We start from the raw sequence: 144,179 nt of genomic DNA, 5'->3' as shown, positions 1-144,179 counted from the left end.
GTGTGGAATGTGTGTGCTGTATACATTGTTTTTGGTGTGTGAGGTCTGTGTGTGTGGCTTATATGTGGTGTCTGTGGTCTGCAGGTGTGAGGTAGATGTGTTGTATTATGTGACTAGATACGGTGTATATGTGCAATGTGTGCGCATTGTGTGTGTGTGGTGAAATTGTGTTGTATATGTTTTGTTTGTGGTATATATTTAGCGTGTGGTTTGGTTTAAATGTGATGTGTTTGTGGAGTAACTATGGTATATGTCTGGCATATATTGGCATGTATTATATGTGTGTTGTTGGTATAGTTTTTGTATGGTAAAATATGACGTATAGGTTATATAAATTCCATGTGTGGTGTGTCATCTATGTTTGCTGTTTGTAGCATGTTTGGTTTCTTTGTCATGTGTGATATATGTATGATTTGTATTTGTGGTATATGTGTGTACATGTTATGGCTCATAAGTGGTATGTTTTTGATAGATGGTTTGTCATGTGTGGTTAACATGTGTTGTGTGTATTGTGTATGTATAGTGTGTGATGTGTGTGTCTAGTTTCTATGTGTGGTATGATTTTGGTGTTTCTGTGGAATTTGTACTACAACTGTAGATATTTTCATGTGTGGGCATTGATGTGTATGGCATGTGTGTTGCAGTTGTGTGGTGTGTGTCTGGTATTTGTGTGAGACACATATGTCTTGTGTCAGTGTGAAGTAGGTGTGATTTATGTGCAATGTTGTGGTATGCATTTGTGAGTGAGGTGAAATTGTGGTGAATATATTAGGTGTGCGTAGAGTATATTTGTTGCATGTGTGGGGGAATATGTCTGCTGTGTGTGGTTTGTCCATTGTGTATGTGTGTTGTAAAGCTGTTTGTTATTCCTGTAGTGTTTGTGTGATGTGTCTGGTATTGTGTGGTGTGTTTGTGGTGCATATTTAGTGTGTGTGGTGCATGTATGATATGTGTGAGTTTTATGTTGGGTGTTTTTGGTTGACATGTGGTGTGTCTTTGGTCTGTTTGTGGTTGTTTGCTGTATGTGTTTTGGGTGTGTTATATATAAAATGCTTGCTTGACGTGTTTGAGTGATGTGTACGCAGTGGTGTGTGTGGCATGTGTGTGGCGAATGTGTAGTTATGTGTTTTTTGTGTTGAGGGAGTGGTGTGAGTAATATAAGCATGTCATATGTGTGACGTATGTGAGATATGTGTGCAATATGTGTGCTGTTTGTGTGACATATGTGTACTTTGTGTATGGTGTATTGTGGTGTGTATGTTGTGTGGTGTATATGAAATCTTTGTGGTGTATTTGGTTTGTGTGTCACATGTATGGCGCATGTGTGGTTGTGATGTTTGTGTGCATATTGGCATGTGTGGTGTTTGTGATTTATGTAATGTGTGTGGTGTGTGTTGGGGTTCATAAACCGTGTGTGTGGTATATTGGTGGAGCATAAGTATTCCATGTGTTGTGTATGTGTCGTCTGTGTTTGACATGGGAATAAAGTGTGTTTCCGTGATGTGTATATGAGGTGAGTGTGGTATGTGTGTGGCATGTGTGTGGAATATCTTGTATATGTAAAGATTTTTTTGGTGTATATGTGATATGTGTGATATTTGTGTGTGTGGTGTATCTACGGTGTGAATGTGGTGTATTTGTAATTGGGGAAGGTGAACCTTATTGTGCAACGTGTATACTGTTCATGTGTGTAAGTTCTGTGTGACGAAAGGTTGTGTGTGTAGTGTGCATGTACCAACATATTATAGGTGAGGTAATGAATGTGTAGTGTCTGTGGCATATGTGTGCTGTATGCATTGTTATACGTGTCAGAATGATTGGTGTATGTATGGTGTGTGCCTTTGGGTATATTTATAATGTGTGTGTTGTGACATTGTGGTGAATATGTATTCTAGTATATATGTTGGGTTCTTGAGTGTGGTATTTGTGAAACATGAGTGTTGTATGTGAATTATGTGTTGTGTGTGGAGTGAAATTATGATGTATATGTGGTGTGTGTGGTTCCTATAGCATGGTTGTGTGGAATATAGTGTGCATGTATTAATGTGTAACTATTGTGTATGTGTGGGGAGCGAATGGTGTGTGATATGCGTATATGGTGCGTTTTTCTGTATGTTGTATGTATGAAAAATAACTGGAAACGTATGCATTTATGAAATATGAGTTGTGTGTGGTGTGTGTGTGCTGAGTACATATGAGGTATATGTGTTATGTATTGTGATGAAGGTGTGGTGTGGTGTGTGTGAGTGTGATGTAGGAGTCCCTGTGAGTAGTATTTTTGTAGTGTATTTGAATGGGAGGGTGTTGAATATGTGTAGTGTGTGCGTACTGTATGTGTAAGGATTGTGCTTTGTTTCTCTGTAGTGTGAGTGTGGGTATGTGGGGGTATATCTAAGGAGTGAGAGCTGTGTAGAGGGAGATCACAGTGAGTGTTGGCATTAGGTTGTTTATAGTGTGGTGTAAGTGAACTCATTGTGTGTCATATGTGAGTTTAAAGTGTGGTATATATGTGGAGAATATGTGAGGTGTGGACTTTGCAGTGTAAGTATATGAGTTATGTGTGTGGCAGTGATTGGCAAATGTATGGTATGTGTGTTTCTGGTACGATCTTGTTTCCCAAAGCTAGAAGTGTTTGAAAACCTATGCGGAGCCTAGCTGAAAACTGCCACACACTGAACTCTGTGAAACAGCACGGTGGGGAATCACTCAGCTAAACTGCGGTTTCGTTATGTTGGCAGGGTTTGAAAAGCAATGCGGGCAACTAGCAGGGAAGTGCCAGGGACTCTACTCTGTGAAACCTCAGTGTGGTACCACCATCTTTCCCTACAACTTCACGAAGGGGGAAGCGTTGGAAAACCTATGCCGAGCCCACTTGGACAGTGCCAGTTACTGAACTCTGTGAAAGAAACTACACTGTGGGAAACCATCCTTCAATGAACATGTTCTTTCACTAAGGAGGAAGTCTTATTGAAGAGCACTGTGGGGCCAAAACGGCAAGTCTTCTCGACTCAACTTTGGGAAGGAAACCCATAGGTAGAGCCTCTTTCAACTGACACCCCATTTCCCTAAGGAAGAAGTGTTTACTGAGAAGACCTGCGAGGCCTACAATGCCAACCCTTGACGCTCAACAAGGTAAAGCAAAGAGGCAGGGAATCCCGTTTTCAACTAACATCTCATCCCCTTAAGCTTTTTTGAAATCATTGCAGGGCCTCACAGTAAAGCGCCCCATGTTCATCTCCGAAAAGCAACGTTGTTCGGAAACCGTCCTTCAACAGACCAACATCAGTAAGTACCACGTAGTCAGAAATGTGTGAATAGCTATGTGGGGACTAAGGGAGAGAGTGGCATACACTCATCTTGAGAAACGACACTGTGGTGAAACCACCTTTCCACTGACAACTCGTTTCACACCGTCAGAAGGGTTTGAAAACCTAGGTTGGCAACACAGGGAAAGTGCCATATACTGAACTCGGTCAAACGAAACTATGGGGAATCCTTTTCTGAGACAGCATCTTACTTCACTCATGTAAGAAGTGTTTGCAAAGGACTGCAGAGTGGGGAGCCGTAAAGAAAGTGCTCTCTCCATTCCTCTCTGAAGAATCAAGGTGGTGACACCATCTTGCAACTAACATCTGGTTCACTAATTTACAAGTGTTGGAAAACTTGTGCTGGGCCTAAAAAGGAAAGTTCCCTAGGCTGATTTTGAGGAAAGAACACTGTATGAGTGGGGGGGGGGGGCTGGTATGGGGAGATAAGACCCCTTCTGGAGCAAAAAACTCTTGTCATGAAGTTAGAAGTGTTTGAAAACCTATGCAGGGCATGCATGGAAAGTGGCATCCATGGAACTGTGTGGGAAAATGTGGTAATGCCATCTTTCAACTCACATGGGGTTTCAACAAGTGACAAGTGTCAGGATAATTACCCGTGGCCTATGCAGAGAGTGCCACACACTTATGTTGTGAAACAACACTGGGGTGAATCCTTCCTGTGACTACCCTCTTTCCCAAAGCTAGACGTGTTTGAAAACCTGTGCAGAGGCTACATGGAAAGAGACACATACTGAATTCTGTGAAGCAGCATGGTGGGGAATCCCTCTTTCAGCTAACCCATGGTTTCACTGGGTTGGCAGAGATTAAAAACCCACCCGGACAACTAACAGGGAAGTGCCATGGAATCCACTCTGTGAAACTTCAGTATGGTACCAACATGTTTCCCTCTACCTTCATGAAGGAGGAAGCCTTGGAAAGCCTATGCCGTGCCCGCTAGGAAAGTGCTAGTTACTGAACTCTGGGAAAGAAACTACACTGTGGGGAAACCATCCTTCAACGAACATGTTGTTTCACTGAAGAGGAAGTGCTTGTTGAAGAGCACAGTGGGGCCTACAAGGCAAGTCCAGTCTACTCACCTCTGGGAAGCAGACCTTGAGGGGAAAGCCTCTTTCAACTAACATCTTTCACTAAGGAGGCTGTGTGTGTTGAAAAGTCCTGCGGGGCCGACACAGCCCGCCCCTTGTACTCAATTCCGTGAAGAAAACATGTGGGGAGGGCCTCTTTCAAATGACACGCCCTTTTCACTAAGCAGGAAGTGTTTGTTTATTTTTTATTATTTTTCTTTAGGAAGTGTTTGTTTAGAAGCCCAGCGGGGCCTACGAGGCAAGCCCATACACTCAACTCTGTGAAGCAAACAGACGGGGAATCCAGATGTCAACTAATTTCTCCTTCCCCTAAGTTACACGGGTTTGAAATCCTTGCAGGGTCTCACAGTAATGCGCCCCATGTTCATCTCCCAGAAGCAAGGCTGTCTGCAAACCAACTTCAACTGGCGTCAGTTGGTACCAGTAAGTCAGAAGTGTGGGAGTAGGTGTGCCGGCAAAATGCTTAGACTGTCATACACTCATCTTGAGAACCACACTATGGTGACTCCACCTATCCACTGAAACTTTGTTTCACAGTCAACAGGGTTTGAAAACCTAGGTGGAGCAATACAGAGTGCCGTATGCTGAACTCGGTCAAAAGACACTATAGGGAAGCCTTCTCTGAGATCCCATCATGCTTCACTCATGTCAGTAGTGTTTGCAAAGGCCCGCAGGGTGCAGAGCTGTGAGGCAAGTGCCGTGTACGCTCCTCTCTGAAGCATGAAGATTGTGACACCATCTTGCAACTAACATCTGGTTTCACTAATTTACAAGTGTTCGAAAACTTATGCTGGCTGACAAGGAACGTTCCCTATGCTGATTTTCAGGAAAGAACACTGTGTGAGTGTGTTGTGGGGAGGTGGCAGAGGGGGGCGATAAGACCCCTCTTGTAACAAACATCTCATTTCACAAAGCTACAAGTGTTTGAAACATAATTGGGGGCTGAACGTGAGGGGTCAACCATGGAGCTGTGTGAAACCACAGTGCAGCAATATGATCTTTCAACTCATGGGTTTCACCAAGTGACAAGTGTCTGGAATACTAAACGCGGCCTATGCGGAGAGTGCCATACACTCATGTGGTGACAAAATATTGGGGTGAATCCTTGCTGTGACTACCCGCTTGTATCCCAAAGCTAGACTTGTTTGAAAACCTGTGCGGAGCCATGCTGGAAAGAGCCACATAGTGAACCCAGTGAAACAGCACGGTGGGGAAGCCTTCTTTCAGCTAACCCCTGGTTTCACTAGGTTGGCAAGCTTTGAAAACCCCAGCGGGCAACTACCAGGGCAATTCCATGGATTCCACTCTATGAAACCTCAGTGTGGTACCACCATCTTTCCCTCTACCTTCACGAAGGAGGAAGCCTTGGAAAACGTCTGCCGTGGCTGTCTGGAAAGTGCCAGTAACTAAACTCTGCGAGAGAAATTCCAGTTGGGGAAACACAGCTTTCAATCAACAACGTTGTTCCACTAAGGAGGAAGTGCTTGCTGGAGAGCACTGCGGGGCCCACACGGCCTCTCCACTCTACTCAAATGCGGGATGCAGACTTGTCCGGAGGGCCTCTTTCAACTGACACCCTGTTTCCCTAAGGAGGAATTGTTTGCTGAGAAGTCCCGCGGGGCCAAGGAGGCAAGCCCCGTATGTTCAACTCTGTGCAGCCAAAAGGTGGGGTAATCCAGATGTCGAACGACTTCTCCTTCCCCTAAATTACAAAGGTTGGAAATGTTTGCGGGAACTCACAGTGAAGCGCCCCATGTTCATCTCCCAGAAGCAAGGCTGTGCGGTAACTGACCTCAACGGGCCTCAGTTGACTCCAGTAAGTCAGAAGTGTGGGAATAGGTGCAGTGGCCCTAGGCGTTAGGCTGTCATACGCTTGTCTGGAGAAACCACGTTATGGTGACTCCACCTCCCCACGGACGGACACTTCGTTTCACACAAAGGGGTTGAACACCTAGTGGAGCAATACAAAGACAGAGCTGGATGCAGAACTCTCGGTCGACAGACACTATGGGGAATCCTTCTCTGAGAACCCATCCGGCTTCGCTCATGACCGCAACAGACACTATGGGGAATCCTTCTCTGAGAACCCATCCGGCTTCGCTCATGACCGCAGTGTCGGCAATGGTGCGCGGGGCACGGAGCTGTTAAGCAAGTGCCGTCTACGCGCCTCTCGGAAGCATCAAATGGGGACACCGTCTAGCAACTAACATCTGGTTTCGCTAACTTAGAAGTGTTCGAAAACTTACGCTGGGCGACAAGGAAAGCTTCCTATGCTGATTTGCAGGAAAGAACACTGTGGGCGTGTGTTTGTGGGACGGTGTCGGAGTGGGGCGATAAGACCCCTCTTGGAACAAATATCTCATTTCACACAGTTAGAAGACTTAGAACAACCGAGACGGGGGCTGAACGCGAGGTGTCCACCATGGAGCTGTGTGGAAGCAAGGTGCGGCGATAGCCTTTCCACACATAGGGGGTTTCACCAAGTGACAAGGGTCTGGAAAACTACCCGCGGCCTAGGCGGAGAGTGCCACACACTCCTGTGGTGAAACAAAACAGGGGTGGAGCCCTGCTGTGACTACCTTCTCATTTCCCAAAGCGAAACGTGTGAGCAAACCTGTGCGGAGCCAGGCTGGAAATCGCCACAGAGGGAACCCTGTGACACAACACGGTGGGGCAGCCTTCTTTCAGCTCACCAAACCCTGTTTTCGCCAGGTTGGCAAGGCTCTGAAAACCCCCGCAGGCAACTCTTCAGGGCAATGCCTTGGGCTCCACTCTGTGAAGCCTCAGGGTGGGACCACCCTCTTTCCCTTCTACCTTCACGAAGGAAGAAGCCTTGGAAATAGTCTGCCGTGCCCGCCTCGAAAGGACCCTTGACTAAACTCTGCGAGAGAAACTCCAGTTGCGGAAGCCCAGCTTTCAACCAACAACGTGGCTCCTTCCACCAAGGAGGAAGGGTTTGCTGGAGAGCACTGCGGGGCCTACACGGCCTGTCCCCTCTACTCAATTCCAGGAAGCAAACGGGCTCAGGGCCTCTTTCAGCTGACACCCTGTTTCCCCAAGCAGCAAGTGTTCGCTGAGAAGCCCTGCGGGGCCCACGAGGCAAGCTCTGTACGCTCCGCTCTGTCCAGCCAACGGGCAGTGGGGGGATCCAGATGTCGACCAGCTTCTCCTTCCGCTAGGTTACAAGGGTTGGAAATGCTTGCGGGGCCTCCCAGGGATGCGCCCCATGTTCACCTCCCAGAAGCAAGGCCGTGCGGTAGCCCACCTCAACGGGCCTCAGCCGACGCCAGTAAGTCAGAAGCGTGGCAGTAGGTGCACTGGCCCTAGGCGTTAGGCTGTCACACGCTCGTCTGGAGAAACCATGTCTTAGGTGTGGTGTATGTGAGATGCGTGTGCAATATTTGTGGTGTTTGCATGACATGTATATTTTGTGTTTTTTTTGTTATTATGTTGTGGTGTATTTGAACTGTTTGATATAATTGGTTTTTGTGTCACATGTGTGGTGTATGTGTGGTTGTTCTTTGTGATGTATGTGTGCATGTTTGCATGTGTGGTGTGTCTGTGGTAGAAGTAACCACGTGTGTGGTGTGTGTTGGTAGGCGTACGCTGTGTGAGTGCTATATTTGTGGTGTGTGTGTAATGTATGTGTTTGTGTATGTGTAGTGTGTGTTTGGTCTGGGCGTAAAAGGATTTTCTTTGTGGTGTATGTGCGTAGTGTGTGTGGCATGTGTGCAGCATTAATGTAGATTATGTCTATTTGTATCAGTAAGGATTTTTTGGTATGTGTTAACCATGTGTGTGGTGAATCTGTGGTGTGAACGTGGTGTCTGTGTAGTTTGCGATTGTGTGCTGTGTGGATGTTTTTCGTACGACATGTATGTTGTTTGTGTGTGGTATATATGTCGTGTGTGGCAAATATGTTTGAATATGCGTCATGTGTGTTTTATTTTGTACAGGCATGTTATATGTGCAGTAATACTTTATGTGTAGTGTGTGTGGTATATGCATGCTGTGTATATACATTGCTCTATGTGTGATAATGTTTGGTGTATGTGTGGTATGTGTGCTTTTGTGGTATATGTGGAATATGTGTATTGTAACATTGGGAATATGTGTGTTGCTATTTATGTTGAGTGTCTTGTGTGCAGCGTCTGTGAAATATGAGTGTTGTAGGTGTGGATCATGTATGTGTAGGGTGTGTGGTGAAACTGATGTACCTGTTTGTGTTGTTTATGTGTTGGTTCTGTGGAGTATATGTGGTGTGTGTATTTCTTTGAAAGAATAGTGTATCTTTTGTGTGAGAGTTGTGTATGTTTTGAGTGTTGGTGCATGTGTTTTCTGTATGTGTGGTATATATGGAAAATAAGTGGAGTTTGGTATGTGTGTATGGAATATGTTGTGTGTGGTTTGTGTGTGCTTAGCATGCATGAGGTATATTTGCTGTGTATTTGTGGTGAAGGTGTGGTGTGGTGTGTGTGTGAAGTATGTGTTCCTCTGAGTGATATTTCAGTGGTGTATTTGAGTGTGTTTGTGTTGAATAAGGTGTTGTGTGGTGGGTAGGTGTGAGTGTGAAGTATGTGTCCCTGTGAGTGGTATTTGTGTGGTGCATTTGAGTATGTGTGTTGAATATGTGCAGTGTGTCTGCAGTATAGGTGTATGGTTCGTGCTTTGTGTGTATTTGTGTGTGTAACATCTGTGGTGTGTGCAGTGTGTATAGATCTTAATATTGGTTACAGTGTGGTTTACATGTGAATTGTCTGTGCATGTGGTATATATGAGTTGTGAATGTGGTTTACATGTGCAGTATACACAAAGTGTGGTCTGTGTAGTGTGTATAGGTGTTATTTGTATTTATTTGTGGTACAGTGATTGACATATGTAGGGTATGTGTGTTTAAACACACATGTTTGGGGCGCCTGGGTGGCTCGGTCGGTTAAGCGTCCGACTTCGGCTCAAGTCATGATCTCACGGTCCGTGGGTTCGAGCCCCGCGTCAGGTTCTGTGCTGACAGCTCAGAGCCTGGAGCCTGTTTCAGATTCTGTGTCTCCCTCTCTCTGTGAACCTCCCCCGTTCATGCTCTCTCTCTGCCTCAAAAATAAATAAACGTTAAAAATTTTTAAACACACATGTTTAAGGTGTGGTGATATTATACTGTCTTTGTGATGTATATGCTGTGGAATTGTGTATATAAGGTATATTAGTGAAATATATGTCTTCTATATATGGTACATATGAGTGTATGGTGTGGTGTAAAATTGGGGTGGCTATGCCTATTTAGCATGGGTGTGGTATACATGGAGTGTGTGGGAGGTATACCTATGGTGTACATGTGGTGTATGTCTGTGTTTTATGTGTGTTTTTTGGTGTGTGTGTCATATGTATTCATCAGTGTCATATGTATTCTCTGTATGTGTGTGTGCATAATGAATGGTATGTGTGTTGTGCGTTTGATGTTGGCTTAGGTGCTTTGTTTCTGTGTGTGGTATCTGTGTTCTGTGAGAGGTGTTTCTGTGTTTATGTACATGTGGAAACATAAGTTGTGTGATGTGTCCTTTTGCTGTAGAGGTTGTATGTGTGGTCTGTGTGTGGGGGGACTTTTGTGGTTATTTTGTGGTATACGTGTCATGTATGTGGTATATATGTTTACCATATGTATGGTGTGTGTCACGTGAAGTATGCGTGTTCTAGATGGGCAGCATCTGGGTGCATGTGTAGTGTATACAATGAAAATGATTGGTTTATGTGTCTGTGTGTGGAATTGGCAGTGTGTGTGGTGTCTGTGGTGTAGGTGTTGTGAGTCTATTCTGTGTATGTCATGTATATTTGTGTGGTGTCCTTGTGGTATATTTGTGGCATATGGGTAGTGCGTGTGTCATATATTTGTGTGGCATGAGAGCATATGTGTCTTGTATGAGAGATATGGCATATGTGTGGGGTGTGAGTGTTGTACATGTGGTTTTTGTGGTATCTGTGCAATGTATGCAGGCTATGTGTGTGTTGTACATGTAGCATTTCTGTGTATGCTTGGTTGGTGTGTCATATGTGTGGTGTGTGCATGGTGTATGGGTAGCATGGGTGTTTTGTGTGTGGTGTGTGCATAAGGTTTATGTGTTGTGTTTCTGTGGTGTGCACAGTGTATGAGTTGTGAATGTCTGGTATATGTGTGTGAGTGCAGTATATGTGTGTATGGGAATGGTATTTGTGTGGTGTAAGTTAGGCTGTGTGTGATATATAGGTTTTGTGTCTGTTGTGTGTGCTGTGTGTATTTGAATTCTGTGTGCTGTACATGTGGTGAATGTGACAGGTGGTGTGTGTGCAGTAAAAACGTGATGTACATATTGCTGTTTGTGGCATTTATTTGGCATGTATTGGAGGGTATATGTGTGGGTGTGGGTGTGTATCTATGGTATATGGTGGTGTAAGTCAGTCTAATTTATATGTGTTCTTTGTGTAGCGTGTGTGAGGTCAATGTGTGGTGTGGTGGTATAGGTATGGTGTGGGTGATGTAGAGGTGTGTGCGTGTTCTGTGCCTGTGTTTGGAAAAAGTGCGGTTGGTGATTATTCTAGGTGTGATGTGCGTGTGATATTTGTGTAGTGTGTGAGTGGTGTTTGTGGGATGTCTGGGAGTGTATGTAGTATGTGCGGTCTGTGTGTGGTTTATATCATGTATGTGTTTTAAGATATGTGGTTAGTGTTGTTTGGTGTGTATGCATTACGTATGTGGTGTGTGTATTCACCCAGTGTATGTGCAGTATATGAGTTCTGTGTGTGTGTGTGTGTGTGTGCATGTTTCTGGTGAGCGTTGGCATTTTGAGGATTGGGGCACTGTGTATGTTTTATGTGTATATGTATTGTATACTTGATAAACGTGTGTTGGATGTGTGGTGTGTCTGTGATAAATGTGTGGTGTGCGGGGAGCATATGCATTTAATCTGTGTTGTATTCATTGGTGTGGTACATTTGAATTGGGTGTGTGGTGTGTGTGATGTAGGTGATATATGTGTGGCGCATGTGTGGTGTGTGTGTGTGTCAATGTGTCATGTTGTTTGGTGACACTATTCTCTGTGTGGTGTTTGTGGTGTATATTTTATGTATTTGTTCTGTGCACATGGTGTGTTTGTGAATATGTTTTCTAATTGTGATGCATATAGAGTGTATTGTGTGTGCAATGAAATTGTGATTTCCATATTGTGCATCTGAGGTGTATATTTGGTGTATGTGTTCCCTATATCTATAGTGTATCTGTAGTGTCAGTCTGTTTTAGATGTGTGTTGTGTGCATGAGGTGTGTTTTAGGCGTGGTGTGTGCGATATGTGTGTGTAATGTTTGTGTTGTATTTTTGTTGATATATGTGTGGTTGGTGTATGCGTGTGTGTGATATGTGTGATGTGTGAGTAGTGTTTGAATTGTGTTTGTGAGTGTGTATAGTAAATGTGTGATGTTTGTACTGTGTGTGTGTGTCATATTTATGCTTTTTTATGTAAGTTTGGTGTGTGTGGGTCTGTGTGTGATGTGAGTGTGATGCATGTGATATATGTGTTGTATGTGGTGTGTATGTAGTTTGTATCTGGTGAGTATGTGAAAGATCAGTTTGGTGGTGTGTGTGTTGTATGTGTATATGGAATATATGTGTGCTGTATTTGTGGTCTATTTGTGGGATGTCTATAATATATGTGTGGTATTTGTATGATTTCTGTGTAGCTCTTGTGTGGTGAAGGTTGGGTGTGTTTGATGGCTATATAATTGTGTATGTGTTGTGGGTGTGACATGTGTCACACATGTCACCTGTGTTGTGTATATGTGGATTTTGTATTTGTAATGTGTGTGTGTGTGTGTGTGTGGTTCAGAATTTTGATATACGTGGAATGTGTTGGAGTTGTGTTTGGTGTGTGGTGTATTTATCTAAGGGGTGTATGTATATGGTTTATAAGCAGTATTTCTCTAGTGTATGTGTATGTCTGTGCATGGTATATGGAAAACGTGTGCATGGAATATGTGTGCTGTGTATGTGGTGTGATGTACATGTGGCATTTGGTCTGTGTGATTTATGTTTTGTGTATATGATGCATGTGTGTTGTGTACTCTCCATGTAAACTGTTGGTGTGGTATATATGTGGTGTGTGTCTTTATGTGATTTATAAGCAGTATAAGAAAGAGCACATGAGAGTTCTATGTACGAAGTGTGACTGTGTGGTACTTTATGTGTGTTGTGGTTTGTTTTGTAAATGTGGTATATGTTGGGGGCTTATGTGTTATATAGGCAGTGTGTAAGGATTATGTGTGCTCTTTGTGGGGTATAAATGCTATATGTTGGTGTGTTCTTGGTGCATGGATCTTAGTGAGTCTTGGCTACATGTTGGTTATTTTGTGGTATATGTGAAAGACGTTAGTTTGGTGTGTTTGTTGAAAGATGGTTTGCCAAAGTGTTGTTTGACAGAGTTGAGTACATGGCACTTTCTGAATAGGCCCTGCATAGGTTTTCAAACACTTCTTAGTGAAAGAAGATGTTAGTGAAAGATGGGATTTCTCTGAAGTATTTTTTCATGGAGTTGAGTATATGTCACTTTCCTCATAGTTCTCTGCATAGGTTTTCAAACACTTCAACTTTAGTGAATCAAGAAGTTAGTTGGAAGATGATTTCTCCAGTGTTCTTTTTTACAGAGTTGAGTGTATGGCGCTTTCCTTACAGACCCCCACATAGGTCTTAAACAATTCAAAATCAGTAAATCAAAAATCTAGTGGAAAGATGGTTTTTCAACATTATTTTACAGAGTTGAGCACATGATACTTTCCTCGTTTTTCCTCGAATTTCCACACACTTTTATTTTAGTGAAAAATTGTGTTAGTTGAACCGCGGTTTTTACTGTGTTATAGCACAGAGTTGAATGTATGGCACTTTCCCTATGCTTTACTGCATAGGATTTCAAAAACTTCTTACCTACAAAAATATAAAATTAGCGGGAAGATTATTTCTCCACAGTGTTGTTCCACAGACTTGGGTATAGGGGCACTTTCCTTATACTTCCCTGCGAAGGGTTTCAAACACTTAACTACTTTTAAAAGAATTAGTTGAAAGATCGTTGGTTTCTCCAGTATTGTTTCACAGAGTTAAGTGTAGGGAACTTTTCTTGTTTCCCACATAGATTTTCAAACACTTCTAACTTAAGGAAACATGATGTCAGTTTTAAAATAGTTTCTCCCCAGTGTTCTTTCACATAGTTGAGTATATGCCACTTGCTTTGAGTTTATAATAAAAGTGCTTAAACTCAACTCAGTGACACAATACTGTGCAAAAACAATCTTTCAACTAAAATCTTGTTTGAATGAGTTAGAAGTGTTTGAAATCTTATGCAGGAAGCTATAAGGAAAGTGGCATACAGAGCGGGCGGGTCAACATTGTGGAGAAGTAGGGGGATCCATACTTTCTGCGTCTCTCAAAGAAGTGCTGAAGCCAAAGGACTTTGAACCCCAAGAGTCTGGGAGGAAAAGAGACTGTATCTACTGGGAAGAAAACGAGACTACTTGAGAAACCCTAGGTGAGTGATAGCAAACTGGGGGAAAATAAAAACAGCCATGAAGGCATGGAGGGGAGGAATCGCCTTCTGTGGAGACACAAAGGGAACAGAAAGAGTGGCTGAGAAGTGGAGGACAGTATCTGGACAAGAGAAAAAACCTCAGTCTGGGACTCAGATGCTATCTCTACCTGCAGGGCTTTCTTTGAACTGGGGCCATCTTCCTGTTCATGCACCTGGGGAGGAGGGGTGCCATCCCTGGGTTTGCTGGTGGAAGAGTGGCACAGTCCACAGTAGGAGGAAGTGGTCCCCTCCCTGGAGGGCTGCACGATAGGACAAAGCCTGTCTGTGTCTGCCATCCACGGGCTCAGTGGCTAAATCGAGGAAACAGTCCGCAGTAGGAGAAAGCAGCCCCTCCCTGAAATGCTGTGAGAAAAGACAAAGCCTGCTTGCATCCGCCACCCCCGGGCTCCATGGTGAGTTCAGTGGCACAGTCCACAGAAGGAAAAGGCAGTCCTCCCTGAAGTGTGGCAGCACATACAAAACCAACCAAGATCACATATCAAGCCGCACAGAAAGGGGCTTCCATGCCAGAGCACACAGAGGGGGACTTTGAATCCTAGACAAGCGTTAGGCCAGGGGAGTTGGTGGAGTGAGAAGGACCAACATGTCTGCACTCATGGCACAGTGAGGATGAATCAAAAGGAGTCCATCGGGTCATGGAGAAGAAACGGTGGGATCGCCAGTTTCCCCACTACCACCACCAAGGCGGGGCCTCGGGGATCAATCCTGGGGCCCATAGTGGAGGTGGAACCAACCTACACCAAACCACGCCCCTCTGTGTCAGGTAAATGCGTATCTGCTGGAGCCAGATAAATGCTGTGCAACCAGACAGCTCCATCATCCAGAACAGTGATGCTGCAAACTTGTATTAATTGCAGGACAATTGTTTTTATTTAGATATATTCTCCTTTTCTATCTCTTCCCTCCTCTAGGCTGGTTAATCTGTTGGTTTGTTTAAGCAGACATATTTAATCCATTCCATTGATATATGTTCTACATCTCCTTCTGTACTTTCCTTCTCTCTCTGGAATAATCAAGACAGAGCTTCTCTGGGTAACTTAATCTTCGTTTCTTTTCCCCTGCCTCCTTTTTTATTTTCCTTTCTCTCTGGGTTAAGCCATTTAGTCTCTCTACCAGTCAATGGTTATTTTTTCTTTGCCCCGCCCATCATTTCTTTCTTTGTGTGTGCTCTTTCATCAGCACTGCCTCAACCCTGCTCTTTATTTGTAGCTGGTATTTCTGTTATTTTGTTTTTGGACTCTTTTTTTTTTGTTTGGTTGTTTGTGTATGTGTGTGTGTTTTAATTCATTTTTTTGTGTTATTTGTATATATTTTTGCATGTTTCCTCTTTGCCTGTTTTTTTGCCTGTTTTCCTTTTCAGGGCTACTGCAAGGAACAAATCACAGGACACCTCATGAAGGGTCCAAAACATCACTATGAGTAGAGAAATAAAATAGCCAAAGTCACGATAGAGAAGAAGTAAAGTTCTCCAAAATCTACCTCCTGAAGGGCCACGCTCTAGACAGTGTATGACCTCCCTTTTATTAAAAACTTTTAAAACTCATAAGGGACAGAAAACTAGCCAAAATGATGAAACAGAAGAATTCTACTCAAAAGAAATTCCAGGACAAAGTGACAGCTAAAGAATTGATCAAAACAGATATAAGCAATATAACTGAACAAGAATTTAGAATAATAGTCATAAGACTAATCACTGGGCTTGAAAAAGGTTTAGAAGACAATCTATTAGCGCAGAGATCAAAGAAGTAAAAAATAGTCATGAGAAATTAAAAAATGGTATAAATGAAAAATAAAATGGAGGTGGCCACAGTGCGGATTGAAGAGGCAGAAGGGAGAAAAGGTGAATTAGAAGATAAAATTATGGAAAAAGAGGAAGCTGATAAAAAGATTTTTAAAAATCCAGGAAGAGGGAAGAATCAGAGAACTAAGTGATGCAATCAAATGGAACAATATCAGTGTCACAGGAATTCCAGAAGAAAAGAGTAGGGGTTGAAGGTGTACTTGAAAAAATCATAGCTGAGAATTTCCCCAATCTGGGGAAGGAAACAGACATTGAAATCCAAGAGGCACAGAGAACTCCCTTCAGACACAACTTGAAGCGATCTTCTGCATGATATATCATAGTGAAACTGGCACAGTAAAAGGATAGAGAATTCTGAAAGTAGCTAGGGGTAAACAAATCTTAACATACAAAGATAGAGACATAAGAATAGTAGCATACCTATCTACTGAAACTTGGCAGGCCAGAAAGGAACGGTAGGAAATCTTCAATGTGGTGAATAGGAAAATATGCAGCCAAGAATCCTTTATACAACAAGCTTGTCATTCAGAATAGGAGAGATAAAGGTTTTCCCAAACAAAAACTGAAGGAATTCATCACCACTAAATCATCCCTACAAATATCCTAAGGGGTATTGTGTGAGTGAAATGTTGCAAAGACCACAAAGTAACAGAGAAATCACTACAAACATGAGACCTACAGATAACACAATGATTCTAAACTGATACCTTTGAGTAATAAAATCTAGTGTAAGTGGGCTAAATGGTCCAATTGAAAGAGTGTATCAGATTGCATAAAAAATAAGACCTATCATTGGCTCTCTACAAGAGGTTCATTTCGGACCTGAGGACACTTTCAGATTGAAAGAGCAGAATATACTTTCTTTTCAAGTGCACATGGAACATTCTCCAAGATAGATCACATACTGGGTCACAAAATAGCCCTCCATAAATATAAAAGAATTATTAGGGAATACTATGAAAAATTATATGCCAACAAAACGGATAAACTGTAAGAAATGGACAAATTTCTAAATACCCACACACTACCAAAACTCAAACAAGAAATAGAAAATTTGAACAGACCCATAAATAGTGAAGAAATTGAATCAGTCATCAAAAATCTCCCAACAAATAAGAGTCTTAGACAAGATGGCTTCACTGGGGAATTCTACCAGATATTTAAAGCAAAATTAATACCTATCTTTCTCAAGCTGTTCCTGAACATAGAAAGAGAAGCAAAACTTCCCGACTCATTCTATGAATCCAGCATTACTTTGATTCCCAAACTAGGCAGAGACCCAGCAAAAAAAGAGAACTTCAGGCCACTATCTCTGATGAATATGGATGCAAAAATTCTCAAGATACTAGCAAATTGAATTCAACAGCACGTAAAAAAAGATTATTCACCATGATCAAGTGGGATTCATTCTTGGGCTGCAGGGCTGATTCAATATTCGCAAATCAATCAATGTCATACATCGCTTTAATAAAATAAAAGGTAAGAACCATATGGTCCTGTCAATAGATGCAGAAAAAGCATTTGACAAAATACAACATCCTTTCTTGATGAAAATCCTCAAGAAAGTTGGATGAAAAAAGATACCTAAATATCATAGACGTCCACAGCTTTTATGAAAAGCCCACAGCTAATATCCTCAATGGGGAAAAACTGAGAGCTTTCCTCCTGAAATCAGCAACACGATAGGAATGTCCACTCTCACCACTGTTAACATAATATTGGAAGTCCTAGCATCAGCAGACAACAAAAGGAAATCAAAGGCATCAAAATTGGCAAAGATGAAGTAAAACTTTCACTCTTTACAGATGACATGATACTCCACATGGAAAACCTGACAGACTCCACAAAAGTCTGCTAGAACTGATACATGGGTTCAGCAAAGTTGCAGGATAAAAAATCAATTTACAGAAATCAGTTGCATTCTTATACACCAATAACGAAGCAAACAGAAAAAGAAACTGATACCATTCACAATTGCACCAAGACTCATAAAATACCTAGGAGTAAACCTAACCAAAGATGTAAAAGATCTGTATGCTGAAAACTATAGAAAGCTTATGAAGGAAATTGACAATACAAAGAAATGGAAAAATATTCCGTGCTCATGGATTGCAAGAATAAATATTGTTAAAATGTCAATACCCAAAGCTATCTACACATTCAATGCAATCCCAATCAAAATTGCACCAGCATTCTTCTCGAAACTAGACCAGGCAATCCTAAAATTTGTATGGAACCACAAAAGACCCCGAATAGCCACAGTAATTTTGAAGAAGACCAAAGCAGGAGGCATCACAATCCCACACTTTAACCTCTACTACAAAGCTGTAATCATCAAGACAGCATGGTATGGGCACAAAAACAGACACATAGACCAAAGGAATCGAATAGAGACTCCAGAATTGGACCCACAAATGTATGGGCAAGTATTCTTTGACAAAGCAGGAAAGAATATCCAATGGAAAAAAAGAGTCTCTTTAACAAATGGTGCTGGGAGAACTGGAAAGTGACATGAGAAGAATGAAACTAGACCACTTTCTTACACCATTCACAAAAATAAACTCAAAATGGATAAAAGACCTGAATGTGAGACAGAAAACCATCAAAACCCTAGAGGAGAAAGCAGGGGAAAACCTCTCTGACCTCAGCTGCAGCCATTTCTTGACACATCTCCAAAGGCAGGGGAATTAAAAGCAAAAATGAACTATTGGGACCACATGAAGATAAGCTTCTGCACTGCCATCTGGATGTCTTCTTTAGAAAAGTGTCTGTTCATGTTTTTTGCCCAATTCTTCACTGGATTATTTGTTTTCTTGGGCGTGGACTTTGGTGAGCTCTTTATAGATTTTAGATACTAGCCCTTTGTCCAATAGGTCATTTGCAAATATCTTTTCCCATTCCGTTGGTTGCCTTTTAGTTTTGTTGATTATTTTCTTTGCAGTGCAGAAGCTTTTTATCTTCATGAAGTCCAAATAGTTCATTTTTGCTTTTAATCCCCATACCTTTGGAGATGTGTCAAGAAGAAATTGCTGCTGTTGAGGTCAGAGAGGTGTTTTCGTGCTTTCTCCTCTAGGGTTTTGATGGTTCCCTGTCTCACATTCAGGTCCTTTATCCATTTTGAGTTTATTTTTGTGAATGGTGTAAAAAAGTGACCTAGTTTCATTCTTCTGCATGTTGCTGTCCATCTCTCCCAGCACCATTTGTTAAAGAGACTCTTTTTTCCATTGGATATTCTTTCCTGCTTTGTCAAAGAATACTTGCCCATACATTTGTGGGTCCAATTCTGGAGTCTCTATTCGATTCCTTTGGTCTATGTGTCTGTTTTTGTGCCCATACCATGCTGTCTTGATGATTACAGCTTTGTAGTAGAGGTTAAAGTGTGGGATTGTGATGCCTCCTGCTTTGGTCTTCTTCAAAATTACTGTGGCTATTCGGGGTCTTTTGTGGTTCCATACAAATTTTAGGATTGCCTGGTCTAGTTTCGAGAAGAATGCTGGTGCAATTTTGATTGGGATTGCATTGAATGTGTAGATAGCTTTGGGTAGTATTGACACTTTAACAATATTTATTCTTGCAATCCATGAGCACGGAATGTTTTTCCATTTCTTTATGTCTTCTTCAATTTCCTTCATAAGCTTTCTATAGTTTTCAGCATACAGATCTTTTACATCTTTGGTTAGGCTTACTCCCAGGTATTTTATCTTTCTTGGTGCAATTGTGAATGGAATCAGTTTCTTTGTCTTTTTTCTGTTCAATATTAGTGTATAAGAATGCAACTGATATCTGTACGTTGATTTTTTATCCTGCAACTTGCTGAACCAATGTATCAGTTCTAGCAGACTTTTGGTGGAGTCTATCAGGTTTTCCATGTATAATATCATGTCAACTGCAAAAATGAAAGCTTAACAACATCATTGCCAATTTTGATGCCTTTGATTTCCTTTTGTTGTCTGCTGATGCTAGAACTTCCAACACTTTGTTAAACAACAGTGGTGAGAATGGACATCCCTGTCACGTTGCTGATTTCAGGGGGAAAGCTCTCAGTTTTTCCCCATTGAGGATGATATTAGCTGTGGGCTTTTCATAAATGGCTTTTATGATGTTTAAATATGTTCCTTCTATCCTTTCTCCAGGGTTTTTATTAAGAAAAAATACGGAATTTTGTCAAATGCTTTTTCTGCATCGATAGACAGGACCATATGGTTCTTTTCTTTTATTAATGTGATGTATAACATTGATTGATTTGTGAATGTTGAACCAATCCTGCAGCCCAAGAATGAATCCCACTTGATCATGGTGAATAATTCTTTTTATATGCTGTTGATTTTGATTTGCTAGTATCTTAATGAGAATTTTTGCATCCATATTCATCAGGGACATTGGCCTGTATTTCTCTTTTTTTGCTGGGTCTCTGTCTGGTTTGGGAATCAAAGTAATGCTGGCTTCATAGAATGAGTCTAGAAGTTTTCCTTCCCTTTATATTTTTTGGAACAGCTTGAGAAGGATAGGTATTATCTCCGCTTTCAATGTCTGGTAGTGGGGCGCCTGGGTGGCTCAGTCGGTTGAGCGCCGACTTCGGCTCAGGTCACAATCTCGCGGTCCATGGGTTCGAGCCCCGCATCGGGCCCCTGTGCTGACAGCTCAGAGCCCGGAGCCTGTTTCAGATTCTGTGTCTCCCTCTCTCTGACCCTCCCCCATTCATGCTCTGTCTCTCTCTGTCTCAAAAATAAACGTTTAAAAAAAAATAAAAATAATAAAATAAAAAATAAATGGTAGAATTCCCCTGCAAAGCCATCTGGTCCTGGACTCTTATTTGTTGGGAGATGTTTGATAACTGATTCAATTTCTTCACTGGTTATGGGTAGGTTCAAGCTATTTCTTCATGTGAGTTTTGGAAGTGTGTGGGTGTTTAGGAATTTGTCCATTGCTTCCAGGTTGTCCAGTTTGTTGGCATGTAATTTTTCATAGTATTCCCTGATGCTTGTATTTCTGAGGGATTGGTTGTAATAATTCCATTTTCATTCATGATTATATCTATTTGGGTCATCACCCTTTTGTTTTTGAGAAGCCTGGCTAGAGGTTTATCAATTTTGTTTATTTTATCAAAAAACCAATTCTTGGTTTCATTGATCTGCTCTACAGTTTTTTTAGATTCTATATCGTATATTTCTGCTTTGATCTTTATTATTCGTCTTCTTCTGCTGGGTTTGGGGTGTCTTTGCTGTTCTGCTTCTAGTTCCTTTAGGTGTGCTGTTAGATCTTGTATTTGGGAGTTTTCTTGTTTCTTGAGATAGGCCTGGATTGCAATGTATTTTCCTCTCAGGACTGCCTTTGCTACATCCCAAAGCATTTGGATTGTTGTATTTTCATTTTCATTTGTTTCCATGTATTTTTAAATTTCTTCTCTAATTGCCGGTTTGACCCATTCATTCTTTATTATGGTGTTCTTTAACCTGCATGGTTTTGGAGGTTTTCCAGACTTTTTCCTGTGGTTGATTTCAAGCTTCATAGCATTGTGGTCTGAAATTATGTATGGTATGATCTCAATTCTCGTATACTTATGAAGGGCTGTTTTGTGACCTAGTATGTGATCTATCTTGGAGAATGTTCCATGTGCACTCGAGAAGAAAGTATATTGTGTTGCTTTGGGATGCAGAGTTCTAAATATATCTGTCAAGTCCACCTGATCCAATATATCATTCAGGGCCCTTGTTTATTGATCCTGTGTCTAGATGATTGATCCAATATTGTAAGTAGAGTATTAAAGTCTCCTGCAATTACCAGATTCTTATCAATAAGGTTGCTTATGTTTGTGATTGTTTTATATATTTGGGGGCTCCCATATTCGGCACATAGACATTTGTAATTGTTAGCTCTTCCTGATGGATAATTATTATATAAAACCTTTCTTCATCTCTTGTTACAGACTTTATTGGAAGTCTAGTTTGTCTGATATAAGTATGGCTACTCCAGCTTTCTTTAGACTTCCAGTAGCATGATAGTTCTCCATCCCCTCACTTTCAATCTCATGGTGTCCTCGTGTCTAAAATAAGTCTCTTGTAGACAGCAACTTGATGGGTCTTGGGTTTTTTTTATCCATTCTGATACCCTATGTCTTTTGTTTGGTGAATTTAGTCCATTTACATTCAGTGTTATTGAAAGATATGGGTTTAGAGTCACTATGATGTCTGTAGGTTTCATGCTTGTAGTGATGTCTCTGGGCCTTTGTGGTCCTTGCAAAATTTCACTCACAGAATCCCCCTTAGGATCTCTTGTAGGGCTGGTTTAGTGGTGATGAATTCCTTCAGTTTTTGTTTGGGAAGACCTTTATCTCTCCTTCTAGTCTAAATGACAGACTTGCTGGATAAAGGATTTTCGGCTGTATATTTTTCCTGTTCATCACATTGAAGATTTCCTACCATTCCTTTCTGGCCTGCCAAGTTTCAGTAGATAGATCATGAGTTTTATCGGTCTCCCTTTATGTTAGAGCATGTTTATCCCTAGCTGCTTTCAGAAATTTCTCTTTATTCTTATATTTTGTCAGTTTCACTGTGATATGTCACACAGAAGATCGATTCAAATTACTTCTGAAAGGAGTTCTCTGTGCCTCTTGGATTTCAATGCCTGTTTCCTTCCCCAGATCGAGGAAGTTCTCAACTATAATTTGTTCTAGTACATCTTCAGCCCTTTTCTCTTTCTCTTCCTCTTCTGGAATCCCTATTATATGGATATTGTTGTGCTTGATTGCATCACTTAGTTCTCTAATTCTCCCCTCATACTCCTGGATTTTTTTTATCTCTTTTTCTCAGCTTCTTCTTTTTGCTAATTTTATCTTCGAATTCACCTATTCTCTCTTCTGCCTCTTCAATCCAAGCTGCTGTCACCTCCATTTTATTTTGCACCTCATTTATATCATTTTTTAGCTCCTCCTGACTGTTTCTTGGTCCCTTGATCTCTGTAGCAATAGATTCTCTGCTGTCCTCTATACTTTTTTCAATCCCAGCGATTAATTTGATGACTATTATTCTAAATTCATGGTCCGTTATATTGCTTAAATCATTTTTGATCAATTCGTTTGTTGTCACTACTTCCTGGAGTTTCTTTTGAGAATTCTTCCATTTCATCATTTTGGATAGTCCCTGCAGTGGCACCAAACCGCAGGGCACTTCCCCCATGCTGTCTGGAGTAACTTGTGTTGGTGGGCAGGGCCACAGTCAGACCCGATGTGTGTCCCCAGCCCACCCCTGGGGCCACAGTCAGACTGTTGTGTACCTTATCTTCCCCTCTCCCAGGGGCAGGACTCACTGTGGTGTAGTGTGGCCCCTGTCTGGGTTACTTGCACACTGCCAGCTTGTGGTGCTTCTTTGATGGGATCTGACATATTAGCTGGGGTGGATCCGCCAGGTGCACAGGGGCGGGAGGGACAGGCTTAGCTCACTTTGCCATCGGTGGTTCCCTGCGGGAGGGGCCCTGCAGCATCAGGAGGGAGGCAGACCCGTCAGAGGAATGGAACCACAGAAGTACAGCATTGGGTGTTTGCACGGTGCAAGCAAGTTCGATGTCGGGAACTGGTTCCCTTTGGGATTTCGGCTGGGGGATGGGAGAGGGAGATGGCGCTGGCCAGCACTTTTCTTCCCCACCAAGCTGAGCTCTGTCTTCCAGGGCTCAACAACTCTCTCTCCCGGTGTCCTCTTGCCCTCCCACTCTCCGAGCAGAGCCGTTGACTTTTAACATTCCAGATGTTAAGTCCCGCTGGCTGTCAGAACTCACTCCATCTAGCCCTTCCGGTTTTGCAAGTCAGACTTGGTGGCTCTGCCTTGCCAGGCAGGCTGTCCTTCCACCGCCCCAGCTCCCTCCCGCCAATCCATGTAGCACGCACTGCCTCTCTGCCCTTCCTACCCTCTTCTATGGGCCTCTTGTCTATGCTTGGCTCCGGAGAGTCCATTGTGCTAGTCTTCTGGCAGTTTCGTGGGTTATTTAGGCAGATGTCAGTGGAATCTAAGTGATCAGGAGGACGCGGTGAGCCCAGCATCCTCCTACACTGCCATCTTCCTATTCTCAGTTTTTAAGAGTCTCCTATGGTATGGCTCCCTCTTTTTTTTTTCCTTCCCCTCCCCCATGATCTTCTGTGAAGTTTCTCAGGATCCACATAGGAGTGAAAACATATGGTATCTTTCTCTGTATGACTTATTTCACTTAGCATGACATGCTCCAGTTCCATCCACATTGCTACAAAAGGCCATATTTCATTATTTCTCATTGCCAAGTAGTATTCCATGGTGTATATAAACCACAATTTCTTATCCATTCATCAGTTGATGGATATTTAGGCTCTTTCCGTAATTTGGCTATTGTTGAAAGACATGGCATCCATTCAGGTTTGCATCTCAGTTATAACGTTTCTAATTTTGGCCTGTGTAGTTTTTAGTTCTCTTGTCTCTGCAGTAAGGGATTCTTTAGTGTCTTCTATGCTTTTTTCAAATCCAGTTAGTATCCATGTAATTCTGGTTTTAAATTCAATTGTGACGTATTACTTATATCGGTATTGATTAAATACCTGACATCACTTCTGTTCTTTATGGGTGAATTCTTCTGTCTTGTCAATTAAGAGGTAAAAAATAAAATGAAATAATAAAGAGAGCTATATCCTAGGTGTGTTTTGTTTTGCTTGTTTAGAAAAGTTTGGTTCAAGAGAGGAGTTAGATGGCAGGAAGAAGGGTGATGCTGGGCTCTCCATCCTCATTTCTCACAGTTGTATTGCAGTCAGTTCACTTGGAACACCCAGGAAATTGATCTGCAGACTGGCAGAAGGATCTCCATTGTTGGAGGGAGACATTGTGGAAAGTTCAAGGTTCATGGAAGTGAATTGGAGAGAAAAAGAGCAATGCCACGGAAGGAAGGGAACCCTTTCTGTGGAAAGGCAAAAGGAGAGTGATAAGCAGGCATTGAAAGAATGTGGTATCGGGTTTGCACAAGAGGAAAACCTCTCTGGACCTCAGGCTGTGGAGCTAGAGGTACTGAGTACAGCAGGGATTTTTTGCAAGCAGCATGTGGAGTTCAAACACTGAGGTTTTGGAAGTGCATGACTTTCTCCAGAGTGGAACTGTGGCATGCACTCCTGTGTAGAAGGAAGGAGTTGGCCCTAGAGTGCAAATGTGTAGTGATCTCTGGAGCACAATGGGAAAGCACTCCCCTTCCTGAAATACTTTGGGCAGACGGTATATTTCCTCTCCAAGGACAAAAGACCCTGTAGGTGCCAGAAAAGGGCTTTTCTTTGGCAGGTGATAGAGGCACTCATAGAGGGCTTATTGTTGCTTTTAGTGGTGGTACACTTTAAATTCTTCACACTGCACAGGTGTAGAACTGTTTTTCTGATACAAAGTACATCAGACACAGCATGGAGAGGCTCTACTCAAGAGGAGGAGGGCAGTCCATTTAGTTCTGGGTCCTTAAGATCTTGAGTTTTAAATCCCAGCCACACGCTGAAGAAAAAAGCACAAGAGAGCTGTGACACAGAGTCAGCTGACTGCCCTCCCTACTTTGTGAGGGCTTCCAGAACAATGGAGGGTGTGAGACCCCTTATCTGGGAATGAGAGATAAGGGTGGCACCATTGTCCCCCAACACCAATATGGTAGGACTTCAGAGGGCAACACAGTGGCCCCCAGTAGAGGCAGGACCCACATACTCCAAACCTGCCCCCCCCCCGTGCCTGGTAACTGCTTATTTACTGGGACAAGATTGACTCTGAGCCTCTTCCCCAGAAGACCATCACAGGTAGTGCACCCTATTCACCAAGTGTACTGAAAATAGAGTGCTTCAAGGCATCACTTGATGTTTTGGTGGAAATAGAATGAGGCGTTCTTTCTTTCTTTCTTTCTTTCTTCTTTCTTTTTCCTTCCTTCCTTCCTTTCTTTCTTCCTTCCTTTTCTTTCTTTCTTCCTTTCCTTTCTTCCTTTCTTCCTTTCTTCTTCTTCCTCTTCCTCTTTGTTTTATTTTTTAATTTTTTTTTTCAACGTTTTTTATTTATTTTTGGGACAGAGAGAGACAGAGCATGAACGGGGGAGGGGCAGAGAGAGAGGGAGACACAGAATCGGAAACAGGCTCCAGGCTCCGAGCCATCGGCCCAGAGCCTGATGCGGGGCTCGAACTCACGGACCGCGAGATCGTGACCTGGCTGAAGTCGGAGGCTTAACCGACTACGCCACCCAGGCGCCCCTGTTTTATTTTTTAATCAAGTTCATAGTTTTTTTGTTTTTTTTTTATTTCCTTTTCTCCCTTGTTGTTTTTCTTTTTTTCTTTTTTCTTTTTTTTTTTTTTTGCTTCTTTCTGTTCTTTTCTTTGGAATCAGGCTTATAGTTTTTTGATTGTCTGTTTGGTTTTTTATTCATTCATTTTCCTTTTCTCTTTATTTTTGGATCAGGTTTTTTTTTCCTACTTTTTCCCCTTTTATTCAAATAAATCAAAGAACACCTAGTTAAAGTCCAAACACTCCCAACTACAAGCAAGGAGGAACTCTGCAGTGGACTGACCAGTGAGAAGGAGCAGCCAAAACACAATAGCGGATCACACACTGCATACAGCATTCAGGAAAACTTCCTAAAGTGTCAGGCCTGGACAATGTATGAAGTTTTTTAATATAGCACTGCTCTTTGGTGTAGAAAACCTAAGAAACTTTTAAAACATGTAAAAGAGGCCCCTGTGTGGCTCAGTTAAGCGTCTGACTCTTGATTTTTTCCCCAAGTTATGATCTTGCAGTCATGCAATCGAGCCTCACATTAGCCTCCCCACTGGGTATGGAGCCTCCTTCACATTGTCTCTCTCTTCCTCTGCCCCTTTCTTTTCTCACTCTTTCTCTCTCTCAATATAAATAAAATAAACATTCCAAACATACAGAAGACAGAAACCTAGCCAAAATCACAAGACAGATAATTTCTCCCCAAAAGAATGGTCAAGAATAAATCACAGCCAGATTAAGTAAGGCAACTGTTGGGATGACCACTGGGTGTTATATGTAAGTATATGTTATATGAATTAATAAATTCTACTGAAACCAATACTACACTATATGTTAATTAACCTGAATTGAAATTTTAAAAAAGGAAATTACAGCCAGGGACTTGCTCAAAACAGACATAGGCAAAATATGTGAACAAGAACTTAAAACAACAGTCATAAGACTATGAGATGAACTTGAATAAAAAGCATAGAAGACACCAGAGAAACCCTTGCTACTGAGATCAAAGACCTAAAAACTAGTCAGGCTGCGATAAAGAACGCTATAACTGAGATGTAAAATTGACTAGCAACAGTCACAAGAAGGATTTAAAAATCAGAGAAGAGAATAAATAAGATAAAATAATGGAAAACAAGGAAGCTGAAAAGAAAAGGGAAAGGAAACTATTGGATCATCAAAGGGGACTTAGGTAACTCAGTGATTCAATCCAGCAAAACACTATCCATATCACAGGAGTCTGAGAAGAAGAAACTACACTACAGTCCGGAACCTTTTGGGATGCAAGAAAGACAGTCCCAAGAGGAAAGTATATTATGATTCAGGCCTATCTCAAGAAGCAAGAAAGGTCCCCAATACACAATTTAACCTATACTTAAAGGATCTAGAAAAGGAACAGCAAATAAAGCACAAAGTCAGCAGAAGAAAAGGAATATTAAAGATTAGAACAGAAAGTAAGAAAGGGGATAGAAAGGGGATAGAAGTAAGAAAAGGAGATAGAAAGTTTATTGGAACAAATTATAGCTGAGAACTTCCCTAATCTGGGGAAGGAAACAGGCATTCAAGTCCAGGAGGACAGAAAACCCCCCCCCCTCCAAATCAACAAACAGGTGAACACCATGATATATCACAGTGAAACTTTCAAAATACAAAGATGAGAATTCTGGAAGCAGCTGGGGACAAAAGGCTCTTAACCTACAAGGGTAGACATATAAAGTTAGTAGCAGACCTGTCCACTGAAACTTGGCAGGCCAGAAGGGAGTGACAGGAAATATTCAACATGTTCAATAGGGGAAAAAATATGCAGCCAAGGCTTCTTTATCCAGCAAGGCTTTCATTCAGAATAGGAGAGATAAAGAGTTTCCCAGAAAAACAAAACCAAACAAGTTTATGACCACTAAAGCATCTTTGCAACAAATTTTAAGTGGGACTCTTTGGTTGGAGAAAAATAAAACCCAACATAACAAAGACTACAAAGAACCAGAGAACATTACCAGAAACACCAGCTCTACAATGGCACTATATTCATATCTTTCAATAATTGCTCTGAATGTAAATGGACTAAAGGCTCCATTCAGAAGATAGAGTATCAGAATGGATTACAAAACAAGACCCATCTATATGTTGCCTACAAGAGACTCACCTTAGACCCAAAGACACCTGCAAATTGAAAGTGAGGGGATGGAGAACCATCTATCAGGCTAATGAATGTCAAAAGAAAGATGGAGCAAACACATCATACAAGCTAGATTTTAAAACAAAGACTATAACAAGCAAAAAAGAAGGGCATTATATTATAATTAAGGAGTCTATCCACCAAGATCTAACAATTGTAAACAATTATGTCTCCAATTGGAACACCCAAATATATAAATCAATTAATAATAAACATGAGAAAACTCATTGATAATCAATGCAATAATAGTAGAGGACTTTAACACCCCACTTACAATTAACAGATCATCTAAGCAGAAAATCAACAAGGAAACAATGGCTTTGAGTGACACACTGGACTGGATGGACTTAACAGATATATTCAGAACTTTTCATCCTAAAGTAACAGAATACACATTCTTCTGGAGTGCACATGGAACATTTTCCAGAATAGACTGCACACTTGGTCACAAATCAGCTCTCAATAGGTAGAAAAAATTTGAGATCATACCATGCATATTTTCAAATCACAATGGTATGAAGCTTGAAATCGCCACACACAAAAAATTGGAAAGCCTCAAATACATGGAGGTTAAAAACCATCCTACTAAAAATGAATGGCTCAATCAGGAAATTAAGGAATAAATAAAAAATACATGTAAGTCAATTAAAATGGAAACACTACAGTCCGGAACCTTTTGGGATGCAAGAAAGACAGTCCCAAGAGGAAAGTATATTATGATTCAGGCCTATCTCAAGAAGCAAGAAAGGTCCCCAATACACAATTTAACCTATACTTAAAGGATCTAGAAAAGGAACAGCAAATAAAGCACAAAGTCAGCAGAAGAAAAGGAATATTAAAGATTAGAACAGAAATAAATGATCTAGAAACCATAAAATACATTAAGGCATATCAATAAAACCAAGAGCTGGTTCATTGAAAGAATAAACAAAATTGACAATACCCTAACAAGACTTCTCAAAAAGAAAAGAGAAAGGACACAAATAGATAAAATCACAAATGAAAGAGGCAACATCACAACCAACACCACAGAAATACAGAAACTATAAGAGAATACCATGAAAAAGTATATGCCAACATAGTAGGCAATCTGAAAGAAATGTACAAATTCCTAGACACTCACAAAATACCAAAATTGAAACAGGAAGAAAATGAAAATTTGAACAGACCCATAAAGAAATTGAATCACCATACAAAAATCTTCCAGCAAACAAAATTCCTGGTCCAGATGGCTTCCCAGGGGACTTATACCAGACGTTTAAGGAAGAGTTAATACCTATTTCTCAAAATGTTCTAAAAGATACAAATGGAAATAAAACTTCCAAGCTCATTCTATGAGGCCAGAATTACCTTGATTCCAAAACCAAAGACCTCACTAAAAAAAGAATTAAAAGCCAATTCCCTGATGACCCTGGATGCAAAAATTCCCAAAAGATACTAGAAAATAGAATCCAACAGTACATTAAATGAATTATTCACGATAATAAAGTGGAACTTATTCCTGGGCTGTAGGGATGGCTCAATATTCACAAATCAATCAACGTGATACACCACATCAATAAAAGAAATGATAAGAACCATGAGTCTCTCAATAGATGCAAAAACAAATGCATTTGGCAAATTACGGTATCCATTCTTGGTTAAAAAAAAAAAACCTCAACAAAGTAGGGATAGATGGAACATCTTAACATCACAAAGGCCATATACAAAAGACCCACAGCTAATATCATCCTCAATGGGGAGAAAAACTGAGAGCCTTTCCCCTACAATCAGGAACAAGGCAAGGTTATCAACTTTCACCATTACTATTTAACATAGTACTGGAAGTCTTGGCCTCAGCATTCAGAAAACAAAAAGAAATAAAAGGCATCCAAATTGGAAAGGAAGAAGTGAAACTTTCACTATTTGCAGAGGACAGGATAATCTATGTGAAAAACCTGAAAGCCTACCCTGCAAAATTGCGTGAGCTAATAGATAAATTCAGCAAAGTCGCAGTGTAAAAAAATCAACGTGCAGAAATCTGTTGCATTTCTATACACAAATAATGAAGTGACAGAAAAAGAAATCAAGGAATAGACTCCTTACACAATTGTACCATGAATAAGATAACTAGAAATAAACCTAACTAAAGAGGTAAAAGATCTGTACTGATAACTCTAGAAGAATTATGAAAGAAATATAGATGGACACAAAGAAATGGAAAAACATTTCATGTTTATGGATTGGAAGAACAAACACTGTTAAAATGTCTATATCACCCAAAGTAATCTACACATTTAATGCAATACCTATCAAAATACCACCAGCATTTTTTGCTCTAGAACAAACAATCCTAAAATCTGTATGGAAACAAAAAATACCCCAAATAGCCAAAGCAATCCTGCAAGAGAGAAACAAAACTACAGGCATCCTGATTCTTGATATCAAACTATATTACAAAGCTGTAGTCAAGACAATATGGTACTGGTACAAAAACAGACATATAAATCCATGGAACAGAATAGAAAACCCAGAAATGGACCCACAACTAAATGCTCAACTCATCTCTGACAAAGCAGGAAAAAAGATACAGTGGGGAAAAAAAACAGTCTCTTTAACAAATGCTGTTGGGAAAAATGACAGTTACATGCAAAAGAATGAAACTGGACCACTTTCTTACAACATACACACACAAAAATATTCAAACTGGATGAACTACCTAATGTGAGACAAGGAACCATCAAATTCCTAGAGCAGAAAACAGGCAGGAACCTCTTTCACCGCAGCCAGAACAACTCCTTACTAGACATGTCACTGAAGACAAGGGAAGCAAAAGCAAACATGAACAATTAGGACTTAAGATAAAAAGCTTCTGCACAGTGAAGGAAACAATCAACAAAACTAAAAGGCAGCCTACGGAATGGGAGAAGATATTTGCAAATGACATATCTGATAAAGGGTTAGTTTGCAAATCCATAAAGAACTTATCATCAAATTTAAGACCCAAAAAACTAAAATCCCAGTTAAAAAATGGGTAGACCACATGAATAGACACTTTTCCAAAAAAAAAATCCAGATGACTAACAGACACATGAAAAGATGCTCATCATCACTCATCATCAGGGAAATACAAATCAAAACCACGAGATACCACCTCACACTTGTCAGAATGGCTAACATTAACAACACAAGAAACAACATTGTTGGTGAGGATGCAGAGAAAGGGGAACCCTCTTGCACTGTTGGTGGGAATGAAACTGGTGTAGCCACTCTGGATAACAGTATGGAGGTTTCTCAAAAAACTAAAAATAGAATTATCCTATGATCCAGAAATTGCACTATTAGGTATTTACCCTAAGCATACAAAAATACAGATTCTAGGGGTGCCTTGGTGGCTCAGTCAGTTAAGCATCCAACTTCAGCTCAGGTCATGATCTCACAGTTCATGAGTCCAAGCCCCTCTTTGGGCTCTGTGCTAACAGCCCAGAGCCTGGACCCTGCTTCGGATTCTGTGTCTCCCTCTCTCTCTGCCCTTCCCCTGCTTGCACTCATGCTCTCTCTCTCTCTCAAAATAAATAAACATTAAAAATTTTAAAATACAGATTCTAAGGGGGGCATGCACCCCAATGTTTATAGCAGCATTATCAATAATAGCCAAACTAGGGAAAGAGTCCAAATATCTATTCTGATGAATGGATTAAGATGTGGCATATTATACACTGGAATACTAACAAGCCATAAAAAAATAAATGAAATCTTGCCCTTTGCAACAACATGGATGGAGCTAGAATGTGCTATACTAAGCTCAATAAGTCAGAGAAAGAAATGCCATATGACTTCACTCATATGTGGAATTTAAGAAACAAAACGGATGAACATATGGGAAGCAGGGAGATGGGAAGAGGAGACAAGGGAAACCACAAGAGAAGGAAACAAATCACTCTATCTTTTAATAATAGAAAGCAAACTGAGGGTTGATGGAAGGAGGTGGATGGAAGATGGGCTAGAGGGTGCTGTATATGTAAGTGATGAATCCCTGAATTCTACTCCCGAAACCAATATTACACTGTATATTTACTAAAATTTCAATTAAAAATAAATATATGAACAATAAAGAGAGAATCTTGATTCAAAAAATAAGTAAAAATTGGGGTGCCTGGGTGGCTCAGTCAGTTAAGTGTCTGACTTCGGTTCAGGTCATGATCTTGCAGTTCATGGGTTTGAGCCCCATGTAGGGCTCTGTCTGACACGAATCCGGGAGCTTGCTTCAGATTCTGTGTGTGTTTCTCTGCCCCTCTCCCACTCACACTCTGTCTCTCTCAAAAATAAACATTAAAAAAAATTTTAATAAGTAAAAATAATAAAATGTAAAATAAAGTAAAAAATAAATAATAAAATAAAATTTAAAATGAAAATAAATTTCTTCCTCTGTATCCAAAAAAAAAAATCCCCAAGGAAAACTATACCTTGTTTCCCCTAGAACTGAAGATTTGCAGCACTCTAGAATCAGTAGAGTTGGTGCATAGGAGGGAATTTGTCCTAGTCGTCTGGGGGAGGGGCCTGCTGCTCTGATTCTCAGGTGGACTTGCCTTAGAGGAGATACACTTGCAGGGTGCTTCCAGTGGTGTTTGGTGAAAGTAGCTCTGGCTTCCACTTGGTGGCACTGTTTTGCTCACTGAACTGGATCAGTGTTGTTGGGGGTGGGGGTAGTGAATGGCTTAGCCTAGCTCTCTTGTCTCTGGAGCAGGGAGCTCTTACCTGCCACTCCTCAGGAAGCCCTCACAGATGAGCAATCATCTTTCCTGTGTCCCCAGCTTCCATCAGATCCCCACCCTCACCCTGTCTGTGTCTGAGCTGTCTGCCTTCCAGGCAGCAAGCACTCCTGTATTTTATCTCAGGCGTGGCTGTGATTCTAAACTCCAAACATCAGAGACACGTGGTGAGGACCCATGCTGATCCTCTGGGGAGGGTCTTGCTGCACTGTGGCCAGTGCAGTCTTGTCCAAAACTATGGCCACACAACCATCCTCCAGTTCGGAGTTTATGGTACATAGCAGCACAAAACTGGTGCCACGGGTGCTGTCCTCAGCCAGCATCTTTGTTATGTTATTGAACGGGGCAGCTAAATGGCACCCACAGGATCTTTTGTGCACAGAAAGGCCAAATCACCTCTGCCAAATGCACTCCAAGCAGGGGAACTTTTTCCTCCCCATGCAACCCTCAGACCATGCTGTCCACTCCTGGGTCTCTGCCCTCCTTCCCCACTCAGCACCGCTGAGCCCACTGGGTGCGACCCTCCTGATGGTGCTGACTGCAGAAACTTCAGACTCTGCACTCTACTGTTTATAAAAAACTTGTAGTATTTAAACCCTCTCCTTTTCCCGGTCAGTGGTTTGGGGGAAGTTTTTTTGTGCAATCCCCTGCATTTGTTTTCACTCTTGTTTTCACTCTTTCTCTCTTGCTCCTCTCTCCATGATGACAGGAAATTTCTTAGCTAATCCTATGTTGGTAATTATTTTGCGATATATAAATGTATCAAATCAACACATTGTACACCTTAAATTTACACAATGTTCTATGTTAACTATATCTCAACAAAGATGAAAAAATGATAGAATTTGGTGTCTATTTCCTAATATTAAAGAGGTCAACACTTTTACTGAACATTGTAGTAAAAGTCCTAGTCAACTCAGTAAGGCAAGGAAATAGAAGTAAACTGTTTTGAATCAGAGATGATATGGTCACATACCTAGTAAATCCAAATAAATCTACAAAAAAATGTACTTCAACTTATTAATAAATTTAACAAGTTTTATAAAAGTGACAAAATACGGAATCATTGCATTAAAATTATTGCACTGTATATTACTAGTAGTGATCAAATGGAAACTGAAATTTTTAAAAAGGCAATTTGCATTAACATCAAAATAGTGTAGCAAATAAAAAAAAAACAAGGAAAGCCAAATTATGCTTATAAGTCTTTAATAACTCTGACTTATGAAAACTGTGCTACATAAATTTGGAACTTCTGTTTTACATAAAAATGGATCTGAAAAAGAAAAGTAATTTTAATCATAAAATTAAAGGATATATGTGAAACACACTATTTTACAAAACTGTTATACAAAGAGCAAATGTATGCCTTATATTACTAAATTATAACTTGTTCTATACCATTAGAAAAGAAATTGTTTAAATACACAGTTTATGTAAGGTAAGCCTTTATAATCTCTAAAAGAAACTATGGACTGTCACATTATTACCACAAAGTCCATTCTAATGTGCAATAGAGTGATAGTTTTTACAAAGTTAATGTTATTATTTTTTATACATGTCTCAACTTTGCTGACTCCAGTTTTAATAACATTATATTGTGTTGAAAGAGTAAGAAGATGAAAGTCCCTTAGCAGTATAACCCAGCATTTGAAAAGCACTAATAAGTTACATTGTCTATCTTCTGAAGATTAATGATCTAGATTAAACTATCCATACCTATAATACAGCTAAAGTATTGTTAATGTATTCATTTATCAAATAAACAGGTGCCAGCCACTGTGTAGTCAGGCAAAGCAAAAGTGAGCAAAATGCAAAAGTGAGCAAAAAAAAAAAAAAAAAGACCCTAGTCCTAGTAGAGTTTCTATCGAAAGTTCATATAGATTTCTTTCCTCCCCCAAATTATAAAATCTGTAAGATGATTTAATATCATATTTAAAAATCCTATGGATGTGGGATGCCTGGGTGGCTCAGTTGTATGAGCATCCAGCTCTTGATTTTGGCTTGGGTCATGATACCAGGGTCATCGGATCAAGCCCTACATTGGGCTCAGCGCTGAATGTGGAGCCTGCTTAAGATTTTCTCTCTCCCTCTTTCCCTCTCCCCACTTGTGCACTCTCTTTTTCTCTGTTTCTAAAAAAATAATAATAAAATAAAAGTAAAATTAAAATCCTGTGGATGTATCTCCCTTTCCCCATATTTTTATTTTTTTTTAACTTTTTTTTTTTTTTTTTTTTGGACAAAGAGAGACAGAGCATGAATGGGGGAGGGGCAGAGAGAGAGGGAGACACAGAATCAGAAACAGGCTCCAGGCTCCAAGCCATCAGCCCAGAGCCTGACGCGGGGCTCGAACTCACGGACCGCGAGATCGTGACCTGGCTGAAGTCGGACGCTCAACCGACTGCGCCACCCAGGCGCCCCTCCCCATATTTTTAAATAAACTTTTCAATAAGTAAATATAACCAGAGATTATTATATTCTGAAGCTAAATTATAATACCCTGATATCCTTTTAAAAAGAAAAAAGTTCTGTCTTTGAAATTATGCAATAATAAAATTACAACAGAAACAAATATTCTTTTAAGAACATGAAAAAAATATCATGCACTATGCCAGATGTTGTTGAAATAAATATATAAATGCCCTCAAAGGTAGCATTTTTATTTTTGAGAAAGAGAGAGAGAGAGCCCATGAGCAAAGGAAGGGCAGAGGAAGAGAGACAACTTTAAGACCACATAGAGCTCAACCTCAAGACCCTGAGAACATGACCTGAGCCAAAATCAAGAGTCAATTAACCAACTTAGCAACCCAGGCACCCCTCAAAAGTACATTTTAACAGAGTGAGTCATGGTGAAGGCTAGCTACACAAATATTAGAATATTCAGTCAGAAAGAAAATTTTGAATTAGCAAAAAAATCCAACTTATTTTCTAAAAGCTTGGTAACTTTAGTTTTAATATATACATAAAATCTATAAATCATCATCCAAATATTACTTATGGTGCTCCATTGTTCTCTGGCTCGACCCAACTTCTAAAACTTTTATTCTAATAGTTTTACAAGGTCTGACTTCAAAGCATAGAAGTTCTAACAAAACTCAGTCTTTTATTGTAATAACTATCAAGAAATTATTATCAGTAGAATTTAGTAAAGGAAGTGAGCATAAGATGAGATTTTTATACATATGGCTTGCCGGAAGCCAAGCTATCCAACCAGCCTGATGGAAGGGCCCAGGCGGTGGATGGATCGGGACCGTCCCCATCCTAATCTAAATGCCTCTTAATTCTAAAATGCCTCCTGGGGGCCAAGTGGGCCTAGGGGTTGGAGTAACTTGTGCCCATAGACACACTCCTTTGTTGCCGGAGTGGGGGTTTTAAATCCATTTGTCCCTCCTTGGCTGGGAAATGTATGAGGCTATCCTTCCTTTAGGTAGAAGAATCTTTATAGGGAGTGGCAAGGGCTAAATGTAGAGCTGCACAATTTCCTTGAGGAACCTTATTTCTTTCCCAAAGGTTCTTTTCCCAGGGGCCTGTCAAGGGCAATTCCTCAACAGAAAATTCCCCAGGTACTTTATTAAGGCCAAATTACATAAAGGCGGGAGTACAAATGGATTTGAAAGCCCCACTCTGGCAACAAAGGAGTGTATCTATGGGCACAAGTTACTCCAACCCCTAGGTCCACTTGGCCCCCAGGAGGCATTCCAGATGATGATTGAACCTAGTCGGTTAAAGTACAGAATGGTTCATTATTTCCTAGGTGCATTGTCTCTCTGAGAATGTATAAGGCCTGGATTCCTAAGGCCCTTTTGGCCCCCTCCTGGCACCTCAGACCAAGGCGAACACTTTTGCTCCTCAAACCACAAATTGTTCAGTGAAACAACTAAGAGGTCATGTTCCTGTATCTGTTACACTTGAGGTGTTGAGAGATAGATGACCTTTCATGAAAACAGCAAAGCAAATGCTTTATAGATTATAGATAAACGTAGATACATAATGAAAATAATGTAAGAAATTAATCAATAAGCAAAGGGCAGGAGGGAATATTATGAGAAAATAACCATGCTATTCCTTAAAAGGTGATTACACATAGGAACATTTTAGAATTAGGTAATGCTAGAAAACATAGATGATGCACACTACAAGGAAATTGCTAACAAATATAATGCCACATTTGCCACAATAAAGCAGCCAGTTCAACACACTGCTGTTGTCTGTGTCCATTTTTATTTTTGATTTTTTTTTTCATTTTTTTGCCAACGTTGTTCAGCCTTCAGGAACCCCTCGACCTGCTGGAGCTTGACTCCGGCAATAGCTCATGAACAAATCCCCTATATATAGTTATAGTTGTTATAGTTTTATAGTTATAGTTATATAGTTATAGTTATAGTTGTGCACTGCAGCCATAGCCAGAGCTATGGTATTAAAAAAACAAACAAACAAAAACAGCTAATCAACACTACTTACACTATGCTATGTATTTCTTTGATTTTTTTTCATTTTAGCAAATATTTATTGAGTGGAAACTGTGTTAGTTTTTGTTAAAAACACTGAAGACACAAAATCTAATATGATGGCCAGGGTACCTGCTCTTGGGAAGTTCACATTCTAATTGGGGAAGAGTTAAGTGCTATAAAGATAATCTCACAGAAAGATAGACTTGAGAGCGATAGGGCTCTATAATACACAGAATGGTAAGAGAGGGCTATTTCTTACGATCTTTCTCCTTCTTTATATTGGTGCACACCAGAGTCTGTAATGTTCCAGAAACAGCCTTCAATTTATAAAAATCCATTATTTCTTCTTCCAATTGTCTTCTCTTCTCCTCAAGTTTCATTGTCTCCTCTTGTTGGACTCGTTTAAGATGCTCAAACTTTTCCTGTAACTGTAAAACAAATACGCAGCTGTGACTCAATGCACACTATGGTAGCACATTCCCAGGGACTTGATGGTGTTTTCTACTGGTTATTAAATATAACCTAATCATCAGAGTAGAGCATGATCTTAGTAACGGTCTCTAAATTTCATGTTTAAAGTAGAAAATCAGATATGAAATTTCTTTCTTAATTTTAATTTTAAATGTGTCCCCATTGAGCCAAATGTAATAAGATGCAAAATTATGAAAAATACTCAATTTAAAAATTTTTACTAATGTATAATTTTTTACTCTATACTTTTCCACTAATCTCTCTGAGTAAAAATTGATAGATCCATGTCCTGTAAAGATACATACATTAAATTATGAAATGGATTATAAATTTTTTGTCTATACTTTGATAAAGTCATTTCAAAAGAAAGTCTGATAATTTCCTTGTTAAGTAAGATTAGTACAATTATAGGAAGAAAAAAACCTCATTCAGTTACTTGTTATTTACTACTGAGATCTTTAATCTGTGGTATTTAAGCCAAATTAATCATAAGAAAGAGATAATACCACCTTAGTTTCCATTAGAGACAGGCCTGGGTCTTTAGTAAGACATTATTCAACATAAGGTTTGCTTGTATGCATCAGAGATGGTATGATTTTTTTGAATTTTTGTTAATCCAAAAAAATTATAAAGGACCAACTAATTTTCCATTTAACTTTTTGAAAAACAGGCTAGGGGCTTAAATTGCCACAATATTAATTAGCTGCCTTATATGGCTGTGAAGAACACAAGCATGGTATTGGTATTACCCTAAATGCCCATTAGAATCATTCAGTAAGTTTGTAAATCTCCTAATGCACAAGCTACCCACAGATCAATTGCATCACACTATCTGGAAATGAAACCTGAGCATCAGTCCTTTTAGAAAATCCCCAGGTAATTTTAGTGTGCAGCAAAGTTTGAGATCCATGGTCTTTCTTTTTTTCTTTCTTCCTCTTTCTTTCTTTCTGAGAGACAGAGAGAGAGTGAGTGGGGGAGGGACAGAGAGGGAGAAAGAGAATCTCAAGCAGGCTCCATGCTGTGAGCATGGAACCCAATGTGGAGCTTGATCTCATGAACTGTGAGATCGTGACCTGAGCCGAAATCAAGAGTCTGATGCTTAACCGACTGGGCTACCCAGGTGTCCCAAATCCATGGTGGATTTTTTAAAATTTTTGTTAATGTTTATTTATTTTTGAGAGATAGAGTAGGGGAGGGGCAGGGAGAGACGGAGACACAGAATCTGAAGGAGGTTCCAGGCTCCGAACTGTCAGCACAGCTGACATGGGGCTTGAACCCATGAGCCATGACATCATGACCTGAGCTGAAGTCAGATGCTTAATCGACTGAGCCACACAGGCTCCCATAAGTAAAGATTACATTCCTTCTGCTGAAGTCAGATAGAATTACATTTTCATGCCTGAGAAGGAAATGAATACTGACACACAGTTGAAAAGACTGGGGATGTGAGAGTGTGATATCCATAAATGATGGGAAAAATCAGTGAGAAAACTCACTTAAAGAGGGGAAGGTGAGACTTGGAAGGAAGATGGCAGTGGAGTAGGAGGAACTGAGGCTCACCTTCTCCCACAAACACAACTAATTAACTATCCAATCATCCTAAATGTGCCAAAAATAAACCTGAAGACTGACAGAACAAACTCCACAATTAAAGGGAGAAAAGAGGTCACATCAAAGAAGATAGTAAGTGTGGAGATGTGATTTAGAGGAGAAATGGATATCAGGTGCTGTGAAGGGGTGGTAGCTGTTGATCATGGAAAAGGGAGAGAGCGAGGGGAGCACATGGAGGAATGCACAAGGAGAATGCTTCCTCAAAGCCATTGGCTTGGAAAATAAAATGGGTTGAACTATGTGAGTTCTTACAACTTGTGAGGCTTAGATCCTGGAGTTTTCAAGATCAGGAAGTTTGGCTCAGATAGAGCCCTGAAAGCACTGCCCTGCTCCTGGAGAGAAGACAGAGAACACAGGGGCAGATGGCATGGAAACAGTGATCTGAGGAACACCTGGGGCACATAATTGGAAAGATTATTTGTCCTTCTTAGAGCTTCTCTGAGAGACAGCATTCACTAACACATCTCTCCAGGAACAAAGGAGCTGACTGGCACAACTTCCCTTCCCCATCCTTCAGCGAAAACACAGAGCCACCTGCTGGAAGCAGTGCAGCACTGACACTGGCTGCCTAACTTCCATATACCAAGCCCCATGCATTCTAGCAGGACTGCCTTCTCAGTCAAGCTTGCCTCAGTCCCAGTGTGGCAAGCCCCTCTCTCAGAACACCAGCACAAACGTCTGCCCAGACCTCATCTCCTGACCAAGGAGTACTGCAGGGCCTCACTTCTAGTGGAACTGATGTCAGGTCTCATTTCACAAGCAGACCAGAGCATATCTAGTTAAAACTCACCACATTCAGGCCTGAGACCAAACATTACCCACTGCAGGCAAGGAGAGCCTCTGCAGGTGAGTAGCCTGAAGGATAGAGCAGCCAGAAAACAACAGAGTGCACACAGTACACACTGCAGATACTTCAGGAAGTACCAGGCCTGAGCACTACCCGACCTCTTCTTTATTAGGCCATTACTTTCAGGAGGAAGAGACATAACTGGCTTTTCTAACACAGAGAAGAAAGGAGAGATTTAGACAAAATGCCAAAACAGAGTAATTTATCCCAAATGAAAGAACAAGATAGAGCCGAATCAGAGAGCTAAGTAAAACAGATATAGGTAACATGCCTGATGGAAACTTTAAAGGAACAATCATAAGGATACTCTATTCAGAAAGGAATAGAAGACATCAATGAGACCCTTACCACAGAGATAAGAGAGTTAAAAAGAACCAATCAGAGATGAAGATTGAAATAAACACGATGGGAAACAAGCTTGATGCAATGACGAGCAGACTGAAAGAAGCAGTGGAATAATATAGTGTCCTAGAAGGGAGAATAATGGAAAATAAAGAAGCTGAAGAAAAGAAAGAATTATGCAACACAAGAATAGAATCAGGGAACTCAATGAATCCATCAAATGTAATAACATTCATTTTATGAAAGATATGAATCTCTTTCATCAGCATTGTATAGTTTCTCTTCTTATAGAAGAATAGAAACAATGGGGGTGAGGCTAGAAAATTTATGTGAGGAAATAATAGCTGAAAATTACCCTAATCTGGGGAAGGAAACAAATATCTAGATCCAAGAGGCACACAGAATTCCCATCAAAATCAACAAAAGCAACTCAATACCAAGACATATTGTAATAAAATTTGTGAAAAATAGAGACAGAAAAAACATCTTACAAGCAGAAGTCTTTACAAGGGAAGACCCATAAGGCTAGCTGGATATTTCTCAATATAAACTTGGCAAGCCAAAAAGAAGTGGCATGATATATTGAAAGTGATGAATGGGAAAAATCTGTGGCTAAGGATACTCTATCCAGAAAAGGTTTCATTTAGAATAAAGAGATAAGGAGTTTCCCAGCAAACAAAACCAAAGGAGCTCGTGACCACTAAACCAGCCCTGCAACAAATATTAAATGGAACTCTTTGAATGGAAAGGAGGGACCAAAAGTGACAAAGAAGAAAGGATCAGAAAAAATCTTCAGAAACAGTGACAAAACAAGTAATGAAATGACACTGACTACACATCTATCAATAGCTACTTTGAATGTAAGTGAACTAAGTATTCCAATCAAAAGATATAGGGTGACAGATGGATAAAAAAAAAAAAAACCAAGACCCATCTATGTGCTGTCTTCAAAAGACCCATTTTCAACTTAAAGACACATACAGATTGAAAGCAAGGGGATGGAGAAACATCTTTCATGCAAATGGATGTCAAAGAAAGCCAGAGTAGCAATACTTGTATCAGACAAAATAGACTTAAAACAAAGACTATAACAAGAGATGAAAGAAGGCACAATATCAAAATACAGAGGACATTTCAAATATAATATCTAACAGTTGTAAATATTTATACACCCAACATGATAGCCCCCAAATATATTAAAAATTGAAACAAACATAAAGGTACTCATTGATAATACAAGAATGGTAGGGGACTTTAACACCCCACTTTATACCATTCACCTACTGAAAGACATCTCAGTTGTTCCAAGTTTTGGCAATAATGAATACATCTCTTTAACCATCTGTGTATAGGTTTTTGTGTGGACATAAGTTTCATTTCCTCTAGGTAAATACCAAGGAGTACAATTGTTGAATTGTATTGAAAAGGGCATGACTAGTTTTTTAAGAAAACACCAAACTCTTTCAAAGTACATGAAAACGTATGAAAAAACAAGAGTCCAAAACATCTGGAATGCAGCAAAAGCAGTTCCAGAGGGCTGTTTATAGCAATATAGGCCTACCTCAAGAGAAAGAAAAATCTAAGCAACCTAACCTTACACTAAAGAAACTAGAAACACAACAGCAAACTCCCAAACCAGCAGAAGGAAGGAAATAATCAAGATTATAACAAAAATAAATGATATAGAAACTAAAAACAAAACAAAACAGGTTACAGCAATGAAACTGGGAACTGGTTCTCTGAAAAAAAAATAATAAAATTGATAACCCTCTAGCCAGAATTATCAAAAAGAAAAGAGAGAGGAAAGGACTCATATAAATAAAATCACAAATGAGACAGGAGAAATAACAACCAACACCACAGAAACACAAACAATTACAAAAGAATGTTATGAAAAATTATATGCCAACAAATAGGATAATTTGGAAGAAATGGATAAATTGCTTAACATATTAACCGCCAAAGCTGAAAGAGCAAGAAATAGGAAACTTGAACACATTGATAACCAGCAAAGAAATTGTATCAGTAATCAGAAAACTCCCAGCAAACAAAAGTCCAGGGCCAAATGGCTTCACAGGAGAATTCTAGCAAACATTTTAAAAAGAGTTAATACCTATTCTTCTCAAATTAGTCCAAAAGAGTAGAAATGGAACGAAAACTTCCAAACTCATTCTATGAGGCCAGTGATTACCCTGATTCCAAAACCAAAGACTCCACTAAAAAAGAGATCTACAGGCCAGTATCTCTGATGGTTGCAAAATTTCTCAAAAAAATATTGTTAAATCCAATCCAACAATACATTAAAGAATAATTCATCATGACCAAGTGGGATTTTACCTGGAGTAATGGTGGCTCAATATTTGCAAGTCAATCAATGTGACACATTACATTAATAAAAGAAAAGATAACCATATGATCCTCCCAATCGATGTAGAAAAAGAATTTGACAATGTACACATTCGTTCTTGATGAAAACCCTCAAAAAATAGGGATAGAGGGTATAGACTTCAACATAATAATGGCCATATAAGAAAAATGTACAGCTAACATTATCCTTAAAGGGGAAAAACTGAGTTTTTCCCCTAAGGTCAGGAACAAGACAAGGATGTACTCTCTCCCCTTGTATTCAACATAGTACTGGAAGTCCTAGCTACAGCAATCAGACAACAAAAAGAAATAAAAAAGAATTCATATCAGCAAGGAAGAAGTCAAATTTTCATTGAATGCAGACTGCATGAAACTCTAGAAAACCCAAAAGACTCCACGAAAAAAACCTGCTAAAATGAATAAACGAATAAATGAATTTAGTAAAGTTGCAGGATACAAAATCAACATACACAAATCTATTGCACTTATACACAAACAATAAAACAGCAGAAAGAAATTAAAGAAAACAATCCCATTTATAATTGCACCCAAAATAATAAGATACCTAGGAGTAAACCTAAACAAAGAAGTAAAACAATTGTATTCTGAAAACTAATGCTGATGAAAGAAATTGAAGATAACATCAAGAAATGGATTGGAAGAAAAAATGTTGTTAAAATGTTTACACTACCCAAAGCAATCTACACATGTAATGCAATCCCTATTAAAATACCAACAGCTTTTTCATAGATAGAACTAACAATCCTAAAATTTGTATGGAACCACAAAAGACACCAAACAGCCAAAGCAATCTTGAAAAAGAAAAGCAAAGCTGGAGATACCACAATTCCAGACTTATATTATATATCTGCAGTGATCAAAATGCTTTGTTACTGGCACAAAATAGATACATATATCAAGAGAAAAGAATAGAAAACCTAGAAATAAACCCACAACCATATGCAGGAAAGAATATCCAGTGGAAAAAGATAGTCTTTTCAACAAATGGTGTTGGGAAAACAGGACAGCAACATGCAAATGAATGAAACGGAACCACTTTCTTACACCATACACATAGAACAGTTCAAAATGGATCAAGGACCTAAATGTGAGACCAAAAACCATAAAAATCCGAGAAAAGAACATAAGCATTAACCTCTTTGACATCAGCCATAACAACTTTTTTCTAGCTATGTCTCCTGAAGTATTGGAAACAAAAGCAAGAATAAACTCTCGGGACTTCATCAAGATAAAAAGCTCCTACACAGTGAAGGAAACAAACAACAAAATTCAAAGGCAACATAAGGAATGAGAGAAGATATTTGCAAAGGACAAATCTGCTAAAGGGTTAGTATCCAAATTATATAAAGGAATTATAAAAGTCAACATCCCCCCAAAAAACAAACAATCCAGTTAAAAAATGGGCAGAAGACATGAACAGACAATTCTCCAAAGAAGGCATGCAGATGGCCAACAGACAGGTGACAAGATGTTCATCATCACTTACCATCAGGGAAGTGCAAGTAGAAACTACAATGAGACATCACCTCACACCTGTCAGAATGGCTAAAATCAACAACACAAGAAACAACAGGTGTTAGGATGTGGAGAAATAGGAATCTTCATGCACTGTGCAAAGGTTCAGCCATTCTGGAGAAAATTATGGAGGTTCCTCAAAAAGTTAAAAATAGAACTACCCTGTGATCCAGCAATTGCACTACTGATTTTTACCTGAAGAATACAAGAACACTAATTCAAAAGGATACAGACAGCAGCATTATTTACTATAGCTAATATATGGATGCAGTCCATGTGCCCATTCATTGATGAATAAAGATGGGGTATATATATTGCAATGGAATATTATTCTGCCATGAAAAAGAATGAAATCTTGCCATTTGCAATGACATGGATGTAGCTAGAGACTACAACTAAGCAAAGTAAGTCAGTCAGAGAAAGCCAAATACCATATGATTTCACTCACATGTGGAATTTGTTAAACAAAACAAGTGAGCAGAGAGAAAGTTCAAGAAACAGACTCTTAATTATAGAGAGCAAACTGATAGAGACAGGAGGGTGTGGGGGGATTGGTTAAAGAGGTGATTGGGGATTGGGAGTGCACTTGTGATGAGCCCAGGGTAGCATATGGAAGTGTTGAATCACTATATTGTACACCTGAAACTAATATAACACTGTATGCTGGGGCGCCTGGGTGGCTCAGTCAGTTGAGCATCTGATTTCAGCTCAGGTCATGATCTCATGGTTTGTGAGTTCGAGGCCCACATCAGGCTCTGTGCTGACAGCTCAGAGCCTGGAGCCTACTTCAGATTCTGTGTCTCCCTCTCTCTCCGTCCCTCTCCCCGTCATGTTCTGTCTCTTTCTCTCAAAAATAAGTAAACGTTAAAAAAAAATTAAAAAAATAACACTGTATGCTAACTGAAATTAAAATAACAGATTTAAGAAGATGAGAAGAAAGATGATGAAATCTCTAGTAATGTGGGAAATGTACAAACTTATCAATTTTAAGTATTTGAAAATTATAAAGTTGTAAGTTTGAATTCTAATTTATCTGCTACATGGGCTTAAAAAGTTTGCTTTACCTCTGTGAGTCTCCACTTTCCTTTTCAGTTAATCATAACTTCTGTCTACTTATCATGTTTTCAATAATTAAGCTGTTCCTTTTTTGAGGAAGTCTGGTGGGCCCATTTCCTTTCATTTTACTCTTCGTGGTTGCTTTTACTATCTCGGTCATTTTATTTCTACCAGAAATTTAATTTTTTTTCTACAAAAATTAATCTCTGTTTGTTAAGAATTTCATCACTCTGCACAACCAATTTTAAGTTATGTTTGGTTTTTCTTGAGGGAAATATAACTGAAGAATGGGAGAATAACTGATGTGCAGAGGACAAAAATGAAACAGATGTACACAGTTAAGTGCCATAACTAAGGTGAATAAAGTAGGGAAGAAATAGAGAATGTAAATGGCTGATTTGGTTTCTGATAACCTCCTACTTTGGGTTTAAGTTATCATGAGATCCAGTTATGCTTCCTGTTCTTGGATTCCATAAGATACCCTTGAACAATTCCAAAACTTTACCTTTATACTGAAGCTAAAAGAATTTTTATTACCTATAATTCAACTGTCCATGATTGAGACATCTGTTACAGAACACCTAATCACTACATTGTTTCTATTGAGAAAGAAGTTCATGTTCAATGTACCTATTTCTGCTCAAAACTAACATATTAAGTTAAAACCACAATCATTTGAAAGGTATTTATGATTCCAAATATATTTTTTGTTAAAAAGGTATTGGTGCAAATAACCAAAACTATATAAGTTCTTTTTTTTCAATTTCTTGGAAACATAAAGGAATGAAATGAAAAAAAATCCAAATAATTCACCAACTAGATGTTTTCTAATTAATTAAGATGTGTGTTATTCAACACTTACCTGCTTATTTATAAAAGTGAAAATTTTTTTATAATGCAGTAGTAGCATTAGAAAGTAATAACTCTTCACACATATCAATAGCTTGAATTTTTTATAAATTAAAATTTATTCATGAAAATTCATATTATAAAATAAAATAAAGGTAAATAGGTTTTACAAAATTATTTTCATTTTTTCTAAAAATACAAATTGTCTATATGTTCTAAAAAATAAAATTGTTGACTATAATTTTTAAAGGTTGTATTCAAAACCTATACTGTAAACAGTTACTTCAAAAGTAGCAAGTATCCTCCAAAATCATCAACTAAACCTTTGATATTAAAACTCCAAATTAATAATACACATTAAAATGAACACAAATTGGATTATACCAGTGTACTTGCCTCTTTTTCAGATTCTTTAAATGTTGTTTCTTTATCCTTTACTCGCTGCATAAACTTTTGTTTCAATTCTTCTTCTTCCCTCTGACATTGATCATAGAACTTTTGTCTTTTATCTTCATAGATCTCTTGAAAACTATAAAAAATATTTTATTATTGTCATATTAAAATGGTATATAAGTAAACCTGTAAAAATATATACTGTACAGTACATAAACTATATACTGTAAAATATAATGTAAAAAAATTTATATCATGAGATGTAAAAAAGTGGAGTGCAATATTGAATATATGGACAGCATACCTAAAGAGTACTAGAATTTTGAAACACTTATATCAGTGATTTCTTATCAACACTTTTCATTATATCACAACTCTTCACATCTTTTGATAATAAAATTTCAGGAGACCTCTATAAAATTCTTATTTAAAATGAAGCATCATCATCATCCTCATCATCATTATCATCATCATAGCTATAATTATCAAAACAGTATGGTACTGGCACAAAAATAGACAAATAAATGGAACATAATTAAGATCCCCAAAACAAACCCAAGTTTATATGGTCAATTAATCTATGACAAAGGAGGAAAGAATACACAATGGGTAAAAGTCTCTTCAATAATTAGCAATGAAAAACTGAACAGCTAGGTGCAAAAGAATGAAAATGGACTACGTTCATATACCATACACAGAAAGAAACTCGAAATTAATTAATTACCTAAAGCGAAATCTGAAACCATAAAACTCCTAGAAGAAAACATAAGCAATAATCTCTTGGACATTGGTCAACATTTTTCTGCCAACATTTTTCTAGCTATGTCTCCTCAGGGAAAGGGAACAAAGGCAAATATAAACTATTTTGACTACACCAAAATAAAAGACTTTTGTACAGTGGAGGAAACCATCAACCAAATTAAAAGGAAACCTACTGAATGGGATAAAATATTTGCAAATAATATATCTGATATGAGGTTAGTAACAAAAATATATAAAGAACTTCCACAACTCAACACCAAAAAGAAAAAAATAAACTGATAAAAAATGGGCAGAGGATGTGAATAGACATTTTTCCAATGAAAATATACAGATGGCCAACAGACACATGAAAAAATGCTCAACATTACTATCATCAAGGAAATGCAAATCAAAACACAATGAGACATAATCTTACACCTGTCAGATGTTGGTATGATGTGGCAAAAAGGGAATCCTCATGCACTGTTGGTTGGAATGTAAATTGGTACAAGTGCTGTGGAAAAAAATATGGAGGTTCCTTAAAAAGTTAAAAATAGAAATACCATAGGTTCCAGTAATTCCACTACTGGTTATTTACCCCCCAAAATGAAAACGTTAATTCAAATATATATTATATAAATATATATAATATATTATATATAATATAAATATATATTATTTATTGTATATAATATATAATATTATATATAATATATATGTTATATATATTATATATTATTTATATTATATATATAATATATGTATATATATGAAATCAAATATATATTTGGATATATATTTGATTATTTGGATCTAAATAATATATATTTGGATCCATATATATTCAAATATATATATTTGAATCCTTAAGTGTGCTTCAGCATTATTTACCATAGCCAAGACATGGAGGCAACATAAGTTTCCATCAATAGATGAATGGATATGTGGGGATATGTGGGGATATGTGTAGATGAATGGGATGTGGGGTATGTCTGTGTGTATGCTGTGTGTGTGTGTAAATATTACTCAGCCTTAAAAAAGAATAAGATCTTGCTATTTGTGACAACAGGGATGGACCAAGAGGGTACTAAGCTCAGTGAAATGTCATAGAAAGAAAAATGATTTCACTTATATGTGGAATGTAAAAAACAAAGCAGATGAACAAATAAGAAAACAATAAAAGGAGGAACAGACAAATAAATACGAACAAACTGGTGCTTACCAAAGGCTAGGGGAATGGGAGATGGGAAAAATGGGTGAAAGGGACTGAGGGGGTAGAGGCTCCTGGTCATGAAATAAGTAAGGCAAGTGGGTGAAAGGTACACCATAGGAAATAAAGTCCATGGTATCATAATGGTGTTGTGTGGTGACAGATGGTAACTACACTTGTAGTGAGTGTAGCAGAATGTAAAAGTTGTCAAGTCATTATGTGTACACCTTAAACTAATGTAATGTGTATCACTATAGTTAATTTTTAAAAATTATTTTATGAGTGAGAAAAATCTTGTTTTCACATTTTTTTAAAATTTTTTTAATGTTTATTTATTTTTGAGACAGAGAGAGACAGAGCATGAACAGGGGAGGGGCAGAGAGAGAGGGAGACACAGAATCTGAAACAGGCTCCAGGCTCCAAGCTGTCAGCACAGAGCCTGATGCAGGGCTCGAACTCATGGATCTGAGATCATGACCTGAGCCGGTCAGACACTTAACCGACCAAGCTACCCAGGGGCCCCATGGTTTTCACATCTTTCTTAGGAAGTCTATCTCTTCTCCTAAAATAAAAATTAAATATTAAGTCAGACATCTTTCAAAATATAATTCAGTTAAAATAACCAGTTCAATTTTGTTTGTCTTCAAAATACCTGAAAAAATCAGCATACCTGGATCATACCACACTCATCATTTGCAGCACAAAAACTATTCTACTTAAATATCACTAAATACACCTACTCTCAAACTATTTTCACTTGAATTCTACAACATTCCACTGTGGCTTTTCCTCTCTCTTTCATCCAACATTCAATGTCCTTTGTCATCCTTTTTAATATTCTTTGCCAGCTTTTATCAATAAAGGCCTTGCCAATATTTGGAAACCTTCTTCATGTACATCTATTTCATATAAAATACAAAAATAAAAACAATATAATGTTTTTCTTTTGGATACACATTTCAGCATATATACATATTGGATACATTGGATACTCTTTTTTGAGCATATAAATGAGCCCTTTAATTATGTTGTTCCTAACAACTCTCTCCAAGTCTGAAGATGATTAAAAAACAAAATTTGAGATTATCCATTTGGATACAACATGGCAGAGAAGTAGGGGGATCTGAAGTTCCCTCATCTCTCAAACACAGCAGTGTTGAGGGAAAGGACTTTGAACTCCAAGAGTCTGGGCGACCAAGTAACAGAGATGCCTCCAGGGCCCACTGGGACAAACTGGCAGGCCATTGGTGTGTGATTACAAACTGGGAGAGATAAAACGGGCAGCAGAGGAATGGAGGGGAAGGATCACCTTCTGTGGAGAGACAAAGGGAAGAGAAAGAGAGGGTGGGAAAGCATAGGACTGTATCTGGACAGGAGAAAAACCACAGACCAGGACTGAGAAAGATCCAATCTCTTAACTGTGGGGCTTTCTCCGGATTGGACGAGCTGCCCTGTTTGCACACCTGGGGAAGAGGAGAGCCAGTCCCAAGCTCAGTAACTAGTTCAGAGGTGCAGTCTACAGAGGGAGAAAGTAATTCCCTCCCTGGAGTGGTGTGGGAAGAAGGTATATAACCATTCAGAGGAAAAAGACTGCCTGCACCTGCCAGCCAGAGACCATATATCTGGCAGTGCAAAGAGGCACTTCCCAAAACTTAGGGTGTATAGAGTGGGAACCTTTAGACATCGGGGTTTAGGTCCCAGCCAAGATGCAGGGAGGCACAGAAATCAGTGGAGCAGGACAAACCACCTTGTTTGAGCCCATGGCACAGTGAAGACAGCCTGAACAGAGTGGTTTGGGACACACTGTCCATGGAGGAGAGACTAGGGTGTCATTTTTCTCCCCATCACCAATAATGTGGGGCTTCAGGGAATGAACAGTGAGCCCAGAGTGGAAGCAGGACCCGCCTACACCAAACCATGCCCTTCTGTGCCTGGTAACTGTGTATCTACGAGAGCAGGATTGACACTGATGAACCAGACAGCCCCTCCTCCAGACCAGCGCTGTTGCATTGCCTGATTTAATTTTCAGACAATTCTTATTATATAGACATAGTCTTCCTTCCTTTTCTCCTTCTTATCTCTCCCCTTCTCGAGTCTGGTTATTCTGATTGTTGGTTTGTTTAAGGAGACATATTTAATCTATTGGCTTTATACATGTTATACACCTCCTTCTTTATTTTCCTTTCTCTCTCTCTGGATTAATCCATACAGTTTCTCTGGTCAATTTTCCTTTCTTTCTCCCCAACCCTGTCATTTCTCTCTTAGTATGGGATAAGGCCTATTCCATAAGCACTATCTCCACCATATTGTTTACTTGTAGCTGGTGTTTCTGTGGGTTTTTCTGGGGTTTTTTTTTTGTTTGTGTGTGTTTTGTTTGTCTGTTTTCCTTTCCAGGGTTACTTCCATCAACAAATCAAAGTAAACCTGGTGAAGGGTTGAAGCATCATTATGAGAAGTAGAGAGATAAAGTAAACCAAAGTCACAACAACTGAGAGCAAGTAACACACTCCAAAAGACACCTATGGAAGGGACAGACTCTGGGCAGTGTATGACACCTCTTTAATATAGTACTTCTTGCAGGTGCAGGGCATGTAACAAACTTTTAAAACACAAAGGAGAGAAAACCAGTCAAAATGACAATTCTCCTCAAAAGAAATTCCAGGAAGAAATGACAGCTAAAGGATTGATAAACGTTATAACTGGACAAGAATGTAGAATAATCATCATAAGATTAATCACTGGGCTTGAAAAAAAACATACAAGACAACAGAGAAGCTATTGTTGCAGAGATCAAGGAACTAAAAAATAGCCACGATGAATCTAAAAATGCCATAAATGAGGTGCAAAATAAACTAGAGGTGATGACAGTGAAGATTGAAGAGGCAGAGGGGAGAATAAGTGAAATAGAAGATAAATAATGGGAAATTATGAGGCTGAGAAAAAGAGAGTTTTAAAAATTCTGGACCACAAGGGGAGAATTAGACAACTAAGTGATTCAAAGAAGAGGAATAATATCCATATTATAGGAGTTCCAGAAGAAGAAAGAGAGAAAGGGGTGGAAAGTGTACTTGAACAACCATAGTTGAGAACTTCCCCAATCTGGGGAAGAAGATAGACATTGAAATCCAGGAGGCACAGGGAACTCCCTTCAGAGATAACTTGAATTGATCTTGTGCACGACATATCATGGTGAAACTGGAGAAATACAAAGATAAAGAGAGAATTCTGAAAACAGCCAGGGACAAAAGAGTCTTGACATACAAACAGAGACATATAAGGGTAGTAGGAGACCTATATACTGAAACTTGGCAGGCCAGAAAGGAATGGCAGGAATTCTTCAATGTGATGAACAGCAAAAATATCCAGTCAAGAATCCTTTATCCAGCAAGCCTGCCATTCAGAACAGAAGCAGAGATAAAGGTTTTCCCAGACAAACAAAGACTGAAAGGAATTCATCACCACTAACCAGCCCTAGAAGAGATCCTAAGGGGACACTGTAAGTGGAAAGTTGCAAAGACCACAAAGGACCAGAAACATCACTACAAGCATGAAACCTACAGATAACACAATGACTCTGAATCCATATCTTTCGTTAATAACACTTAATGCAAATGGACTACATGCCACAATCAAAAGACATAGGGTATCAAAATGGATTTAAAAAAAAAAAAAGACCCATCTGTTTGCTGTCTACAAGAGACCCATTTGAGACCTGAGACCTTTCAGATTGAAAGTGAGGGGATGAAGAACCATGTATCATGCTCCTGGAAGTCAAAAGAAAGCTGGAGTAGCCATACTTATATCAGACAAACTACACTTTCAATTAAAGGCTGTAACAAGAGATAAATATAAATGTCTATGTACTGAATTCAGAAGCCCCCAAATATATAAAACAACTAATCACAAACATAAGCAACCTTGTTGATAAGAATGTGGTAATCGTAGGGGACTTTAATACCCCACTTACAACAATGGACAGATCATCTAGACAGAGTATCAGTAAAGAAACAATGGCCCTGAATGATACATTGGACCAGATGGACTTGACAGATATATTCAGAACTTTTCATGCAAATGCAGAATACACATTCTTCTCGAGTGCACATGGAACATTCTCCAAGATAGATCACATACTGGGTCACAAAACAGCCGTCAATAAATATAAAAGTGAGATCATACCATGCACACTTTCAGATCACAATGCTATGAAACATGAAATAAACCATAGGAAAAAGACTGGAAAACCTCCAAAAGCATGGAGGTTAAAGAACATCTTGCTAAAGAATGAATGGGCCAACCAGGCAATTAGAGAAGAAATTAAAAAATACGTGGAAACAAATGAAAATGAAAATACAACAATCCAAATGCTTTGGGATGCAACAAAGGCAGTCTTGAGGGGAAAACACATTGACATCCAGGCCTATCTCAAGAAACAAGAAATATCCCCAATACAAAATCTAACAGCACACCTAAAGGAACTAGAAGCAGAAGAGAAAAGACACCCCAAACCCAGAAGAATAAGAAGAGAAATAATAAAGATCAGAGCAGAAATAAACATTATAGAATCCAAAAAAAAAAAAAAATAGTAGAACAGATCAATGAAACGAAGAACTGGCATTTTGAAAAAGTAAACAACATTGATAAACCCCTAGCCAGACTTCTCAAAAGAGGAGAGAGGGGACCCAAATAGATAAAATCATAACTGAAAATGGATTTATTACAACCAATCCCTCAGAAATATAAGCAATAATTAAGGAATACTATGAAAAATTATATGCCAACAAAATGGACAACCTGGAAGAAATGGACAAATTCCTAGATACCCACACACTACCAAACTGAAACAGGAAGAAATAGAAAATTTGAACAGACTAGTGAAGACTAGTGAAGAAATTGAATCCATTATCAAAAATATCCCCCAAAAATATGAGTCCTGGACCAGATGGCTTCCCTGGGGAATTCTAGCAGACAGTTAAAGCAGAGTTAATGCCTATCCTTCTCAAGCTGTTCCAAAAAAAAAATAGAAACAGAAGGAAAAATTCCAGACTCATTCTATGAAGCCAGCATTACTTTGATTCCTAAACCAGACAGAGACTGAGCAAAAAAAGAGAAGTACAGGCCAATATCCCTGATGAACATGGATGCAAAAATTCTCAACAAGATACCATCATATCAAATTCAACAGCATATTAAAAGAATTATTCACCATGATCAAGTGGGATTCATTCCTGGGCTGCAGGGTGGTTCAATATTCACAACACAATCAATGTGATACATCACATTATTAAAAGAAAAGATAAGAGTCATATGATCCTGTCAATCGATGCAGAAAAAGCATTTGACAAAATACAGCATCGATTCTTAATAAAAACCCTCGAGAAAGTCAGGGTAGAAGGAACATACTTAAACATCATAAAAGCCATTTGTCAAAAGCCCATAGCTAATGTCATCCTCAGTGAGGAAAAACTGAGAGCTTTCCCCCTGAGATCAGGAACACGACAGGGATGTCCACTCTCACCGCTGTCATGTAATATAGTGTTGGAAGTCCTAGCACCGGCAATCAGACAACAAAAGGAATAAAACTCATCAAAATTGGCAAAGAAAACTCAAACTTTCACTTTTCGCAGACGACATGATACTATACATGGGAAACCTGACAGACTCCATCAAAAGTCTGCTAGAGCGGATAGATCAATTCACCACCATTCCAGGGTCCAAAATCAGCGTACAGAAATCGGCTGCATTTTTATACATCAATAATGTAACAACAGAAAGAGAAATAAAGAATATGATCCCTTTCACCTTTGCACCAAGAATCATAAAATACCTAGGAATAAACCTAACCAAAGACATAAAAGATCTGTATGCTAAAAACTATAGAAAGCTTATGAAGGAAATGTAAGAAGATACAAAGAAATGGGAAAACATTCCATGCTCATGGATTGGAAGAGTAAATATCGTTAAAATCTCAATACTACCCAAAGCAATCTACACATTCAATGCAATCCCAATCAAAATTGCACCAGCATTCTTCCCAAAGCTAGAACAAACAATCCTAAAATTTGTATGGAACCAAAAAAGACCCCAAATAGCCAAAGTAATATTGGAGAAGAAGACCAAAGCGGGAGGCATCACAATCCCAGACTTTAGCCTCTACCACAAAGCTGTAATCATCAAGACAGCATGGTATTGGCACAAAAACAGACTCCTAGACCAATAGAATCGAATAGAGACCCCAGAATTGGACCACAAATGTATGGCCAACTAATCTTTGACAAAGATTAGTGCAGCCACTCTGGAAAACAGTGTAGAGGTTCCTCAGAAAATTAAAATAGATCTACCCTATGACCCATCAATAGCACTGCTAGAAACTTACCCAAGGGATACAGGAGTGCTGATGCATAGGGGCACTAGTACCCCAATGTTTATAGCAGCACTTTTAACAATAGCCAAATTATGGAAAGAGCCTAAATGTCCATCAACTGACGAATGGATAAAGAAGATGTGATTTATATATACAATGGAATACTACTTGGCAATGAGAAAGAATGAAATCTGGCCATTTGCAGCAACGTGTACGGAACTATAAGTTATGCTAAGTGAAATAAGTCAAGCAGAGAGAGACAGATACCATATGTTTTCACTTGTATGTGAATCCTGAGAAACTTAACAGAAGACTGTGGGGAAAGGAAGGGGAAAAATAGTTATAAACAGAGATGAAGGGAGGCAAACCATAAGAGACTCTTAAATACAGAGAAGAAACTGAGGGTGGGCAAGAGGGGAAAATGGGTGATGGGCATTGAGGAAGGCGCTTGTTGGGATGAGCACTGGGTGTTGGATGTAAGCTATAGGCCACAGGAATTGACCCTAAAAACCAAGAGCACACTTTACATACTGTATGTAAACCAATTTGACAATAAATTATATTTTAAAATAAAAAAAAATAAGACATTAAAAAAATTCAGTATGACCCAGAATGTGAAAAGTAGTTATTCTCATTCCCAAATGACTGCATATCATCGTTGTAGGGGATTTCTAAATCACCCATTAGCTTGTTCTGATATGCTCTTCTCTACTCACCTAAGTGGCTTGTTGTCTGGGCCCACATCAGTAAAGCCCATTTTCTCCAGTTTGCAGCACCTATAACGTTCATAGTGCTGAGTGTGAGTTTGTTCTTTCAGGTCTTCCATATTTATACAAAGAAGCATATCCCGGAGCTTGACAAAGTCACAGTGATTTTCATTTTCCACTAGGTAGAAAAATAAGGAAGTAACAACACTCATTAATTCTTGCAACCCAATCAGTATTCTAGAGTGGATATGTGCATGAAAAACATTTAAAATAACAGCTAAGAGATCGTTCTGTTAAATAGCTATAATTCTCTGTAACTATGATTATATGGGACATATCTATTATAGGCAGTTTATTTTTGGACCAGGAAAGTTGCTTTAAGTTTATTAGTCAAAGAATAAATAAGAAACAGTGAAATAATATGTTATATTAGTGTACGGCACAGTTTTTCATTAATATTGTTAGTATTTTACAAACTGTCCCCCAAGGTATTTCACTGAGTGCTAACACAGAATATTTCACTAATGAAACACTTTATTTTAGTTAATGTAAATCCAGCTGACATGAAAACATTAAAAGTTATGCATGTTTCAGTTCTCTATTTCTATTTATACCCCATATTTATGAGACCAAATTAGTCAATATCCAAAATCAACCAATTAGTTTATATGGCCCTTTCCTGTGTTTGTCATATCCAGACTACTGGGCACAATATATACTTTATTGTGCATGATATTGTAGCCAAATTTAATATACATTAAAATATATTGTTTTTAGGGGCGCCTGGGTGGCTCGGTCGGTTAAGCAGCCAACTTTGGCTCAGGTCACGATCTCGCGGTCCGTGAGTTCGAGCCCCGCGTCGGGCTCTGGGCTGATGGCTCAGAGCCTGGAGCCTGCTTCCGATTCTGTGTCTCCCTCTCTCTCTCCCCCTCCCCCGTTCATGCTCTGTCTCTCTCTGTCTCAAAAATAAATAAAAAAAAAAAACGTTAAAAAAATATATATTGTTTTTAAGTGTGTTTCATAAGTTTAATTTTTAATATATCAATTAATAAAACATTTTTGAAACGTATAATTGGAGATAATCCAATCCCCAATAATCTGTATTACAATCATATAAACCAGAGAATAAATGACCGCCTATTAGAATATTTCAATTCATCATGATGTTAGATAGCTAATATAAGTATATAGGTATGAATTTTCCAAAGGTAAATTACATTTCTTTTTTTTTAAATAGCTTACCATCCTTTTTCTCTGGTGGTCACTTAATGCTTTACAAATTAAGTAGTCATTAATTCATGTAACGGGTTTTAAAGACTGGTATTTATACTTTAATATTGTTCAAAGTTCTTTCCTTCAAAGCACTTTCCAACATTCTGAATGTAGTAGTTTATGCAGAGAGAGATACTATGTATATGTCAGGTTGGGGTAAATGAGGAGGTTCTACCAAACCTCTAAGAATTTTTTTCTAAAGCACCACCTGGTAAACTTCTGTGAGAATGAATTATAAAGTGAGAATTCAGTTAAATGTAAAAGAATCTGTGCTCCTAATTAGTAACTCTCAATTTACTATTTAGCAGCAATTACCACTACTGACTCAAGTTAAAATATTTTAGGACTATGAGAATACACACACACACAGTCTTTCCAGAGCAAGCCTGCTCACTTTTATCACATTTACCTTGTAAAACTCCCCAAGGGTACTGACGGCCTCTGACCATTCTTTTTCCAACTTTCACTTCATCCATACTCCCTACTACAGCAAAAGGTAATTGTCCCTAGAAAGTAAGAACAACTTTCATTATGTTCCCTTATACCAATAAGGCCTACTCTGTTACCTATTTCCGTTGTGGAAATCAAAAGAAAGAATATTATGTTTATTCAAACAAGTTTATCTACCCTGCCTCAGATTTTATGACTTGCAATAAATTTGTGCAAATTAATTTCTGCAAACATTATTGTCAGGTCATGCACACAAATGAAAACTACTGAGTAGAGGCTAAAGCAAGGCATTCTGCTGTGGGGAATACAAATAAAAAATATTTTTACGAGACACAATTTTTTTCACATTGTCTTTACCCCAAAACAAAAAATGTTGAGGAAATAATATGTAAACCACTTTTTAAAATGTTTATTTATTTTTAAGAGAGAGAACAGGGTAGGGGCAGAGAGAGGGAGATAGAGGATCTGAAGTCAACTCTTTGCTGACAGCAGAAAGCCCAAGGTGGGGCTCCAACTCATTAATTGCAAGATCATGACCTGAGCCTAAGTTGGACACTTAACCAACTGAGTCACCTAGGTGCCCTATGTGTAAACCACTTTTAACTCCAATATACAAGTTAAATGGAAAATATTGATAAAAAACTGTAATAATAAATGGATATACAATTAGGGTATATTAATAAATACTACCATACATGCATCAATAAATTCTAAACATAATTAAAGGGTCTTTCTGGGAGGTGAGAATCAGAGAGAGTCTGAAAATTAATGTGCAACCAAACGGAGATTTGGGAAGATAATAAGCAAAGTGAGAAGAATAATCACAGGTAATAATGAGGTTTTCAACAGGCTGTAAAGACAGCAGAAATATTCAAGATAAATTCATGATCTGTCAGAAGTTATATAGATTGAATAGAAAGGTTGATATACAAGAAATGTCTAACATAAAAATTAGTAAGCATCAATATAAATACTTAATACCTAATAATATTTAATTTATTAATTGATTTTGATGAAAATGTATTCCCTATGAATTCCTAGAGGTACAATTAGATAGGAAAGGCCAAAATATTTAGGACAAAATCTGAAGAAAATTTAACAGAGAAGAATAAATATAAATTTTACAGACTCAGCTTTTCAATTCAGAAGTCTGTTTAGAGTGTGAAATCTTACAATAAATGGTGTATGAAAAATACCAAAAGAGAAATGGAAGAAACATAATTTTTATTTATCAATTATTTGTTATAGATTGACCCTGTGTATCAGGCACTTCACAAAGACTATGGCATTTATACCTCACAAAAAGCCTCAATAGTCGTATCAATGATCCCATAGTGCAGATACATTAAAAACCTCAGGGAATATAGAAATTCTATAGAATTCTACAGGATTTTATTGATTTTTTAAAATAGTTTTACCTTTTTTAAAAGTTTTTATTTAAATCCCATTAGTTAACATACAGTGTAATATTAGTTTCAGGTGTACAATATAATGATTCAACACCTCCATACAGCACTTAGTGGTCATTCCCCATACCCATTCCCCTCTGGTAACCATCGGTTTGTCATCAATAGTTAAGAGTCTGTTTCGTGGCTCCTATCTTTTCCTTTGCTCATTTGTCTTGTTTCTTAAATTCTGCATATGAGTGAAATTTTATGGCATTTGTCTCTTTGACTTATTTCCCTTAGCACTATACTCTCCAGCTTCATCCATGTCATTACAAATAGCAACATTTCATTCTTTCTATGGCTGAATAATATTTAATTTTATATATGTACCATATTTCTTTATCCATTCATCTATTGATGGATACTTGGGCTGCTTCCACAATTTGGCTATTGTAAATCATGCTAAAATAAAAATAGAGGTGTATGTATCCATTTGAATTAGTGTTTCTGCACTTGGGGCGTTCATACCAGTAGTGTGATTGCTAGATCTTACGGTACTTCTATTTTCAACTTTCTAAGTGAACTTCATACTGTTTTTCTATTTTGTTTCTTAAATTCCCATATTATTTTTGCTTCCACTTACATGGTAAATGTTTTTCATACTTCCACTTTAATTTATTTTTAAATTTTTATTTTAATTTTTAATTCTTTTTTAATTAAATATAATTTATTGTCAAGTTGATTTCCATACCACACTCAGTGCTCATCCCAACAGTGCCCTCCTCAATGCCCATCACAAAATTTCCTTCTTCCCCCATCCCCCATGAACCCTGAGTTCTCAGTATTTAGAACCTCTTATGGTTGGTGTCCCTCTCTCTCTGTAACTTCCCCCCCTTCACCACCCCCCTATTTCCCTGTCAAGTTTCTCAGGAAACATGGTGAAATCATATGGTATCTGTCTCTCTCTGCTTGACTTATTTCACTTAGCATAACTTATAGTTCCGTACACGTTGCTGCAAATGGCCAGATTTCATTCTTTCTCATTGCCAAGTAGTATTCCATTGTATATATAAATCACATCTTCTTTATCCATTCGTCAGTTGATGGACATTTAGGCTCTTTCCATAATTTGGCTATTGTTAAAAGTGCTGCTATAAACATTGGGGTACTAGTGCCCCTATGCATCAGCACTCCTGTATCCCTTGGGTAAGTTTCTAGCAGTGCTATTGATGGGTCATAGGGTAGATCTATTTTAATTTTCTGAGGAACCTCTACACTGTTTTCCAGAGTGGCTGCACTAATCTTTGTCAAAGATTAGTTGGCCATACATTTGTGGTCCAATTCTGGGGTCTCTATTCGATTCTATTGGTCTAGGAGTCTGTTTTTGTGCCAATACCATGCTGTCTTGATGATTACAGCTTTGTGGTAGAGGCTAAAGTCTGGGATTGTGATGCCTCCCGCTTTGGTCTTCTTCTCCAATATTACTTTGGCTATTTGGGGTCTTTTTTGGTTCCATACAAATTTTAGGATTGTTTGTTCTAGCTTTGGGAAGAATGCTGGTGCAATTTTGATTGGGATTGCATTGAATGTGTAGATTGCTTTGGGTAGTATTGAGATTTTAACGATATTTACTCTTCCAATCCATGAGCATGGAATGTTTTCCCATTTCTTTGTATCTTCTTACATTTCCTTCATAAGCTTTCTATAGTTTTTAGCATACAGATCTTTTATGTCTTTGGTTAGGTTTATTCCTAGGTATTTTATGATTCTTGGTGCAAAGGTGAAAGGGATCATATTCTTTATTTCTCTTTCTGTTGTTACATTATTGATGTATAAAAATGCAGCCGATTTCTGTACGCTGATTTTGGACCCTGGAATGGTGGTGAATTGATCTATCCGCTCTAGCAGACTTTTGATGGAGTCTGTCAGGTTTCCCATGTATAGTATCATGTCGTCTGCGAAAAGTGAAAGTTTGAGTTTTCTTTGCCAATTTTGATGAGTTTTATTCCTTTTGTTGTCTGATTGCCGGTGCTAGGACTTCCAACACTATATTACATGACAGCGGTGAGAGTGGACATCCCTGTCGTGTTCCTGATCTCAGGGGGAAAGCTCTCAGTTTTTCCTCACTGAGGATGACATTAGCTATGGGCTTTTGACAAATGGCTTTTATGATGTTTAAGTATGTTCCTTCTACCCTGACTTTCTCGAGGGTTTTTATTAAGAATCGATGCTGTATTTTGTCAAATGCTTTTTCTGCATCGATTGACAGGATCATATGACTCTTATCTTTTCTTTTAATAATGTGATGTATCACATTGATTGTGTTGTGAATATTGAACCACCCTGCAGCCCAGGAATGAATCCCACTTGATCATGGTGAATAATTCTTTTAATATGCTGTTGAATTTGATATGATGGTATCTTGTTGAGAATTTTTGCATCCATGTTCATCAGGGATATTGGCCTGTACTTCTCTTTTTTTGCTCAGTCTCTGTCTGGTTTAGGAATCAAAGTAATGCTGGCTTCATAGAATGGGTCTGGAATTTTTCCTTCTGTTTCTATTTTTTTTTTTTGGAACAGCTTGAGAAGGATAGGCATTAACTCTGCTTTAACTGTCTGCTAGAATTCCCCAGGGAAGCCATCTGGTCCAGGACTCATATTTTTGGGGGATATTTTTGATAATGGATTCAATTTCTTCACTAGTCTTCACTAGTCTGTTCAAATTTTCTATTTCTTCCTGTTTCAGTTTGGTAGTGTGTGGGTATCTAGGAATTTGTCCATTTCTTCCAGGTTGTCCATTTTGTTGGCATATAATTTTTCATAGTATTCCTTAATTATTGCTTATATTTCTGAGGGATTGGTTGTAATAAATCCATTTTCAGTTATGATTTTATCTATTTGGGTCCCCTCTCTCCTCTTTTGAGAAGTCTGGCTAGGGGTTTATCAATGTTGTTTACTTTTTCAAAATGCCAGTTCTTCGTTTCATTGATCTGTTCTACTATTTTTTTTTTTTTTTTGGATTCTATAATGTTTATTTCTGCTCTGATCTTTATTATTTCTCTTCTTATTCTTCTGGGTTTGGGGTGTCTTTTCTCTTCTGCTTCTAGTTCCTTTAGGTGTGCTGTTAGATTTTGTATTGGGGATATTTCTTGTTTCTTGAGATAGGCCTGGATGTCAATGTGTTTTCCCCTCAAGACTGCCTTTGTTGCATCCCAAAGCATTTGGATTGTTGTATTTTCATTTTCATTTGTTTCCACGTATTTTTTAATTTCTTCTCTAATTGCCTGGTTGGCCCATTCATTCTTTAGCAAGATGTTCTTTAACCTCCATGCTTTTGGAGGTTTTCCAGTCTTTTTCCTGTGGTTTATTTCATGTTTCATAGCATTGTGATCTGAAAGTGTGCATGGTATGATCTCACTTTTATATTTATTGACGGCTGTTTTGTGACCCAGTATGTGATCTATCTTGGAGAATGTTCCATGTGCACTCGAGAAGAATGTGTATTCTGCATTTGCATGAAAAGTTCTGAATATATCTGTCAAGTCCATCTGGTCCAATGTATCATTCAGGGCCATTGTTTCTTTACTGATACTCTGTCTAGATGATCTGTCCATTGTTGTAAGTGGGGTATTAAAGTCCCCTACGATTACCACATTCTTATCAACAAGGTTGCTTATGTTTGTGATTAGTTGTTTTATATATTTGGGGGCTTCTGAATTCAGTACATAGACATTTATATTTATCTCTTGTTACAGCCTTTAATTGAAAGTGTAGTTTGTCTGATATAAGTATGGCTACTCCAGCTTTCTTTTGACTTCCAGGAGCATGATACATGGTTCTTCATCCCCTCACTTTCAATCTGAAAGGTCTCAGGTCTCAAATGGGTCTCTTGTAGACAGCAAACAGATGGGTCTTTTTTTTTTTTTAAATCCATTTTGATACCCTATGTCTTTTGATTGTGGCATGTAGTCCATTTGCATTAAGTGTTATTAACGAAAGATATGGATTCAGAGTCATTGTGTTATCTGTAGGTTTCATGCTTGTAGTGATGTTTCTGGTCCTTTGTGGTCTTTGCAACTTTCCACTTACAGTGTCCCCTTAGGATCTCTTCTAGGGCTGGTTAGTGGTGATGAATTCCTTTCAGTCTTTGTTTGTCTGGGAAAACCTTTATCTCTGCTTCTGTTCTGAATGGCAGGCTTGCTGGATAAAGGATTCTTGACTGGATATTTTTGCTGTTCATCACATTGAAGAATTCCTGCCATTCCTTTCTGGCCTGCCAAGTTTCAGTATATAGGTCTCCTACTACCCTTATATGTCTCTGTTTGTATGTCAAGACTCTTTTGTCCCTGGCTGCTTTCAGAATTTTCTCTTTATCCTTGTATTTTGCCAGTTTCACTATGATATGTCGTGCAGAGGATCAATTCAAGTTACGTCTGAAGGGAGTTCTCTGCGTCTCTTTGATTTCAATGCCTGTTTCCTTCCCCAGATCAGAGAAGTTCTCAGCTATGATCTGTTCAAGTACACCTTCAGCACCTTTCTCTCATTTTCTTCTGAAATTCCTACCATACAGGTATTTTTCCATTTCATCACATCATTTAGTTCTCTAATTCTCACCTCGTACTCCTGGATTTTTTTATCTTTTTCTCAGCTTCCTCTTTTTCCATAATTTTATCTTCTAATTCACCCATTCTCCCCTCTGCCTCTTCAATCCACGCTGTGGCCACCTCCATTTATTTTGTACCTCATTTATAGCAATTTTTAATTCATCATGATTATTTTTTAGTCCCTTGATCTCTGTAGCAATAGATTCTCTGCTGTCCTCTATGCTTTTTTCAAGCTCAGCAATTAATTTTATAACAATTATTCTAAATTCTTATTCAGTTATATTGCTTAAGTCCGTTTTGATCAATTTGTTACCTGCTGCTACTTCCTGGAATTTCTTTCCAGGAGAATTCTTCCATTTCATCATTTTGGCTAGTTTTCTGTCCCTTATGTGTTTTAAAAGCTTGTTGTGTTCTCTGCACCTGCGAGCACTGATACATTAAAGGGGGGGGGGGGGTCATACACTCCAGGGCCTGGCACCTCAGGAAGTGTTTTTTTTTTGAGATTGTTACTTGCTCTCTGTTGTGACTTTGGTTATTTTATTACCCTACTCATAGTGATATTTTGGACCCTCCACCAGATGTGCTTTGATTTGTTCCTTGGTGTAACCCTGTAAAGGAAAACAGACAAACAGGAGACAAAACACACAAACACCCAAACCAATAAAGAAAAACAAAAAACTTAAAACAAAAATCCCAAAAACACCTACAAGTAAAGAACAGGGTGGAGGCGGTGCTGATGGAAGAGCACATACAAAGAGAGAAATTACAGGAGCGGTAACCAAGAAAAAATAAACATTGACTAGGCAGAGAGAAAGGCTTAATCCAGAGAGAGAGAAAGGAAAATAAGGAAGGAGGTGGGCAAAAAGAAATGAAGATAAGGTAAACCAGACAGAGACTATATGGCTTGATTATTCCAGAAAGAGAGAAAGGAATATAAAGAAGGAGGTGTAAAACATGTATCAAGAGAATGGATTAAATATGTCTGTTTAGACAGACTGCTAACCAGAGTAACCAGCCTAGAGGAAGGAAGAGATAAGGAGGAGAAATGGGGTTTGGGGGGGAGTATATATTCATATATCCAGAATTGATGTAGAATTAATCTAGACAGTGCTGCATCACTGGTTTGGGAGAACTGTGCACAGGGTCTGTCAGTTTACACAGTTACCCAGTGCGAAGGGGCATGGTTTGGTGTAGCCTGGACCCACCTCCCCTATGGGCCCTGGGACTGATTCCTGAGGCCCCACATTAGTGGTGGTGGTGGGGGAGGGGAATGGTGATACCCCAGTCTCAACAGACCTGGACCCTGTGGACTCCATTTGAGTCATCCTTACTGTGCCATGGGCACGTATGTAGTGGTCCTTCTCTCTCCTCCAACTCCCCTGACCCTGCGTTTGGCTAGGATTCAAAGTCCCACTCCATGCACTCCTGCACTGGGGAAACCCCTCTCAGTGCGGCCTGATATGTGGTCCCAGCTGGCTTTGTCTGTATCACTGCACTTCAGAGAAGACCGCCTTCTCCTACTGTGAACTGCACTGCTGACCTCACCACCAAGCCCCAGGGGTGGCGGATGCAGGCAGATGCAGGCAGGCTTTGTCTTTTTCCACAGCACTCCAGGGAGGGGCCACTTTCTCCTACAGTGATCTACACCCTCGGCCCAGCCACTGAGCCCGGAGGTGGTGGGTGCAAGCAGGCTTTGTACTATTGTACAGCCCTCCAGGGAGGGGACCACTTTCTCCACCTGTGGATTGTGCCCCTGACCTACCACCTAACCCACGCCTGGCTCCCTTCCTCCCCAGGTGTGTGAACAGGGATCCAGCACCAGTCTGAAGAAAGCACCCCAGTTAGAGATAGGGTCCCTCTCAGTCCCAGTCCGAGGTCTTTCTCCTGTCCAGATATGGTCCTACACTTCCCTAGCCACTCTTTCTCTTCCCTTTGTCTCTGCAGAAGGGAATCCCTCCCGTCTGTGCCCATGTGGCCTTTCTTATTTCCCCCAGTGTGCAATCACCTGCCTATCTTTTCTCCAGTTTTCCCATTTTCTTCCTGGTAGATTCAGTCTCTTTTCCTCCCAGACTCTAGGATTCAAAGTCCTTTGACTTCAGCACCTCTTTGTTTGAGAGATGAGGGAAGTATGGATCCCCCTGCTTCTCCACCATGTTGGCCTAGTCACCTTTAATTCTTTTCCATACCTCCTCTGTTAAACTGTGTGTGTCTTTAGGTCTGAAGTGAGTCTTTTGTAATCAATATATAGATGGGTCTTGCCTTTTTAACCATTCAGTCATTCTATGTCTTTGAATCCATTTATTTTAATCCATTTATCATTAAAGTAATATTGAAAAATGTGTTTATTGCCAGTTGTTACTTGTTTTACAGTCATTTTTATGGTTCTTCTCTATTCTTTCCCTCTTCTCTTGCCCTCTTCCCTTGTGGTTTTTTGGTTTCCTTTAGTATTATTCTTGACTTTCTTTCTTATTTTTTTTGTTTTGTATCTAATATAGGTTTGTGATTTTTATTTATTTTTAATATAAAATTTATTGTCAAATTGGTTTCCATGCAACACCCAGTGCTCATCCCAACAGGTGACCTCCTCAATACCCATCAACCACCCACCCCTCCCTCCCCCCATAAACCCTCAGTTTGTTCTCAGTTTTTAGGAGTCTCTTGTGTTTTGGCTCCCTCCCTCTTTCACCATTTTTTTTCCTTCCCCTCCCCCATGGTTTTCTGTTAAGTTTCTCAGGATCCACATAAGAGTGAAAACATATGGAATCTGTCATTCTCTGTATGACTTATTTCACTTAGCATAACACTCTCCAGTTCCATCCACGTTGCTACAAAAGGCCATATTTCATTCTTTCTCATTGCCACGTAGTATTCCATTGTGTATATAAACCACAATTTCTTTATCCATTCATCAGTGGATAGACATTTAGCCTCTTTCCATAATTTAGCTATTGTTGAGAGTGCTGCTATAAACATTGGGGTACAAGTGCCTCTATGCATCAGCACTCCTGTATCCCTTTGGTAAATTCCTAGCAGTGCTACTGCTAGGTCATAGGGTAAGTCTATTTTAATTTTTTGAGGAACCTCTACACTGTTTTCCAGAGTGGTTGCACGAGTTTGCATTCCCACTAACAGTGCAAGAGAGTTCCCTTTTCTCCACATCCTCGCCAGCATCTAGTCCCCTGATTTGTTCATTTTAGCCAGTCAGGGATATCTGAGTGTGGTTTTGATTTGTATTTCCCTGATGAGGAGCAACATTGAACATCTTTTCATGTGCCTGTTGACCATCTGGATGTCTTCTTTCGAGAAGTGTCTATTCATGTGTTATACCCATTTCTTCACGGGATTATTTGTTTTTCAGGTGTGGAGTTTGGTGAACTGTTTATAGATTTTGGATACTAGCCCTTTGTCCAATATGTCATTTACAAATATCTTTTCCCATTCCGTTGGTTGCCTTTCAGTTTTGTTGATTGTTTCCTTGGCAGTGCAGAAGCTTTTTATCTTCATGAGGTCCCAATAGTTCATTTTTGCTTTTAATTCCTTGCCTTTGGGGATGTGTCAAGTAAGAAATTCCTGCATCTGAGGTCAGAGAGGTTTTCCCCTGCTTTCTCCTCTAGGGTTTTGATGGTTTCCTCTCTCAAATTCAGGTCCTTTATCCATTTTGAGTTTATTTTTGTGAATGGTGTAAGAAAGTGGTCTAGTTTCATTCTTCTGCATGTCACTTTCCAGTTCTCCCAGCACCATTTGTTAGACTTTTTTTCTATTGGATATTCTTTTCTGCTTTGTCAAAGAATACTTGCCTATACATTTGTGGGTCCAATTCTGGAGTCTCTATTCGATTCCATTGGTCTATGTGTCTGTTTTTGTGCCCATACCATGCTGTCTTGATGATTACAGCTTTGTAGTAGAGACTAAAGTCTGGGATTGTGATGCTTCCCGCTTTGGTCTTCTTCTTCAAAATTACTTTGGCTATTCGGGGTCTTTTGTGGTTCCATACAAATTTTAGGATTGCTTGTTCTAGCTTTAAGAAGAATGCTTGTGGGGCGCCTGGGTGGCTCAGTCGGTTAAGCGGCCGACTTCGGCTCAGGTCATGATCTCGCGGTCCGTGAGTTCGAGCCCCGCGTCGGGCTCTGTGCTGACAGCTCAGAGCCTGGAGCCTGTTTCACATTCTGTGTCTCCCTCTCTCTGACCCTCCCTTGTTCATGCTCTGTCTCTCCCTGTCTTAAAAATAAATAAAACGTTAAAAAATTAACTTTAAAAAAAAAGAAGAATGCTTGTGCCATTTCGATTGGGATTGCATTGAATGTGTAGATTGCTTTGGGTAGTATTGACATTTTGACAATATTTATTCTTCCAATCCATGAGCATGGAATGTTTTTCCATTTCTTTATATCTTCTTCAATTTCCTTCATAAGCTTTCTATAGTTTTCAGCATACAGATATTTGACATCTTTGGTTAGGTTTATCCCTAGGTATTTTATGCTTCTTGGTGCAATTGTGAATGGGAGCAGTTTCTTTATTTGTCTTTCTGTTGCTTCATTAGTGTCTAAGAATGCAACTGATTTTTGTACATTGATTTTGTATCCTGCGACTTTGCTGAATTCATGTATCAGTTCTAGCAGACTTTTGGTGGAGTCTATCAGGCTTTCCATGTATAATATCATGTCATCTGCAAAAAGTGAAAGCTTGACTTCATCTTTGCCAATTTTGATGCCTTTGATTTCCTTTTGTTGTCTGATTGCTGATGCTAGCGCTTCCAACACTATGTTAAACAACAGCGGTGAGAGTGGACATCCCTGTCATGTTCCTGATCTCAGGGAGAAAGCTCTCAGTTTTTCCCCATTGAGGATGATATTAGCTGTGGGCTTTTCATAAATGGCTTTTATGATGTTTAAGTATGTTCCTTCTACCCTGACTTTCTCGAGGGTTTTTATTAAGAAAGGATGCTGAATTTTGTCAAATGCTTTTTCTGCATTGATTGACAGGTTCATATGGTTTTTATCTTTTCTTTTATTAATGTGATGTATCACATTGATTGATTTGTGAATGTTGAACCATCCCTGCATCCCAGGAATGAATCCCACTTGATCATGGTGAATAATTCTTTTTATATGCTGTTGAATTTGACTTGCTAGTATCTTCTTGAAAAATTTTGCATACATATTCATCAGGGATATTGGCCTGTAATTCTCTTTTTTACTGGGTCTCTGTCTGGTTTAGGAAATAAAGTAATACTGGCTTCATAGAATGAGTCTGGAAGTTTTCCTTCCCTTTCTATTTTTTGGAATAGCTTGAGAAAGGTATTATCTGTGCCTTAAATGTCTGGTAGAATTCCTCTGGGAAACCATCCGGTCCTGGACTCTTAGTTTTTGGGAGATTTTTGATAACTGATTCAATTTCTTTGCTGGTTATGAGGTCTGATCAAGCTTTCTATTTCTTCCTGTTTGAGTTTTGGAAGTGGGTGGGTGCTTAGGAATTTGTGCATTTCTTCCAGGTTGTCCAGTTTGTTGGCATGTAATTTTTCATAGTAGTCCCTGATAATTGCTTGTATTTCTGAGGGATTGGTTGTAATAATTCCATTTTCACTCATGATTTTATCTATTTGGGTCATCTCCCTTTTCTTTTTGAGAAGCCTGGCTAGAGGTTTATCAATTCTGTTTATTTTTTCAAAAAACCAATTCTTGGTTTCATTGATCTGCTCTACAGTTTTTTTAGATTCTATATTGTTTATTTCTGCTCTGATCTTTATTTCTCTTCTTCTGCTGGGTTTGGGGCGTCTTTGCTGTTCTGTTTCTAGTTCCTTTAGGTGTGCTGTTAGATTTTGTATTGGGGATTTTTCTTGTTTCTTGAGATAGGCCTGGATTGCAATGCATTTTCCTCTCAGAACTGCCTTCACTGCATCCCAAAGTGTTTGTATTGTTGTATTTTCATTTACATTTGTTTCCATATATTTTTAATTTTATTTTCTAATTTTCTAGTTAGCCCATTCATTCCTTATTAGGGTTTTCTTTAACCTCCATGCTTTTGGAAGTTTTCCAGATTTTTCTTGTGGTTGATTTCAAGCTTCATCACATTGTGGTCTGAAATTATGCATGGTATGATCTCAATTCTCTTATACTTATGAAGGGCTGTTTTGTGACCCAGTATGTCATCTATCTTGGAGATGGTTCCATGTGCACTCGAGAAGAAAGTATATTCTGTTGCTCTGGGATGCAGAGTTCTAAATATACCTGTCAAGTCGATCTGATCCAGTGTATCATTCAGGGCCTTTGTTTCTTTATTGATCCTGTGTCTAGATGATCTATCCAATGTTGTAAGTGGAGTATTAAAGTCCCCTGCAATTACCACATTCTTATCAATAAGGTTGCTTATGTTTGTGATTAATTGTTGTATATATTTGGGGCTCCCTTATTTGGCACATAGACATTTATAACTGTTAGTACTTCCTGATGGATAGACCCTGTAATTATTATATAATGCCCTTCTTCATCTCTTGTTACAGCCTTTAATTGAAAGTCTAGTTTGTGTGATATAGGTATGGCTACTCCAGCTTTCTTTTGACTTCCAGAAGCATGATAAATACTTCTCCAACCCCTCACCTTCAATCTGAAGGTGTTCTCAGGTCTAAAATGAGTCTCTTGTAGATAGAAAATAGATGTGTCTTGTTTTTTTTATCCATTTTGATACCCTATGTCTTTTGGTTGGTGCATTTAGTCCATTTAAATTCAGTGTTGTTATAGAAAGATATGGGTTTAGAGTCACTGTGATGTCTGTAGGTTTCATGCTGGTAGCAATGTCTCTGGTACTTTGTCTCACAGGATCCCCCTTAGGATCTCTTGTAGGGCTGGTGTAGTGGTAATGAATTCCTTCAGGTTTTGTTTGTTTGGGAAGACCTTTATCTCTCCTTCTATTCTAAATGACAGACTTGCTGGATAAAGGATACTTGGCTGCATTTTTTTTCTGTTCATCACATTGAAGATTTCCTGCCATTCCTTTCTGGCCTGCCAAGTTTCAGTAGAGAGATCCGTCACAAGTCTTAGTGGTCTCCCTTTATATGTTAGAGCACGTTTATCCCTAGCTGCTTTCAGAATTCTCTCTTTATCCTTGTATTTTGCCAGTTTCACTATGATATGTCTCACAGAAGATCGATTCAAGTTACATCTGAAGGGAGTTCTCTGTGCCTCTTGGATTTCAATGCCTGTTTCCTTCCCTAGGTCAGGGCAATTCTCAGCTATAATTTCTTCAAGTACACCTTCAGCACCTTTCCCTCTCTCTTCCTCCTCTGAAATCCCAATTATGTGTATATTATTCCATTTAATTATGTCACTTAGTTCTCTAAGTCTCCCCTCATCCTCCTGGATTTTTTTATCTCTCTTTTTCTCAGCTTCTTCTTTTTGCATAATTTTATCTTCTAAATCACCTATTCTCTCCTCTGCCTCTTCAATCCGAGCTGCAGTCACCTCCATTTTATCTTGCAGCTCATTTATAGCATTTTTTAGATCCTCCTGACTGTTTCTTAGTCCCTTGATCTCTGTAGTAATAGATTCTCTGCTGTCCTCTATACTGTTTTCAAGCCCAGTGATTAATTTTATGACTATTATTTTAAATTCGTTTTCTGGTATATTGCTTAAATCGTTTTTGATCAGTTCGTTAGCTGTCGCTACTTCCTGGAGTTCCTTTTGAGGAGAATTCTTCTGCTTCATCATTTTGGATAGTCCCTGGAGTGGCGGGGAACTGAAGGGTTCTTCCCTTGTGCTGTCTGGAGTAACTTGTGTTGGTGGGCGGGGCCACTGTCAGACCTGATGTCTGCCCCAGCCCACTGCTGGGGCCACAGTCAGACTGGTGTGTACTTCATATTCCCCTCTCCCAGGGGCAGGACTCACTGTGGTGGTGTGGCCTCTGTCTGGGCTACTTGCACACTGCCGGGTTTGTGGTGCTGCTTCGATGGGATCTGGCATATTAGCGGGGGTGGATCCACAAGGTGCACAGGAGCCGGAGGAGCAGGCTCAGCTCGCTTTGCCTTTGGTGGTATGCTTTGGGAGGGGCCCTGTGGCACGAGGAGGGAGGCAGACCCATTGGAGGGATGGATCCACAGAAGCACAGCATTGGGTGTTTGTGCGGTGCAAGCAAGTTCATGACGGGAACTGGTTCTCTTTGGGATTTTGGCTGGGGGATGGGCAGAGATGGCACTGGTGAGTACCTTTGTTCCCCACCAAGCTGAGCTGTCCTCTGGGGCTCAACAACTCTCCCTCCCATTGTCCTTTAGCCCTCCCACTCTCGGAGCAGAGCTGTTGACTTATAACATTGCAGATGTTAAGTCCTGCTGGCTGCCAGAACACACTCCGTCTGGCCCCTCTGCTTTTGCAAGCCAGACTCGGGGGCTCTGCCTTGCCAGGTGTGCTGACTGCCCCTCCACCGCCCTGGCTCCCTCCCGCCATTCCATGTAGCGTGCACCGCCTCTCTGCCTTTCCTACCCTCTTTGTGGGCCTCTTGTCTACTCTTGGCTCTGGAGAATCTGTTCTGCTAGTCTTCTGGTGGTTTTCTGGGTAAATTAGGCAGATGTGGGTGGAATCTAAGCAATCAGTAGGATGCAGTGAGCCCAGCATCCTCCTACGGCACCATCTTCCCTGTGATTTTCGTTTAACTAATGTTATACAAACAATGTTTATACATATGTATATATGTATATACATAAACAAATGTTTATACATATAACATCTTAAGTATATAGAAGTTTGTTTTTTGTTTGTTTGTTGTGGGGAATAAGATTAGAAATTCCCTTGGCTTACACCAATGGGTTAACAAGGCATAAAGAATTACAAAGCCATAGGGTGCTCTCACCCAAACTTGCGTGAACAAGATAAGACCCCAGAATGAAGTAGGGTGAGGCAAAGGCCCCAGAATAAAATAGGGAGTGGCCAGAGCCCCCAGAATAAAGAGGGATGGGCAAAGTCCCCAGAATAGAGGGGGGCAAAGTTCCCCAATACAAAAGTATATGAGGTAAGCAATGTTAGGCATTCAGGGCAAAAATGCCCCCCAATTTAGTACTATAGAAGAAAGCTGCTTTCACAGGAGGGAAGGACCAAGTTAAGTAAACAGGTAAATAGGGCTATAGACCACTGCACTGTGGGTAAAGCTGCCCAGAGCGGAGTTGATTAACAAAAGAATAGTTGCCTTGTTAATCCTGAGGTTATTTGTTCTATCTGTCTTATCCCCTAGGCTAGCTAAGATAAACAGACATGGCAGCACCTCCTGTCTGCCCTTAACAACTATTTGCCCATCTGCCTGGCGCCAGGATTTTGTTTTATATTGACCCAAACCCCAAACACTGTATATCTTCAAAACCCCATTTGCCCTCATGCCCATGAGTTAATGTTCACCAATTCATTGTCTCTTTGTGCACACCCATCACACTTGTAAGCCTTCTGATCTTAATAAATATGGGTCAATGACGCTTATTTGGGGCTCTTGTCTTTTCCTGGATATTAGCCATCTCTCACTTTTAATCCATCCCACTCTCTTGCTAGACAACAGATAACTTTAGACTTAGAGTGTACTACAATTTTCAAAATTTTTAAATGTTTTTTGAGAGATAGAGACAAAGAATGAGCAGGGGAGGGGCAGAGACAGAGGGAGACACAGAATCCGAAGTAGGTTCCAGGCTCTGAGCTGTCAGCCCAGAGCCTGACATGGGGTTTGAACCCACAAATGGTGAGATAATGACCTGAGCCAAAGTTGGACACTCAACCTACTGAGCCACCCAGTTGCCCCAGTATATAGTAGTTTATTTTAGGTTGATGACCAAGTTAAGTTTGAACTCATCTTAAAAGCACTAAATTTCTATTCCCCCTCCCCACATGTTATATATTTTTGATGTCATACATTACACCCTTTTATATTGTGGATTCCTTGACTCATTTTTGTACATAGGGTCCTACAGCTTTTAAGTAGAGAAGGCAGAATTGAAGTTTCAGTCTAACTACAATGTTTAATTTTCAAAATATGGCTTGATACATTAGATATTTATTATCATGAAGAATTTACACAAATAAAACTTTGTCATTCAATATTGTCATAATACCAAAATGATAGAAATACAGTATAGCATTTCTGATTCAGTCCCCACCTACCTGTCTCTGAGACTAAGCCTCTGGGAGTTGCATTTGCAAAATAAGCCTCCCTTCTACTATTCAAGCTGTATTTGTGTAATAAAATCTCTATTTTGGTTAGACGAGTTTTGGACAAAATTGAGGGCCTCATCACCCTCACCTTGGGTATAAGGAGATAGCTCAATGACTAACGAGGCAAGCAAAAGGACCTCAGGCTGCTGCCCCTCCCCACTGAGAACTCCCCACTGACAGTATGCTCACACTAAGGAAATAAATAGCCAATGTCCCCACATCCAATTTCACATCCCTTTTTCAGAAATTTTTCTTGGAGGGAGACATAAAGAAAAGGACATCTAATCTCTTCCTAAATGAGCTGATTTAATTTACAGCAACCATAGAGAAAGAAAAGCCTAAGGGCACTCAAGAAAAGTAGAGCCAAACTCTGGTTTCCTTTGTGGCATGTAAAGAGCTTGTAGGTTATCATTTCTGTCCAAACACCAAGAAAAAAGCTGAACAAAGTAAATACAAAGAGAAAGCAATAGCAGAAAAAATAGAAAACCCATGATTATGTACAAATTAAGTAACACATTCAAACAATCAATGGATGAGTGTAAAAAGAAATTACAAAAGAAATTAGAACTGCCTTCAGACAACCAAAAGAAAACACAAATTTATGGGATACAGCCAAAGTACTGTTAACAGAAGACTTTAGAGCTATAAACATATTTAAAACAAAGAAACACCTCAAATCTACAATCTCATTTTACAGTTCAATGAACTAGAAAGAAGACAAACAAAACCCAAACATAGTACAATGAAGGCAACAATAAACATTAGAGCAGGGTATATGATATAAAGAATAGAATCACAATAGAAAAAAATCACGGTTCTTTTTTGAAAATATTAACAAAAATGATCAGTCTTTAGCTAAATTAATAAAGAAAAAAGAATACTCAAATAGAATCTGAAATAAAAGGAGAGACATTACAATTGATGTTACAGAAATAGCAATATTAAACACAAACCCAAGAAAAATGGCAAAGTGATACATAAAAAGGTGCCCAAAATTACTAATCATCAGAGAAATGCATATCAAAACCTCAATGAGATATTTTATGCTCGTCAAAATCATTAGAATAAAAAAAAAGAAATGAGAAGTGTTGATGAGGATATGGAGAAAAGGAAATCTGATGAACCATTTGTGGGAAGGTAAATTGGTGCAGCCACTATGAAAAACAGTGTAGAGGTTCACCCCAAAATTAAAAATAAAAATACCATAGGATCTACTAACTCCACTATTGGTATTTATCCCAAATAAATGAAAACACTAATTTGAAAAGGTATGTGCACCTTTATGGCTTTTTGCAGGATTATTTACCATAGCCAAGGCATGGAAACAATCTAAGTTTTTATCCATAAATGCATGGATAAAAAAGATGTGATGTGTGCTATATATATATATATATATATATATATATATACCAAAATCCCTGATGAACGTTGATGCAAAAAAAATTTGAACAAAATACTAGGAAATGGAATTCAACAACATATTAAAGGATCTGTCCACAGAAACCTGGCAGGCCAAAAGGGAGTGGTAGAATATATTCAACGTGATGAATGGAAAAAATATGCAGCCAAGAATTATTTATCCAGCAAAACTGTCATTCAAAATAAGAAAGATAAAGAGTTTCCCAGATAAACAAAAACTAAAGGACTTCATGACCACTAAGTAAGCCCTATAAGAAATTTTAAGGGTGACTCTTCGAGTGGAGAAAAACACAAAACAAAGCAAAAGAGACCAAAAGCAACAGACTAGAAAGGACCAGAGAATATTACCCCAAAACACCAATTCTACATGCAACACAATGGCACTAGATTCATGTCTTTTGATAATCACTCTAAATGAAAATGATTAAATGCTCCAATTAAAAGAAATAGGTATCAGAATGAATAAAAAAATAAGACCCACCTATATGCTGCCTACAAGAGACTCATTTTAGACCTAAAGACTCCTGCAACTTGGAAGTAAGGGAATGGAGAACGATCTATCATGCTAATGGATGTAACCACTAAACCAGACCTGCAAGAAATTTTAAGGGGGAATCTTAGAGAAGAGAAAAAATAAGACCAATGTAACAAAGACTGTAAAGGACCAGAGAACCTCATCAGAAATACCAACTCTATGGGTAACACAATGGCACTAAATTTATATCTTCCAATAATCGCTCTGAATGTAAATGGACTAAAGGCTCCAATCAAAAGACAGAGGGTATCAAAATGGATTAAAAAACAAGATCCATCTATATGCTGCCTACAAGAGCACACTTGTAGACCTACAAGAGCATACTCATTTTAGACCTAAAGACACCAGCAGATTGAAAGTGAGGAGATAAAGAAACATCTATCATGCAAATGAATGTTGAAAGAAAGCCACAGTAGCATATTTGTATCAGACAAAATAGACTTTAAAACAAAGACAGTAACAAGAGACAAACAAGAAGATATCAGAATTGGAAATATTTATGCACCCAACAAGAAAACACATAAATGTATAAAACAGTTAATAAAAAATAAAAAGAAACTAATTGATAATTATACAATTATTCCAGTTGCCTTTAACACTTAACATTAATGAATAAACTATCTAAACAGAAAACCGACAAGGAAACAATCACACACTGAAACAGACATATTTAACAGTATATTCAGAATATTCCATCTTAAAACAGAATACACAGTCTTTTCAAGTGTACACATATTCTCCAGAAGAGATCACATATTAAGCCAAAGCAAAAACCTCAACATATCAAAAAGAGCCAAGTCCTATTGTACATCTTTTTTGACCACAACTCTGTGAAACTAGAAGTCAACCACAAGAAAAATCTAGAAAAACCACAAATACATGGAGGTTAAATAATATGCCACTATAAAATAAATGAGTCAAACAGGAAATCAAAGACAAAATTAAAGAATATATGAAGAAAAATGAAAATAAGAACACAATGACCCCAAATCTTTGGGATGTGAGTAAAGCAGTTTTAAGAGAGAAGTGAATACTAATATAAGACCCACCTCAAAAGCAAGAAAAATCTGAAATAAACAACTTAACTTTACACCTACAGGGGCCAGAAAAAGAAAAAAAAAACAGCATAAGAAAATAAATAATAAAGATTAGATCAGAAATAAATGATATAAAAACTTTTAAAAAAGGAAAAAGAAAAAGAACATATCAATGAAACTAGGAGACGGTTCTTTGAAAAAGTCAACAAAATTGATAAACCTGTAGCCAGATTCATGAGAGAAAGACAGAGAGAGAGAGAGAAAGAGAAACAAAGAGAACCCAAATAAAATTACAAATGAGAGAGGAGAAATAACAACCAACACCACAGAAATAAAATTGTAAAAGAATGTTATGAAAGTGAATTGGCAAAAAAATGGACAAACTAGAAGAAATGGATAAATTCCTAGAAAATAGAACCTACAAAAAATTGAAGTAGAAAAAAATAGAATTTTTTTTGTATTAGTGTATTCTTTGTTTTGTTTTGTTTTGTTTTGTTTTTAGTTTACTTTTATTTTTTAATTTATTTTTTTAATTTACATTCAAGTTAGCATATACTGCAACAATGATTTCAGTAGATTCCTTAATGCCCCTTACCATTTAGCTATAGAAACCTTATGAAAGAAATTGAAGAAGACACAAAAAAATGGAAAAAGATTCCATGCTCCTGGATAGGAAGAACAAGTATTGTTAAAATGTCAATACTACCCAAAGCAATCTACATATTCAATGTAATCCCTATCAAAACAACACCAGCATTCTTCACAGAGCTAGAACAAACAATCCTAAAATTTGTATGGAACCAGAAAAGACCCTGAATAGCCAAAGCAATCTTGAAAAAGAAAACCAAAGCAGGAGGCATCACAATCCTGGACTTCAAGCTGTATTACAAAGCTGTAATCATCAAGACAGTATGGTACTGGTAAAAGAACAGACACTCAGACCAATGGAACAGAATAGAGAACCCAGAAATGGACCCACAAATGTATGGCCAACCAATCTTTGACAAAGCAGGAAAGAATATCCAATAGAATAAAGACAGTCTCTTCAGCGAGTGGTGTTAGGAAAACTGGACAGCGACATGCAGAAGAATGAACCTGGACCACTTTCTTACACCATATGTAAAAATAAACTCAAAATGGATGAAAGACCTCAATGTAAGACTGGAAGCCATCAAAATCCTCGAGGAGAAAGCAGGCAAAAACCTCTTTGACCTTGGCCTCAGCAACTTCTTACTCAACAAGACTCTGGAGGCAAGGGAAACAGAAGAAAAAATGAGCTATTGGGACCTCATCAAATTAAAAACTTCTGCACGGTGAAGGAAACAATCAGCAAAACTAAAAGTCAACTAGTGGGATGGGAGAAGATATTTGCAAATGACATATCAGATAAAGGGTTAGTATCCAAAAATCTATAAAGAACTTATCAAACTCAACACCCAAGAAAGAGAAAATTTGAAGTGACTGATTACTAGCAAGGAAGTTGAATTAATCAAAAAACTCTCAACAAACAAAAGTCTAGGACTGGAGAGCTTCATAGGCAAATTCTACCAAAGATTTAAATAAGAGTTAATACTTAATCCTCTCAAAATATTCCCAAAAAAAGAGGAAGAAAAACTTCCAAATTCATTTTATAAAGCCAGCATTACTCATAACACCAAAACTTGTTAAAGACTCCACTAAAAAAGAACTACAGGCCAATATCACTGATGAACATACAAAAATCTGCAATAAAATGCAAGCAGACCAAATTGAAAAATACATTTAAAAAATCATATACCATGACCAAGTGGAATTTATTCCTGGCATGCAAGGGAGGTTTAATACACAAATCAATCAAGGTAATACATCACATCAATATGAGAAAGTATAAAAATCATATGATCATTTCAATAGATGCAGAAAAAGAATTTGTCAAAGAGCAACATGATAAAATCTTTCAACAGGGTAGGTACAGAGGAAACATACCTCAACATAATAAAGGTCATATATGAAAAACCCACAATGAATATCATACTCAATAGGGAAATAACCAAGAGAGTTTTTCCTAAGGTCAGGAACAAGATAATGATGTCCACCCTCACCACTCCTATTCAAAATAGTACTGGAAGTCCTAGCTACAGCAATAAGACAACAAAAAGAAATAAAAGGCATAAATATCAGTAGGAAAGCAGTAAAACTTTGACTATTTGTAGATGACATGATACTGTATATAGAAACCTGCAAGACTCCACCAAAAAACTACAAGAACTGATAAATGAATTCAGTAAAGTCGCAGGATATAAAATCAATATACAGAAGTCTGTTGAATTTCTATATACTAATAATGAAGCAGCAAAAAGAGAAATTAAGAAAACAATCCCATTTATAATTTCACCAAAATAATAAAATACCTAGGAAAAAACCAAAGAGGGAAAAAAACCCTATACTTTGGAAATTATAAAATATTGATGAAAGTAGTTGAAGATGACACAAAGAAATGGAAAGACAGTCAATGGTCATGGATTAGAAGAACAAATATTCTTAAAATGTCTATACTACCCAAAGCAATCTATACATTTAATGCAATCCCTGTCAAAATACCAACAACACTTTTCATGGAACAGAACTAGAACAAACAATCCTAAAATTAGTATGGAACCCCAAGATCCCAAACAACCAAAGCAATATTAAAAAAGAAAAACAAAACTGGAGGTCTCACAATTCTAGACCATTTTATTTACAACAAACCGTAGTAATCAAAATAATATGGTATTGGCACAAAAATAGACATATACATCAATGGAGCAGAATAGGAAACCCAGAAACAAACCCACAATTATATGGTCACATAATCTTTGACAAAGGAGGAAGGAATATACAATGGAAAATGATAGTCTCAGGGAGCCAAGATGGCGGAACAGCATGAAAGTTTTTTGTGTGTCTCGCATCCATGAATACAGCCAGACCAACACAAACCATTCTGCACACCTAGAAAACTGATCTGAGGATTAACACAAAAATATGCACAACCTGAACCACAGAATTCAGCAGGTACATGGCGCCAACAGGTGAATTTGGGAAGAGAGAAGCAGCAGAGGGCAGGGAGCCACTTTTGCGTGCAGAGAGAGGACAGAAACAGGGGTGGGGGAGGGGAGAATGCGAGAAAAGCCCTCCTCCCCAAAAGCAGCTGGAGAGAAAGTTGAAATTAGGAAACAGCCACAGGAACTAAACTAAAAAGGGAGAAAGGAGAAAGAAGAAAAAAGAAAGGAGAAAGGAGAGGGTTTAAATTCCACCAAGACTGTAAACAAGGGGAATGCAAAGTCTGCAACTCCGCAGCTCGATACCTCATGGTGCTATGGTGAGAAGGGTGAATCCCCAGGAGAAGAGTGGGGTCTGGGAGGTTCTTGGGCCACACGGAGAAAAGCAGTTCCACTGCTGGGAGGACATTTGGTAGAGACTATTGAGGCCACCTGGTCCCAGCAGACCCCAGAGAACGGCCACATTCACTGGTGCTGGAATAAGGTCATTAAGGGTGAAGCCTGGCGCCAAATGTGTGTTGTGATTTTCCACAATCCCTGAAACGCTGCTGCTACACTGTCTCGTGAATTTGTCCTGGGGTGGCCTGGCACCTGGCCACAGTCTCTGGGCACCAGCAGCGGCAGGGTCCAGCAAGCATTCCTGGGTGCAGCCAGCATTCAGCCATTGCTCCCTGAGAACCTCCGCAGAGGGGCAGAACAAGTCAAAGCCAAAGTCCCTCAGATGTAAGGGGCTGGGGGAAACAGCTGCATCTGAGACAAAACTCAGGAGAGAGGTACTACCTGGGGCTTGGATATGGACAGTGTAAAAGCGGGGAGTGGACAAAGGCTGAAGACAAAGGACAGTTGTGCGATTGCTGATCGGAGAGTGTGGAGTTCCGATACTAGAGACTGGGTAGCTGTGGGACACCATTTTCACTACTCCTACGCATGCGCATACACACCTACGAGCCCCACAACAATCCACCTCAGTAGGCTAGCAGCGCCATCTAGTGGAGAATGGAGCCATTACACTAAGCCCAACCCAACTGGGCCAACCTCGCTCTTCAAGAACACAAGTCTCACCACCTGCTTAATTTGTGGACTATAAAGCGCTTTATAGTCTGACTTCTAGGGGAAAACAAAGTAATTTTAGTCATATGTCCGCTGTTAGCAGGTCCATCTATTCAATTTTCTTTTTTCCCGCTTTTCATTTCTTCTCTTTTTCTTGAATACAGCAAGAAAATTTTCACTTTTATTTTCAATTTTTATTAAAAATGTTTTTCTTTAATATTTTTACTATGTGTTTTACTTTTGTGTAATTTTTTTCAAATTCTATTTTTCTTCCTTCATTTTATATTAGTCTACTTCAGGGTATTCACTTTTTCTAATTTTCAAACGATTTCCTTTTTCCTTTTTTTTCATTTCGTTTCTTTTTCTTGAATACAGAAATAGAAAAAATTCATTTGTATTTTCAATTTTTATTAAAATATTTTTCTTTAATTTTTTCTATATTCTTTACTTTTGTGTACATTTTTTCAAATTCTATTTTACTCCATTTCATTTTAGTCTACTTCAGTGTATTCATTTTTTCAAATTTTCAAATGACTTCTTTTTTTTTTCTCTTCTCCCCCTTTTTTCTCTAATCTATCAAGCCACGTTCAACATCCAGACCAAAATACACTTAGGATCTAGCATCATTTATTCAATTGTGTGTGTGTGTGTGTGTGTGTGTGTGTGTTTCTAATTTTTTAATTTTAATATTTTTTAATTTTAATTTTTTTTAATTTTAATATTTTCACCTCATTAATTCCTTTTCTCCCTTCAAAGTGACAAAACAAAGGAATTCACCCCAAAAGAAAGAGCAGAAAGAAACGACAGCCAGGGACTTAACCAGCACAGATACAAGCAAGATGTATCATGCAGAATTTAGAATCATGATAATAAAAATACTAGCTGGAGTTGAAAATAGATTAGAATCCCTTTCTGTGGAGATAAAAGAAGTAAAAACTAGTCAGGATGAAATAAAAAATGCTTCAACTGAGCTGCAATCATGGATGGATGCCCCGGCAGCAAGGATGGATGAGGCAGAACAGAGAATCAGTGATATAGAGGACAAACTTATAGAGAATAATGAAGCAGAAAAAAAGAGGGAGATTAGGGCAAAAGAGCACGATTTAAGAATTAGAGAAATCAGTGACTCATTAAAAGGGAAAAACAACAGAATCATAGGGGTCCCAGAAGAGGAAGAGAGAGAAATAGAGGTAGAAGGGTCATGTGAACAAATCATAGTGGAAAACTTTCCTAACCTGGGGAAAGACACAGACATCAAAATCCAGGAAGCACAGAGGACTCCCATTAGATTCAACAAAAACTGACCATCAACAAGGCATGTCATAGTCAAATTCACAGAATACTCAGGCAAGGAATCATAAAATCAGCAAGGGTAAAAAAGTCCTTAACCTACAAGGGAAGACAGATCAGGTTTGCAGCAGACCTATCCACAGAAACTTGGCAGGCCAGAAAAGAGTGACAGGATATATTCAGTGTGCTGAATCAGAAAAATATGCAGCCAAAAATTCTTTATCTAGCAAGGCTGTCATTAAAAATAGAAGGAGAGATAAAAAGTTTCCCAGGTAAAAAAATTAAAGGAGTTTGTGACCACTAAACCAGCCCTGCAAGAAATTTAAGGGGGACTCTCTGAGGGGAGAAAAGATGAATAAATAAATAAATAAATAAATACCAAAAGCAACAAAGATTAGAAAGGACCAGAGAACACCACCAGAAACTCCAACTCTACAAGCCACATAATGGAAATAAATTCATATCTTTCAGTACTCACTCTAAACATCAATGGACTCAATGCTCCAGTCAAAAGACTGGAGTAACAGAATTGGGTAACAGAATGGATAAGAAAACAAGATCCATCAATATACTGTTTACAAGAGACCCACTTTAGACCTATAGACACCTTCAGATTGAAAGTAAGGGGATGGAGAACCATCTATCATGCTAATGGTCAACAAAAGAAAGCCCGAGTAGCCATGCTTATATCAGACAATCTAGACTTTAAAATAAAGACTGTATCAAGAGATACAGGAGGGCATTATATCATAAATAAGGGGTCTATCCACCAAGAAGGCCTATTAATTGTAAACATTTATTTGTCAAATGTGGGAGCAACCAAATACATAAATCAATTAATCACAAACATAAAGAAACTCATTGATAATAATACCATAATAGTAGGGGCTTCAACACCCCACTATCAGCAATGGACAGATCATCTAATCATAAAATCAACAAGGAAACAATGGCTTTGAATGCCACACTGGACCAAATGGACTTAACAGATGTATTCAGAACATTTCATCCCAAAGCAGCAGAATATACATTCTTCTCCAGTGCACTTTGAACATTCTCCAGAATAGACCACATACTGGGACACAAATCAGCCCTCAGCAAGTACAAAAAGATTGAGATCATACTGTGCATATTTCCAGACCACAATGCTATGAAACTCGAAATCAACCACAAGAAAAAATTTGGAAAGGTAACAAATACTTGGAGACTGAAGAACATCTTACTAAAGAATGAATGGGCTAACCAAGAAGTTAAAGAGGAAATTAAAAAGTATATGGAAGCCAATGAAAATGATAACAACACAACCCAAAACCTCTGGGAAGCAGCAAAGTCAGTATTAAAAGGAAAGTATATAGCACTCCAGGCCTTCCTAAACAAGGAAGAAAGATCTCAGATACACAACCTAACCTTATGACTCAAAAAACTGGAAAAAGAACAGCAAATAAAAGCCTAAACCAGCAGGAGACAGGAAACTATAAAGATTAGAGCAGAAATTAACGCTATCAAAACAAAAACAGTAGAACAGATTAATGAAACCAGAAGCTGGTTCTTTGAAAGAATTAACAAAATTGATCAACCACTAGCCAGTTTGATCAAAAACAAAAAGGAAAGGACCCAAATAAACAAAATCAAGAATGAAAGAGGAGAGATCACAACCAAAACAACAGAAATAAAAACAATAATAAGAGAATATTATGAGCAATTATATGCCAATAAAATGGGCAATATAGAAGAAATGGACAAATTCATAGAAACATATACACTACCTAAACTGACAGAGGAAGTAGAAAATTTGAAAAGACCCATAACCAGTAAGGAAATCAAATTAGTAATCAAAATCTTCCAAAAATCAAGAGTCCAGGGCCAGATGGCTTTCCAGGGGAATTCTACCAAACATTTAAGGAAGAGTTAGCACCTATTTTCTTGAAGCTGTTCCAAAATTAGAAATGGAAGGAAAACTTCCAAAGTCATTCTATGAAGCAAGCATTACCTTGATTCCAATACCAGACAGAGACCCCACTAAAAAGGAGAACTATAGACCAATTTCCCTGATGAACATGGATGCAAAAATCCTCAACAAGAGGAGCCAACTGGATCCAAAAATACATTAAAAAAATTATTCACCATGACTAAGTGGGATTTATACCTGGGATGCAGGGATGGTTCAATATCCTCAAAACAATTAACATGATTCATCACATCAATAAATATAAGTAAAATAAAAATAAATATAAATAAAAATAATATTTATATTTATATAAATAAATAAATAAATAAATATAAAATATATTTATATAAATAAATAAATAAATAAAAATAAAAATAAAATAAAGGACAAGAACCATAGGATCCTCTCAATAGATGCATAGAAAGCATTTGACAAAATACAGCATCCTTTCTTGATAAAAACCCTCAAGAAAGTAGGACTAGAAATATCATACCTCAAGACCATTAAAGCCATATATGAGGGACCCAACGCTAATATCATCCTCAATGGGGAAAAACTGAGAGCTTTTCCCCTAAGGTCAGGAACAAGACAGGGATGTCCACTCTCACCACTGTTATTCAACACAGTATTGGAAGTCTTACCTCTGCAATCAGACAACACAAAGAAATAAAAAGCATTCAAATTGGCCAGGAGGAGGTAAAACTTTCACTCTTCGCAGATGACATGATATTCTATATGGAAAGCTCAAAAGATTCTACCAAAAAATTGCTAGAACTGATTCATGAATTCAGCAAAGTTTCAGGATATAAAATCAATGCACAGAAATCAGTTGCATTCCTATACACCACAATGAAGCGACAGAAAGAGAAATCAAGGAATCAATCCCATTTACAGTTGCACAAAAAAAACATAAAATACATTGGAATAAATCTAACCAAAGAGGTGAAAAATCTATACACTGAAAATTATAGAAAGCTTATGAAAGAAAATGAAGACAAAAAAAATGGAAAAAGATTCCATGCTCCTGGATAGCAAGAACAAATATTGTTAAAATGTCAATACTACATATTCAATGCAATCTACATATTGAGTGAAATCCCTATCAAAATAACACCAGCATTCTTCACAGAGCTAGAACAAATAATCCTAAAATTTGTATGGAACCAGAAAAGGCCCCGAATAGCCAAAGAAATCTTGAAAAAGAAAACCAGGGGCGCCTGGGTGGCTCAGTCGGTTGAGCTGCCGACTTCGGCTCAGGTCATGATCTCGCGGTCCGTGAGTTCAGGCCCCGCATCGGGCTCTGTGCTGACAACTCAGAGCCTGGAGCCTGTTTCGGATTCTGTGTCTCCCTCTCTCTGACCCTCCCCCGTTCATGCTCTGTCTCTCTCTGTCTCAAAAATAGATAAACGTTGGGGCGCCTGGGTGGCGCAGTCGGTTAAGCGTCCGACTTCAGCCAGGTCACGATCTCGCGGTCTGTGAGTTCGAGCCCCGCGTCGGGCTCTGGGCTGATGGCTCGGAGCCTGGAGCCTGTTTCTCGTTCTGTGTCTCCCTCTCTCTGCCCCTCCCCCGTTCGTGCTCTGTCTCTCTCTGTCCCAAAAATAAATAAAAAACGTTGAAAAAAAAATTTTTTAAAAAAATAAAAAAAAAATAGATAAACGTTAAAAAAAATTAAAAAAAAAAAAAGAAAAGAAAAGAAAACCAAAGCAGGAGGCATCACAATCCCGGACTTCAAGCCATACTACAAAGCTGTAATCATCAAGACAGTATGGTACTGGCATGAGAACAGACACTCAGACCAATGGGATGGAATAGAGAACCCAGAAATGGACCCACAAACGTATGGCCAACTAATCTTTAACAAAGCAGGAAGGAATATCCAATGGAATAAAGACAGTCTCTTCAGCAAGTGGTGCTGGGAAAACTGGACAGCGGCATACAGAATAATGAACCTGGACCACCTTCTCACACTACACACAAAAATAAACTCAAAATGGATGAAAGACCTCAATGTAAGACTGGAAGCCATCAAAATCCTTGAGGAGAAAGCAGGCAAAAACCTCTTTGACCTTGGCAATAGCAACTTCTTAGTCAATACATCTCCGGAGGCAAGGGAAACAAAAGCAAAAATGAACTACTGGGACCTCATGAAAATAAAAAGCTTCTGCACAGCAAAGGAAACAATCCGCAAAACTAAAAGGCAACTGACAGAATGGGAGAAGATATTTGCAAACAATGTATCAGCTAAAGGGTTAGTATCCCAAATCTATAAAGAACTTCTCAAATTTAACACCCAAAAAACAAATGGTCCACTGAAGAAATGGGCAAAAGACATGAATAGTCAATTCTCCAAAGAAGACATCCAGATGGCCAACCAACACATAAGAAAATGCTCCACGTCACTCATCATCAGGGAACCTGTCAGAATGGCTGACATTAACAACTCAGGCAACAACAGATTTGGCAAGGATGCAGAGAAAGAGGATCTCTTTTGCATTGTTGGTGGGAATGCAAGCTGGTGCAGCCACTCTGGAAAACAGTATGGAGGTTCCTCAAAAAACTGAAAAAAGAACTACCCTACGACCCAGCAATTGCACTACTAGGTATTTATCTAAGGGATATAGGTGTGCTGTTTCAAAGGAACACGTGCACCCCCATGTTTATAGCAGCACTATCAACAATAGCGAAAGTATGCAAAGAGCCTAAATGTCCATCGATAGATGAATGAATAAAGAAGATGTGATATATATATGTATACACACACACACACACACACACACACACACACACACACAATGGAGTATTACTTGGCAATCAAAAAGAATGAAATCTTGCCATTTGAAACTACATGGATGGAACTGGAGGGTATTATACCAAGCAAAATTAGCAAAATATCTATGACTTCACTCATATGAGGACTTTAAGACACAGAACAGATGAACATAAGGGAAGGGAAACAAAAACAGTATAAAAACAGGGAGGGGGACAAAACATAAGAGACTCTTAAATATGGAAAACAAACAGAGGGTTACTGGAGGGGGTATGGGCTAAATGGAGGGGCACTAAGGAATCTACTCCTGAAATCATTGTTGCACTATATGCTAACTACTTTGGATGTAAATTTAAAATAAAAATTTAATTATAAATAAATAGCACACACACACAAAAAGGAACGATAGTCTCTTCAGCAACTGGTGTTTGGAAAAGTGAACAGCTATATGCAAAAGAATGATACTGGTCCACTTTCTTACACCATGCATAAAAATAAATTCAAAATGGACTAAAGATTTAAAAAAATGTTTTAAACATTTTTTTGAGAGACAGAGACTGACGGAGCACAAGCAGCGGAGGAGCAGAGAAAGAGGGAGACACAGAATCCAAAGCTGGCTCCAGGCTCCGAGCTGTCAACACAGAGCCCAACATAGGGCTCGAAATCACGGACCATGAGATTATGACCTGAGCTGAAGTCAGCCATTTAACCAACTGAGCCACCCAGGTGCCCCAAAATGGACTAAAGATTTAAACGTGAGACCTGAAACCATAAAACAAGAAGGCAGCATAGACAATAATTTCTCTGACATGGGCCATAGCAACATTTGTCTAGATATGTCCTCTGAAGCAAGGGAAATAAAAGCAAAAATAATCTAGTAGGACTACATCATAATAAAAAATTTCTGCAGGGGCACCTGGATGGCTTAGTCGATTAAGCTATTGACTTTGGCTCAGGTCATGATCTTGCAGTCTGTGAGTTTGAGCCCTGCGTGGGGTTCTACCCTGACAACTCAACCCTGGAGACTGCTTCAGATTATGTGTCTCCCTCTATCTGCCCTTCCCCTGCTCGTTCTCTCTCTCTCTCTCTCTCTCTCTCTCTCAAAAATAAACATTCAAAACAAGTTTTTAATAAAATAAAAATTAAAAAATAAAAAGCTTCTGTACAGGAAAGAAAACAATAAAACTAAAAGCCAAGCTACAGAATTGGAGAAGATATTTGCAAATGACATATCTGCTAAAGGGTTAGTATCCAAATTATATAAAGGACTTATAAAACTCAACACCCAAGAAAACAAATAATCTAATTAAAAATGGACAGAATATATGAACAGTCATTTCTCCAAAGAGAACACCCAGATAGTCAACAGACACATGAAAAGATGCTCAACATCATTCATCAGGGAAGTGCAAATCGAAACTACAATGGTATATTATCTCACACCTGTCAGAAACAAGTGTTGGCAAGAATGTGGAAAAAAAGGAATACTTGTGCACTGTTTGGTGAGAATGCAATGATTCAACCACAGTGGAAAATGGTATGGAGGTTCCTCAAAAAGTTAATCACACTTATCAGTAATCATACTACAAGGTATTTACTCAAGGAATACTAAAATACTAATTCAAAGAGATATATGCACCCCAATGTTTATAGCAGCATTGTTTACAATAGTCAAGATTTGAAAGAAGCCCAAGTGTCCATCGATTGATGAATAAAGAGCAAGTGATAGATATGTAGACAATAGATAGATGATAGGTAAATGATAGAGATATACATATACACATATATACATATATACAATGGAATATTTTCAGGCATAAAAAAGAATGAAATCTTGCCATTTGCAATAACATGGATGGAGCTAGAGAGTATAATGAGAAGTGAAATAAATCAGAGAAAGACAAATACCATATGATTTCATTAATGTGAAATTTAAGAAACAAAACAAATGAGCAAAGGGAAAAAAGAGGGAGGGAGGAAGAAACCAAGAAGGAGACTCTTAATTATAGAGAACAAACTGATGGTTACCAGAGGAGAGTTGGGTAGTGGATGGGTTAAATAGGCGATGGGGATGAAGGAGTACACTTGTCCTGATGAGCCCTGGGTGATGAATGGAGTTGTTGAATCACTATATTGTACACCTGAAGCTAATATAACATTATATGTTAAATATGCTGAAATTAAAATAAAAACTTAATAAAAATAATAATAAAATACAATAAAAATACTAAAAAAATTGTGTGAGGTAGCCAAAGCAATGACTAGATGGAAATTTATAGCCATAAATCCCTATAAAGAAAGAAGATAGATGTCAAATCCACAAATTAACCATTCATTTTAAGACACTTACAAAAGAAGAAAGAGCTAAACCTAAAGCAGATAGAAGGAAGAAAATAATACTGGTTACATTGGTAATTAATGACATAAGGAATAATAAAATATAGGAAAATCAAAGAAATTTAAAGTGGGTTCTTTGGGGAAAAAAACAACAAAATTGACCAAACTTTAGCTCTATCAACCAAGGTAAAAAAGGAGATTCAAATTATTAGAATCAGAAATGAAAGAGACACATTACTACCAACATTTCAGAAATAAAAATAATTATAAATGAATATTATGAACAACTGAACACCAACAAATTAGACAACTAAATAGAATGGAAATGTACATATTTCTCCACTGAAAGTATACAAATACCAAAAGCACAATAAAAGATGCTTAACATACATAATCATTAGGAAAATTCAAATCAAAACTACAATGAGATGCCACTTCATATCCATTAAGATTAGCTATTTAAAAAAATAGAAAATAACAAGCATTGGTTAGGATGTAGAGAAACTTGCACACTATAGTTGATAATGAAAAATAGTGCAGACACTATGAAAACAGTATGACAGTTCTTCAAAAAAAATTAAACATAATTACCATAAAATCTAACAATTCCACTTCTTGGAATATATTCAAAGTAATTCAAAGAGTTATTTGTACATCCATTAAAGGACAAATATTGTATAATTGTGCTTTCAGGAAGTAACTTGAGTAGTCAAATTTATAGATAGAAAGTACAATGGTGGTTTCCAGGGGCTAAAGGGAAGGGTAATGTGGAGTTACTGTTTCTTAGATACAGGGCTTCAGTTTTACAAGATGAAACGGGTTCTGTAAATAGATAATGGTGATGGGAGCACAAAAATGTGAATGTATAATACAACTCCACTGTACAGTGTAGAATATTTAAGATGGTAATTTTCATGCTATGTGTATTTTACCATAATTTTTAAACTCTTAGAAGAAGGTAAATACTTATTACCTTGGATTTTGCAAAATATTCTTAGATATGACACCAAAGATACAAGTAACAATAACACAAATAGATAAATTGGACTTCATCAAAATTAAACCTTTTGTGTTTCAAATGATAGCAAAAAGAAAATGAGGAAATAACCAACAGCTTGGAAGAAAGTACTTGCAAGCCATATTTCTCATAAGGAACTTGTATCCAGAATATATTAAAAAAACTTACAATTCAATGATAAAAAAGACAAAACCTCAATTAAAAAATGGATGTTTTTTCCATTTTCCAATCCTTGTAAAAAGGATATAAGCAAACATTTCTCGTGGGAAGATATACTAATAACCAATATGTACACGAAGAGACCAAATATTATTAAATTTATTCATATGCTAATTCCATAACAAAAAAATCTACATAGAGAGTTGATTAGTAGTTGCTTAGCATTGGTGGCGAGGTCTGACAGGTGGGAGAAGAGAAGAAGGGAAGGGAAGGGAAGGGAAGGGAAGGGAAGGGAAGGGAAGGGAAAAGAAGGGAAAGGAAGGAAAGAGGGAGGAGAGGGGAAGGGAAGACGGGAGGGGAAGGGAAGACAAGGCAAGGTTTCCCACAATAAATTTTGGGGGGAAATGCCTTATTTAAAGTCTCTTTGTCAGATATGAGTGACAATTTATTACTAATATTGTTACTTATAAATTATATTTTTATTCCCACACAAAATAGAAATGATATTCAATAGTTAGAAGCTTACATTCATTGAGGAATTCACCTGAGCAGTAGTTTCATCATCTGTTGGGAACTGATATATCTGGATGCCATTACTAACCAATTCACTCACTATTTTACACTTGAATTTCTGTAAGTCGTTTTTAGAAATTGTATCTGCTTTGGCAATCAATGGTATAATGTTCACCTGTAAATAAAGAAGCAAATAAAATCTCACCATTGAGGATTTGTTGTTAATCTTGGAATTTTTACAGTCAAAACCTCACTCTGACAATAAATTTTTACAACTAGATAATCAGTGGCTACCATACCTTCATCACAAAATTGCTTCCCAAAATCATCAGTACTTTTGAAGATGAATCTTTTCTCAGAATTCAGGTTTAAAAGTTTCAAACTTTTTTTCTCAAACTTTCTTACACTTTCAACACATTTGGAGTTAGTAAAATGTAAGTGGTATAATGAAATAGTCTATTTAACTCATTATCGATTTGATTTCTTATTAAATTGAGTGCTAAAAGACAGAAGAGACCTTTCATCACACTATATATGAGATTTATTTTGTCCATCTACCTGTCATTCATTTGCATCACCTTCTTCATAAATTCATCTTAATCAATGTCCCATTTTCACAGATCCTTGATCTACCTACATGTCTTTGCAGATATATTTGCTTCTGTTTTCCAAAGACCATGTAAAAATAATAGACTTTTATTGTTACCATACTCTAAAGGCTGAATGTATGTATACATTTGTGTAATATCTTGCTCACAAAACTCTTCATTCATATTTTGTAAAAAGGCACTATTTCCATATTGCATATTTGAGGTTGAAATTTTACTCATAAACTTTTCTTCATAGTTCTACAACATGATCCCTCCTGTCTCCATGCATTTATATCTTAATAATTAAACTTTGCAGAAAGTAAAAATATGCAAAATTCTAAAATATGTTTTATTACTGTTAAACTAAGATATTTTATTAAATCATAGCTACATAATGTCAAGGCTTGTGATATAGTGTGAATGCATAAGAATCAGTTCTATGTATTTTGCTTTTGTTTTAGATTCTTCAAAATACATTTTAAAAAATCCTTGTACAAATCTAGGGCTTCAATATAACACTGATGTTCAAATTTTTATCTAGCTTTCAAAACTTAAATAATAGTTTCCACAGTAAAAAGCAGACAGCTACTAAGATAGATTCAAGTCTAACATAAATATCTTGGATTATACTGCTGAGAAAGCTATCCTCTAATGATAGTAAATCCTTAACACATAACAAGTGGAAATTTTCCATGCTAATTTGTTAGGTGTTCAGATTTGAGGAATGAAAGTCACTTATTGCAGAAGGGAACTGAGCAACCTAGAAGACAACAGACACATAGGCACGGTTATCCACCCCTTTATGTAATGTCCTTGCAGAAAAAAATAGCAATTTTCTATATCTGGAAATTCTTTGATGATAACAGCTACCCATAAGATTAAAAATAAAACTTTGTGCCTCAGGCTATTGAATACACTAATAATAAAGAAATTAGGTCAGCTCTTGATTTTAAGTAAAAATCTAACTTCTTCCAACAACTTGGTGACATATATGATTAGGTACAAAATTTCTTTCTAGTTTGAAGCAAAAGTCAGGCCTTCTTTGATAAAAAGAAACCAAATTTTAAAAGTTATTCTCTCTTCAACTTCATAAAGTACAGAAAAGAATCTCATGAAATAGAAGTTTCTTTCATATGTATATTTACCTTCTATTGGAAAAAATATACTTGAACATATTGCATTCTGAATCCCTCTGATAGGATCACTAGCCAGGATCATAAAAACTTCATGTTTCACACAATCAATGGTGTCAAGTAAATGTTAATGGGATTGTTTTATAGTACAATAGAATAAATTCAAATTTACAAATACAGGCAAATTACCACAATCTGTATGATCTTTAATCACAAAAAAAAACCTGTAAGTTTTTTAAAAATATTTTTTAACCTGTATCTTATTTTCCTAACAGATACTTAATTAAATTTATCTGTAAAGCAAACTAAGGTTGAAATTTATCAAATGCTATTATGGGCTGAATGTATCATTCCTCCCTTAATGCATATGTTGAGTTCCTAACACCCAATATCTCAGAACAAGACTGTATTTGGAGAATCTTGAAAGAGGTGATTAAGTTAAAATAAAGCATTAGAATAGGGGCTAATACAATGTAACTGGTATCCTTAAAAGAAGAGGAAACATAGACATACAACAAAAAGACATCAGATACGTGCACAGAGTACAGATCATGTGAAGATACAGTGGGAAGGTGATGGTCTACCACTCAATAAAAAAGATTGCAGAAGAAAACAATGTTGGCAGCATCTTCATCATGGACTTCTACTTTCCATTACTGTGAGAAAATTAACTTCTGTTGTTTAAACTACTAAGTTTGTGGCATGTTGTAATGCTATCCCTTTTAACATTTTAAACATATTTTAAATATATTAAACATATTAAAAAATAATAAATTCTTGGGGCGCCTGGGTGGCGCAGTCGGTTAAGTGTCCGACTTCAGCCAGGTCATGATCTCGCGGTCCATGAGTTCGAGCCCCGCGTCAGGCTCTGGGCTGATGGCTCGGAGCCTGGAGCCTGTTTCCGATTCTGTGTCTCCCTCTCTCTCTGCCCCTCCCCCGTTCATGCTCTGTCTCTCTCTGTCCCAAAAATAAATAAAAAACGTTGAAAATAATAATAATAATAATAATAATAATAATAATAAATTCTTGTATCCAAATACCTTCAAATTATATATTATCATAAAATAATTATCAAATCCTGACAGGTTAATAGATTTACCTAACACACCTTATTGTCAATGTTCTTCATAGTTAATAGATCAATGGACTTCAAAGAATGTCCTGTAGGTGAAATGAAGTAAAGGCACACATGTATACGGGAATCATGGTAGTCAATGAAGGAACGTTTAATTTTCAATTCTTCTTGAAGATAGGCCTCAAATTGAGCATCTACATATTCAACTATAGGTTGGTAGCTGGGGAAAAAAAGGTTATTTCAACATATTAGTATAAAAGATTAATAACATCTATAGTCTGTCTTTTCACCACTTAATAAATAGCTAATATGGGGGAGCTTGGGAAGATGACATAGTAGGAGGACCCTGAGCTCACTACATCCCATGTTTACAAATAGATATCATCTACATCCAAGTCAATAAACCAGAGAGTGATCCAAAGATTGGCAGAACAAACTCCACAACTAAATACAGAGAAGAGGCTGCATCTGAAAGGTTAGGCAGGCCAGAGTGATGGAGGGAGACTTCCCACAGGAGGAAGGGAGCTGCATATGCAGAAGGGTAGATAAATAGGCCCTTGCACCAGGGAGTTCACACAGAGAAGACAAATCCCCATAAAGTTCGGCTTTAAAAACCAGAGGGGTTGAATTCTTGAGTTTGTGTAACCAGTGGAACTTGGAACCTGGACCTTTAACTGCTGGCTGGCTCAGCACTGGGCGAGCCCAGAGGGCTAGTGATAGCTGTGTCATTGCCTGTAAAGAGACAGCAGCCTGTGCATAGAAGCAACATAAAAAATGGCAATTTATACACCAGGGGCAAACAGGAGACACAGCTGTTTATATTTATTCAGAGCATGTTAGGGGACTTCACCAAAGACAAAGGAGATGGCAGGTGCCACTTGCCTTCCCCAGCCCCCAACATAAACATAGGGCCATCTGCAGGAGGCCAGGCTGCACAGACACTAGCTAAATAACTTGCTAGCAATGTGCCATGCCCACAAGTTCTCCTGAGGACACTCACACTCCAAGCCTGCTAGCCTCAGCCCTGGGCCCAGGGAAAATTTTGTCAAGCTGCATACAAGCCCTGCCCAGCTACTGGGTGCACATCCACCACGGCACACCTGACCAAGCCATGTCCAAATATCACCATATGCTGTGCCCAGTCTCACACAACTTCCCACCCTAATGCCCAGCCCCCCAATGCCCCAGCACTTTGAGGGATCCAGCATAGGACTAGTGGCACCAGGCAAATTTGCTAAAACTGCCGCCCCACCCCCAAGTTCCCCAGCAGGCAGAACCCTTAAGAGCTGCCCTGTCTCGGTCCCACTAATGCCACAGAGAATAAATACAGTCCACAATAGGCAGAGAGTCAGTGCAGATGACTGAACTGAAATGAAGAGTTGTTCACACACAAAAGCAGGATGTAAGCAACACACAAAGGATAATTCTCCCGAAGTACCAGGTTCTGGTGCATAGGAGACACTGCACAGCAAACCACTCCGGGACCTCTTCTTCATAAAGTCACTACTTTCAAGAGCAGAAGACATAACTGACATTCTTAACACACACAAACAGACACAGAGAGGCAGACAAAATCAGGAGACAAATAAATTTACCCAACTGAAAGAATAGGACAAGGCAACAGCAAAATCAAAGTGGGACAGATAAAAAGAACATGCCTGATAGAGAATTTAAAGTAATGATCACGAGGATTCACTGGAATTGAGAAAAGAGTACAATACATGAGTAAAACTCTTAACAAAGATATAAGGAACAAAGAGAAGAAATAAAGGACACAATAAACTAAATAAGAAACATGCTTAATGGAATGAACAGCAGGATGAAAGAAGCAGAGGAACAAATTAGTGACCTAGAAGATAGAGTAATGGAAAGTAACCAAGCTGAACAAAAGAGAGAAAAAGAATTATGCAAAAGGAGAATAGACTCACGAAACTCAGTGACTCCACCAAACATAATAACATCCACAGTATAGAATTCCAAAAGCAGAAGAGACAAAGGGAGGCAGAAAATTTATTTGAAGAAATAATAGTTGAAAGCTCCCCTAATGTGGGGAAAAAAATACACCTCTCCAGATCAAAGAGGCACAGAGAACTGTCATGAAAATCAACAAAACCAGACCAGAAGCAAAACCTATTGTAATTAAATTGGCAAAATACAATGATAAAGAACAAATTTAAAGAAGCAAGACAAAAGAAAACAGTAACTAACAAGAAAAAGTCCATAAGACTAGCAGGAAATTTTCCAGCAGAAACTTTACAAGCCAGAAGGGAGTGGCATGATACATTCAAAGTGCTGAATGGGTAAAATCCGCAGCCAAGAATGGATCATAAAAGGTGGAAAAGACAAGAAAGGGTCAGAAAAAAATCTCCAGACACAATGACAAGTAATAAAATGGCACTAAATACTTATCTATCAATAATTACTTTGAAAGTAAATGGATTAAATGCTCCAATCAAGAGACATAGAGTGTGAGAGTGTATTTAAAAAAAAAAAAGACTCATCTATATGCTGCCTACAAGAGATTCATTTTATACCTAAAGTCACCTGCAGACTGAAAATGAGGGGAGAAAGAAATATTTATCATGCAGATGGATGTCAAAAGAAAGTCAGAGTAGTAATACTTACATTGGACACACTAGATTTTAAAACATACTGTAACAAGACACAAGAAAGGGCACTATATAATCATAAAAGGTATAATCCAACAAGGAGATGTAACAATTATAAATATTTATGCACCTGACATGGTAACACTCAAATATATATGTGTAATAAACATAAAGGAACTAATCAATAATAATACCAAAATCATAGCAGACTTAAACACTCCACTTACCAATGGACAGATCATGTAAACAGAAAATCAATAAGGAAACAATGGCTTTGAATGACACACTGGACCAGATGGACTTCACAGATATATTCAGAACATGCCATTTTAAAATAGCAGGATACACATTCTTGTCAAGTGAACATGGAACATTCTCCAGAATAGGTCACATATTAGGTCAGAAATCGGGCCTCAACAAATACAAAAGCATTGAAATCATACATTGCATCTTTTCTGACCACAACACTATAAAATGTGAAGTCAACCCAACAAAAAAAATCTGGAAAGAGCCCAAATACATGGAGGATAAACAACATGCTACTAAATAATGAATGGATGAAACAGGAAATCAAAGAGTAAAGAAAGAAATACATGGGAACAAATGAAAATGAAAACACCATGGTCCAAAATTTTGGGATGCAGCAAAAGCAGTCCTAAGAGGAAAGTATATGGCAATATAAGGCTACCTTAAGAAGCAAGAAAAATCTCAAATAAACAACCAAACCTTACACCTAAAGGAGCTAGCCAAAGGACAACAAATGAATCCTAAAGCCAGAAGTAGGGAAATACTAAAGATTAGAACAAAAATAAATGATATACAAACTTAAAAAATTTTAAACAGATCAATGAAACCAGGAGCTGGTTCATTGAAAAATTTAATAAAATTGATAAACCCCTAGCCAGACCTATCATAAAGAAAAGAGAAAGGACCCAAATAAAATCACAAATGAAAAGGAAGAAATAACAACCAACACCACATAAATACAATAATCAGAGAATACTATGAAACATTATATGCCAACAAATTGGACAACCTGGAAGAAATGTATAAATTACTAGAAACATATAATCTACCACCACTGAAACAGGAAAGAATAGAAAATTTGAACAGACATATAACCAGCAAAGAAATTGCAACAGTAATCAGAAAACTCCCAGCAAACTAAACTTCAGGGCCAAATGGGTTCCCAGGAGAATTCTACCAAACATTTAAAGAGTTAGTACCTATTCTTCTCGAACTATTCCAAAAATATAACAGAAAGGAAAACCTCCAAACTCATTCTCTGAGGCCAACATTAGCCTGATACCAAAATCAAATAAAGACTCCACTAAAGAAGAAAACTACAAGGGAGGGGCCAAGACAGCAGAAGAGCATGGAAGGTTTTTTTTTTGTCTCTCATCTCTTAAATGCAGCCAGATCAACACTAAACCTTCTTGCACACCTAGAAAACTGATTTGAGGATTAACACAACAATATGCACAACCTGAACCATAGAACTCAGCAGGTATGTGGTGCAGAGAGGTGAACTGGGGTAGAGAAAAGCTGCAGAGAGCAGGGAGCTGTTTTTGCTTGTGGAGAGATGAAAATGGGGGCAGGAGGAGAGTATGGGCAAAGCACACCTGGAAAGTAGCTGGAGAGAAAAAGGGAGAGTGGAAACAGCCACAAGGGACTGAAAAAAAAGGGAGAAAGGAGAAAATAGAGGGTTTAAATTCCATTAAGACTCTATAAACAGGGGGAGCACAGAGTCTGAAACTCTGTAGGTCGATACCTGGTGGTGCTCTGGGGGGAAAGACAAATCCCTAGGAGCAGAAAGAGAGGTCCAAGGGGTCCTTGGGCCACACAGGGAGAGGCAGTTCCCTGCTGGGAGGACATTTGCAGCAGTGCAGCTTCCACAAAGAAAAAGGTCCCAGTGGACCCAAAGAATGGCCACATTTGCCGGTGTTGGAGCAAGGACATTAAGGGTGAAGTCTGGTGCCAGATGTGTGTTGTGATTTGCCATAATCCTTGAAACACTGTTGCTACATGATCACATGAACTTATTCTGGGGCGGGCTGGCACCTGGCCACAGTTGCTGGGCAGAGGCAGTGGCACAGGCTCATGAACATTCCTGGGGACAGACCAGCACCTGGCCATTGCTCAGCAAGACCCTCCCCCAGAGGGTCAGAGTGAGTCAAAGCTGCAGTCCCTCAGAAGTGAGGGGTTGGGAAACAGACCCATTGAGATAAAACTCAGGATGGAGGTGCCACCTGGCAGCCTGATGGCTTTGTCACAGACAGTGTAGAAGCAGGTGGTGGATGGAAGCCAGAGACAAAGGAGACGTGCTTGATTGCAGGTTGGGGAGAGCACAGAGTTCTGGTAAGAGACACTGGGTAGCTGGGTGACTCCATTTTCACCCTCTGGCATATTCACATACATACCCACAAGTGCCACAACAATCCACCCCAGTAAGCTAAGCAACGCCATCTAGTGGAGAACGGAGCCATTACATTAAGCCCTGCACAACTGGGCCAACTGCCCTCTTGAGGAACAGAAGTCTCTCCACCTGCTTAGTTTACAGACTATAAAGTGCTTCATAGTTTGTCCTCTAGGGGAAACCGGATGTAATTTCAATTGTACTTGATTCTGTTCACTGGTTCATCTATTCAATTTCTTTTTCTTTTTCTTTTCTTTCTTATTCTTGTATATAGAAAGAGACACTATTTTTATTTTCCATATTTTTAAAAAGACTTTTAATTTTTTCCTACTATATTTTTTACCTTTTTGTAAATTTTTTAAATTCTATTTTACTTCCATCATTTCACTTTATTTATTTTATTGTATCCATTTTTTCAAAATTTCAACCTATTTCCTTTTTTTGTCCTCTTTTTTCTTTTCTTTTTTTTCCCCTTTTTTCTCTGATCTATCAAGTATTTTTCAACAAGACCAAAACATACGTAGGATCTATCATCCTTTATTTGATTTCTTTGTGTTGTTTTTAATTTTTTAATTTTAATTTTAATTTTTTTAATTTATTAATTCCTTTTTTCCTTCAAAATGATGAAAGGAAGAAATTTACCCCAAAAGAAAGAACAGGAATAAACGACAGCCAGGGACTTCATCAACACACATGCAAGCAAGATGTCTGAAACAGAGTTTAGAATCACGATAATAAAAATACTATCTGGGGTTTAAAACAGACTAGAATCCCTTTCTGTGGAAAAAAAAAAGAAGTAAAATCTAGTCAGGATGAAAATAAAATTATACTGCTATAACTGAGCTGTAATCTCGAATGGACACCACAGTGGCAAGGATGGATGAAACAAAGGAGCGAATCAGCAATACAGAGGACAAACTTATGGAGAATACTGAAACAGAAAAAAAGAGGGAGACTAATGCAAATGAGAACGAAATAAGAATTAGAGATCTCAGTGACTCATTAAAAATGAGTAACATCAGACTCATAAGGGCTCCAGAAGATGAAGAGAGAGAAATAGGGGTAGAAGGTTTACATGAGCAAATCATAGCAGAAAACTTTTTAACTTGGGGAAAGACATACACATGAAAATCCAGGAAGCACAGAGAACTCCCATTAGATTCAACAAAAACTGACCATCAACAAGGCATGTCATAGTCAAATTCACAAAATACTCAGGCAAGGAGAGAATCATGAAAGCAGCAAGGGAAAAAAAGTCCTTAACCTACAAGGGAAGACATATCAGGTTTGCAGCAGACCTATCCACAGAAACTTGGCAGGCCAGAAAGGAGTGGCAGTATATATTCGATGTGCTAAATCAGAAAAACATGCAGCCAAGAATTCTTTATCCAGCAAGGCTGTCATTCAAAATAGAAGGAGAGATAAAAATTTTCCCAGACAAACAAAAATTAGAGTTTGTGACCATTAAACCAGCCTGGCCAGAAATTTTAAGGGGGACTCTCTGAGGGGAGAAAAAAATGAAAAAAAAATTACCAAAAGCAGCAAATACTAGAAATGACCAGAGAATACCACCAGGAACATCAACTCTACAGGCAAAATAATGGTATAAATTCATATCTTTCAGTACTCACTCTAAATGTCAATGGACTCAATGCTCCAATCAAAAGACATAGGGTAACAGAATGGATAAGAAAACAATATCCATCTATATGTTGTTTACAAGATACCCATGTTAGACCTAAAAACAGCTTCAGATTGAAAATAAGGGGATGGAGAACCATCTATCATGCTAATGGTCAACAAAAGAAATCTGGAGTGGCCATACTTATATCAGGCAATCTAGATTTTAAAACAAAGACTGTAACATGAGGGGCGCCTGGGTGGCTCAGTCGGTTAAGCGTCTGCCTTCAGCTCAGGTCACGATCTCGCGGTCTGTGAGTTCGAGCCCCACGTTGGGCTCTGGGCTGATGGCTCAGAGCCTGGAGCCTGTTTCAGATTCTGTGTCTCCTTCTCTCTCTTCCCCTCCCCCATTCATGCTCTGTCTCTCTCTGTCTCAAAAATAAATAAACGTTTAAAAAAAAAGATTGTAACATGAGATGAAGAAGGGCATTATATCATAATTAATGGGTCTATCCACCAAGAAGACCTATCAATTGTAAACATTTATGCTCCAAATGTGAAAGCATCCAAATATATAAATCAATTATTCACAAACATAAAGAAACTCATTGATAATAATACCATAATCGTAGGGGACTTCACACCACACTTACAGCAATGGACAGATCATCTAAACAGAAAATCAACAAGGAAACAATGAATGACATTGTTTGGCTTTGAATGACACACTGAACCAGATGGACTTAACAGATATATACAGAACATTTCATCCTACAGCAGTGAAATACAAATTATTCTCCAGTGCACATGGAACATTCTCCAGAATAGGTCACATACTGGGAGACAAAGCAGCCCTCAACAAGTACAAAGAGATCAAGATCATACCGTGCATATTTTCAGACCACAATGCTATGAAACTTGAAATCACCCACAGGAAAAAATTTGGGAAGATAGCAAATACTTGGAGACTAAAGAACATCCTACTAAAGAATGAATGGGCTAACCAAGAAGTCAAAGAGGGAATTAAAAAGTACATGGAAGCCAATGAAAATGATAACACCACAGCCTCAAACATCTGGGATGTAGCAATGGCTGTCATAAGAGGGAAGTATATAGCAATCCAGGCCTTCCAAAAAGAAGGAAGAAAGGTCTCAGATACATAACCTAACCTTACACCAGAAGAGCTGGAAAAAGAACAGCAAATAAAACCTAAAACCAGCAGAAGACAAGAAAAAAAAGATTAGAACATAAATCAATGCTATCAAAACCAAAGAAACAAACTAAAAAAAAACAACAACAATAGAACATATAAATAAAACCAGGAGCTGGTTCTTTGAAAGAATTAACACAACTGATAACCCCCTAGCCAGTTCAACCCCAAAAAAATGAGAAGGAAAAGACCCAAATAAATAAAATCAAGAATGAAAGAGATCACAACCAACTCTGCAGAAATACAAACAATAATAAGATAATATTATCAGCAATTATACACCAATAAAATGGGCAATCTGGAAGAAATGGACAAATTCCTACCAAAACTAAAACAGGAAGAAAGAGAAAATTTGAACAGACCCATAACCAGCAAAGAAATCAAAATAATATTCAAAAATCTCCCAACAAAGAAGAGTGCAGGACAGAATGGCTTTCCAGGGGAATTCTACCAAACATTTAAAGAAGAATTAACACCTATTCTTTTGAAGCTGTTCCAAAAAAATAGAAATGAAAGGAAATCTTCCAAACTCATTCTATGAAGCCAGAATTAAATTCATTCCAAAACCAGACAGAGCCCCCATTAAAAAGGACAACTACAGACCAATTTCCCTGATGAACATGGATGCAAAAATCCTCAACAAGATACTAGCCAACCGGATCCAACAATACATTAAAAGAATTATTCACCACGACCAAGTGGGGTTTATACATGGGATGCAGGGCTGGTTCAATATCCACAAAACAATAAATATGATACATCACATCAATTTTTAAAAAAAGGACAAGAAGCACATGATCCTTTCAATATATCCAGATAAAGCATTTGACAAAATATAGCATTCTTTCTTGATAAAAAAACCCTCAAGAAAATAGGGATAGAAGTATCATACCTCAAGATCATAAAAGCCATGTATGAAAGATCCATGGCTAATATCATCCTAATGGGGAAAAACTGACAGCTTTCCCCTAAGGTCAGGAACAAGACAGGGATGTCCACTCTTACCACTGTTATTCAACATAATATTGGAAGTCTTAGTCTCAGCAATCAGACAACACAAAGGAATTAAAGGCATCCAGATCAGCCAGGAGGAAGCCAAATTTTCACTCTTAACAGATGACATGCTACTCTATATGGAAAACCCAAAAGATTCCACCAAAAACTGCTTGAACTGATCCACGAATTCAGCAAAATTGCAGGATATAAAATCAATGCACAGAAATCGGTTGCATTCCTATACACCAACAATGAAGGAACAGAGAAATCAAGGAATCTATCCCATTAACAATTGCATCAAAACCATAAAATACCTAGGAATAAACCTAACCAAAGAGATGAAAAATCTATGCACTGAAAACTATCGAAAGCTTATGAAAGAAATTGAAGAAGACACAAAAAAATGGAAAAAGATTCCATGCTCCTGGATAGGGAGAATAAACGTTGTTAAAATGTTGATACTACCCAAAGCAATCTACATAGTCAATGCAATATCTATCAAAATAACACCAGCATTCTTCACAGAGTTAGAGCAAACAATCCTAAAATTTGTATGGAACCAGAATAGACCCTGGATAGCCAAAGCAATCTTGAAAAATAAAACCGAAGCTGGAGGCATCACACTCCAGGACTTGAAGATGTATTACAAAGCTGTAATCGTCAAGACAGTATGGTACTGATACAAGAACAGACACTCCGATCAATGGAACAGAATAGAGAACCCAGAAATGGACCCACAAACGTATGGCCAACTAATCTTTGACAAAGCAGGATAGAATATCCATTGGGATAAAGACAGTCTCTTCAGCAAGTGGTGCTGGGTAAACTGGACAGCAACATACAGAAAAATAAATCTGGACCACTTTCTTACATCCTACATAAAAATAAATTCAAAATGGATGAAAGACCTAAACGTAAGAGAGAAAGCCATCAAAATCCTCGAGGGAAAAGCAGGCAAAAACCTCTTTAACCTTGGTCACAGCAACTTCTTACTCAGCATGTCTCCAGAGGCTAGGGAAAGAAAAGGAAAACTGAACTACTGGGACCTCATCAAAATAAAAAGCTTTTGCACAGCAAAGGAAACCATCAGCAAACCTAAAATGCAACCAACAGAACGGGAGAAGATATTATCAAATGACATATCAGGTAAAGGGTTAGTATCCAAAATCTATAAAGAACTTACAAACTCAGCACTCAAAAAATTCAAATAATCCAGAGAATAAATGGGTAAAAGACATAAATAGACACTTCTCCAAAGAAGACATCCAGATGACCAGCTAACACATGAAAAGATACTCAACATCACTCATTATCAGAGAAATACAAATCAAAACCACAATTAGATACCACCTCACACCTGTCAGAATGGCTAACATTAACAACTCAGGCAAAAACAGATGTTGGCGAGGATGCAGAGAAAGAGGATCTCTTTTGCATTGCTGGTGGGAATGCAAGCTGGTGCAGCCACTCAGGAAAACAGTATGGAGGTTCCTCAAATAGTTAAAAATAGAACTACTCTATGACCGAGCAACTGCACTACTAGGTATTTATCCAAGGGATACAGATGTGATGTTTCGAAGGGGCACATGCACCCCAATGTTTATAGCAGCACCATCGACAATAGCCAAAGTATGGAAAGAGCCCAAATGTCCATGGACGGATGAATGGATAAAGAAGATAGATAGATAGATAGATAGATAGATAGATACACACATACACACACACACACACACACACACACACACACACACACACACAATGGAGTATTACTTGGCAATCAAAAAGAATGAAACCTTGCCATTTGCAACTACATGGATGGAATTAGAGGATATTATGCTAAGTGAAATTAGTCAGAGAAAGACAAATATCATATGACTTCCCTCATATAAGGAATTTGAGACACAAAACAGATGAACATAAGGGAAGTGAAGCAAAAATAATATAAAAACAGGAAGGGGCCAAAATAGGGGGTTTCTGGAGGGGTTGTGTGAGGGGGGGATGGGCTAAATGGGTAAGGAGCATTAAGGAATCTACTTCTGAAATTATTATTTTACTATATGCTAACTAACTTGGATGTAAATTTAAAAATTAATTAATTAATTTAAACAATAAAATAAATGTTAAAAAGTGAATAATCTACATTTACTATATATTCACCTTTCTAGTGAGATTTATTCTTTCACGTGTTTTCTTGTTGTTAGTTAACACCCTTTCTTTTCAACTTAAAAAAAATCCCATTAATACTTCCTGTAAGGCTGGTTTAGTGCTGATAAACTCCAGCTTTTCTTGCCTGGAAAACTGTTTCTCTCTCCTTCAATTCAGAATATATTCTTGGTTAGGAGTTTTTTTCAGTATTTTGAATATGTCATTCCACTTTCCTCTGACCTGCAAATTTTGTGCTGAAAAATCTATTAGTCTTATGGGGATTCTCTTTTACCCCAAAAGTTGTTTTTCTCTAGCATAATGTATAAACCTGTCAAATCACTATGTTGTGCACCTGACACTAATGTAACATTGTGTTTCAACTATGCTTCAATAAAAAAGTTGTTTTCCTTTAAAAAAAAAAAAAAAGAACTACAGGGAAATATCCCTGATGAATAAGGCTACAAAAATTCTCAACAAAATATTAGCAGAAAGAATTCAACAATACATTAAAAAATCATTCACCATGATCAAGTGGGATTTATACCTGGGTTGCAAGGGTGATCCAATATTCACAAATCAAAGAATGTGATACATCACATAAATAGGACAAAGGATAAGAACCGTATGATCACTTCAATAGACAAAGAAAAACCATCTGACAAAGTACAACATCCATTCATGATAAAAACCCTCAACAAAGCAGGTTTGGAGGAAGCTTACCTCAACATAGTAAAGGCCTTATATGGAAAACGCACAGTGAATATCAAAGGCGATATTTAAAAATGGAGAGGTTATCCTCTAAGGACAGGAAAAATACAAAGATGTCCATCCCCAAACTTTTTTCAACATAGTACTAGAAGTCTTAACCATAGCAATTAGACAACAAAAAGAAATAAAAGGCATACAAATTAGGAAGAAGTAAAACTTTCAGTATTGGAAGATAACATGATGGTATATAGAAAACTCATAAGACTCCATTAAAAAACTGCACAAACTGATAAATGAATTTAGTAAAGTTGCAGAATACAAAGTCAATACATAAATCTGTTGCATTTCTAGATAGCCCCAATGAAGCTATCATTACAGAACAGAAAGAGAAACTAAGGACTCAATCCCATGTACAATTGCACCAAACACAATAAGATAGCTAGTAAGAGACCTAAACAAAGAGGTGAAAGACCTGTATTCTGAAAACTATTTAAACACTGATGAAAGAAATTGAAGATGACACCAAGAAATGGAAAGATATGTCATGCTCATGGATCAAAAGAACAAATATTGCTAAATGTCTATACTACCCAAAGCAAGTTACACATTTAACTAAATCCCTAAAAAAAATACCAACAGCATTTTTCACAGAACTAAAACAAACAATTCTAAATTTTATATGGAACCATAAAAGACCCCAAATTCCCAAAGCAATCTTGAAAAAGAAAAGCAGGGCCACTTGGGTGGCTCAGTCAGTGAAGCATCTGACTCTTGAGTTCAGATCAGGTCATGATCTCATGGTCATGGGATTGAGCCCTGCATCAGGCTGTGAGCTGACAGCACAGAGCCTACTTGGGAGTCTCTCTCTCCCTCTCTCTCTGCCCCTCACCCACTTCTGTATACGTGCTCTCTCTCTCACTCACTCACTCTCTCTCTCAAAATAAATAAATAAACATAAAAAGAGAAAGAAAAGCTGGAGGCATCACAACTCCACATTTCAAGTTATATTACAAAGCTGTAGTAATCAAAACAATATGGTACTGGTACAAATATAGATATATAGATCAATAGAACAGAATAGAAAACCCAGTAATAAACCCACATCTATATAGTCAATTAATCTTTGACAAAGCAGGAAAGAATATCTGATGGGAAAAGGACAGTCCCTTCAACAAATGGTATTGGGAAAACGGCTCAGCTACACGAAAGAGAAAGAAACTGGACCATTTTCTTACACCATACATAAAAACAAATTTAAAATGGATTAAAGACTTAAATTCGAGTCCTAAAACAATAAAAATCATAGACGTGAACACAGGAAGTAACCTCTTTGACATCAGCTGCAGCAACCTTTTTTTCAGTAAGCCCCCTGAGGCAAGGGAAACAAAATAAAAAATAAACCATTGCAACTACATGAGAATAAAAAGCTTCTGCCCACCAAAGGAAACAGACAACAAAACCAAAAGGCAACCTGTGGAATGGGAAAAGATAGTTGCAAATTACATATGTGATAAAGGGTTAGTATCCAAACTGTATAAAGAACTTATAAAATGCAACATCCAAAAAACAAATAATCTAATTTTAAAATGGGCAGAAGGGGTGGGGCACCTGGGTGGCTCAGTAGGTTAAGCGTCTGACTTCAGCTCAGGTCATGATCTCACAGTTTGTAGGTTCGAGTCTTGCATCAGGCTCTGTTCTGACAGGTCAGAGCCTGGAGCCTACTTTGGATTCTGTGTCTCCCTCTCTCTCTCTGGCCCTCACCTGCTCACACTCTGTCTCTCTCTCTCTTTCAAAACTAAATAAACATTTTTTAAAAATTAAAAATGGGAAGAAGACATAGACATTTCTTCAAAGAAGACATCCAGATGGTCAACAGACACATGAAAAGATGTTCATCATCACTTACCATCAGGGAAATGCAAATCAAAACTACAATGCGGTATCACCTCACACCTGTCAGAAAGGCTAAAATTAACAACACAAGAAACAACAGGTGTTGGCAAAGATGTAGAGTAAAAGAACACTCATGCACTGTTGGTGCAAATGCAAACTGAGGCAGCCACTCTGGAAAACAATATGAAGTTTTGTTTGTCAAAAAGTTAAAAATAGAACTAGCCTAAGATCCAGCATTTGCACTACTGGGTATTTAAGCAAAGAATACAAAAACACTAATTCAAGGAGCTATATGTACCCCTATAATTATAGCAGCATTGTTTACAATAGCCAAGATATGGAAGTAGCCCAAATGTCCATAGACTGATGGATAAAGAAGAGGCATATATATTTTATATATATTATTCATATACGCACTCATATATTTTTATGCTGAATAAAAAATATATATGTAATTCCATATAATGTATGGAATATATTATATATTTATTATATATTATATATGGAATATTATATATGATATGTGGAATATTATGTATTATATATGGAATATTATATATGGAATATTATTCAGCATAAAAATAATGAAATCTTGCCATTTTCGATAAGATAGAGGGAGCTAGGGAGTATAATGCTAAGTGAAATAAGACAGAGAAAGACAAATACCATATGATTTCACTCATATGTAGAATTTAAGAAACAAAACAAACAAAGGGAAAAAAAACTGGGTGTTGTTTGGAAGTGTGGAATCATAATATTGTACACCTCAAACTAATATAATACTGTATGTTAACTAACTAGAATTAAAATAAAAACTTAAAAACCCAACATCTACAAATTAAATTTCCTGTCTTTTGTGGACACAGCTCATAGCACCCCAAAACAATTACAAAGTAACATCAGAGATCTCTGATCATAACAATATATAATCATGAAAAATTTTTAAATATTGCAAAGTTACCAAATGTGACACAGGACACAAAGTCATCAAATGCTCTTGGAAAAGCCAGGCTGATAGACTTGTTTTACACAGAGCTGCAATAAACTTTCAATTTGTAAAAAAAATACATAAAAAGAAACATATCTGACAAGCACAATAAGGTAAATCTAGTAAAATCAGGTATTCTTGTACAAATAAGGAGGTTAAATAAGTAATCAAAAATTTACCAACACAGAAAACTCAGGCTTCAGTATTGAATTCTAATAAACACTTAAAGAAGAATTGACACCAATACTTAAAATCTTCCAAGAGGATTAAAGGGAAAATTTCCAACTCTTTTGAAGGCCAGAATTATTCTGATATAAAAAAAAAATTACAGATAAATATCCCTAATAAACACAGATGCAAAATCTTCAACAAAATACTTAGCAACGTGAATTCAACAGCAAATTAAAAGGATCATACACAATGAGTAGGTGGGATTTATCCTCAGAATGCAAGGATTATTCAATATAAGTAAGTTGATTTATAAACACCACATTGATTGAAAAAGAAAAATTACATAACTATTTCAATAGTTGCAGAACAGATACTTGATGTAATTTAACACCTTTTCATCATTTAAAAAATAGCAAAACTCTTGAAACTATGTAGAAAAGAATTTATGTCAACACAATAAAAGCTATATATGAAAAGCCCATGGCCAACCTCTAAATTGTTAACTTTATGGGCATTGAATTGTTTGTTGTATTCTTATCTTTTTAATATTTGTTTTGCATTTCGTTTAAAGCGCTTTTCAGCTCCTCGTGACTGTTCCTTAGTCCCTTGATCTCTGTAGCAAGAGATTCTCTGCTGTCCTCTATACTGTTTTCAAGCCCAGCGATTAATTTTATGACTATTATTCTAAATTCACTTTCCGTTATATTATTTAAATCCTTTTTGATCAGTTTATTAGCTGTTGTTATTTCCTGGAGATTCTTCTGAGGGGCATTCTTCCGTTTGGTCATTTTGGATAGTCCCTGGAGTGGTGAGGACCTGCAGGGCACTTCCCCTGTGCTGTGGTGTATAACTGGAGTCGGTGGGCGGAGCCGCAGTCAGACCCGATGTCTGCCCCCAGCCCACCGCTGGGGCCACAGTCAGACTGGTGTGTGCCTTCTCTCCCCCTCTCCTAGGGGCGGGATTCACCGTGGGGTGGCGTGGCCCGTCTGGGCTACTTGCACACTGCCAGGCTTGTGGTGCTGGGGATCTGGCGTATTAGCCGGGGTGGGTAGGCAAGGTGCACGGGGGCAGGAGGGGCAGGCTTAGCTCGCTTCTCCTTAGGTGATCCACGTCAGGAGGGGCCTTGTGGCAGCAGGAGGGAGTCAGACCCGCTGCCGGAGGGGTGGCTCCGCAGAAGCACAGCGTTGGGTGTTTGTGCGGAGCGAGCAAGTTCCCTGGCAGGGACCGGTTCCCTTTGGGATTTTGGCTGGGGGATGGACGAGGGAGATGGCGCTGGCGAGTGCCTTGGTTCCCCACCAAACTGAGCTCTGTCGTCCGGGGGCTCAGCAGCTCTCCCTCCCTTTGTCCCCCAGGCTTCCCGCTTTCTGAGCAGAGCTGTTAACTTATGACCTCCCAGACGCTAAGTCGCGCTTGCTGTCGGAACACAGTCCGTCCGGCCCCTCCGCTTTTGCCAGCCAGACTCGGGGCTCTGCTTGGCCGGCGAGCGGCCCCTCCGCCCCGGCTCCCTCCCGCCAGTCCGTGGAGCGCGCACCGCCTCGCCGCCCTTCCTCCCCTCTTCCGTGGGCCTCTCGTCGGCGCTTGGCTCCGGAGACTCCATTCTGCTAAACCTCTGGCGGTTTTCTGGGTTATTTAGGCAGGTGTAGGTGGAATCTAAGTGATCAGCAGGACGCGCGGTGAGCCCAGCGTCCTCCTACGCTGCCATCTTCCCTCTCTCCCCTAATATTTGTGAAATCAGTAATAATGTCTTCTTTTTTGTTCCTGATGTTGGTGATATTTGGCTTCTCATTTATTTTTCTTGCTCAGTCTAGTTAAAAGTTTTCAATTTATTGATTTTCTGACATTTTTTCTGTTTTCATCAATTTCTGCTGTAGTATGATTTTTCCTTTCTTTTTCTTGCTTTAGGGTAAATTTGTTCTTATTTGACTAGTTTCTTAACATTGAAATTTATAATACTTGAGATTGTCGTTTTTTCTAACATAAGTATCTTATGCTATTAATTTCCCTAGGTGGCTCAGTCGGTTGAGCATCCGACTTTGGCTCAGGCCATGATCTCATGGTTCGTGGGTTCGAGCCCCACATCGGGCTCTGTGCTGACAGCTCAGAGCCTGGAGCCTGCTTCAGTTTCTGTGTCTTCCTCTCTCTGCCCTTCCCCCACTCACTCACTCTCTCTCTCTCTCTCTCTCTCTCAAAAAAAAACATTAAAAAAAATTTTTTAAATTTCCCTCTAAGTAAAACTCCTGCGGCATTCCTATAGCTTTTTTTAAATTGCAGTAAGATCGCTTAATGGATATCTACTCTCATAACAAGTTTTTGAATGTAATATAAAGTACTATTACATATACTGTTAAACCTTCTGTTGTACAGCAGATCTCATCTTGCATGATTAAAACGTTATGTCCATTGAACAAGAACTCTTAATTCCTCCTTCTCCCCAACCATTGGCAAACATTTTATACTCTTCTATGAGTTTGGTGAGGGGTTGTGATCAAGAAAGGGAAATGTCTTGGGGCACCTGGATGGCTCAGTCGGTTGAGTGTCCGACTTCAGCTCAGGTCATGATCTCACGGTCTGTGAGTTTGAGCCCTGCATTGGGCTCTGTGCTGACAGCTCAGAGCCTGGAGCCTGCTTCAGATTCTGTGTGTCCCTCTCTCTCTGCTCCTCCCCCGCTCATGCTGTCTCTCTATCTCTCTCTGTCAAAAATAAATAAACATTAAAAAAATTTTTATAAGAAAGGGAAATGTCTAAGGCCCATGGGAATCAGACCACAATTTGAATGAAAGGTGATTACATAGGATGTTTCAGAATTATCTATTAACCTGTTCATAAATGTTTTATGCGTTTTTATATTATACATAATATAGTTTAAGGAAACTTGTTCTGTATTATTTCAAATGTATTTTAATTATTATAAAAATTCAACATAAGGCCTGAGTTATTGTAAGTTACTAAACTTACAATAGTGGCTATTTTTGGAAAAAGAAAAGGCTCTAAGTACTTACATTTGGCTAAGTGGGTTTTCATTTCATCTGGATCGTTTAAATTTTTACAGAAATAAATTTACCTATAACTTGGGTAAGTGATTTTAAAAATGAGAATATCCAACAAGTAAATATATGGGGAAAATCTATTTGAAAAATTTATAGAAATCAACCTTATATATAGGATATCTATATCGATATTGATATAGATATATAAGGATATACCCTTATATAAAGGATTCAATGGTGAGAATCAGATGGATAGGTCTGCATCCTAATCTATAAAACCAGTAAATTTAATCTTATTGGGAAAAAAAGAGTGTTTGTATAAACAAGATCATCCTGGATTTTCTGGATACATCTTAGTTCAAACAACAAATGTCCTTAAAAGAGACATAAGGAGAGCAGAGAAGGCTATATAAAGGTGGAGGCAGATGGGAGTGATATAGCCAGAGGAAATGTCAGTAAAGAAGGTAAATTCCTTTAAAGAATAAAATCTTTTGTAATTAAAATAAGAAAACACTAACCTGGCTTCTTTGTTTATTTGATCACCGTATCCCACTGTTTTCACAACAGTTAATTTCAATTGAACATTACTTTCCTGAAGTTCATATGTCTGAATTTTAAGTCCAACATTTGAGTAAAAATGTGAGGATTTTTTGTCTTTCAAATTAGTATTGAATAATGTGTCGATGAGTGTTGATTTTCCAATTCCAGTTTCCCCTGTAATAAACATAGATACATTATCTAGGGGCATAAAATGGCTAAGAAGAAGTAACGCTTAACCCAAATACATCAATGACTATAATGTCCTTTAAAGTATACATGTTTAGGGGCTCCTGAATGGCTCAGTTGGTTGAGCGTCCAACATCAGTTCAGGTCATGATCTCACAGCTCATGGGTTCAAACCCCGCATTGGGATCTATGCTGACAGCTCAGAGCCTGTAGCTGCTTCAGATTCTGTCTCCTTCTCTCTCTGCCCCTTCCCCTGCTTATGTGTGTGCACTCTCTCTCTTTCAAAAATAAATAAATATAAAAAATGCATTTAAAAAATCTTGTGAATAAAAATGAGGTATACATGTTTCTCTTGACTCTCTCGGTCATTAATATAATATAGAAAAAATATACATGAAAACATATCAGATTTTGAAGAGCACTGAAACATCCAAAGAAAATAAAAGTCTAGGGGTGCCTGGGTGGCTCAGTCAGTTAAGCGTCCAACTTTTGGTTTCAGCTCAGGTCATGATCTCATGATTCATGGACTCTAGCCCCACATTGCCCTCTGTACTGACAGTGTGGAGCCTGCTTGAGATTCTCTCTCCATCTCTCTCTGTCCCCCCCCCCCCACTCTGTCTCTCTCTCTCTCAAAAACAAATAAAAATTTATTTGTATAAAAAATCTAAGTAATGTGACTAACATGATGGGAACAAATACAGATAGAAGGACATGGTCTTGAATTAGCAGCACCAGTGTTACACTACTTAGGTAAGTTGAAGTAAGCATTTGAGAAAATTAAGTACTAATTCAGATGAGGAATCAGGTACTTACCCACACAGAGAATATTAAAAGAAAATCCTTGTTGAATAGATTGGTTTACCAACTGATGAGGCAAACATTCAAAACCAAAATGACCAAGCGTTGTTAAGCAACGGACACTATCTCCTCTTTGCTTAAAAACACAAAAATAAAACAATTAATTAAAATTAGTAATATCATTTGAAAAAATAATTTTAATAATAGGTTTAAGAAATTAGAATTATCATTTGATTATCATAACTCAGACAAGATTTGAATTAAGTAAATTTGTGAGCAAGTAAGTCTTGTCCAGACACATAGTTTTTGCTTTCAATTTTAAAAATAGTAAATCTGTAGGAGGGAGAGGAAGATGACAGCAGAGTAGGAGGACCCTAGCCTCATCTTGTCTCTTGAACACAAATAGATAACTATAAAATCATCCTAAATACTCCAGAAATCAATCTGAAGACAGAACAAACTCCACAACGAAGGGAGAGAAGAGGCCACATCAAAGAAGGTATGAGGTGCAGAGAAGGGGTATAGGGGAGAAAAAGATTATGGGTGCTTCAGAAAGGAGGGAGCCAGCATCACAGAGAAGGGTGAGAAAGAGAGGAGCACAGAGGGGAACACCCAAGGAGAATATTTTACAAAAGTCATTGGTTTGGAAAACTAGAGGGGCTGAATTTCATGAGTTCTTGCAACCAATGGTGCTTAAAGCCTGGAGTTTTAAAGGTGAGCTGGCTTGTCTGGGAGAGAGCCCCAAGGGCATTTTTCTGCTCTTGGATATAAGGCAGGCAAACAACCCAGGGGCAGATCCCATGGAAACAGCACTCCAAAGAATGCCTGGGCACATAGTGGGGAAAGTATTTGCTCTTCTCTGAGCACATACCAAAGAGGCATCATTCACAGATGCCTCTGTGGGAACATAAGAGCTACCTGGCACCATTTCAGTCCCCTGCCCCTCAGCATAAACAAAGAGCCACCTGCGGAAGCAGTGCAGTGCCCACACTAACTTGCTTGCACAAAGCCCACTCCCTGCACTCTGATGGGACTGCCCTTCTCATTCAAGCTCGCCTCAAGCACAATGGGGTGGACCCCTCCCTTAGAAGGCAAGCACAAACCCCTGTCCACATCATGTCTCCTGACCAGAGAATTTTATGGGCACTTAGTTCTGGTGGAAGTAGTGTCAGGTCTCATTTCATAAGCAGACCAGAACACACCTAATTAAAACTCACAACATTTAGGCCAGGGACCAAACAATGCCCACAGCAGACAAGGAGAACCTCTGCAGATGACTGGCCTGAAGGATAGAGTAGCCAAAACACAATAGCAGAGTGCATGCAGCACACATCCAGACACTTACTGAAATGACAGGCTGGGGATGTTACATGATCTCTTCTTCATAAGGCCATTATTTCAGAATAGAGACATAGCTGGCTTTTCTAACAGAGAGAAGGCAGAGACATAAACAAAATGCAAAGATGGAGTGATTGATCACAAATGAAAGAACAAGATAAGGCCATGGCCAGTGAAACAGATATAAGTAACATGTCTGATGGAAAATTTAAAGCAACCATCATAAGAATACTATCAGGGCTTGAGAAAAGAATGGAAGACATCAGACACCCTTACCACAGATATAAAAGACTTAAAATGAATCAGTCAGAGATAAAGAATACAATGAACGACGTTAGAAACAGTCCTGATGCAATGAACAGTAGGGTGGAAGAAGCAGAGGAATGAATTAGTGACACAGAAGACAAAATAATGGAGAAGATGGCAGCAAAGTAGGAGGACCCTAGGCTTGTCTCATCCCTTGAACACAATTAGATAGCTATCAAATAATCCAGAAATCAACCTGAAGACTGGCAGAACAGGCTCCATAACTAAAGGGAGAGAAAGAAGCCACATCAAAGAATGTAGAAAGTGTGGAGACATGGTTTAATGGAGAAATGGGTGCTGCAGAGAGGAAGCAGCTGTGTTCACAGGAAAAAGCAAGAGAGAGTGAGCACACAAGGGAAAGAACACACAAGGAGAACATTTCCCCTAAAGCCATTGGCAGGAAAAACAAGAGGGGTTGACTTTTTGTGAGTTCTTACAACCAGCAGGGTTTAAAGATGAGTTTTAAAGGTCCACAGGCTTTGCTAGGATTGAGCCCTGAAGGCACTGATTTATTCCTAGAGATAAGGCAGGCAAACAACTGGGGGGTGGGGGGAGGAGATGGTGAGGGGAATGGGGAAGCAAAAGGCATGGGATCAGTACTATGAAGAATGCCTGGGGCACACAGTGGGGGAGATTATTTGCTGCTCATGGAGTGCATCTCTGAGAGTCAGCATTCAGAGTTGACTCTCTGGGGACAAAGGAGCCACTGGTGCTATTTCCCTCTGCAGCCCCTCAGCATATACACAGAGCCACCTGCTGGAAATAGCACAGCACTGACACTGGCTGCCTAACTTGCTTATACCAAGTTTCACCCTCTGTGCTCTGGTGCAACTGCCCTTCTCAGTCAAACTTGTCTCAGTCCCAGTGAAGTTGGCTCCTCCCCAAGAAGACTACCACAAGCCTTTGCTCACACCGTGTCCCTAAATCCTGGAGTTTTTTTTTTTAATTTTTTTAACGTTTATTTATTTTTGAGACAGAGAGAGACAGAGCATGAATGGGGGAGGGTCAGAGAGAAGAAGACACAGAATCTGAAACAGGCTCCAGGCTCTGAGCTGTCAGCACAGACCCCGATGTGGGGCTCGAACTCATGGACCGCGAAATCATGACCTGAGCCAGTCGGCCGCTTAACCGACTGAGCCACCCAGGCACCCCTAGCCTGGGGTTTTAGAAGTCAGCAGGCTTGGCTGGGAGAGATCCCAGAGGGCACTGTGCTGCTCCCGGATAAAAGGTAAGCAATAATCCAGAATCAGAGAGTCTGGACACAGACATCTCAAAAATGCCTGGGTCAAACATGGAGAGGAGATTATTTGCTTTTCTTGGAGTGCTTCCCTGAGAGGCAGCATTCAAGGAGTCACCTCTACAGGAACAAAGGAGACAGCTTATGTCAGTTCTCTCCTTCAACCCTCATATAAACATAGACACACCTGCAGTAAGCAGGCAGTACCAAGACTGGCTGCCTAACCTGCCTGCACCAAATCCCACACCCCTACACTCTGGAACAACTGCCCTTCTCAGTCAAGCTTACCTCAGTACCAGCACAGCAGGCCCCTTCCCCAGAGGAAAGACCAGCATAAACACCTGGCCACACCATGTCTCCTGACCAGGAAGATCTGCAGGGCTTCAGTAGTATCAGGTCTCATTCAACAAACAGACAAGGCCATACCTAGTTAAAACTCCACATTCTGGCCAGGGACCCAACATTGCCCACTGCAGGCAAGGAGAGCCTGCAGACGCATGGTATGAAGAATAGAGCAAATAGCAGTGCATGCAGCACACACCAGAGACACTTCCTAAAGTGACAGGCCCTGGACATTTATGACCTCTTCTTCATAAGCTATTACTCTAGGGAACAGGAAACATACAGGCTTGTAACACACAGAAGAAGGCAGAGACTTAGACAAAATGCCATGACAGAGGAATTCATCCCAAATGAAACAACAAGATAAGGTCACAACCAGAGATCTGAGAAAGGCAGATATAAGTAACATGTCTGATGGAGAATTTAAAGCAAAAATAATAAGTATATTCTCTGGGTTTAAAAAAAGAATAGAAGAAGAGCACCTTGGTGGCTCACTCAACTAATTGTCTGACTCTTGATTTTGGCTCAGGTCATGATCTCATGGTTCATGAGTTCAAGCTCTGCATCAGGCTCTGTGCTGACAGTATGGAGCCTGCTTAGGATTCTCTCTCTCTCTTTCTCCCTCTCTCTCTCTCTGTCTGTCTATTTCAAAAAAAAAAAAAAACCTCAAAAAAATAAAAATAAAATGAATATTTTAAAAGAAAAGAAGAGAGGAGCGCCTGGGTGGCTCAGTCGGTTGAGCATCCGACTTTAGCTCAGGACATGATCTCGCGGTCTGTGGGTTCAAGCCCCACGTTGGGCTCTGTGCTGACAGCGCAGCCTGGAGCCTACTTCAGATTCTGTCTCCCTCTCTCTCTGCCCATTCCCCGCTCATGCTCTGTCTCTCTCTCTGTCAAAAATAAATAAACATTAAAAAAAAATTTTTAAAGAAAAGAAGAGATCAGTGAGACCATTACCACAGATATAAAAGAGTTCAAAAAGAATCAATCAGAGATGAATAGTGCAATAAATGAGATTGGAAACAGGCTTGATGCAATGAATAGCAGAGTGGAAGAAGCAGAGGAATGAATTAGTGATAGAAGACAAAGTAAGAGAAATTAAAGAAGCTAAACAAAATAAGAAAGAATTATGCAACATGAGATAGACTTAAGGAACTCAATGACTGCATCAAAGGTAATAACATTTGTATGACAAGAGTCCCACAAGAAGAAGACAGAGAAAAGGGGGCAAAACATTTATTTGAAGAAATAGTAGTTGAAAACTTCCCTAATTTGAGGAAGGAAACAGACATCCAGATCCAGGAGGCACAGAGAACTCCCATCAAAATCAACAAAAGTGGGGCCTCTGAGTGGCTCAGTCGGTTAAGCATCCAACTTCAGCTCAGGTCATGATCTCACAGTTTGTGAGTTCAAGCCCCGCATTGAGATCTGTACTGACAGCTCAGAGCCTGGAGCCTGTTTGAGATTCTGTGTCTCCATCTCCTTTTGCCCCTCCCCCACTCACACTCTGTCTCTCTTTCTGGCTTTCAAAAATAAACAAACATTTAAAAAATTTTTTAAATCAACAAAAACAAGCCAACAGCAAGATATATTGTAATTACATTTGCAAAGTAGAGTGAAAGAAAACATCTTTAAAGCAGCAAGACTAAAGAAGTCCTTAACTTACAAGGGAAAACCCATAAGGCTAGCTGGAGATTTCTCAATAGAAACTTGACAAACCAAATGGGAGTGGCATGATATATTCAAAGTGCTGAATGGGGAAAAACTGCAGTCAAGAATATTTTCCAGCATGGCTATCATTCAGAATAGAAGGAAAAATAGAGTTTCCCAGACAGACAAAAACCAAAGGAATTACTGACCACTAAACAACCCTGAAAAAAATATTAAAGGGGATTCTTTGAGTGGAAAGACCAAAAGTGGCAAAGAAAGAAGAGACCAAAGGTGGCAAAGACAAGAAAAGATCAGGAAAAATCTCCAGAAACAATGACAAAACAAGTAATGATGTGGCACTGAATATATCTATCAGTAATTACTTTGAATATAAATGGACTTAACACTCCAATCAAAAGCCATAGGGTGTCAGAATGGATTTAAAAAAACAATACCCACTTATATGCTGCCTATGAGACTCATTTTAGACCTGAAGTCACCTGCAGATTGAACGTGAGGGGATTGAGAAATATTGACATGCAATGGACATGAAAAGAAAGGTGGAGTTGTCATACTAATACACGAAAAATGGACTTCAAAAAAAAAAAGTCAGTAGTAAGAGACCAAAAAGGGCACTATGCTATAATAAGGGGGACAATCCAACAAGGTCTAACAATTATAAATACTTATGCACCCAACATGAAACACCAAAATATATTTTAAAAGCTAACAACAAATATAAAAGTACTCATTGATAATAATACCATAATATTAGGGGATTTTAACACCCCATTTATATCAATGGAGAGAGCATCCAAACAGAAAATCAACAAGGAAACAATGGCTTTGAATGACACACTGGACCAGATGGACTTCACAGATATATTCAGAACATGCTAATCTAAAATAACAGAATAAAGATTCTTTTTAGTCTACATGGGAGATTCTCCTGAATAAATCACATACTAGGTCAAAAATCAGGCCTCAAGAAGGACAAAAATATTGAGATCATATCATGCATATTTTCTGACCATAACACTATCAAACTTGAAGTAAAACCATGAGAAAAAGTCTGGAAAGAGCTTGAACACATGGAGGTTAAACAACATGCAACTAAACCATGAATGGTTCGCACAGGAAATAAAAGAATAAGGAAATACATGGAAACAAATGAAAATGAAAACAGAACGGTTTAAAACCTTTTGGATGTGGCAAAGTGATCCTAATAGGGAAGTAGATAGTAATACAGGCCCACCTAAACAAGCCAGAAAAATCTCAAATAAACAATCTAGTCTTACACTTAATGGAGCTCAACAAAGGACAACAAATGAAGCCTGCAGCCAGCAGAAGAAGGGAAATAACAAAAATTAGAGAAGAAATAAATGACATAGAAACTAAAAGACAACAAAAAACCCACAATAGAACAGATCAATGAAACCAGGAGCTGGTTCTTTGAAAAAATTAATAAAATTGATAAACCCCTAGCCAGACTTACAAAATAAAAAAGACCCAGATAAATAAAATCACAAATGAAAGAGGAGAAATAATAGCCAACACCACAGAAATACAATTATTGGACAATATTATGAAAAACTATACGCCAACAAATTGGACAAACTGGAAGAAATGGATAAATTCCTAGAAGTATATAAGCTACCAAAACTGAAACAGGTAAAAGGAAAACTTCGACAGACCAATAACCATAAGAGAAATTATATCAGTAATAAAACATCTCCCAACAAACAAAAGTCTAGGGCCAGATGACATCACAGGTGAATTCTACCAAACAATTAAAGAAGAGTTAATATCTATTCTTCTCAAACTATTCCAAAAAATAGAAGTGGCAGGAAAACCCCAAACTCATTCTCTGAAGCCAGTATTAGCCTGGTACCAAAACCAGATAAAGACTCCACTAAAAAAAGAACTACAGGACAGTATAACTGATGAATATGGGTGCAAAAATTCTCAATAAAATACTAGCAAATCGAATCCAACAGTACATTAAAAAAAATCATTCACCATGATCAAGTGGGATTTATTCCTGGCTACAAGCGTGGTTCAATATTCACAAATCAGTCAACCATATATATCACACTAAGAAAAGAAAGGGTAAGAACCATATAATCTCAATGGATGCAGAAAAAGCATTTGACAAAATACAGCAACCATTCTTGATAAAAACCCTCAGCAAAGTAAGGATAGATGGAACATACCTCAACATCATAAAGGCCATATACAAAAGACTCACAGCTAATATAATCCTCAGTGAGGAAAAACTGAGAGCTTTTCCTCTATGGTCAGGAACAAGACAGGCATGTTCTCTCTCACTATTACTACTTAATATAGTACGGCAATCTTAGCCTCAGCAATCAGGCAACAAAAAGAAATAAAAGACATCCAAATCAGCAAGGAAGAAAGCAAACTTTCACTATATGCAGATGACATAATACTCCATATAGAAAACCCAAAAGATTTGACCAAAAGCGTCTAGAACACATGAATTCAATAAAGTCTCAGGATATAAAATCAACATGCAGAAATATGTTGTATTTCTATACACCAATAAGGAAGCAGCAGAAAGAGAAATTAAGGAATTGGTCCCATTTACAATTTCACCTAAAATAATAAGATATCTAGGAATAAACCTAACCCAAGAGGTGAAAGACCCGTACCCTCAAAGTTATAAAACACTGATGAAGGAAACTGAAGATGACACAAAGAAATAGAAAGACATTCTATGACCTGAATCAAAAGAACAAATATTGTTTAAATGTCCATACTACCCAAAGCAATCTACACACTTATTGCAATCCTTATCAAAATAACAATAGCATTTTTTCATTGAACCAGAAAAAAACTATCCTAAAACCTGTATGGAATGAACAAGGACTAAAAATAACCAAAGCAACCTTGAAACAGAAAAGCAAAGCTGGAGCCATCACAATTCTGGACTTCAAGTTATATTACAAAGCTGTAGTCACCAAAATACTATGATACTGGCACAAAAATATATACATAGATAAATGGAACAGAATAGAAAACCCAGAAATAAGCCCACAACTATGTGGTGAATTAATATTCAACAAAGTAGGAAAGAATATCCAATGGAAAGAAGACTGTCTCTTCAACAAATGGTGTTAGGAAAACTGTTCAGCAACATGCAAAAGAAAGGAACTGGACCACTTCTTTACACCATATACAAAAATAAATTCAAAATGGATTAAAGACTTAAATGTGAGATAGGAAAGACCTAAATGTGAGATAGAGAATAACATACGCAATAACCTCTTTGACATTAGCTATAGCAACTTCTTTCTAGATATGTCTCCTGAGGCAAGAGAAACAAAATCAAGAATAAACTATTGGGACTCAACATATAAAAAACAAATAATCCAGTTAAGAAATGGGTAGAAGACATGAATAGACATTTTTCCAAAGAAGACATCCAGATGGCTAACAGACACATGAAAAGATGCTCAACATTGCTCAACATCAGGGAAATACAAATCAAAACCACAATGAGATACCACCTCACACCTGTCATAATGGCTAAAATTAACTACTCAGGAAACAACAGATGTTGGTAAAGAATGCAGAGAAAGAGGAACCCTCTTGCACTCTTGACAGAAATGCAAATTTGTGCAGACATTTTGGAAAATGGTATGGAGGTTTAAAAATAGAACTACTCAATTATCCAGCAATTGCACTCTTGGGTCTTTACTCAAAGGATACAAAAATACTAATTCAAAAGGATACATGCACCCTGATGTTTATAGCAGAATTATCAACAATCACCAAATTATGGAAAGAGTCCTAATGCCCATTGACTACGAATGTATACAGAAGAATTGGCCATATATATGTATGTATATATATACATATATACATACATATATACATACATGTATATACATATATACATACATATATATATATATATATATATATATATATATATATATATATATAATGGAATATTACTCAGCAATAGCAACAATGAAATCTTTCCATTTGCAATAACATGAATGGAGCAAAAGAGTATTGTGCTAGGTGAAATAAGTCAGTCAAAGACAAACACCATATGATTTCACTCATATGTGGAATTTAAGAAACAAAACAAATGAACATAGTGGGGGAAAGAGAGGCAAATAGAAAAACAGACTCTTAACTATAGAGAACAAATTGATGGTTACCAGAGGGGAGGTGGGAAGGGTGATGTGGTAAATAAGTGATGGGGATTAAGGAAGACACTTATTGTGATGAGCACTGAGTGTTGTATGTAAGTGTTGAATCACTAAATTTTACACCTGAAACTGATATTACACTGTATGTCAACTAACTGGAATTTAAATAAAAACTTGGTGTAAAAAAAGATGTGGCATATATACACAATAGAATATTACTTGGCCATAAAAAAGAATAAGAACCTGCCATTTGCAACAACATGGGTGGACCTAAAGTGTATAACGCTAACTGACATGAGTCACTTAGAGAAAGACATATATATCATATGATTTCACTTATATTTGGAATTTAACAAACAAAAAACATAAAGAAAAAAAGACACACAAAAAAACAGACTCTTAAATACAAAGAAGAAACTGGTGGTTACCAGAAAACAGGAAGGTGGGAGAATGAATGAAATAGATAAAAAGGGACTAAGAGTTCATTAATTATTATGAGCGCTGAGTAATGTATTGAATTAATTATATTGTCTGTCTGAAACTAATATAAAACAATATGTTAATTACACTTCAATAAAAAACAATTAAATGAGTCTACTTAAGCCTTGAATTCCAATACAGGAGAGAGATTTAAAAAAAAAAAAAAAAGATAGACATCCTCACATATTGATGGTTGTAGCATAAATTGACATAATATCTTTATAGAGTGATTTGCTAATTACTATCAAATTTTAAATTGCATATACTTTCTGATCCAATAATTTCATTTCTAACAAAATACATGAAACATATACATGAAAAAGTATGTAGGAGGATACTCAATGCAGCATTATACAGAATTGTGAAGAAGAAAAAGAAGAAAAAATGAGGAGGAGGAAGAAAGAGAAACAGAAAAAAAAAAAAAGCCCAGAAGTTACCTTACCACTACATAGAGGGGCTGGCTATTGAAAAAAAGTACATTTATAATAGCAAAAGTACAGAGCTATTAAAAAGAATAAGGTTGATCTGTGTGCTGATATGAAAACTTGTCCAAAGATTAGTTACTGCTGGTGAAAAACTAGGTTGAGAGGAGTGTTTTCTCTTTCTTATTGTTTGAGCATGATGAGGGAACAAACTAAGTTGCCAATTGTAAAATGGTTAAAAAAAGTTGGAAGGTTACTTGCTAAAGGGTGTGTACGGAGCATTTCTACCTTAGCTTAAAGTGTGACTAATTGGCCTTTGGGATCCCTTCTAATTCTAAAATTTTATTATTTTAATATCATGTAAACAAAGGAATGTTCACCATGATTTAATGCAAAAGAGGGGCCAAAGATATTATGGCATGGACATAAGTCAGTGGTTTCGTTTCTGAGACATGACTTTGACAGTAGTTTAAAAAGCAGTGAAGATGAAAGGTGGATCAAGTGTGATTTTAAGCATGTGACAGATAGAAAAACAAATATTGAATAAGCCATTCTCTTCAGAGGAGTAACAGTGAGAAGGAAAAGAGAAAAAATATGGTAGTTTGGATATGCATGTTTGGAGGAAGAGAAAATACCAAGAAGAGAGCCATTAGGTACTAAGACATAAATGAGCACTATTTAACATAGATCAATGTTCACATATATATTTGACATTCTGCTCAAAAGGAATTCTAAAACTCACTTTTCACTCATTCAGGCATACTACTCTCTTTTTTAGTGTAAATTTGTATGTGAATTATTGTAAGTTGTCCCTAGTACAGAGGCTCATCTTAAAATATAACTTGTTTCAATCTCCCACTGAGCAAAGAAATAAACAGCCACCCAACCACTTCCTAAAATAACTTCACTTAAAAGTTATTTATTATCAGCACATAAATTTCCACAAACACATGCATCAAAATAGTGCTATTCTTCCCACCTAATGGGAGGTTTGTTATTCTTTGGTGTTAAAGAAGAATACTACCAAAAAGGTCTGCAAACTCAAGAACAGGGAACAGTTATTTAAACCAATATTGGTATTTAACTCCAATCAATGTAAAATTTAATTCATGTGCAAGCATAACAAACACGAATCTTTATGACCTATGTCTATATCATTTTACTGAATCAATATTTTGAAATTACCCAATCTTGTTAAAGTACAAAATTGGAAGTTCTATTTGAAAGATATACTCAACTGTATCTTCATCATGGGGTATTTGTGTGGACATACACAATGGTTTTTCTGCCATACCAGGCTGAAAGATCTGAAAATGAAGAAATAAAAATCTGTTAAAAATTACTTTATAAGACTATATTCCTTCAATATAATTTAGATCAAAAGAGAGTCTAATAGAGACATTATCCCGGGTTTTGGCTTTCAGTCCACACTATTGATCTGTTTTAAATTGTAACTGTTTTGCTAGACAGCCTCCTATATAATATGTAATATTCAACTTAAAATGCACAGTGATACATTTAACCATAAACATGCAGAATAATCTAAAGAAAGGGTAAACTCTCTTTTGAAATCAAGAGGACAGAGAGCATTCTTCTTTAAAGCACTGAGTGTAAAATAGGTAATTTTGCTTTAAAAAGTGCTTAAAAGAACCAGGAAAGGCAAAATTACTTAACTTTACAGAGAAGCTTACCAGGGAAGGCTGGGGTGATACAGCTCAAGGAGAGTTGGAAAAGAAGAGCTTATAAAATCTAAACAAGTCCCTTAAACATTGTACTAAATTAATAAAAACTGTCACTTATGAAGCACTTATTATGCACCTAGCATTGTGCTGAGTGCTTATGTGCTTTAGCTCCTTTAGTCATCGTAATAGATAGATATAGACATATTTTGGTTGCCATATGCCAGTTGAGAAAATTCATATTCAGAAAAATGAGTAACTTACTTGCCCAAGATTTCAGCAATGCAGCAGACACAGGTCTGAACTGACTCCAAAGCTGGTGTTCTTCCTACTGTCCACAGTTATGAACCAAATATTCACTGTGCTTGCAACACTGTGGAACAAGGGAGGGGAGGTACAAAAGAGCATGTGCTGATTTCTAAGCAGAACTGTCTGAGAAGGACATGCTATCCTACTTTTGAGTAGAGCACAAAGATATGAGAATATGGGGCATGATTTAAAAGGAAATATTATATACAAATATAGCAAAAAGAAAAGTAAACAGTATCAAATAATGGCTCTCTATCATGGCTTCTTCACTTGAGAATAATAATTCCTGAGAATTATTCCACTTTCGTGTATATGTTGACTTCATTTTTTCCTTAATAGCAAATAGTATCCTCTAAAACAGATAGTGTTCTGTGTTATGGTATTGTTTACTCTGGTCTATATATGCAAGTTCTGTATTAGCAGAACTTTAATGTTGGGTATTGCAGTCATTTCTAGCCTTTAACTGAAATCAACAATAAACATCTAAACCACTAAAAAAAAAAAGAATTGTTTCTTAACTTCCCCTGCCTATTCTGTCTCAGAATTTGAAGTAAGTTACTATAAATTCAAGAGTCTCAAATTTTAGTTATGCAAAGGATAAAGTTCTGGAGATCTACTCTATAGCATGGTGATTATAGTTAATAATACTGTATTGTGTACTTGAAATTTGCTAAAAGAGATCTTAATTGTTCTTATCCCCCACATACACACACACATGCAAACACACACACACAGTGTTAACTATGTGAGGTAAGGGATATGTTAACTAGCTTTATTGGGATAATCATTTCACAATGTATATGTATATCAAAACATCACATTGTACACCTTAAATATATACAATTTTTATTTTTCCGTTACATCTCAATAAAGCTATAAAAAAGAGAAAAGTATTTTCAGAAAAAGAATATCTCTAATTGCTACCTTTTGGCAAACTTGCACAAGATGGTTTGAAAACTAGAGATACAAATTATCTTGTGTTTTAAACCAAACTAACTGCGTCTTTTTTTATGTTTATTTTTGAGAGACAGAGACAGCATGAGCGGGGGAGGGGCAGAGAGAGACGGAGACCCAGAATATGAAGCAGGCTCCAGGCTCTGAGCTGTCAGCACAGGCTTGAACTCACAGCCATGAGATCATGACCTGCAAAGTCGAACGCTTAACTGACTGAGCCACACAGGCGCCTCCAAACTAACTGTGTATTAAATAGTGGTTTACTTATGTCACATAAATCTGGAGCAAATATTCTGAAAGCATGTTCCCTGGGACTCTGGGGATCACTGACCCTCTCACAGGGAACCCATAATATGAGTATAAATATGAATAATATGAAGGTGATTTGCTTTTTCCAATGTGTTGACATTTGCACTGATGGTTCAAAAGCAATGGTGGATAAAACTGTTGCTACTTTAATCAAGGCAGTGTCACCAAATAGTCACTTGTGTTTTAGTCACTTCACACATTCACACAAAAAGAAAAAGAAGGCAAGTACCCATAAACATTTATACTGTAGACAAGTGTGATGGATGTCTTAAAGTAAAACAAGTTATGTGATTATGAGATATAATAACTCCTTTTGTCAAGGCATGTCAAATTCAGTTGCAAAACCAACTAACATCACTAGTTTTTAAGGTTTTGTTATATCTAGGGCAGTTTTTTTTTTAATTTAACAAATATTTATATTTGTTGGATTGCATTGTCCTGCTGCAAGCTGGACCTGGTGAAATGCACTATACATGGAATGGAACATGTACCATTGAAAGAGGGAAGGAAAAAAGAGTTTTAGTCTGGCATATCCTACTGACAGTCTGTCTCTTTATGCCTGACAACTCTGCCTCCACTGGACAACGTGTATGGTATGTACAAACACGTTAAGTTCCTAAAACTGCCAACTTTGCTCTCCTAAATGCTATGTGGGTATGTTATGTTTACCACTGGTAATAGTTATTTGGCCACTGTCTTTTTCCCCTCCATTGGCCTGGAGTATATTATAGCACACATAAATGCCTTACTAACTTTGTCCAGCAAACTTTAAATAATAGTCAACAAAGCCTGTTCTTACTGAACACTGAAATGTCTTTATTAAAAGTGGTCCTCCAAAATAAGATGGTCTTGGGCATTATTACTGCTTTGCAAGAAGGCATCTGTGCCATTATCCAAAAAGAATGCTGTTGTTTCATACCTGGTGACTCTACTAATGTATAATCTTATTAATTGACACAAGAACACAAGTGAACAACCTGAGTGATGTGACTCCCAGTCTAGAAGACTTAATAAATCAATGGTTCATATCATGGGCATTTAGGTGGATAAATTCTCACTGATATGGGAAATCATTGTCTTAATCTGTGTTTTCTCTTACATGAGCCTGTGCTATTGCTGTGTCATCTGCCTCTGATGCACCCAGCTGCCAAAAGAGCCACCTCCATGCTAATGAAACACGTTGCTGACTTCTCAGGGCATATGAGATTGTAATAGTTTGTCATGAAGGATGTATTATTGGGGAGGTCATGGAGAAGATGTGACTGCCAGCTCACATGTGAGATGGAGCCCAGCAACTGAAGACTATTTACCCTCAGTCCCTCTCCTTGGAATATGCATTTCACTTGCCTTCTCTGCTCCCAGAGGCTGTCCCAAAGACATACATAACCTTGAGATAATGTGGTATTGAGACCATCTGGAAGGTAAATGTGACTGAACCCAGTCAGGCCCTTTACATAAACTTTTAAGATTTGGTGGGTGGGTGCTGAGATCTCTTCATTTTGCAGTCACCCTAAACTAGCCTCATATGTAAGTTCCTTTGCTTATTAAGCCTGTCAATTACCAATCTTGAGTAGGCTGGGCAAGTCTCTCCCTCCCCACCACACATGGGGGCCAGTTTCCAATTACACCTGGGAAGTTCCAGAGGAGCTTGTAAACCAACAATGCTAAAATTACAAATTCTCATCCCTATTAATCATGTCACCTGGCTTTGTTTTAGATCATATCCTTATCAATCCTTGGCATTATACTAAGTGTTTGTTTTTAAGTGGTTTACTGTCTGTCTGTATTATTCAAGTAGGCTGGAACCTTGTCATGTTTTTTTTTAATTTAATGGAAATATATAAGTCCTCATTGCCCAAAATAGTGCCTGGTTGACATATAATTGGCATTTGCTGAGTATTTTCTAAATGAAAGAGAACTGTTAACACCTGCATTTCTGAGCAGAGGTCAGTGTCTAGAATGGATCCCTTGGGCAGTGCTGTAAGATGCAAATGCCTTTCCTCTGGAAAGCCTAATCTTTAATGACATTGTGAGGGAACAGGAAAGTCTATTTCAGGCCTAGTGGCTTCTCAGACAGGCTTCTGCACAGGCACAGCATTATCTGGTTCTGGTGCCTCAGGTTAGAATTACACAGGTGGGTCTGGTTTGAAAGTCCTTGCCTGGATCCATGGATAGGTCTGTCAGGAAAACGAGGCAGCCATAGAGTCCTGAGAAAGCCTGGAGAGGGCGAAATGGTGAGGGCTGCAGGATTGTGAAAGGTAACAAGGACATCCACGGATGTAAATGTAGTACAGAAGGATCCTTAGTACTATACACATATTATTATTCTTTCCTAATATAAGTCAATTTCATGGCAAAGAATGGAAGAAACTTCTCCCCTTAAGAAAATATCAGAGAATTACAATTATGTTACATTTTTTAAAAAGATACTCTGTTTTTCACATTTGTGTTGTGTGACAATACACAGCTTTGCTTCTACTCAGGAATAGATTAAGGGAGCACACACTCTTCATGGTATTTTACCACTACAAATGCCAGAAGCTGGAGAGGCATCTATCCTAGAAGCTTCCAGAGAAACAGAGCATGGGGACTAACTAGCCTCCTAACCTTTCCATATGCTCAGAGTCAATACTAACATGCCTCCCTTACCTGTTTTCTCAGGAACCACTAAAGTTCAGGTCTTGTGGGTGCTGGATCATTAGTTCCTGATCCTCAATCCTCTCCTTGCTCTGTACATCCCTCGTCTAATTCTTTATCCTTTTCTCCTTCCCTCTCAAACCCTTCAAGGTCATGTTCCTGCAGTGTGAGGTTGAGGTCCAGTGAAAACGAGGATCAAAACTACTATTAGCTATCAGCTCATACCTGTTAGAATGGCTATTACCAACAACAACAACAACAACAACAAACAAGAAATAACAAGTGCTGGCAAGGATGTAGAGAAAAGAGAACCCTTGTGCACTGTTGGTGGAAATGTAATTTGGTGTACCAATGTAAAAAAAGAGTATAGAGTTTCTTCACAAAAGTTAAAAATAAAACCATAGGAGAGAGACTTGGGGAAGATGGTGGTGGATTAAAGAGACCCTAGGTTTGCCACCATCCATGGACACAAATAGGTAACTATCAAATCATTCTCAATATCGCAGAAATCAACCTGAGGACAGAGAAACTCCACAATTAAAGGGAGAGAAGAAGCCACATCAAAGAAGATAGGAATTGTGGAGACCTGGTTCAAGGGAGAAATGGATCTTGGGGCTGCAGAAGGGAGGGGGACATGGTCACAGAGTAAAGTGAGAGAGAGAGGCAGGGGGGAACACACAGGGGAAGGCACAAGGAGAGCATTTCCCCAAAGCCATTGACTTAGAAACCAAGAGGAGCTGAATTTCATGAGTTCTTATAACCAGTGGAGCTTAAAGCCTGGAGTTTTAAAGGTGAGAGGGCTTAGCTGGAATACAGCCTGAAGATAGACCTGCTCTGGAGAGAATGCAGGCAAATAACTCAGGAGCAAACAGTGTGGAAACAGCAGTCAGAAAAACACTTGGGCACAGAATGGGGAGACTATTCGCTCTTCTTGGAGCATGTATCTAAGAGGTAGTGTCCATGGAGACACCTCTCGAGGAAAAAAAAAAGCTGGCTGGCTCCATTTCCCTCCCCAACCCCTCAGCATAAACACAGAGCCACCTGTTGGAAGCAGCACAGCATGGACACTGGCTGCCAAATTTGCCTACAGCAAACTCCACCCCCACCCTCCACTCTGGTGTGACTGCCTTTCTCAGTCAATCATGTCTCAGTCCCAGCACACTGGGCCTCTCCGCCAGAATACCAGCACAAACCTCTGCCCACACCACGTCTCTTGGCCATAGTGCTCTGCTTGGCCTCAGTTCTAGTGGAAGTGGTATCAGGTCTCATTTAAAGAGGACCATTTAGTTTAACTCTTAGTTTAACACTTAGTTAAAACTCACCACATATGGCCAGGGACCAAACACAGCCCTCTGCAAGGAAAGAGAACTTCTGCAGATGACCGGCCTAAAGGATTGAGTATCCAAAGCACAAGAGCAGAGCACACCCAAAACACACAAGAGACACTCCCTGAAATGCCAGGCCCGGGGTACTATATAACCTCCTCTTCATAAGGCCATTACTTTCAGAATCAGGAAACATAGTTGGCTTTCCTACCACTGAGAAGAAGGCAGAGACTTGTACAAAATACCAACATGGAGGAATTTATAAAAGGATAAGACCATGGTCAGAGATCTAAGTGAAACAGATATAAGTAACATGCCTGATGGAGAATTAAACAATCATAAGGATACTCACTGGGATTGAGAAAAGAATAGAAAACATCAGGGAGGTCTTATCACTGAGATAAAAGGATTAAAAAAGAATGAATCAGAGATGAAGAGTGCAGGCTTGATGCAATGAACAACAAGTTAAAAGAAGCAGGGGAACAAATTAGTGACAAGACACAAGAATGGAAATTAATGAAGTTGAACACAAGAGAGAAAGATTTATGCAACACAAGAATAGATTTAGGGAACTCAGTGACTCCATCGAATGTAATAACATTCATGTTATAGGAATGCCAGAAGAAGAGAGAGAAAGGGGGCAGAAAATTTATTTGAAGAAATAATAGCTGAAAACTTCCCTAATCTGAAGAAGGAAATAGATATCCAGATCTAAAAGACACAGAGAACCCCCATCAAAATCAACAAAAGCAGGCCAACAACAAGACAAATAGTAATTAAATTTGCAAAACATAATGATCTTAAGAAAACATCTTTAGGGGCGCCTGGGTGGCTCAGTCGGTTGAGCGTCCGACTTCGGCCGAGGTCATGATCTCACATTCTGTGAGTTCCAGCCCCGCGTTGGGCTCTGTGCTGACAGCTCAGAGCCTGGAGCCTGTTTCAGATTCTGTGTCGCCCTCTCTCTGACCCTCCCCTGTTCATGCTCTGTCTCTCTCTGTGTCCAAACTAAAAACATTAAAAAAATTTTAACAAAAAAAAAAAAAAAGAAAGAAAACATCTTTAAAGTAGCAAAAGTCCTTAACTTACAAAGAAAAACTGATAAGGCTAGCTGGAGACTTCTCAACAGAAACTTGGCAAGTCAAAAGGGAATGACATGATATGTTCAAAGTGCTGAATGGGAAAAATTTATAGCCAAGAATACTCTATCCAAAAAGGGTATCATTCAGAATAGAGGGAGACATAAAGAGTTTCCCAGGCAGACAAAAATTAAAGGTGTTTGTGATCCCTAAAACAGCCCTGCAAGAACCAAATGGCCATCAACTGATAGATGGATAAAGAAGATGTGATATGTACACACACACACACACACACACACACACACACACACACTGGAATATTACTCAGCCATCAAAAAGAATGAAACCTTGCCATTTTCAATGACATGGATGGAGCTAGAGAGTGCATTATACTAAGTGAAATAAGTCAGTCTGAGAAAGACAAATGCCATATGAATTCACTCATTTGTGGTTTTTAAGAAACAAAACAAATGGGAGTCTGGGGTAGCTCAGTCAGTTAAGTGTCTGACTCTTGATTTCAGCTCAGGTCATGAGCTCACAGTTTGTGAGTTTGAGCCCCCAGTCAGGCTCTGTACTCTGACTCTCTCTCTCTCTCTGCCCTTCCCTTGCTCACTCTCTAACTCTCTCTCAAAATAGATAAAAATAAACTTTAAAATTTTTTAATGTTTTGTTTTATTTTTGAGAGAGAGAGAAAGAGTATGAGTGGGGGAGGGGCAGAGAGTGAGGGAGACACAGAACATGAAGCAGGCTCCAGGTTCCATGCTATCAGCACAGAGCCCATTGTGGGGCTTGAACCCACTAACTGTGAGATCATGACCTAAGCCAAAGTTGCGCTTAACTGACTAAGCCATCCAGGCGCCCCAATAAAAATAAACTTCGGGGGGAAAAAACGGATGAACATAGGGGAAGGGGAAAAAAAGAGGGATGCAAACCACAAGAGACTCAACTATAGAGAACAAACCGAGGGTTGATAGAGGGGAGGTGGGTGCGGGATTTGTCAAATAGGTAATGGGTATTAAAAAGGACACTTGTGATGAGCACTGGGTATTATATGTAAATGATGAATCACTAAATTCTACTCCTAAAACCAATATTACACTATATGTTAACTAACTGGAATTTAAATAAAAACTTGATACCAAAAGATAAGACAGCCCTGCAAGAAATATTAAAGGAGACTCTAAGTGGAAAAGGGAGATGAAAAGAGACAAATACAAGAGAGGGTAAGAGAAAATCTCCAGTAACAATGACAAAACAAGCAATAAAATGGCACTAAATATCTATCTATCAATAATTAACTTGACTGTAAATGGACTAAACACTCCAGTCAAAAGATAAATGTCAGGGGTGCCTGGGTGGCTCAGTCGGTTGAGTGTCCGATTTCAGCTCAGGTCATGATCTCACAGTTTGTGAGTTCAAGCCCCGCGTCGGGCTCTGTGCTGACAGCTCGGAGCCTGGAGCCTGCTTCAGGTTCTGTGTCTCCCTCTCTCTCTGCCCCATCCCCACTCATGCTCTGTCTCTCTCCGTCTTAAAAATAATTAAAATATTTTTTAAAAAAAGAGAAATGTCAGAATGGATAAAAACAAAAACAACAAGACTCACCTACATGCTGCCTAAAATAGAATCATTTTAGACTGAAATACACCTGGAGATTGAATGTGACGAGATGGAGAAATATTTATCACACAAATAGATGTCACAAGGGAGCCAGAGTAGTGATACTTATAGTGGACGAACTGGATTTTAAACAAAGTCTGTATCAAGAGACAAAAAGTTGGCACTATACCATAATAAAGGGGACAATCCAACAAAAGATGTAACAATTGTAAATATTTATGAACCCAACACGAAAGTACATAAATATTAACAGATATATTCAGAACATTTCGACCTAAAACAGCAGAATACACATTCTTTTCAAGTGAACATTGGACATTCTCCAGAATAGATCACATATTAGGTCATTAAACATGTCTCAACAAATATAAAAATATTGATATCATACCATGCATATTTTCTGACCATAACACTGTGAAACTAGAAGTCAACCACAAGAAAAAGAATGGAAAGACCACAAACATAGAGGTGAAACAACATGCTACTAAAAAAAGAATGATTCCATGAAGAAATCTAAGAAGAAATTTTAAAAATACATGGAAACAAATGAAAACACGATGATGCAAAATGTTGGAATGTAGCAAAAGCAGTCCTAAGAGGGGAGTAGATAGCAATACAGGTCTACCTCAAGAAGCAAGAAAAATCTCAAATACACAACCTAACCTTGTACCTAAAGGAGCTTGAAAAAGAACAATAAATAAAACCTAAAGCCAGAAGAAGGAAGGAAGTAATAAAGATTGGAGCAGAAATAAATGATATAAAAACTAAAGCCATGATAGAACAGATCAATGGAACCAGAAGTTGGTTCTTTGAAAAAAATAATAAAATTGATAAACATCTACTCAGACTTATCAAAGAGAAGAGAAAGACCCAGTCAAAAAAAATCACAAATGAACAGAAGATAAGTACCAACCAACACCATAGAAATACGAATAATTATCAGAGATTATGAAAAACTATATGTCAACAAATCGGACAACCAGGAAGAAATAAATACATTCCTAGAAACATGTAAACTACCAAAACTGAAACAGGAAGAAATAGAAAATTTGAATAGAAAAATAACCAGCAAACTAATTGAATCAGTAATCAAAAAGCTCTCCAAAAACAAAAGGCCAGGACCAGACGTCTTCAAGATGAATTCTAAGAAATAATTAAGAAGATTTAATACCTATTCTCAAATTATTCCAAAAAAATAGAAAAAGAAAGAAAACTTCCAAATTCATTCTCTGAGACTAGCATTAGCCTGATACCAAAACCAGATAAAGAATCCACTAAAAAAGGAAACTACAGGCCAATATTCCTGATAAACATGGAAACAAAAATTCTCAATACAATGCTAACAAACCAAATCCACCAATAGATTTTTAAAAAACATTTACGAGAGGTGCCTGGGTGGTTCAGTTGGTTAAGTGTCCTACTTTGGCTCAGGTCATGATCTCACCATTCATGAGTTCAAGCCCCACGTTGGGATCTGAGCTGATGGCTCAGAGCCTGGAGCCTGCTTCAGATTCTGTGTCTCCCTCTCTATCTGCCCCTCCCCTGCTTGCTCTCTGTCTCTCTCTCTCTCTCAAAAATAATAAATATTAAAATTTTTTTAAATGATAATAAAAATAAAAGTCATTCACCATGATCAAGTGGGATTTATTCTTGGGCTGCAAGGGTGGTTCAATATTTGCAAATCAATCAATCAATGTGATACACCACATGAATAAAAGAAAGGATAAGAGCCATATAATCCTTTCAATAGATGCAAAAAAAAGCATTTGACAAAGTACAACATCAATTGATGATAAAACCCTCAACAAAGTAGAGGTAGAGGAGACATTCCTAAACACAGTAAAGGCTGTATACAAAAAAATCCACAGCTAGTATCCTCCTCAATGGGGAAAAAATGAGAGATTTTGCCCTACAGTCAGGAACAAGATGGGGATATCCATTTCACCACTGTTATTTAACATAGTACTGGAAGTCCTTGCCACGGCACTCAAACAAAAAGAAATAAAAGGCATGCAAATCGGCAAGAAAGAAGTTGGAACTTTCACTACTTGCAAATGACTTCATATTCTACATAGAAAACCCAAAAGACCCCACCAAAAAATTGCTAGAACTCATACACAAATTCAGTAAAGTTTCAGGATACAAAATCATGTACAGAAACCTGTTGCATTTCTAGACACCAATAATGAAGCAGCAGAAAGAGAAACCAAGGAATCGATTTACCATGTACAATTGCACCCCAAACAATAAGATACCTAGAAATAAACCTAACCAAAGAGGTGAAGGACCTATACTCTGAAAGCCATAAAGCACTGATGAAAGAAATTGAAGATGACCCCAAGAAATGGAAAGACACTCCATGTTCAAAGATAAGAAGAATAAATATTGAGAGGAGCCAAGATGGTGGAACAGCATGGAAGTTTTTTGTGTGTCTCATGTCCTGAAATACAGCCAGACCAACAATAAACCATCCTACACACCTAGAAAACTGATTGGAGGATTAACACAACAATCTGCACAACCTGAACCACAGAATTCAGCAGGTACGCGGCATGGAGAGGTGAACTTAGGGAGTGAAAAGCTGCTGAGGGAAGGGAACCGCTTTTGTGGGCGGAGAGAAGACAGAGACTGGGGAGGAGGGCAGAATACGGGAAAAGCACTCCTCCCCAAAAGCAGCTGGAGAGAAAGTGAAAAATTGGAAACAGCTGCAGGGACTAAACTAAAATGGGAGAAAGGAGAAAGGAGAGGGTTTAAATTCCATTAAGACTGTAAAAAAGGAAAGCACAAAGTCTGCAACTCCGCAGCTTGATACCTGGCGGTGCTCTGGTGGGAGGGGTGAATCCCCAGGAGCAGAGTGAGGTCCAGGAGGTTCCCGGGTCACACTGGGAAAAGCAGTTCCACTGCTGGAAGGACATTTGGTAGAGACTGTTGAGGCCACTTGGTCCCAGCAGACCCCAGAGAACGGCCACATTCACTGGTGCTGGAACAAGGTCTTTAAGGGTGAAGCCTGGTGCCAGCTGTGTGGTGATTTTCCACAATCCCTGAAATGCTGCTGCTACACTGTCTCATGAATTTTTTCTGGGGTGGGCTGGTACCTGGCTGCAGTCTCTGGTCACCAGCAGCAGGGTCCAGTAAGCGTTCCTGGGTGCAGCCGACATTTGGCCATTGCTCATTTGGCCATTGCTCAGTGAGACCCTTCCACAGAGGGGCGGAACAGGTCAAAACCACAGTCCTTCAGAAGTAAGGGGCTGGGTAAAACAGCCGCATCTGAGACAACTCTGGAGAGAGGTACTGCCTGGGGCTTGGTCAAGGAGAGTGAAAAGGCAAGGAGTGGATGAAAGCTAAAGACAGGGGATGGGTGGGCAATTGCTGATCAGTGAAAACACACTGGGTCGCTGGGTGGCGCCATTTTCACCACTCCCATGTATGCACATACGCACCTACGAGCCCAACAACAATCCACCCCAGGAGGCTAGCAGCGCCATCTAGTGGAGAGCAGAGCTGTTACACTGAGTCCCACCCAACTGGGCCAACTTCGCTCTTCAAGAACACAAGTCTCACTGTCGGCTTAGTTTATGGGCTATAAAGCGCTTCATATTCTGACATCTAGGGGAAAACAAAGTAATTTCAGTCCTACTTCAATCTGTTAACAGGTTCATCTATTCAATTTTCTTTCTTTTTTCTTTTTCTCTTTTACAATTTTCTTTTTCTTGAATACAGAAAGAGAAAAAATTCATTTTTATTTTCAATTTTTATTAAAAATATTTTTATTTAATTTTTTTACTATGTGTTTTGCTTTTGTGTAAATATTTTCAAATTCTATTTTACTTCCATCATTTTATTTTAGTCTACTTCAGTGTATTCACCTTTTCAAATTTTCAAGCAATTTCCTTTTTATTTCTTTCTTTCTTTTTTTCCTCTTCCTCATTTCTTTTCTTTTTCTTGAATGCAGAAGAGAAAAACTTCATTTTTACTTTCAGTTTCTATTAAAAATATTTTTATTTTTTTTACTATATTTTTGCTTTCATGTAAATTCTCAAATTCTATTTTACTTCCATCATTTTATTTTAGTCTACTACAGTGTATTCACTTTTTCAAATTTTTAAACGATTTCCTTTTTTTCTTTATTTTTTAAATCTTTTTTCTCTTTTTCATTTCTTTTATTTTTTCTCGAATACATAAAAAGAAAAAATTCATATTTATTTTTAACTTTTATTAAAAATATTTTTGTTTAATATTTTCTACTATAATCTTTACTTTTGTGTACATTTTTTCAAGTACTATTTTACCCTAATCATCTCATTTTAGTCTACTTCAGTGTATTCATTTTTTCAAATTCTCAAATGATTTCCATCCCCCCCCCCCCCGCTTTTTTTCTCTAATCTGTCAAACCACTTTCAACACCCAGACCAAAACACACTTAGGATCTAGCAACATCTATTTGGTTTGTGTGTGTGTGTGTGTGTGTGTGTGTGTGTGTGTTTAATTTTTAATTATATTTTTTATTTTAATTTTTTTAATTTCAACTTTTCTACCTCATTAATTCCTTTTCTCCCTTCAAAATGACAAAAACGAAGGAATTCACCCCAAAGGGAAAAGCATGAGGAAACAACAGCCAGGGACTTAACCAACACAGATACAAGCAAGATGTCTGAACCAGAATTTAGAATCACAACAATAAGAATATTAGCTGGAGTCAAAAATAAATCAGAATCCCTTTCTGCAGTGAAAAAGAAGTAAAAAATAGCCAGAATGAAATTAAAAATGCTATACTGAGCTGCAATCACGGATGGATGCAGCGGCAGCAAGATAGATGAGGCAAAACAGAGAATCAGTGATATAGAGGACAAACTTGTCGAGAATAATGAAGCAGAAAAAAAGAGGGAGATTAGGGCAAAAGAGCACGATTTAAGAATTAGAGAAATCAGTGACTCATTAAAAGGGAAAAACAACAGAATCATAGGGGTCCCAGAAGAGGAAGAGAGAGAAATAGGGATAGAAGGGTTATGTGAGCAAATCATAGCAGAAAACTTTCCTAACCTGGGGAAAGACACAGACATCAAAATCCAGGAAGCACAGAGGACCCCCATTAGATTCAACAAAAACTGACCATCGACAAGGCATATCATAGTCAAATTCACAAAATGCTCAGGCAAGAAGAGAATCATGAAAGCAGCAAGGGAAAAAAGTCCCTAACATACAAGGGAAGACAGATCAGGTTTGCAGCAGACCTATCCACAGAAACTTGGCAGGCCAGAAAGGATTGGCAGGATATATTCAGTGTGCTGAATCAGAAAAATATGCAGCCAAGAATTCTTTATCCAGCAAGACTGTCATTCAAAATAGAAGGAGAGATAAAAATTTCCCAGACAAACAAAAATTGAGTTTGTGACCACTTAACCAACCCTGCAAGAAATTTTAAGGGGGACTTTCTGAGGGGAGAAAAGATGAATATACATACATACATACATACATACATACATACCAAAAGCAACAAAGATTAGAAATGACCAGAGAACACTACCAGAAACTCCAACTCTACAAGCAACATAATGGCAATAAATTCATATCTTTCAGTACTCACTCTAAACGTCAATGGACTCAATGCTCCAGTCAAAGGACATAGGGTAACAGAATGGATAAGAAAACAAGATCCATCGATATACTGCTTACAAGAGACCCACTTTAGACCTACAGACACCTTCAGATTGAAAGTAAGGGGATGGAGAACTATGTATCATGATAATGGTCAACAAAAGAAAGCCAGAGTAGCCATGCTTATGTCAGACAATCTAGACTTTAAAATAAAGACTGTATCAAGAGATGCAGAAGGGCACTATATCATAATTAAGGGGTCTATCCACTAAGAAGACCTATCAATTGTAACCATTCATACGTCAAATGTGGGAGCAACCAAATATATAAATCAATTAATCACAAACATAAATAAACTCATTGATAGTAATACCATAATAGTAGGGGACTTAAACACCCCACTAACAGCAACAGACAGATCATCTAAGCATAAAATCAACAAGGAAAGATGGCTTTGAATGCCACACTGGACCAGATGGACGTAACAGATATATTCAGAACATTTCATCCTAAAGCAGCAGAATATACATCCTTCTCCAGTGCACATGGAACATTCTCCAGAATAGACCACATACTGGGACAAAAATCAGCCTTCAGCAAGTACAAAAAGACTGAGATCATACTGTGCATATTTTCAGACCACAATGTTATGAAACTCAAAATCAACCACAAGAAAAAATTTGGAAAGGTAACAAATACTTGGAGACTGAAGAACATCCAACTAAAGAATGACTGGGCTAACCAAGAAGTTAAAGAGGAAATTAAAAAGTATGGGAAGCCAATGAAAATGATAACACCACAACCCAAAACCTCTGGGAAGCAGTAAAGGCGGTATTAAGAGGAAAGTATATAGCAATCCAGGCCTTCCTAAAGAAGGAAGAAAGATCTCAGATACACAACCTAACCTTATGTCTCAAAGAGCTGGAAACAGAACTGCAAATGAAACCCAAAACCAGCAGAAGACAGGAAATAATAAAGATTAGAACAGAAATTAATGTTATTGAAGCCAAAAAACAGAACAGATCAATGAAACCAGAAGCCGGTTCTTTGAATGAATTAACAAAATTGATCAACCGCTACCCAGTTTAATCAAAAACAAAAAGGAAAGGACTCAAATAAATAAAATCAAGAATGAAAGAGGACAGATCACAACCAACACACCAGAAATAAACATAATAAGAGAATATTATGAGCAATTATATGCCAATAAAATGGGCAATATGGAAGAAATGGACAAATTTCTAGAAACATATACACTACCAAAACTGACACAAGAAGAAGTAGAAAATTTGAACAGACCCATAACCAGTAAGGAAGTCAAATTAGTAATCAAAAATCTCCCAAAAAACAAGAATCCTGGGCCAGATGGCTTTGCAGGCGAATTCTACCAAACATTTTTTTAATGTTTTTATTTATTTTTGAGACAGAGAGAGACAGAGCATGGCCAGGGGAGGGGCAAAGAGAGACACAGAATCTGAAGTAGGATTCAGGCTCTGAGCTGTCAACACAGAGCCCACCACGGGGCTCGAACTCACAGACAGTGAGATCATGACCTGAGTTGAAGTCGGACGCTTAACCGACTGAGCCACCCAGGCGCCCCATACCAAAGATTAAAGAAGGGTTAACACCTATTCTCTTGAAGCTGTTCCAAAAGAGAGAAATGGAAGGAAAACTTCCAAACTCATTCTATAAAGCCAGCACTACCTTGATTCCAAACCCAGACAGAGACTCCACTAAAAGAACTATAGACCAATTTTCCTGATGGACACAGATGCAAAAATCCCCTACAAGATATGAGCCAACTGGATCCAACAATACATTAAAAAAATTATTCACCATGACTAAGTGGGATTTATACCTGGGATGCAGGGCTGGTTCAATATCCACAAAACAATTAACATGATTCATCACATCAATAAAAGAAAGGACAAGAACCATATGATCCTCTCAATAGATGCAGAGAAAGCATTTGACAAAATACAGCATCCTTTCTTGATAAAAACCCTCAAGAAAGTAGGAATACAAGTATCATACCTCAAGATCATAAAAGCCATACATGAACAAACCAATGCTAAAACCATCCTCAATGGAAGAAAACTGACAGCTTTCCCCCTAAGGTCAAGATCAAGAGGGGATGTCCACTCTCGCCACTGTTATTCAACACAGTATTGGAAGTCTTAGCCTCTGCAATCAGACAACACAAAGAAATAAAAGGCATCCAAATTGTCCAGAAGGAGTTCAAACTTTCACTCTTTGCAGATGACATGATATTCTATATGGAAAACCCAGATGATTCCACCAAAAAACTGCTAGAACTGATTCATGAATTTAGCAAAGTTGCAGAATATAAAATCAATGCACAGAAATCGGTTGCATTCCTATACATCAACAATAAAGCAATAGAAAGAGAAGTCAAGGAATCAATCCCATTTACAATTGAACCAAAAACCATAAAATACCTTTGGTTAGGAGAAATCTAATCAAAGAGGTGAAAAATCTATACACTGAAAACTATAGAAAGCTTATGAAAGAAATTGAAGAAGACACACAAAAAAGGAAAAAGATTCCATGCTCCTGGATAGGAAGAACAAATATTGTTAAAATGTCAATACTACATATTCAATGCAATCTACATATTCAATGCAATCCCTATCAAAATAACACCAGCATTCTTCACAGAGCTAGAACAAACAATCCTAAAACTTGTATGGAACCACAAAAGACCCTGGATAGCCAAAGCAATCTTGAAAAAGAAAACCAAAACAGGAGGCACCACAATCCTGGACTTCAAGCTGTATTACAAAGATGTAATCATCAAGACAGTATGGTACTGGCACAAGAACACTCAGATCAACGGAACAGAATAGAGAACCCAGAAATGGACCCACAAACGTATGGCCAACTACTCTTTGACAAAGCAGGAAAGAATATCCATTGGAATAAAGACAGTCTCTTCAGCAAGTGGTGCTGGGAAAACTGGACAGCGACATGCAGAAAAATGAACCTGGACCACTTTCTTACACCATACACAAAAGTAAACTAAAAATGGATGAAAGTCCTCAATGTAAGATACGAAGCCATCAAAATCCTCAAGGAGAAAGCAGGTAAAAACTCTTTGATCTTGGCCACAGCAACTTCTTACTCAAGACATCTCCAGAGGCAAGAGAAACAAAAGCAAAAATAAACTACTGGGACCTCATCAAAATAAAAAGACTCTGCACAGCGAAGGAAAGTTAGTATCCAAAATCTATAAAGAACTTATCAAACTCAACACCCAAAAAACAAATGATCCAGTGAAGAAATGGGCAAAATACATGAATAGACACTTCTCCAAAGACATCCAGATGCCCAACAAACACATGGAAAATAAGATACCACCTCACACCTGTCAGAATGGCTAACATTAACAACTCAGGCAACAACAGATGTTGGCGAGGATGCAGAGAAAGAGGATCTCTTTTGCATTGTTGGTGGGAATGCAAGTTGGTGCAGCCACTCTGGAAAACAGTATGGAGGTTCCTCAAAAAAACTAAAAATAGAACTACCCTACAACCCAGCAATTGCACCACTAGGCATTTATCCAAGGGATACAGATGTGCTGTTTCAAAGAGACACATGCACCCCCATGTTTATAGCAGCACTATCAACAATAGCCAAAATATGGAAAGAGCTCAAATGCATTGATGGATGAATGGATAAAGAAGATGTGATACACACACACACACACACACACACACACACACACACCACAATGGAGTATTACTTGGCAATCAAAAAGAATGAAATCTTACCATTTGTAACTACGTGGATGGAACTAGAGGGTATTATGCTAAATGAAATTAGTCAGTCAGAGAAAGACCAGTATCATATGACTTAATTCATATGAGGACTTTAAGATACAAAACAGATGAACATAAGGGAAGGGAAGCAAAAATAATATAAAAACAGGGAGGGGGGAAAACATAAGAGACTCTTAAATATGGAGAACAAACCGAGGGTTACTGGAGGAGTTGTAGTAGGGGGGAATGGTCTAAATGGGTAAGGGGCATTCAGGAATCTACTCCTGAAATTATTGTTGCACCATATGCTAACTAATTTGGATGTAAATTAAACAATAAATAAAGTTTTTAAAAATAACCGTATAATCCAGCAATAGCAGTACTGGAAATTTATCCATAGGATACAGGAATACTAATTCATAGGAGCACATTGTACCCTAACACTTACAGCAACGCTATCAACAATAGGCAAAATATGGAAAGAGCCCAAATGTCCATCAACTGATGAATGGATGAAGAAGATGTGGTATATGTATAAATATACAATGGAATTAAAAAAGAATGAAATCTTGCCACTTGCAACATTGTGGGTGAAACTGGATGGTATCATGCTAAGCAAAGAAGTCAGTCGGAGAATGACAGATATTATATGATTTCACTTATATGTGGAATTTGAGAAACTTAAAGGAAGACCATAGGAGAAGGGAAGGAAAACTAAGTTATGAACAAAGAGGGAGGCAAACCACAAGAGACTCTTATATAGAGAGAACAAACTCAGGAAAGATGGTGGTGGGGGAATTGGAGGGCAAGGGAAATGGGAGATGGGCATTGAGGAGGGCACTCGTTGGGATGAGTACTGGGTTTTATTAAAGGGATGAATCACAGAAATCTACTCCTGAAGCCAACACTACACTTTATTCACTATATGTAAGCTAACTTCACAATAAATTATTAAAATTTAAAAATAAATCAATCAATAAATCAAAGACTGTCACAAGAGATCAAGAAAGGCATTATATCATAATTAAGGCATCTATCAAGAAGATCTAACAATAGAAAAAAGGGGGAAAACAAGATCTAGCAACTGTAAACATTTATGCCCCAACATGGTAGAAACCCAAATATAGAAATCAATTAATCACAAAAATAAAGAAATTCATTGATAATACCATAATAGTAGGGGATTTTAACATCCCACTTACAACAATGGACAGATCATCTAAGCAGAAAATCAACAAGGAAACAATGAATGACAAACTGGACCAGATGGACTTAACAGATAAATTCAGAGTATTTTATCCCAAAGCAGCAGAATACACATTTTTGTCAAGAAGGAACATGTTACATTCTACAGATTAGATCATATATGGGTCACAAATCAATGCTCAACAAGTACAAAAAGATCAAGATCACACCGTGCATATTTTCAGACCACAACACTATGAATCTTGAAGTAACCACAAGAAAAAAGTTGGAAACACCATGAGTACTTGGAAATTAAAGAGCAACCTACTAAGTAATGAATGGGTTAACCAAAAAATTAAAGAGGAAAGTAAAAAGTACATGGAAGCCAATGAAAATGAATACACAACACGCCAAAACCTCTGGGATGTAGCAAAAGCAGTCATAAGAGGGAAGTATATAGCAATCCAGGCCTTCCTAAAGAAGGAAGAAAGGCCTCAAATACACAACCTAACCATACACCTAAAAGGGCTGGAAAAACAACAGCAACTAAAGCCCAAAAACAGCAGAAGAAGGGAAATAAGAAAAATTAGAGCAGAAATCAATGATATCAACATTAAAAAAAACCAACAGAACAGATAGAATAGAATAGAAAATGGACCCACAACTAAATAGTCAATTAATGTTTGACAAAACAGCAAAGAATATGCAATGTATAAGACAGTCGCTTCAACAAGTGGTGTTGGGAAAGCTGGACAGCAACATGCAGAAAAATGAAATTGGACCACTTTCTTTCT

The 144,179-nt window shown here is 38.2% G+C and overlaps 1 protein-coding gene across 2 annotated transcripts; it reads right to left on the bottom strand.

Annotated features, from left to right (window-relative positions):
- Window positions 1-34,343: 34,343 nt before the first annotated feature.
- SEPTIN14 (septin 14) lies at window positions 34,344-124,965 on the bottom strand. 2 transcript variants are annotated; one of them, XM_078439774.2, is made up of 10 exons: window positions 124,864-124,965; window positions 124,159-124,227; window positions 112,978-113,098; window positions 111,957-112,152; window positions 93,729-93,915; window positions 90,911-91,072; window positions 57,597-57,693; window positions 55,925-56,093; window positions 46,897-47,029; window positions 34,344-37,849 (listed from the first exon to the last, which is right to left on the bottom strand). In XM_078439774.2, exons 2-10 carry the CDS (start codon window positions 124,210-124,212, stop codon window positions 37,670-37,672), a joined length of 1,299 nt encoding a protein of 432 aa, XP_078295900.1. In that variant the 5' UTR covers window positions 124,213-124,227; window positions 124,864-124,965; the 3' UTR covers window positions 34,344-37,669. The 2 variants fall into 2 exon arrangements, with proteins under 2 accessions (XP_078295900.1, XP_078295901.1); XM_078439775.2 differs by having other exon boundaries at window positions 90,929-91,072.
- Window positions 124,966-144,179: the final 19,214 nt, after the last annotated feature.

The sequence above is a fragment of the Panthera onca genome, chromosome E3 (genome assembly GCF_046562875.1).
Source record: "Panthera onca isolate mPanOnc1 chromosome E3, mPanOnc1 haplotype 2, whole genome shotgun sequence".
NCBI lineage: Eukaryota > Metazoa > Chordata > Mammalia > Carnivora > Felidae > Panthera > Panthera onca.
The sequence above is the reverse complement of the archived record's forward strand: the minus strand, read 5'-3'. Positions and strand labels throughout refer to the sequence as shown.

Excerpts from the sequence above, each read along its gene's own strand:
- SEPTIN14 (XM_078439774.2), bottom strand. The coding sequence starts at position 124,212 with ATGGCAGAAAAACCATTGTGTATGTCCACACAAATACCCCATGATGAA. Across the intron at positions 113,099-124,158 it reads TACCCCATGATGAAGATACA|CAAAGAGGAGATAGTGTCCG; the intron begins GTTGAGTATATC and ends TGTGTTTTTAAG. Across the intron at positions 47,030-55,924 it reads CCAGACAACAAGCCACTTAG|TTTTCAAGAGATCTATGAAG; the intron begins GTGAGTAGAGAA and ends TATTTTTTATAG.